At 41.2% G+C, this 116,561-nt stretch overlaps 3 protein-coding genes across 3 annotated transcripts; 2 read left to right on the forward strand and 1 right to left on the reverse strand.

Annotated features, from left to right (window-relative positions):
* The first annotated feature begins 63,019 nt into the window (after positions 1-63,019).
* On the forward strand, positions 63,020-94,261 carry frem3 (Fras1 related extracellular matrix 3). The gene is made up of 24 exons (XM_080520479.1): positions 63,020-68,179; positions 68,620-68,709; positions 79,599-79,745; positions 80,719-80,949; positions 81,062-81,187; positions 81,326-81,577; positions 85,363-85,512; positions 85,590-85,799; positions 86,368-86,565; positions 86,654-86,818; positions 87,081-87,263; positions 87,362-87,492; positions 88,945-89,103; positions 89,230-89,533; positions 89,617-89,748; positions 89,855-90,186; positions 90,437-90,629; positions 90,723-90,827; positions 91,169-91,296; positions 91,397-91,531; positions 91,652-91,778; positions 91,873-92,060; positions 92,539-92,685; positions 92,763-94,261. The coding sequence occupies exons 1-24, from the start codon at positions 63,160-63,162 to the stop codon at positions 93,327-93,329; spliced, it is 9,420 nt and encodes a 3,139-aa protein (XP_080376605.1). The 5' UTR covers positions 63,020-63,159; the 3' UTR covers positions 93,330-94,261.
* Positions 94,262-94,349: 88 nt separating this feature from the next.
* On the reverse strand, positions 94,350-102,688 carry smarca5 (SNF2 related chromatin remodeling ATPase 5). The gene is made up of 24 exons (XM_080520480.1): positions 102,462-102,688; positions 101,254-101,379; positions 100,996-101,162; positions 100,794-100,894; positions 100,588-100,688; positions 100,295-100,474; positions 99,771-99,926; positions 99,523-99,654; positions 99,376-99,444; positions 99,149-99,258; positions 98,810-99,036; positions 98,497-98,618; positions 98,258-98,410; positions 97,491-97,623; positions 96,892-97,040; positions 96,680-96,802; positions 96,463-96,570; positions 96,272-96,385; positions 96,053-96,175; positions 95,824-95,956; positions 95,609-95,727; positions 95,290-95,502; positions 95,074-95,184; positions 94,350-94,768 (listed from the first exon to the last, which is right to left on the reverse strand). The coding sequence occupies exons 1-24, from the start codon at positions 102,531-102,533 to the stop codon at positions 94,703-94,705; spliced, it is 3,108 nt and encodes a 1,035-aa protein (XP_080376606.1). The 5' UTR covers positions 102,534-102,688; the 3' UTR covers positions 94,350-94,702.
* A 645-nt stretch (positions 102,689-103,333) lies between these two features.
* On the forward strand, positions 103,334-113,035 carry usp38 (ubiquitin specific peptidase 38). The gene is made up of 11 exons (XM_080515313.1): positions 103,334-103,466; positions 105,197-105,887; positions 107,413-107,548; positions 107,788-107,917; positions 108,177-108,278; positions 108,686-108,844; positions 109,016-109,209; positions 109,305-109,398; positions 109,502-109,608; positions 109,901-111,218; positions 111,811-113,035. The coding sequence occupies exons 2-11, from the start codon at positions 105,206-105,208 to the stop codon at positions 111,979-111,981; spliced, it is 3,093 nt and encodes a 1,030-aa protein (XP_080371439.1). The 5' UTR covers positions 103,334-103,466; positions 105,197-105,205; the 3' UTR covers positions 111,982-113,035.
* Positions 113,036-116,561: the final 3,526 nt, after the last annotated feature.

Below are 116,561 nucleotides of genomic sequence, written 5' to 3' on the forward strand. Positions count from 1 at the left end.
AAACATGGAAACACATTGTAACAGTGAAGCCCGTCAGGTGGTTCCAGACATTTTTTATTTGATGTAAAATAGGGAAAAGCAGCTGTATTGGTCATAAAGGTAGCAGACCACTGAGCTAGTGGGAAGTTAGATTTGGAAATCACACACTTTTCACAACATGGTAAATGGAATCAACTTATATCCTGCTTTTCCACTGATTAATAGCCCCCGAAGTGGTTTACAATGCTAGTCACATTCACCCATGAAATGGTCATGCAAGACACTTGGTCCGACCACTGGGAGTGCCAATGCTTTTGTCAATATATGATGACTACACACAAGTATAAGTTATATTAATAAAAGTAAGCAATCATTTGCATTCATTCTATTCAATGCAGAAATCTCATGATAACCTGCCCGTGAAAGTGCATGTAAACGCAGTGAGTGTGATTGAGCGGTTGCGTTCCCGGCCTCAGACCTTTCTCAGCAGGGTTCATCTCAGACGAATGGGGTCACCGCCCTGTCTGCCACTGTAATGCCCCCACCCATTCCTCAAACCCTCCGTCACATCGACACATGGACAGGCAGGCCGTTTCTCATGGTCTCGAACTCGCACATGACCCCCCCGACATGTGCACAGACCATCGTGCACAAAACAGCACAATATATGCAGACAGTTGCAGGCGTATTACGGCTAAACACTCAAAAACATAAACACCGGCGTCATTATCTTCATACTCCCCTCACAGCCATTTAAAGCACACAACAAATTAGCGAAAGTCAGTGACCATAAACACAGGCTACATGTTTGTACTTTCTTGTGGGAAAGATCGTTTTGTAAATAAATTAAGAAACAAAGGATAAATCAGGACAGTGTAAAGCCCAAGTTTATCTTCAGCTAATTATAAAGATACAGAGCAGAACATTGTGGCTGCTGTTCCCATTGTGCCACATTCCACATGCTGATAGCACTATTGGACCACCAAGGATTTTAAGTATACTTACATGACGTGATATGCACAGAGACACTGATAAAACATTTCCACACTCTTCCCAGTCGAAGTGCCTGTTTTGAATCTTTTTTGCTCTTTTTCAAATGTAACACAAGCTTTATTGATGTGCACACTTGTGCAACAGAAAAACGGAGACAAATGTTAAAACGTGAAGACGTGAATTTAGAAACCAACTTCATGCTAAATATGACGAAAGTGAGACAATATGTTATTAGATTTTCACTGCTCCGGCCCATTAATTCAGAGCAATGTTTAAAAAAAAAGAAAAAGAAAAAGTCTATTTGATACAAGTGCCACACATAATTGTGAACCACAGCATTGAAACATGACTTGAGGCTGGCATGAGCAGGTGCTTGATGTCAGTGCTCATAGATGTACTGTTTGTGGTAATATGCTGTAAATTGCTGTCCGCCCACCCCCCACCCCGCACCCCCCCCCCCCCCCAGCTTTTGGCAGAGGAATATAAAGAAGGAAACGAGGTGACTTGCCAACATCAGGCCACAACTGGAACTAGTATTCCTCAAATAAAATGTCTTTGATTAGTAAGGTTGTTACGATTTTACAGGCCAAGACATAGAAGGCATATGGCATGTTTTTTATTAAGATGCTAAATGAACTGAGCCTTTATGTTCTCGTGGTACACTTGGCCCACCTAAAGAGCTCTCTGAATTCTGATATTCACCAAAGTCAGCACGGCAGAGTGAGATAAACCAGTAAGCAAATTAGTGGATAGATTGACCCTAAATCATTTGTGTACCAAAGTGTAAGACTCAAACGAATTTTAACACTTGTCTTTACTGAAGGAAAGTGAATCCCCCCCCCCACCCTGCCTCCACCCCATTTCACAGCCTGCAGCTTACACGCTGTTTCAAAGAGAAGGAGGCTGCCAAGTATCACTGCGTACTCCAAATATTTGTGTGGTCATCTGGACAGTGCGGTGTGGTTGGATCACATCAGCTATGTTCAAACACTCTTGAACCCGCTTCATATTCAACACTGCGGTGTTTCAGTGTTGTGCTTTTAGTTTGTTGTTCAACGTGTAAAACGAGGCAGTGTTCCAAAAGGACAAGTCTTTCTATGGCCGGTCGTCCACCAAAGCAGCCTGAACATTTGGTTCAAATTTGGTTGTACTTGTTCAGGCAATAAATTTGGGTTTGATTGCATGCAGATACAATTTATTATACTTTATATCGGGTGTTGCAGAGTTTGTTGAGTACCTACTTTGAAAAGTGCTGACATGTTAAGCTTAAGTAGTGACTATTGTATCTTATCTGCATTAATGGGAAAATACATTTGTTGTTGATTACAGATACAAGGTACTTCTTTTATCACTCACTGCAGATGCACTCATTAAGTTGAGATGGAGTTACGTCAGATAGATAACAATAGACACTCTACAATGAGAATGTTGAAAGACAACAGCTTAGATAAGCTACAAATATAGAGATAGGAGTTGACTTTTGTTTTTAAAAGATATAAGTTATATGCGGCTAATAAAAGCCAGAGCTAAATCATTTCAGGATTGGTGAGATTTTGACTACAGGTTTTGTTGGATTAATATTAAAACTTTAGTGTCAGGGTTGCCACCTAAATTATTGACCATGCAATATACTCTTCAGTTTACAATTTGCTTTACATTTTTGTAGAACATTTTGTTATCTTGTTTGATTCTTCTTGGAAAGTTTAACCTTGATATCACTAGATGTATGTAAGTATATACAATGAGCTCATGAAGGCAATTTGATTTATCTTTTATCATGCCAGAAGAATTGTGAAAATGTGTCCAAGCAATATTTGGCCTCAGAAAGTATTTTTGGACTATTGAACCAACCCACCTCATTCCTACCTTATGGAAAACATATTGAAACAGTGTTTGTTTGTTGTTGAAAAAAGTAAAGTAACTTTAATCAAAATATTAAATATCAGCCTAGTTTTTATTGCGTGAAACTTTATTGAACAATATGCATCTGATTGTGGCTAGCATCATCAGGGTAACACCAATAAACAATATGAAAAAATGAAGAAAATATAGACTGCTGTTTATTGCTATAGAATGTTTTGTTTTATATTACATTTTTAATCATGTCCAGCATCTTATTGGCTCAAACGTTTTTAAGAGCTATAGCAATGTTTCCACAAAGGTTCTTTACTTACTGGACTTATTGGGTTTTTCTCTGCCTTGATATGACTGTGTTGTAATTGTTGCTATACGAATTGAATTGAATTGAATTGAATTGAATTGAATTGAATTGAATTGAATTGAATTGAATTGAATTGAATTAGGCCTTTGACTAGAATTTTTTTTTCGACATTTTTCTTTGGTGACTCGGTAACTAATGGAAGCAACCCAACCCCCTGGACGTTAAATATAACTTTAATTTTACGGGGTGAAATCAACGTTATTCTTGTTCTGTGGAGTTACAATGATGGTCAGTACACAGTTGGCACGATTTCACATTCGCAGCTCACCAAATATCACACAGCGTTTACAGCTGGATTCTATATTGACACATGGATACATGAAGGAGCCAGTGCAGTATACAGATTATGCCAATGATAATTGTTTAGCAGGTTGTTTGGACTGGCTGTGTGTCACAGTGTGGAGCTCTGGCTAAATATTTACTGGGTGCTGGGGGGGTTTAGAAGCCATGCTTGGCCGAGCTTGTGTCTCTGGTCCAGGAGCAAAGACATGAAGGAGGGGCACGACGGTGAAGTCACTACCATGGACTGATGTCGTTAGCGAGCCAGTGACGTTCACGGCTGACCCTTTTACCATTTAGGGGGCCCTGGACTGATATGAGTGTTATTGACCCAGAGGCCATGTGTGGCATGTTTAGGGTCTGCAGAATATATCCCAAGCTTTAACCTATACAACGGAGCCAATTATAGCTGTGAAAGGCCAAACAATACAATCCATCAGTCAGGTTTCTTGGGTAAACAGGAGTGGGCGGCTCATGTTGGGGTGTAAACTCCCAATCCCAGAGAAGCTAAGGGTCAGTCGAACTATTTGATTGTCTAATTGGGGGGGCTGGCTGGACTTTGTGTGTCTGTCTGTGTATGTGACTGAACGGCCGAAACGAGACTGTGCATGCACATGCGTGAGGATACATATACAGGATATGTGTGAATGAATGTGTGTATGTTTGTATGAGCATGTCGGTGCGATTCACTGCTTAAACACGACAAGTCTAGAGGCACCGAGACACCTAATGAATGTGTGTTTGTTCTTCAGACCCCACACACCTCTGTTTATTTGAACATGGGATAGTGTTCCTGAGCTGTTTTATCCTCCCTGTGTTTGCCACTTAACACATGCACCGCAGTGTTGGCATGTACCGCAGTGTGCATGCCATTAATAAGAGAAAAGTCTCACTCAGCCTGACAGTAATGATAGACAAACAAACTTTATCTTGTAGTTTGTGGACACAGTGTTCTTCTTCATTATTATTCAGTCTTCATTATTGAGCAGGGTTATAATCCAAACAGCTCCGGAGCAGACCGTGCCAAAGGCAACGAGCCAACGGAAGACTGGCGGTCGGTTTAGTGTCAATGATGTGGTGATGTGGGTCAGGGATAGCAGCACCAGCGGTCATTGCACAGTGGCTAAGAACCCAGCCAGACCACCGGGGAGGAGGCCTTCACCTCTTTCCTCAGCCATCAATCACTCATATAGACATAAGCAAAGATAGATATAAGCGAACATAGTCAGAGGCTCATCCTTTAACCTTGCCGTTATATATTGTTTACATTTATGTACATCTCGCAAAAGAAAAATACATTGATGAGATGATGTACAGTCTATTATTCATGCCACATATTTGATTCTCAAACAGTGATTGATGCTTTTGTATTCAGTAAGTGTATTTTCTTCATGTGTTCTGCTCTTTATTTTTTTTGTCCAAATTACAACTGAATGATTCTGATTCAGATTTTCGGTGTGATAAACAACCTGCTGTCATAGAGAGGAGTGAGGTACAATAATCCATGAAATGGTAATGAAGCTAACTTTTGTAATTCTTAAAAACAATGGGAAAAATTCAGAGTGTACATCAGGGTTAGGGTTAGGGTTGTTGCGATACAAAAGTTATGCACACATCTGGGTCAAGGGCTGTAGGTTAACTGTATTATGAAGGATCTTTCTACATTGAAAAGGTTTCACACTGTTAAATGTGGATTGTACCACTCCCAATTATTTTGGAACATTTTAGAAGACTGTATATGGATGTAGCACTTGACTTTCAAAAAGTTGTCACATCATCACATTTTTGGTCAAAATGAGTGCATATGATTTATTTTAGGTTAGGTTTATCCATATTTTCAGGTGTGTTGTAACAAATGCAAGGCATTTTGCTCGTAAACATACTACTGAACACATATCTAACTATGACCCTGGTGTTTCCCATTATATTAAAACCTCCCGTTGCTCCAAACCTGCACAGCATTAAGTCTGTGATGGTGAAGTGTGTCTTTGACCTTCAGGACCTCAGTGTGTCTTCTCCAGAGGCCTGCTGCTCATCTGGTGTAAGCGTTTTCATGCTGGAATCATAGCTGACAGTTACTGTTTATGGTTATATGCATAAAATTCACTTTCAGTGATGAGAGCAATGAAAGTACTGGACATGTTGAAATTTTTCTGAAAACATACTTTTTTTATTGCATTTATGGATTCTTTCTAATTATTTGTATCAGCTTATATACATTTACAAATGGTTCATATAGAAAATCTCTTTCAGTAAGTCAAATCTTCAGGAATAGTTTTTATTAATTCACACTTGTACCACACGCATATGTAACACTACGCACACGCATGCACGCACACACACACACACACACCCACACACACACACACACACACACACACACACACACACACACACACACACACACACACACACACACACACACACACACACACACACACACACACACACACACACCAATTCCAATGTAACACCTCTTTAATTCACACCACCACTTGCCATTCTTTGCTGGTGGTGTGATAGTATTCCCTGAGAGTCATTCCTCCTGAGTCTTTCACTCGCCTGAAACACTCTACTTCAGCGCAAGGCCTTATTGCCCACCCAAAGAGGTTATAGGGATTCTCGCCTGCCCTCTCTCTCCCTAAGTGGGTGGTCCTCTGGGGTATGGCTGAGGCACAGGTGGAGCATTGTAGGGGTGCTCACAAAAATAACCCCCCTCACTCCTCACCAACAACCCCTCTTGCCATCCTTTTTTCTTGTTGTTGCCACGCCTGCTCTACGAATGGAAAGGTAGGCAAAACACATTTTGTGGAATTTTTCACAAGCACATTAAGGCACAATTGTTGACACACACAAACATGTATGTCAGAAAGCTAAACATTCATGTGAAAGTCCTGTTTCCATTTTGTCTTTTTAATCAGCCTATCTGATGGTCTTGAAAGTGCCATCAAACAATGTTCATCTAAAATTTACTTTGTACAAAAAGTATTTCCGTGCTTTGGTTTTGTAAATAATTACAGTTCAGCTGAATGTGTTTTATAAAGTTTACATGGTAAGTTCAGGGCACCCTATCTGTTGTTTGGAACCCTGCAAACCACCAGCAAGATGTTGACATATGGCAGCTCTGGTGTAATGCGCAAGGCATGGATTACTTGGGACCATAATAAACAGCAGCATAAAGAGGGATTTGTGCAGGGTTGGTGCCCTGCGTAGAGTCACTCTACTCAGACTTCCTTGTTTTAATATCACTGCATCTGTCTCCTGCTTTATGAAATGCAGTTCAACCCACAAGGCAATGCAGGATGCAGCCACACTCACTCTCATCTTATACAGCGGGGCTGTGTGACTTGGCTGGTAAAAGGCTGCCAGCCACCTGCTCATATGTGTTAACAGAGTGATTTATTGTTAAAGGTCTGGGCTGCATTGATGAAGATGGACAAAGAACACATGTCTTGGTAACCTTACAAGCCCCAAAATGACAAGATATCAGTGATATAACAGTAAAATAATGAATTTTTGCTCTATTGCCATGACATGCATTTGACACATAAACTCATAATAGAGACATATTTGTGCAGAGATGCAGCAGGTGTTCTCCATAGTGAAATTGCGGTGTTAGTGTGCACAAAGACTTGGCTGTGTGCTCCATCCACCTGCAGTTGGGTAAAGATATGCCAGAATTTCTGATTCAATCAACCATTTATACAAGGTTGAGTAACATGGTTGCATAGGTCTGCATTCTTCCCACCTGTACACCGATGCATTGTGTGAAAAACAAATATAAATAGCTTGGAAACTTTCTGCTGAGCATTTGTTTGCACAAAAGTATCGTGTCGACTGACAAGTTTGGAGGAGCAGCCAAACACTCACTGACAGGTCTTTAAGACAATGATGGGAATGTGGAAGAATAAGCCAACTTCATGTGAGGCTAAGTATCCATTATCAGAGTTCCTATCCTCTGACGTCTCACATAACTTCCTGCTCAGATCTTTGCGAGGGCCAGATGGTTACATTGGCCACTGGGGATAGCAAGAAGCCCAAACAGACAGTTTTACAATGTGCAATTACGGGACAGATAAACTAAGCGCTCAACAAAGCAAGGCATTTCTAGATCCCTGGTTTCTAGACTTTGATAAGCCATCACGCTCCATTCCTTGGTCAATTTACTGTCTTCAAAATTGAAATACCAGCACTAATGAACACGAACTGATGCTTGAGCAAGAGATTTTTGTCTCAGTTTAATGTGGGCATTATACTACAGATATACAGTAATCCATGCTTCACCGATCCAACTCGGGAGCCATCAGTGTGTGCTTAGAAAGCTTTGCAAAGCACTCAAAGCCAACTGACTTGTTTTGGGCTTGGTCACATGCCAACTGATGTTAGGGGGGATAGAGTTTCTCAACCAGTGAGCACGGCACCACATATTGCTACACTCTGCATTCAGCCTGTTTTCATCCACATTGACGTTTCACTGGGAGATCAGGCGCCTGCCCTCTGTGTTTTACCCCGGGGAGCAAGAATCCCCCACAAACTGACACTGATACAATCTCCAGGTAATGGCTGCCTGACTGCAAGCCAGAGGGTGTCTGAGGATATTCTCTGTGTGTATGTATGTGCACGTCTGACTTGAGGAGGTACCACCACCACCGGTGTGGTCACAGGGCCAAAGTTCACGCAGAAATGTGTGGCCTGGGGTCGTGAGGTGCTTTGGCCTCGGCTAATGGCAAGAGTAGAGTTTCAACCTCCACCCTCACCCTCACCTTTCTCTCCAGGCTGCTCTGCCACTATCATTTCTCACCATGACATGCATAACGACCTCCACCTTTCGGTCAGGTGACAGTGGCTTCCCAGAGGTGGGGAAAGAACAAAGTGGGACAGGAGGGTAGTAAAAACTAAATAGATGACAGAGGTGGTGTAGATTTTTTGAAATGCTTCATTTATCTTCAAGAATGTTGGTAGGTAATTGTTCCCAAGAGCAGCTGGGTTAACTTATGATGAAAGTCTACTTTAATAGAAAAGCTGTGTTCGCACAATGACTCATGTACTGTAAATTCACATAGTTCAAGGCTGCTTTGCAATCTGCTCCTATATCATTGTCATTGATACTGCTGTTGTTCCATATGCTAAAAGAGAAGTTTTTAGTTTATAGTAGTCAATAAAGTCAGTCAACTAAAGCCCAGTGAGAAGTAGAAAGACTAAAGAGGGAGAGATTCATTAGGTTGGAAAAGCGCTGGACACATGTGAAAAGGTGAGAGTTGCTCGATGCCTAAGGCAAGTTTTGGCAATGAGTGAATATGGATTTGACTGAGATATAAGGAAGGTGGAGAATGACAACGGAAGCCAAACTAAATAAGTTTATCGATGTTAATTGACAATATAGTGTTGACAGGGTAAGAGAGGCCACACGTACCGTATCTGAAGCAAGTCCAGGAGGCAAAGTGGTCAGTGAAGGAAAGTAGGCACTCAAAAAAAAAGCAGGACAGACGGACGAGAGAGGAGGGATGTTGCTGCAGTGAAATTATTTGTAGATTAGTGAGCTAATCTAAAAAAGTTTTAAGCATTTTCAAATGAAGCGAAGGAAGGAAATAGTTAGGTATCACTAACTTACTGAAGGGGGGCTACAGTGGGTAATACTTCACTACAAAGAGTAAAATAATGTCAAAAGGTTATCTTGTATGACGAAGTTTAATAACGACATCACCGCACGTTATTGTCATGTCTTTGTGTAAAACAGAGTTGGATGCTGTTTATTCTTGAGTAGAGTCGGGGTAACTGGGTTTCCTTTTCATTTTGAAGGCCCTTGCCTTTGTATTTTGGTGTGAGTGGGTGTGTCCACCAGCTTCACTGTGATGTTTTGGCAAATCAGAGATCAGAGCAGGGATCTGCAGCCTTTCTTAGAGGCAATGTTCAGGGGGAGCTCCAGGAAAGAAAAGGTCTGGAACCACTGGGCCAAGACATATTCTCTAAGATGAGTTTAGCTAAGGGTGAGTACACAGAGAGACAACATGAGGTACTGTCCTGGCTAAAGCCAAGTACGTCAAAAGAGTGCAAGTCAGAAAAAAATAGAAGAGAAAAAAATTCCCCTTTACAACAAGTAAGTTTGTACAGTTGTAGAGGATGATGGCACGATTTTATTGAAAGTTTGGGACTTTGTAAAAAAAACTGCATATCAAAAGATATTGTGTTTCCACAGCCAAAAGAAAGGTGACTTCATTGAAGTGGTGGTGTCGTGGAACAAAGATACATATATACATATAAGATGAACAAAAGAAAATACAGTAACTTGCCATGTGCGGTTAAGAAGGCCTTTTTACAGATGTCAGTCAGTGTTTACATTGATGCCCAATCTCTCAATCTAAAATCTAGACTTGTGGCAAGTTATGAGATCGTTGGTTGAAGCAGATGAACAGGGAAGTATTTGCATTTGGACAAAGAATGATAAGAAACTGTGGTGCGTGATGAAATTACATTGTTTGTTATCAAGTGAAAGGGATACAACGTAATGCTGACAAGGAGGTGTTTGTCAAGGTGAATCCTGTTGCATAGAGTGTGCAGTATTGTAATGCATTTGAAAAGCTGGACTTCACCAGTATTTAGCATTCATTTAACATTTGTAGAACTCCCATGATACACTTAAATATATATACATATAAAGATGATGGCATACATGGTGAGGGAGAGAAACTAAGTTTGCATGTCAAGCATGTGTGGTAACTGTGTGTATCATATTTATCTCGTCATTACTCCACATCTGCCCGCAAAATATTTTCATTTTCATTATTTTTTCTTTATTTTTGTTGGCTTCTTTGGGCTGGTGCTGTTGGCTTTGTTATTTTCTACTCAGAATACACCACACGCTCAATGTCACCCCCTTTGGTTTATTTCCTGTATTTACTCTGCTGGCTCGTCCATCTGCATTTCACAATGTTGAGTGAACCGCAGTGCAAATGAGCAAATGAGCTTTCGAACCTGTGCTAACAAAACAGACTATCCAAGGACGTGAACTCGCTTGGCAATGACCAAACGCTGAAAGCATTTTTACAGTTGGGCACTTTTCATGTTGACTATCATGAAGACTAGAACTGATTAGTTCTGGACTAATGAGGTGTCAGTAAACAGGAGGTTTAGAAAAATGTAACATTGGGCTTATGGTAATGCTAACAGGCGTCACTGAGAAAACAACAGAGGGAAAAGCAGTGACAAAAGTACCAAGTAACAAACCCACAGAAACTTCAATAAATTTAACTATCAATATTTTTAAATCAGTTACTAACTGCTTAGTGATGATACAGTGACGTGTTACTCAAAATTAATCACTACTTACACCGGTGATCAGCTAGTACAGCTGCTACAGCAAACTAAATATTTAAGTAATTTAGTATTATTGTAAATCGCATTCAAAATGTAAAAACATTCTAGTTTTCAACTGACACCTACAAAAAAAATTTTTTTCATTAATCTTCTATCACTGACGTCAGTGCAATTAACTGTGAAATAAAACTCCAGTCATTGTAGAAAGTTGATAAACAGTTTAATGATCTGTCAGTAACTGGCAAAAGTATTAATCAAAGACTGTGTTCACCGTGTAATTCAAACACTGTCCTGTGACCAATCATATATAGATAATGATTTTAAAATCACTACTTTTAAATTTTAAAAATGGTAAAAATGAGAGCTGCTTTCAATAACCTTTCTTTTGAGCGAAGACATCTCGCCCTGTGTCCACAAAAAGCTACTTTCTTTCTTTTGTGATCTGCCCAAGACATTTATGGTATTAATCAGTGCATTCTGGACCCAGACGGTATGTGATCCCCAGACAGGACAGGCTTCCTCCTCTGGTCGTCAAGACCTGTCTGGAGGATCAGTCTGGCGAGGTCATTCAGAGAGAGAGGAGCTATCCTCTGATCATGTGTTGCTCCTGAAGCCAGGACTGAAAAGGCTTTTTCTTTCGTTGTTATTACCATCATTTAAGTTATGGGTAAATGTCCTAGATGTTTTTTTAATAAGTATTTTTTTTTACTGTCTTTTATGTTTCTTATGATTCGTATTACCACAGTAATCTTTTTTTTTTTTAAGATTATTTATTTCATTCCTTGTATATTTGTCTATTAATCTCTTTTTTAGAAAAAGAACTCCATGATATAATTTTATACTCACAACTGATTTGTCGTTGCTTCTAATACAATATTATGGGGGTTTTTTTGTGTGTGTTTTGCCTCCTCTGTCTCGCTCATTCTGTCTCCGTCTCACTGCTGGTGTTTTTCAGAAAAATAACAAGGTCTGGGGCTGTGCGTGTGCATGTGTTTTGCACTGGCTGCATAGGCTGGATGCTCCGACTGCACTGGGCTGGCTTCTTGTGTGGTCCCCCGGCAAACTTTATGATTTATTCAGCTAAAGGCAGAGGAGCACGACCCCCAGTGACCACAGAGAGAGAGCTGCACGTGGGTTTAATGATTTCACCACAAAAATGTCTGCAATGGCTGGGCCTGCATGGAGCTCAGAGCCCCCCCACTGGCTGGATGGTGGGGAGGAACGGAGGGAGAGGAGGAGGAGAGCGGGTAAAAAGAGAGCTGAGCTGACCAGACCATCCTGAGTCAATACAAACTCTAACCACTACACAACTCCTTGCAGGGATTACGAGGGAGGATGAGGACAGACAGAAATCTACATCCGATTGGCTTGTTTCAAGTGTTTTAAACTCCCGTCTTTCAACACATGCGCTGTGATTCCTTTACGCTTCTTGCTATTCCTTGTTACGCATTCTGCTATTTTTCTTTCTCTGCCCCAGCCCCCCCCCTCCTTGAGTCTTGTTGCCAGTGGGAGATTTCAGAGGCATTATTGAAATGTGGACACTAAGGATGATGTAACCAAGCTTTCAAGAACAGGGAGAGGGGCAGAAATAATAGGTTGAGGGGGGAGGACAAGGTTGGGGTGGAATGGTGGTGGTGGGGGTGGGGGTGGGGGGGGGGGTTATTTGGCATATTTCTTTGTGCTTGTGTCCAGGTCTGCTGGCTCAAGCAAGTGACTGCTGAGGGCCTGGATCTGGATGCTACGCTCAGTGCTGTTTCGCTCTATGTCTGTTTGGCTACAACTCGGCAGAACAAGATGATGTCATTCACAGGGATTTGTGAGCATTCTTGATAAAGAGACAAAATCACAGGGGCGAGCCCAATTATGCTGCCCAAGTGTGAACAGGTCACAGAGCTGTACCAGTCCTCCATCTGATTCAGGAAGCCTCAATCCACCTCGCAGCATAAGAGTGACATTTTGTATTTGATTCTTTGAACACTGTGGGTGTATAAATATGGAAAATTACCATTTAAAGTTTGGTTGCAACAGTGCGAAAGGAAAAGAGTGATGGCTGACTTCCATTGAGCTCCTTCAGTTCCACGATCCTGACACTGAAGACCTCAGGGCTTCAGCGATTTCCCAATGTATCATATCGACATTTATAACACATTCAAGTGTCAAGCTATTGTAGTTGACTTCGTGCACAACTAAGAATCTGAGGTGAAAACCTCAGTTGCCACCAATGTGTGGTGGCTTCTTGCCTGAAACAGATTTCATGTCATTCCTGTTTCTGTTGCTTTCCTGCTGTCATAGAAGAAGCTTTTAACCATGAAGAAAAACACCGTAACATTTTAATTCACCATTAAGCAGATCAATTGTCAACAGGTACTAAAGGAATGAAGTGTGGTTGTTAAATCTTTTAGCTCCCAACTTTTCAGGTCTTTGGTTTTCCTCCTCTTAGGTCATTTTTGTTGCTTTATTGGAGAAGTGACAGAATCGAGTCACCGTTCATGACATTTCTTTGTCTTTGTTCTGCTGCAGAATATCAATTTCGTCAGCTCCAATGTGTGTGCATGTGCATGCGTGTGTGTATATTTAAAATGCCACACTAAGAATATCTCCATTTGTTCGCTGAATATGAGTGCCGTATGGTGGAATAGATCATCTGTAAGACACAAGGTGATTTTTGTTATGATTTCAAGAACAGGGATTCTTGTGGCTTTGTGACAAGCATCAAATTCCTCTTACAATCATCCATCCATCCTTCCAAGTATCCCAAAACCACCTTTTCAACTTGTGATTGTGGGTGGCCGGATCCAATCATAGCTGAATATGGCCAAAACCAGATTACACCCTGTATAGGTCACCAGTCCATCAAGCTGTAAACACACAGAGACAAACACCTACAGGCAGTCTTACAGGCAACAATTAACCTCAAATGCATGTCTTTTGACTGCAATGTGGGCACTCAGATAAAATTCATATCTGTGTAAGCAAGACATGAAAACATTGCACAGAAATGTCCTTATATCTCAGGATATTCTCACTGTTAGGCCTGAATGCCAACCACTACAAAACTGTGCACCTTAAACCCAAGCCAGTTTGTTAGTGAAGTTTGAATGCTCACATGAAAGCAATACGGTCACATTCTTACAGTAACTATCTCCTTAACAGCTGTTAGCTCGGTCAATGGCAGTTGAAACAGGGTTCATGCAAATCACTTTGCATGAACACTGAAAGAAATGAAAGAAAATGTATATGTAATTGCCCAACGATTTGTCTGTAAAAAAAAAAAAATGTTCTCAGTTGTGTAGTTTAAAAGTTTTATTGAAAATTCAGATAAAAGCAGAAGGTGCTTAATCATTTCCTCAAGGTTGAATCTTTGTTCTACTTGTGCACACATTACTGCATTCACTTGATGCCAAATAATTCCGGTGCAAAATGCCACCGTCATGCTCTTTAAAGGTTTGCACATGTAAATCGAAGTGCTCCCTTAGAAGCAGACAGAAGCTCCAGTGGGGCAGTATCGCTTACATCACAGCAGGTTTTTGTCTGTGTCTGCACGACTGTCTCCCAGTCGTCTGTGCGTGTGTCAAAGAGCAAAACCGTATCAAACCAGGCATCATTACAAACTCATTCCACAACCCCAGGAGGGATTACACAACGGTCAGTGCATAGTGGGTGTGACACAGACTTCTCCGTCAACCTGAGGCTCAGGGCTCATAGTGAGTAATGAGTCCACCCAGCAGAACCTTAGCACACACCCAGGGCCCAAGGAAATGTATGTGCTCACCATGTCTGGTATGACAAGCCTTCTCCACGACTAGCCAGGAACAGAAACTCATATCTGCTTCTCTGTGTTTGATCCCCGGCAATCCCTCCCACAAAACACATTATGGGGTTTTTATGTGGCGAAGTATGTACCGTTTAATGGCTTATAGCCTCTCATAGCTCGACAGTGGACACATAACTGCACACACAGGCATACATACACTCTTTCAGTCTGCATACTTCCTTCTTCTATGTGTGTCTCTCTATTGTTGTATCACACACAACACATGTTCACACTGCCAACCTTAAGCATGAATCAATATGACTCAAAATGCAAAGAAAACATTAACCCAAAGTATACAGCAGTGATAAAGACATTTATTCTCCAAGCAGGGTCTTTGTTAATATTAAAAATGGACATTTGTTTTCTGGAAAAAAAGGGGGTAATATATTTGATGTGCAAACAGTGCAATTTATTGTTCAGGGAACTAGAGAGCTTATTATAGTTAACTGGGGATTTCTTGTTGCATGTAGCTCCTGAATTTAGCAACAGGACTTCCATTAAGCAAGAGAAAACTCAATGAATGTAGGGAAAAAAAATTGAGTTCCAACAATTTCAAATAATGTAATTGGAAAAATCCAGGAAAACGTGTAGTGCTTATGAACATCTAGGCAATGAAAAAGCTCTTGTTGGTCTTTCTTCTCCATCTCACCTCTTGTCGTCCCGGTTTCCTTCTCGCTTCATCCGGTTCCTTGGAAGGAGTTGGTAATACCAATTGGTTCCAAGTGTGACATATCCTCTCTCTCTGGTTCTCTGGCTCGCTCCCTCTGACTCCTACCACCTCCCCCCTTTGCTCTCTTGCCACCCTGTTCCTCTGTAAGGAGCGTTTGTTTTGGGCCTTGTCACCACCATGCACCGTGTGACTCCAGCCACCATGGTGGTGAACCGTCTCTTGCTAATTACCGCACTCCAGATGAGTCACGGAGGGAGAGAGGCGTTCTCCGCTATTTTTGGCCCCTGACATCAGCCCATAGGAGACTTTCCCCTTCTTGCCCACCCCTCTCCATCCCTCTGATCTCTGGACCTCCTCAACAGATGAAGCGAACATTTCGAAGAGGGCCTCAATCACTGGACCCACTTCTCAGTTTGTCAGCCTGGTGTGAACAGCTGGCTGTTTTGGTTTGTGTCATACACATAAACATTCATGCACTGGGTTTGGGCCTCCAGGCGTCTCTCTGCAGGTCGTCGGTGTCCTATGAGTTATGACAAACGTTATTATGCTCCCTTTCACATTATTTTAGCACATGCTGCCAGAATACATTGTTGTGTTTTCTTAGATCACGGGTCATTTGGCCATTCAGTGTTTGAACAGCTGTAATGAGAATTCAACAACAATAACTTCACTACTTTTATAGACTGTAGAAGGGAGTCTTCTTGAGTAGATAACATTTTGTCAGTCAATACTTCTTTTTAGTCTTTGTGGTTTCGATGATTTTTAACAACACATTTAAATCTGTTGTAGATGTATAATTTCTACAAAAACCCGGTCATATGTTAACGCCATGTCTACATTGAGCTGTTTCTCAATTCATTTATTCCACATCCACCAGAAGCGATCTGACAAGTGGGAGTGCTTCTTTTCTTAATGTTTATTGGTTGGAGAATAGAAAAATATCCTTCGGGACGGATTGCTGGCCATTACAAAATTCCACTTGTCACTGATGGAAATAAGTACATTTATCTTATTTTCACACAGGGAGCAATATAAACCATACTCTTGCTGCTTTTTAGCCACTGCAGCATGACCCAAATTAGACCATGTGCCACTGTTGTAATGACTAGCTACGGCCCCAATTTTACCCTTGACAAGATTTAAATAAGGGCCCATTTGCTCTGGCATCAGTGGTGTAGGTAGCAAAGCAACAGGCCGGACATGTGCTTTCAGCCAGAGCAATCTATCATTACCAGTGTAATAAGGGGAACTGACTTTTTTTTTCTGTCTTACAATTGAGAGCAAAATGAATGCTTCCACACAAAGTGATAATCATGAAGGCTTGCCAAAGGAGAGGTTGCCAGAAATCCACCATTGCTTTCTTTTCTATGTTTTATCCCAGTGGCTTAGGAGGGCTCATTGTTGGCTGATTACTATCTAATTTAGCACTGACATTTCTGTTCTACTGTAACGTTATCCAAGGTCAGACATCTATGACTATATTTATAGTTTTTAATGAAAGGATCAAGATCGTGAACACAAGTCTCTAAAAAAAGACGGTGCACTAAAGCTTAGTGAGGCTTCCCCTGTGAAACATGTTAAGGAACTGAGACAATGGATTTCGAATAAAGCATCTCTATATCAAAGACAGGAAGTGGAGGTGTGTCACGCAAAATTATCTGCAGGACTATACTTCACATAAGTGATTAAATTCAATGCTACAAAATACCTGGCAAATTAGATTCCTGTCAAAATGATAGCATGACACAGTTGTGGAACATCCTGTTCCCTTGATGGAGATCCTGTGACTGTTGTGTTTATTTGAGTACAGTGAACTTATCGTCATGTTCAAGAAAATAGTTTGAGATGAATCGAGATCCATCCATCCATCCATCCATCAATAAAGGTAACTTTTAACCCACTTGTGAATATGGTTTCATCCTGGGGTTATTATACTAGTGTGTTTTTCACTTTGAATCTGGGTTTCGGTCAGCTCCTTGTTGGAAATCATTGGTTGTTGTGTGGTCCCTTTCCCATTTTCCATTGTGTGGTCAAGAGAATTGAGAGCGCCTTGCACAGCGCTACATCATGCCCAGTCAACAGAAGAGGGGGGCCTCTCACAGCAACCAACAGTCATTTGAAGATGAGGTTTGTGGCTAGTTTCCACCCACAATACCAAGCTGTGTCTGATTAGACCTGGGATTTAATTTGAGTAGGGGGCTAAGAGTGGGTTCAGGCCAAGGGGGTCTGTGTGGTGCAGCCATCCTCTCCCAGAGGGTCCTCAGCTCAAGGGCTTGTGTGCTTGACTTTTTCTCAAGAAATACATCCTGATGGTATAAATCAACGCACCTGAAAAAAAAAAAAACAACAAAAAAAACAAAGCAAGATGAATGGGAGTCCTTCATCCACTCTCTGGTTTCTTTTCCCCAAAATTTAGCAGAGGAAGTTCCTTTCCAAAACTTCAAGCCATGATGTTGAGGACTATACCCCCCACACAACATGTACACACACACACACACACACACACACACACACACACACACACACACACACACACACACACACACACACACACACACACACACACACACACACACACACACACACACACACACACACACACACACACACACACACACACACACACAGGTTCTCCTGATCTGGGTAATCATGATACAGGTCGACCTGATGACTTAAGTGATGTATTTCTGTGCAGTGTGTCACCTCCCTAAGTGTGTGTTCTGGCTCCAGTCTGGGTCATGCATTGTCAGGAATGTTGATGAAAAATGACAGGCCATTATTACATGCCATGGTTGTCCAACCCCCACCCCCAACCCACCACCCCACCACCTCTGATAGAGTAATAGTTTTGAAAAATGATCACAGCTACACTACAAACCACATTGGCTGCTTACAAACCAATATTTCCGTAGGGTCTATATGCTATGAAGACAAATTTTTCAAAGAATTTTTCAGAGAATAAACCTGACATCCTTTTCTTCAGCAGTCATTTCCTCGTGCCTCTTTTATCCTACTCCATTAGGTTTTTATGGACTCAGGTTTCTCTGTGGAGGTCATTGTAGTGCTAATGTTTTGCAGGGTGTGGAACAAAGCAAGAAGCATGTAAAAGAAGCCTGAGTTCCTGAGGGAGGAGACCGAGCAGCTGCAGGCAGCGGGTGTGAAGGTTTGGGTTACCTGCTCGCTGCTTGAACACACTGAATCTTCTCCCCACAACTCAGGACCACCTGGGTAGACGGTGCTCCTCCTCACGGAGTCATATAGCGTGGACACAAGCAGGGAGAGACATAAAGACATCACACTCTCACACACTACAAACAGCCCCCCCCCCCACACACACACACACCCATTAGAAGAACCTACGCTTCTCAAGCCTCCACTGACCCATATCTGCTGCTCACTACCCCCAAGGTCTTGGGTGGATGTCAAGAGGTGTGGTGGCTGTCAATGGCGGTTGACCCCGCGCCAGTTCTCTGATATCTCCTGTCACACATCACTGCCCAGGAAGCACTTTCCTTTCTCTTCTGGCCTCAACACACTTCATCATGCTGTCTGACTATCACTAGCTTTGAACCACAGACCACTGACCAGCGTGTGTGCACCTTCATGTATGTGCTGAGTGGCAGTCGCGTCACATGTAGTTTTTTATGTAGCCTAGTTAACTTTTACACATTTTGAAACCGTGATTTAAAGGAAATGACATGCAGTAATGGACATTTAATTCATATGTAATAAAAGTATCATACAGCCCTACATGCAGCTGGATGGATGGATGGATGGACCAAATTTGATAGATGAATAGCTGAATGAACAAATGGCAATGAAGACAAGTGCATTAAAACAACATACATTTGTTTAAAATTGTGACAAAACCTCGAGATTATTGAATATTACAATGGCTGTTCTAAGTAATGAAGAAGTTTCCATCACATTGTTTCAAATTAAACAACCTTTCCATCATGCACACTGGTCAACAAGTGTCTGCAGGCAACACGCTGTCCATCCCTGGTTGAGCTGGGGCAGGATCAGACCACGTAGTATGCACAATATTTATATACAGTTCAGACATTTCCTGGTCTGATTGCAGTTTGGATAGATGGCTAAATGGTGACTGGGCCGCTCGTGAATGCTTTATGACTGACAAGAGGCTCGCTGCATCAGTGGCTGCTTGTTGAGCACAGCAACTCCAGAATGATATGGGCTTTCACATCAAAATATTCAAAATACAAGAAAAGTCTCCAAAAACACCTGAACAAAAAGTTGACAAGAGAATTTGGAATGCCACCTGTGTGAAGTCGCCGAATGGGCCAGACTGCAACTAAGGGCATGCTTTACTAAGATACCATTCTGCATTGCAAACTCACTTAAATAGATTGTGCAGTTGGTCTGTGCATGATATTTAGGTGATATTTAGATCAGCTAAGAATAATACGATGATGGATGATGATTTAGCTAGTTATTTTTACTTCAGTTGCATTTATACAAAGCAGCAAACAAGAACATTATTACACAAAATTAACTGTCCAGCATAAAAAAAAGGAATTGGCTGAAGCCTGTGGCTTAATAATACAGGTTTTGCACACATTAGGCCCTGTCTACACAAGAATGATCAGCTGGAAGCTGTATTGTTTCCTTGTTTGTTTGCTCATACTCACCATGGAATGATTGGATGGAGCGCTGAGACCCCACAAGCACAAAATGAAATGTGATACCATAAATTTGGGAGTGCTGTTGGAGTGAGTTGTGAAACATATCAGAGTGTGACAGCAAATAAATCTGAATTTTGCTAAATAACACCCACAGGAGAGATTCAGAAAGACTGGAAGAACTAAGAAGAGGTAGAAAATATCCCGATTAAGCCAATTGTATCAATAATACAAACACTTTCTCACATTTTAAATCACATTGCACAGTGTGCATTGATGTGTCTTCTAGTTGTTTGAAAGTGAAAGTGGGTTCTTTGGCCATAATGTTTTTCCAAAGTTAGGTCTAGAAAGCGAACCAATCTGGGGGATTCCAAAGAAAGAAATCTTCATCCTGACAGAAGCTACTGCACATCATATTTCTTGAAGGCTTCATCCATGAAATGATGCAATAAGTGAAGTCACTCACTCTTTGAGCATTTAGCTGGTGGACATTCAGCAAGATGTTTACTCTCGTGGTCGTCATTCTATTGTAATAATAATGTAATTACCATGTTTGACTGTGAGTTTTAAAACTGAATAGATGTCACTTATAGTCACTTCTTGCTTCATGTTTTATGGTTTCAAACATCAAATGAGATTTGATTAAAAAAAACATTTTTTTTTTGCTGTCCTACAGTTAATTTTTGATTGGCCGATGCATAAAAAAGTATTGCATCATTTATTTTTCTCTCTCCTATAAGTTTCTAAATATGTCAACACTGAGCAAAGGTCAAGGTAATTAATAGTTATAGGCATGCTTAGTTATAATTAAGAAAAGTGGAACACCACCGAGATCGTATCTGTTCATACTATGGTACATTTATAGCATATGTGTACATATGAATTACCTTATTTCAGTCAGCCATAATTTCCCCTCATTTAAAAGAACAAGCAAGACAGAGCGAGCTGAGAATAGCTCTTGTCTTAATATCTGGAAGCATTTAGATGTTGTTTTTGCTCAGCAAACACTTCAAAGTGGAAAGAGTGGTGTGGTTTACCACAAGGGAATAAATATGGTTTCTGATCATCTCACTAATTACCCGCTGCAGAGTAAATATGAGTAAAAAGAGTAAAGAGAAAAACATGGGGAGCCACCCTGGTGTAAATGTTAGCTGTTACACACGAATGTGGTCCTCCGATGCTTTATAATTCAAAGTAGTGTGTGCGAGTATGGTTTGTGGGTTACTACACTTCATAAGTGTTCATACGGCTGCTGCAGTCCCATTTTCCAGCAATATCATCACTGCCATGGCCTGCCTTTCTTGTTGACGAATGCCTTGTTTGACAGAGTTAAGCAAAGGCTGCCATTTCTGGTTTTTCACATTGTGTCTGCAACAAGGCTTCTGGACATGAATTCATCTGTGACTCCTGCACACCTTTAACTTTTGTTTTTCAGATGATTTTAGTCTAAAGGTGGTTTCAGTAAGACAGTTTTTGTTACTGACCCATGATGCTTCACATTTGCACAGACACAAACGCACACACACTGCAACTCTGCAATGATCTGTCGGCACTTGGTTGCATATCTTGAATTTTCCTGCCAAACTTTAGCTGATGTTGCTCTTGACCACAGTCTAGTTTGGAACATGTGGACACTGCGGCTTGACATCCACTTGTGTGTAGGTCAGGATCATGGGTCAGGATCACGATGTGCCTCTCGTGCACCTTCCTCTCCCTGCAATGTAATGTAAACAGCTTCAAGTGTTTTACACTGGGTTGCTTCCTGCTGCAATGTGTGTGGCATGCTGCGGACGTCAGCTGATGAGACACAAAGTGTTTGCGCAGTTATAAATACATGGACCGTGAATGGAGGCAGCCAAACTACCAAGGACTGTTTTGATTTTGCTGTCGGAGTGTGGCATGGAAAACCTTTTAGAAATTGATGATGACAAGAAGCTGACAACGATGTGAAAATCATTTTTGGATAATTTATTGTTTCTTTGAATATAGACTCCAACACGGAACATGTGTTGCGACATGTTTTCCAGGCAGGTTGATGGAATCAACCACATACAAGAGTCCTGACACGAGAAAAAAAACTGGTGTTTCTCTTCATTAAATGAACTTCAGGCTTCATTGGATTTCAGTCTTGCTTACTTCCTTTTTACATTTTAACTATAAACGCCTAAGCGATGTATTACAGGTCATGTTTGGCACAGTCACATGAAAGTCAGCCAAGAAGGCTCTATGAGTAGCATCACCTGCACTAATCTCCATTGTTTCAGTCATCAAGCTTTCACCAAAGCAAGATAAATCGTCTTCCATCAGTAAACAATCAATACATATACCCGATAATTTAAGAGATCTTAGTAAAAGGGCAGTTTATCAATGTGCAATGAAGCTCTACAGATCTGTGAAGCAGTATGCAAAAGACCTGAGCAGCAATCACAATATGATATTTTATACTGTATGTACTTGGATGATGGTTATCTTCGGGCCATCGGGGATCCCTGCATTAAATAACCAGCATGACTCCGTACAAACCATTGCATGGGTTCAGAAACATTTACAGAAATAATTGACTTTGAGTAAAGTTTACCATGCAATCCACAAATGCAAGTTAAATCTGTATCATGCAAAGAAGAAGCCACATGTAAACACTATTCCAAATTACAACAGCTCTTTATGTGCCAAATCTCATTAGAAATGGACAGAACCATTATATGTGGTCAGAGAATCACAATTTCAAATTCTTTTTGAAACCACAAACACTATTTCCTGCAGACTAAAACGAAAAGGCATTAGTGCCGATGGCGTGGGCAGCTTATAAATCTGGAAACGCACTACCAATGCAGAAAAGTTTACAAAAGTCTTAGATCAACATATGCCCTCATCCAAACATCTCTTGAAGCTAAGGCAATGTTCTGTTATTATTCACATCGTGCACACAATCCCGACCTATTTGAAAATGTGGCTGTAGTTATAATATATAAACATAAAAATAGGATAAGTGGTACTCATCAAACATGCTACTCAAAGCAACTGATTCTTACATACACATATAACATATTAGAAATGTGCCAAAACTATTTTACCAATCGAAATAATTTGATTATATTGGGAAGACTAGAAGACACCTTTGACATTATTTCTCAATTTAAAATCAGCCTTCTCTCTCACTTTCCATCCAGGGGGTCGGTGCAGGATTGCAAATATCTGGGAGTGCACACTGACCACAAACAGGAAGGGCCAAAGCCATCTGTATTTTCTGAGGCGGCTGAGGTCCTTCAACATCTGCTGCACTGCGCTGAAGGTGTTGTGTGAGTCTGTGGTGGCGAGTTCTATCCTCAAACGCTGTTGCACGCTAGGGCAGCAGGCTGAGGGTCGCAGACACAGGAAATCCTTCCTTCCTGTGACTATCAGACTCTGTAACTCCGCTTTGCAAATAGTGGTGTCTTTACCGTCAAGCCCTTCTGCAAGTATGTATTGTATTATATCCATTCACTGTTTAAACCTTGTACATGATATTTACTTATCTAATAGTTTACACTTTCTTACTTGATATTTTAATATTCCATTGATATTCTATTCAGTGTCCACCTCTTAAATCCTAAATTTGCTGAGTCTTAACTTTGGTTTTTCTCTATACAAACGTCCTTTATTTTCTGTATGCAGAGTCTCACAAAAATCTTTGACAGTACTTTAATCAACATTTAGATTTTTTAAAAATTATTATTATTATTATTATTATAATTATTACTTCTAACTGGGAAACAAGGTTCTAGACTCTATTTTAAAGACACGTTGGATTCACAGGATGATAAAATCAGGCATTTTACACCATCGTGGGCCTTTCCTGTGACAGGACCAAGGAGAACAACTGTCTCCTCACTGAATGAAGGTCTGCTCAGGTTTCTGTATGTAGAACAGCAGAACAGACTTATTACAAAGAATTATTACAAAGAATGCTTTTGTAATTAATTTATTAAATCTATATATATATATATATATAGATTTATATATTTAATGGAAATGTAACTGGTGGCTATAGGTTGTTCAGAAGCCATTCAGAACTCATTAGGATTGTTGCCTTAATCCATCCCTCTTTGCAGTTTTTCTCACATCTTTTACCAACCCTGTGATGTAATCATGCATCTCCCAAATCCAGACCTAATGGTCCCCAGATTACTGAAAACTCTGGATGAGTAGAGTTAATTATCAGGGTGCCAACTGAACATCACGTACTCTCAATTAAAAACACATCAACAAAGCAGAAATATAAACTCAAGTGGGACTCAAAACCTATAAAATATCTTGGAATTTTGATCATAGAGGATATGAAAAATATATCTGAAAGTGATTTTCATTAAACTAATTACTCTTTTCAAAAGGAGATATTAAAAATGTATGTACTAGAAAGGGATTTTCTGCTGTATCGCTCCTTGTAATTTTATTGTCCTTGGAATAAAACACAAGGTTATGATAGAAAACAGATTTGTCAAACAATGCACATTGTAAGAGGACAGAAACGTTCTTATTTGGCTCTCTCAGTTAGATTTAGAGCTGGGAAATGGACAAAATCTATGAAATCTATAAGAATGCTATCTAAAAAAAATCTATCTAAAAAAAATGTAACCGATCAAACACATTAAATCAAGATGGAAAAAGGACATGAACGTCACAATGTCTTAGTGACACAGCAAACCTCCACTCACTCCAAATGAGAGTTTGGATGGAAGAACTTTAGTAGTGTTTGTTTTACAGCAACGTTGGAGGAACACCAAGCAGATAAATGATCACACATATCTTTTGATCATGTATGAACATACAACCGGTTTGGGACCGGCTTATTCATACTTTTGGAACTGTTTTATGTTATGAAACACTGAAACACTCTCACACTGTGTACCTTGGATTTATTTCCAGTGATGTAGTTTCAAAGACTCAAAGACACAAGGCTTTCCAAAGTTCTGACAGCTAAAAATGCAATTATAAGAAATTGGTCTAAGTGCGATCCTCCAACCACAGGGCGGTGACTGAAGAGTGGACAAACAATGCTCTGTGGAAACACTCAAAGACTCAACTAAAATACTCACTTAAAAATTAAAGCAAGAGTTAAACTGAGCCTATGGACATCTTACAAGACAAAGGGTGATCACAATTTCAAAAGAGATGATAGTAGATTGCTCAATAGACTTTTTTGCAAAGCTGCACAGAGAACCCAAAGTGCTGCTACCCACCCACCCCTTCTTTTTGACTTATTGTTTATTTATTTAGTCTTGATGTTCTCACACAAAATAAAATAAAATACCTCTTTTTTTCGACAGTCGAGTTTTAACAAAATATAAGTAAACAGTAAAACAGCCTCCTAAAGTCAGTGGCTTAACAAACAAGAAACATCTACATTCCGATATATTCATTTCAATATTGATATTTCTAATGTATCCATTTGTCAGATATCAGATCAAGTCCACTATTTGTGATTATAGTAGAGCTGTGCACAAGGTGCTTTCTTAGGATTATGTGACATAAGATGGTATTATAGTATATAGTACATTATGCCATTCATACACAAACAGACAAAATCTATCTGTAAATTAACACTGATTGCACACAGACACAGTCTGAATTAAAAAAAAAAATGTACATGAAGACTACAAAGCCTGTACTTTTTATCCTGGGTCCAGTGCAGCAGGAGTGACAAAATCCTATCATTCTGCTGACAGCACCAACAGTAGCCAACTATTTAAACAGGAAAGTGAATGTTTAATTGGGACTGCAAGCAAACATTAAAAAAAGAAAAGAAAAAAGCTTCAACTTACAGTGCAGGTGTTCAGCAAGACAGAGAAACATCGAACCAATTGATTACTTTATAAAAGAACTAATACACTACTGCCAGAAGTGGTGGTGTTATATTAATTAAGTTACATGTTGCATTCAAATGACCACTGTGAAATAAAAAATATCTTCGTGCTAAAACATCAGTTGAAAGGCTGCATGTACTACAATTTAAGAGACTAAAAAGATCTTTCCACAACTGAGATTCACATCATTGTTACACTCATTAATTGACTTTATCCTTAGAGAAACCACTTCCATAAAAGCATAAAGCAAAGACCATCAAAAAATGTGTACTCAAGCAGAGAGGCTTCAATCTGGCAGAACAATTGAACCCCAAAAATGTCAAGATTATAAGACCACCTCACATTCAGGTCCGTACCATTGCAGTTTGTGTAATTGAACCATCTGAGGTATTTTCGACATTTAATTTGACTTCATGACAGTTTTATTTAAAAAAAAAAAAAGGAAAGCAATCATTTTGCTTGTCTTAACTTTTTTAAAGTAGCTCGCCTCAATGTCGTGCTTATCTTTTAACCAAAACTGTCAAAACTCACATCAGTACCATGATCAATAGCATCTTTGATTTGGAGTCAGCAAAGCCCTAAAACTCACTGAAGTGTATCTGTGGCGAGACAAAGGCAGAGCAAAGGGAGAAAGTGGCAGATAGCACAGTGCCGTGACCTGGAGGTCATTGGCAGTAGATAATCTGGTATGAGAACAACTGATAGCCTGTCAGTAATGATGGGGCCCAATGCTGGAGAAGAAAAAGGAGGCAAGCCTGGAAGAAAGAAAGAAACCTACTGAGAACTCCCCTATGTTTTTTGTCATCTGTGTGCCAAATTAGGGGCGAGAGGGTAGAGGAAAGAGGGGTGGGGGTGGGGGTGGGGGGGGCAAGGAGAACGAAAGAGAGAGTGCAGATGGACCACACCGACTGACTAGTTGGACTAATGTGGACGTTTTCTCTCCAGGGTCAGATATTTACTCTTAATTAGCTGGAGGAATGCGACGCATGAGAGCGGAACAGATACGTTACCGTTTTGGCCGGAATTTCCTCTCCCTCCATGGCATGTGCTGCTTTAACCTGATTAGGTATGGCACTTATCAGAGGAGATGAAAGCACTCAGGAGATCGGTGATGCATTGTTGGACACCCGTGCTCTGCCCCCTCCCCCCCCTTTTTCCATCATGACTCTCCCCGCAGTCATTACTCGCTGTGCCGTGTGCCATGGTTCAGAGAACCTGGGTTTGTGATTTACAGTAAGGCCAACGCCGTGCCCTCAGCATGGTGCTTGTTGTGAGGCCCAGATCAAAAGGAGGATTTTTGGTTTTTTTTGGGGGGGGGGATAAACAAGCGAGGAGAATTCCAATAAAAATCATTTTTACTGAAGGAGTTTAAAATGAGATCAACAAGTTTTACAAGGCAGAGAGAAGGGCATGCTGTTGTCAGGAAGTGAGACGATTTCCAAAAGGTTCAGTGTACCGAACCTGGTGGCGGCAAGTCAAAGCAGATTTCGCGGTTGCACTCCAGCGCACAGAAAAGCTTGTGGCACTGCTCGGTCTAGCTTTTCTGCTAATGATGGATTAAGGAGGGTTTAAATGGCAGAAGCTAGTTGGTATTGGCAGACTTGTTGTGGTATAGCTTTAATCTACTACATTTGAGGTTTTCTGGAGAAAAGGGCAATTTCAACCTTGGCTGTGGGCAGGGATCTATTTTACTCTCTGCGTAATGTTTGAAACCATTTGGTCTGAATTCACCCAGAGGTGTTTGTTAGTGGATGATTAGAATTACATGAAAAACACATTTCCTTACTTATTTCAATGATGTGTCAGTATGTACACGGCGAGATGTTTTTGATATTGGACTTTATAACACCACCTCTACAGTAATTTTGCGGTACTCACAAGATGAAAAGTTTTTGAAAACCAGATGGAAAGAAGGAGGCACCGAATGAAAATTCACACTGTCTACATTTGAATACTTGTGCGTTGATAGATAAAACGACAGAACTTCACTGAGGAGATTGCTGTTAGTTTCCCAATGACAGAACAAAATAAGGCGATACACATCAACACATTGGATGCCAGACAGTATAAAAACAGTAACATATCTAATTTATTTTTGACAAAGAGCATAAATGAGCCTTGAGGCTTGGAAAGAGCCACTATTTTTAAGCTTAATGTTTCATACAGAGTAGGCATTATAAGTTATTTTAATAGCATTAATTGTTTAAGGAAATTTATTTTAGCCCCACCCAAGCCTGAGGAGTAACCACTGAGAAGCATATCAGCATTAGTTTTTCTTGTTGTAGAGAGATATTTCTACATAATTTGTTGTATGCCTGCATTACACTAACCGTACAGAGGAGACATAACAAGAATATATTACAATTATAAGAGGAAATAATCGCTTCATCCCGTGCAGGTTCGCATAATGCTGGAGCTAATCCCAGTAAATTATAGGCAAGGGGAGAATACATCCTGGACAGGTTGTCATTCCAGCACAGGACAAACAGACTACCACACACACGGGGCAAATTAGGGTCACCAAGAGAGTACCTGGAGAAAAAGCCATGCACACTCAGGGAGAACATGCAAACTCTACACAGATAGGGCCAGTCAGTATTTGAACCCAGGCCTTCTCACTGTGAGGTGAGGCAAGAGAGCGACCCACTGCACCGGCAGTGTACGGTTTCTCTGATTAGGTTTGTGTGTACATAAATCCTGATGTGAGACTCAAACTTGCTGTTATTGCTAAACGAAGACTCTTGCTATGTCAGCACTTTTCTTTAGACTTAGTTGGAACATTATTGCTTTATACATTACTCGTTCTGCATTTAGCACCTCAACTCATTGCAAGGAACTCTCTACTTCAACTCTGGGTACAGGTCTTTTATGTTTGTTTGCGTGTTCAGCCTGAAGAGTTTTATCGAGATTCACTTTGCCCCCAAGGTCCATCGACACTGGTGTCTCTAAATCAAATATATATGTGATTGTCAGTATGTTTGTTTTTGTTGCGATGAACTCATAACTTGTCCATGGAGCACAAGAGTTTTTGCCCAATGTAAGTAATATCTGCTCCAGCCGCTGTAAGCCGAGCTTAGATAAAATGAGATAGAAGATAGTTCTGTTAGCATTTTAGCATTACAATTGTTAACATGTTATTTCATTTGTGTAAAGCCGGTGTTTGATTAAAATAAAATACCTCATTTGGAAGCTGTATGGAACACATACATGAATTTTGGCAACATACAGGAAGCTTCGCGTGTGAAGAAGAGGAATGTCTCACCCTTCATGTAGAGGAAGGAGCCAGTGGTCTTCCGAATAATAAGGTCCTGAATGCAGGCTGACCATATTTTTTTCAGAAAACCTCAACGAACTCAAATACCAGCCGTCACACAAGCCACCAGTGAAGTGGAACTACGTGATTACATGCTTTCCTTATCAGTGTCCATACATCACCTCATCAAGAGTAAAACAAAAGTTCCTAAATATTCCTTTTATGCCTCCAAAAAAACAGTTCTACTTAGCCTCTTTTTACTGGCCATACGTTTCAGAGGGGGAGTGATGTCAGATTTTACTATTACTGCAGTGTGCCATATGAGAACCATCACTTCTGAATGCAAGACCTACCTCTACTTGTAGCCAGCGGCACATCTGCGCACCTTGTGTGGTGGGCTCTGCCTGTGGTGGGATTGACTAAAGTGTGTGTGTGCGAAGCAAGCATATACAAATCAATATATACATTTGCCCACAAACAGAAAGAGGTGGATCTTTGCTCTTGACAACAACATCTTTTGTGTTTTTGTCTTCAGTAAATAAACTGTTGAATGTCAAGTATATCCCCAGCTTCTGATCATATATAACAAACACACTGTACGTGAGGGCCAAGGAGACCGTGATTATTATGGGAGCTTCAGACCTGATGGTTGTGCTAATGACCAAAATGGATGTGGTATAATGTGTGTTACAGTAAATGACACTGAGGTCAAAGCCCCTAATTTTCATTTTCTAAGCCCACACAGTCTGTTCCCAGCTTCGACTTTTACTACTACTACTACAAATACTACTTTTTCCCCACACACACACACATACACACACACACACACTGATGGTCTGTATTTGCTCAGGAGTTACTGGAAACGGCCACACTGAAGTCAGGAAACAGAAGGACATCCAGCTTCACAGCCTCCAGGTCTCATGGTTCCACTGATTGACCTGATGAAGACCAAAGACTTCCAATCAGTATGTGTAAGAGAGAGAGAGAGAGAGAGAGAGAGAGAGAGAGAGAGAGAGAGAGAGAGAGAGAGAGAGAGAGAGAGAGAGAGAGAGAGAGAGAGAGAGAGGGTACAGTATGTGTGTGGGCACGGTCTGTGTTTTGGTGTGTGTGTGTGTCTGTGAATACAGTTGCATGTTTATCACCACCTGACCACACACACGGTTTGGATGAACCATTATCATCTGCACATTAAACTCTTGAAAATACGCCAAAGATTCTGGGGCCAAAATCTGTCTTGTCCCTCTCTCCACCTCCCTGCTGCCTTCTTTCTTTAAATCCCACACAAGAAGGTCCACATCAGTGGTCTGTTGAGCATGCATGTGTGTAAAGATACGTACCAGTGAGTAACTATCTCTGACAGAGACAGATGGGCTGTTGCCTCGGTCTCACTGTTGAGTTATATGACTTATTTTAATAAATGTTGAGTCTTCAAACATTGATCACTCAAACACTTCCAGGGATGTACTTTCTTGTACAAAATGGATACCTATGGAGCAAAACAAAAAGAGGCTATTGAATGCAAAGGAAAATATATAAACAAAGGAAAATATCACATCTGAGACAACAAAACTGATTCCATTTGAAAAGTCAGAAGTGAGTTCGTAGCCAGGTGTTTTACTATGTGATCAATCTTGTGATTAACAAGGAAGTATAGCTTTCAATTAGGATGAGCATCTCTAGAGTTTGAAATTGTTAGTCAACATAGAATTTGCAAAGAACAACACCACTGGCTCAAGAAGATAGGGAATGTATAACTTTCACAAGGAACAAGACTTGAATTGACTGAGCTCAGTGGGCAACTTCACATATTGCCGTGGGATTTCAAATGAGACCACACAGGAGTGTAGTGATGAGCACTGTTGCCTCACAGTGAGATCATACCAGATTGTAGTCTGGGTCAGGGTTCTTTTCTCTGTGAAGTTTGCATGTTATCTCCTTTCAAGCTTAACCCTAACCCTAACCTCACACAGTCCAAAGACATGTGCTTGAGGCAAATTAATGACTCTACTCTATACCTAGGGGGCGAATGTGAGTGTGTGTGTAGTTGCTGGTGATGGTAGATCCTGCCCTCTCCCAAAAGCAGGTGGGATCAGATTCAGTGCATTGTGGCCCCATTTACATGGCAATTGACTAAAACCATTGTTTTAGCATTTTTATTCCTGAAAGGCTTGGCCTTTTGATCAAAAAGAAAATGATCACTATACACACAGAAATGGTAGAAAAGATATAGTCTTATATAGTCTTCATGTCAGGTCACACGTTAGTGCTGTGTTTTTGTAATTTAACCATCCTGTAAACATTCAAGCTCTGAGTTTATTAATCATAATTTACCCACTCAGTATCTGGTATATGAAAGACATGCGTTTTCATGTGATCCAGACGACGTCGCAAATGTATATTCTATTGGAGTAGTCACTGTTGAATTCAAAAGCGAACAGGACAAACAGCACAAAGGATCTACTTGTCCATGTGCAGTTTTACACTATTTACTATGACAGAAAAGTTCAGTTTTCCCTGTTCACACAAAGAGATGGAGCATTTTTTAAATACTTCCAGTCTGGAAGCATTTTTCAAAAGTTCAGTTTCAAGTGACTCCAAAAGCTGTTGTTGTCTAATTAAATAGACAAATCACTTGAAAATAATGAAAGTTGGGTATAGTAGTACAGGGATTGCTGCATGGGGGGATGGATTTTGAAAGCAAGTGACCAATGGAAAAACAACCTTGACAATCATATAAGAAACCACACAAACAATTGATCCTCACTCTGCAGTAAGTGTGAAAACACATAAAATGTATTTTCTAACATTTGTTCTTAACCTCATACTTGCTTTCAGCCCGGAGCAGCTTCCTGCAGTTATAGGATCCTTGAGGAGTGTTGTACTTGTAGTGGTGCTGTACTGGAAACTTTACAAAGTTCCCATCTCGGAGAAAGTACTGCTTCCCACTCTCTCACAAAGGGAAACTGAGATACATTGTGAAAGCTCATACATGGGAATGGAGAATAATCAACCACATATGTTGAAAATCCCATTAAAATAGAAAGGAATAATAACTCCCGAATGTGAACATTTACACAAACACATCATGTCAGTGTGTAGTTTATATGATCTGATAACTAGCAAGTTATTGAAAATTACTTGACTACTTGATTAGAAGCATTTTTGTTTAAAAAAGAACGAAGGAGTTACAAGTGACTTGGGAAAAGTGATGTCAACACGACTTTTAAATGACATAAAAAGAACAAAAACTTTTATCGTGGCAGTCTTGGAACACTTAAGTTGGTTGAAAGTCAGATGGTGGTGCACATACATTAGTACGGTGTGTTTGATTTAAACAGTCATTTTCATCCATTATTTTCATCTCCAAGCCATCAACTGCAATCGCTCCTGTGCGGGGAATGCAATCCTTGGCAGGGATGCAGAACACGGTATAACCTTGTTCTTTTGTGTGGGGTACTAAACCCTTTCCAAGCCACGAAGGGCTTATCGGGCGCTTGACTCCTGTTTCCATAGTGCTAATTGGGTAAGAGTTTATAACTCCCCTTGGATGGGGCATTGATCCATCGCAGGTTAGACCTCAGTATATGCTGGCACTCATTTATACAGCTGAGTAGTTCAGAGTCACTCATACTTGAGATCCAAAGTCATCATCTGTCCAGACGTATGTCGGTGCATGGTTTCATTGCATAAACAAACAACAGTGCCAAATGATGGCCTGGCATGCTAACTACATTGTTTTCAGCATTCCAGCTTTTCTTTAGGGACCGAAAAAGTGCATGAAAATTGCAGTAGCTACTAACAACAAAGTCCAAGCTTTGCAAAGCGTTTGAAGGCATCAAGTTAGAGTGAGAAAAATATAGATATATCATTATTATGTCATATTGTCATTTCGGTGTACTTTTTGGGGGTGTGAATTACAAAGCCGTCACTCACTTCAACTTCCAACTATTTTCACTGTGAAGTTGTTGGTATGGCTTTGAGGATAAATGCAAAAAGATCTGTCTTAAATCATATAGTTGCAGTACCAGCCACATCCTCTCGTTGTTTCTTGCTTGCCTCATTCCTGCATAATCCTAAAACATTGCTGAGTAACTTGAGGCACTATTTTAGTCTTGTCTGTACCACACACAAACATTTCCGCCCCAGCTCTTTATTTTTTTTATTTTTACAATATTACACCAGCACTTGGCAGTAATCGTGCAATTGTTGCCAGCAGGCAACACCTTTTCTCTTCTTTCTCATGCCTAATACCTATTTATATGGAAGTTTCTGACGTTTCACTTCCCCATCAAACGAGGCAACAAAGCCAATACTGTAAGCTGCTTTCATTCATCAAGCACACCGGCATCAGCTGAGTTATAAATCCACCCAATAGTCTGTGGGTGGTATGGACTGTGTTCACTGGGTGGTCATATTTGGGAAATGTGAAGTCCAATAAAGGTGTATAATTTGGAGGGCATTTTCATCCAGCCTGCACCAGATGTACACAGAATGTCCTGAGGTAAGCAGTTGTTGCAACACTACATGGATATATTTACAGGCATTGTCTTCATATTCCCTTTGGCACGTAAGTCTTAAATTTAATGAATTCTCTTGGGGAATTGTTCACAAACGCAGCTCGGTTTTTCTCAGAAAACTTCCATTTGGCAAAAGATTTGCTGCGTTGCTTGAGCTCTGGAGGAAGTTGATCTCGTGCCACAATGACTCGGTTTTTCTTTTGGCCTCTTGGAGGAAACACCGTGGAAGAGTACCTCGGGGTTATCAGTGCTGGTGTCACTGTATGTGAGCAGCTCAGGGATCAGAGAGACCTCCGGAGAGAAGTGAGTGACAGAGGGCAGCGAGGAAGGAAAAAAGGAGCGAATGAGTGCTCCGGCTTCTTGACCTTTTAGCATAAGAAGTCTTCTAAGTTCAAACTCCAGTGATTACAAGCTGTGCTGGTATTTAAACCCCCCCCTCTCCCTCCCCCGTTCACCCCAGGCTCGTGTGAGTTGTGTGCACGAGTGTGACTTCAATATAAAAGTACATACCACATGAACCGTGTGTGTGTGTGTGTGTGTGTGTGTGTGTGTGTGTGTGTGTGTGTGTGTGTGTGTGTGTGTGTGTGTGTGTGTGTGTGTGTGTGTGTGTGTGTGTGTGTGTGTGTGTGTGTGTGTGTGTGTGAGAGAGAGTGTTTAGTAGGGTAGGTGGGCAGGGTCAGGGGTTGCTTGGTGGGGTTCTGGAGCCAGTGGGCCTTTTTTCATTGTTCAGGCCAGAGGAGCCAAAGGGGGGCAATGAGTATTGATGCTGATGGTATTGCCTGCTTACGGCAGGGGGTTAGCAATAAGTGTGTGTGTGCGTGTGCGTGTGCATGTGCGTGTGCGTGTGCGTGTGCGTGTGCGTGTGCGTGTGTGTGTGTATGTGTGTGTGTGTAGCCACGCTCCAGGAGGAACTCACAAGGGGCTGGAGAAGGAAAGTAATTACAGATGATATAGGACCAAAGAGAGGAAATTGATTAAAGAAAATGGGTGACCAGGAAGTGAGCAGGGATCTTTGTTTCCCCTTCAATTAAACTGAAATGTCTCAGTGGTCTCTCTTTCGGCTGCACATGGTGGAGCTGGACTGTGAGGGAAATGGGCTGAACGTGGGGGGTTCTTTCTCCATGGGGGGGAAGTCGTTGGGGGATACAGAGGTGATGTTGATGGATGGATGTGCTCGCAGCCGTCTCTGTAGAGGTCGACACTCATGATACTCTCAGTGCGGGACAATAACCACTGCAGGTATCTGAGGAACAGTCTTCAGCTGCCCGCACTGCTGTAAGGTCCAGTTGCTCAAGGTGGTCAAGGACCTATTGCCTAGATTGTTAAGCTTTGCTATATTGATATTTAATAGAAAATAAACAAAAGCAGTTGTATGATTGTACACTTTTATACATATCTTGGCACTATCAGTCATATTAATGAATACACTGAATAGTAAAGCTTGAGACCCCATTTATTACCAACTCTCTAGATTTTACTTCCACATTACATGACTTTTCTATCATTCTTTCTTTCAAATTTGGTGACAGACTGATAAAACTGTGGCATGCTCTATTTATGTCTCAAAATGAAAGAACCTAAAAGTAAAATAAGCAGATCCAAAAAAACAAATCCAGAATAATGTTTGCAAAAAAAACTTGTCACTTCTTTGCCTGCACAGTTTCCGCAGCCTTCGGTGAACATAATTACACTGAGTCATGCTTCTCGATTGACTTTCATGCCAATCATGCTTTGTTCACAATATAGTCCTGAGCATCTTTCATTCATGGCTGCCACCTGTTGATCAGTTCTGGATCACACTGTGTTACATTTACTAGCTCTTAGAAACCAACAGTGTCTGTTAATGCTAATAATCGCTTATTTTGAATGTGATAATAATTAATGCTATAATATTGGGATAGTATTTTTTAAGTACTTCAATAGCAATACGTTGGTAACATGACTGACTGCAAAACAGCCTTTATATGAAATAAATAATGAACAATATCTTTAAAAAAAAAAAAATATATATATATATATATATATAATTTATTTTTATTTTTTATTTTTTTAAGATATGTATTATGAATTACCAACAAAAACTAGCACAAAGAAGACCAAGCACTTTTCAGCAGAAAAGGTCCTATCAAACAAGAATGGGAACGCATCTCTTGCCCAAAACATGCATAACTTTCATTTGTGTGCAAAGAGCATGACACACACTAGACAACATCAGCTTGTCTCACCTCTTATTTTAAATGTGTTACTGCCATTTTAAAGAGAAATGTAAAACAAGACATATTGCCAGTCTAAACAAATGTTCCATATCCCAAACAGAACAGAGAAACATCATTTCCTTACCGACTGTAGGAGTCCAGTCTTCAACCATCATCTCTCCAGAGTGATTCGACATGGTTGTGTTGCTTATTCTGACACCGGCAACGCGACCATGCTGATCCCTCAAGTGTTCGGTCATGTTGAGGTCAAGACTGCTGGCAGGCTCCATTATCTCCACTCATGATTCTGGAGGTTGTCTATGATAAACCATACTTTTTATTCCCAGGCAGTGGAGATGTGGGATTACCACCGGTTGAAGAATTTAATCTCGATGTCTCTCTGAATTACCTGACTGCCAGAGACTTGGTAAAGAAATGTGGTTTGTCATTGGCAGAGAGGCTTGCCAGTGTCAATGGCAAATCTTTCATGGGCAAATGCCACATGCTGAACTCTGCTTCTCATCTCACAAACGCATGATTCTCAACAATGTATTCATTTTTGTCTTCCTATACATTAACGAGCTGAACAGGCTTTTCAGTGAAAAAACATTTAATGTCAATAAGCTTCGTTACAATGCAGAAATAAACTGCCAAAAACGAAGTTCCTTACTTTCTGTTACATTTGTATCATTAGAATGTCGGGGAATTGTCAAGTCTGGACAAAAAACAGACCAGCATGGTGGTTTGGAAACTAGTTTTTGATGTTAAGCGGAAAACAAGACTAATGTACTGATGGAGTAGATTGTATTCCTCTAAATGTAAATTTCAGTCAGAACTAAAATACACTTGAAAATCTCTCTCTCTCTCTCTCTCTCTCTCTCTCTCTCTCTCTCTCTCTCTCTCTCTCTCTCTCTCTCTCTCTCTCTCTCTCTCTCTCTCTCTCTCTCTCTCTCTCTCTCTCTCTCTCTCTCTCTCTCTCTCTCTCTCTCTCTCTCTCTCTCTCTCTCTCTCTCTCTCTCTCTCTCTCTCTCTCTCTCTCTCTCTCTCTCTCTCTCTCTCTCTCTCTCTCTCTCTCTCGGCACTGTAGGTATACAGTATGAATAGTTTTACAAGGCCAAGGGAGAAATAACAGTGAGGGGAGGTGGGGGTGATGTTGGGATTTGCGTGTGTGTGTGTGTGTGTGTGTGTGTGTGTGTGTTGGAGGGGAGAGGGGGTAAAGAAAGAGAAAACAGGTTGTCAGTGTGGTTGAACAGCAAAATAGCATTTTCTCCCTCGGGCTCAGCCTCCACAGATGTTTCATTCAGGCCCCATGGCAGGGCCACTCTAAAAAGTGCTCCAGTCCGACACAATTCAGCCCCTTTGTGCGCTGAAGGAGAGAAGCTCAGCCCACTGTTTACTGCTCATCCACCCCCCCCCCCCCCCCCCGTCCAACACCCCCCCACCTCACCCCCACCCCCACCCTCCTCATGTTAGCAGGCGGAACAATTGGGGAGGGCCTTGCCCAGAGCTGGGGCGGTGTGGCAGGTCAACAGAATGGGCTGTGAATCCTGTGCCTCTGAATCCTCCGGGTGGGTGGTCCAGCGCTCTCCCCTGTGTGTGTGTCTCTCTCTCTCTCTCTCTCTCTCTCTCTCTCACACACATACACAGGGAAACACACCCTCTCCTCTCCTCTCCTCTCCTCTCCTCTCCTCGATTAGCTCATCTGCAGGGACCCGGCCTGATGCCGCTGCCCGGGCTCTGTGATGTGGCGATAGGTGGCCCGGAGAGGAAGCCATGTGTGGCCAACTTCAGGATTAAGTGGATTCGCCGGTTCCCCGTCACTGCGGCTGGGTACCGAAAGAGACCCAGTTGAGCTTGTCGGCAGGAGGGGCTGCAGTGGCCCACGTGGAGCCTGCCAGCAACTGGGTGGCAGTTAACACTAATCCTGCTGCTGATTACCATTGGCATTGGGAAATAAACAGTAATAAATGAACCTACAGGGCTGAGCTCACATACACTCTTACAACAGTTCTACCCACACAAGCCATGCAGACACGCCTGAATTGTGATAATCACACAGATTTTGAGGACTAAGAATCTAATGAGAAATTACTGGTATTCTGATAACTTTGTAGTTACACTCTCACTTATGGAACTCAGTTATTATTCCTCAATTCATGAAGATTTGTATTTTTAAAGGCATTTCAAAACCAAAGCAGTATTAAGTGTCAGTGAAAATATTGAAAACCCTGACACAATGCAGTGTTTCACATTTGAGTAGTGTTGCAAATCTTTATTATAATAATGAATCATAATTTGATGACTGCATTTCTGATTGCATCACAATCTAAAAAAAATGTTTTCAAACTATATGATACACATATTATGTCTCCATGTTACATGGCAATGCTATTTTGGATCATTAGCATCCTCAGCAAACCGTAGAACAACTTTTATAGACAATCCATACATTTTATGCAGCTTTTGTTTTTCTTATCTGTCAAAATAAATGTATATAGTTTCCTTCTACAGGAAAAGATGGCAACTGATTGATGTGTTTGCCTTTACTCACAGCGACATCTAGTGAGCATAAAGCAGAACTGACAGCAAAAAGATGAATAAAGACACCTGTTTTGCAACATTGTCAGTTTTTAGGAACAAGACTCGTAATTTCATGATTTACTATTATCCGTCTCTTTACTTAAAATGAACAGATATTAAAATCCCAATGATTACAATGGGAATATGAAGTATTTATTTTTAATTAAGTCATATTATTCAACCACAACAGTGGTTGAATAATATGCGAAACCACAACAGCTGCATATTGTCAGAAATAAGCATCTCTTTTTTGATGTTGTTTTGCAGTCAGGTGGAGTAATCACCCAGCAGGTTCCGCACTCTCACCCTGTTTGTGCAACTTTGTTCTACAACATCATGCTGTGGTCAGACATTGATCCTCTTTTTTTTTTCTTTTTGTCTCTTTCACAGACATGCATTGGTCTTTATTTGAGAAACTCAGCATCTGAATGCAACAACTTTGAACAAAGAGCTTAATGTTAATGTTGTATTTTATATACATACATACATAAATATATACTTGTATACTTGTGTTCATACTTGTAGGGTTTCCTCACCTGCTGTAATCAGAAAGAGTTGCGATGCCGCTGATTTCCTTCTTTTTCCCCGGTAAGACAATCTGTCTTTTATTTTATAAAAATTGCTAATAATATAAATATCTGTTATTGTCATTTTACAAATGTGCAATGGGCAATGCGAATGTTCAGGGTTATTTTTTGTTTGTTTGTTTGTTTGTTTGTTTTAACCTATATAATCATCATCATCATAATAATAATAATAATAATACATTATTTCAATATGACTTTTAGGTTTGTAGAGAGTTACAATTAAAATTAAATATTAAAATTTTAATTGGTAGAAAAAAAACACTTGTTTTGTATGTTTTTATTGATGAGTTCAACATTACGACACATTAATTAATACCTGAAGTGAAGGTTGTTGATACATAGAGCACACATCACAAAAGCAGGGCCACACATTTACAGAATTGACATTAGTACTCCTCTCAAAGGATGACAGTTAACAGCTATTTTAACTCATATGGGTTCATAATGACTCTGTCTTGTTATATTGATACAAAAGTGATCACTTTCATAAATGTAATATGTAGTCAAGTGTGTGGGAATTAGCCATCATGGCAAATAACCTAGGCTTGTGTCAAATGTCTTTAATTGTATTTAACTTTTATTGCAGTTTTATTTCTTGTAATTTCCACAGCTTTGTGTATGTACAAAGAAAAAAACGTGATTTAATTTGAAATACAGTCTACTATGCCTTGAGGTTTCACGTGTAGAACTTTTAGAACTGTAGAGCTGGCTTATTTCCAGTTGTTCCAAAAATGATTAGTGAGCCTCACAACTCATACACTGGGCGTCATACATTTGTCAGAAGATTTTAGGGGGGAACATGAAACACAAGAGTCTAAACACTGAGATTTTATCTCTGTACTTCTTATATTGTGGTTTTCATTGGAAACTTCTGTCATTTCTTGCAGTTCTGCTCGTAGCATCTGCGGTCAATGCTGACGAGGCTGCCACTGGTGAAGGGCTTAATGCAACTTCAGTCTTTGCCAGCAACAATAATGAATCCTCCTTCATCACCCCTGACGTGGCCAGAATCCCCACCAGTGTCACCCTCCTAAATAATTCTCGTGGCATGAGCAACATCAACATCAACAGTACCATCCTACCGTCAACGAGTACAAGTTAGATACTTATCTGACTTTTTTTTTGCTTCACAACCTATTTTGAAGCATTGATTGTACATGTCAACTCTTCTGCTTCAGATAATGAAACATCTACCCATAGTAATGCAACTGAAAGTGTGACACCGATGAAGATGACAACCACACCGAAACCCAATGTTGTTTCCATAGTGACAAAGCCGACCACCAAAGGAAGGAACGATGACCAGAGTAAGTTAGAATTCCATTTTTCAACGTACACATAGGCCTTGGTAAACATATATACATGGTGGCATTATGATGGAATGGTTAGCACATTTGCAAGAGCATTGACGATCATAAAATCATCAGGTTGTCAAATTGGACACTTGTACTCATGTATCAAAGTGTCCTTGCACAAAGCAATGGATCCTGCACAGTAGTCATGTGTGAATGTTTGCATGAATGACTTTGTGTGATCATGTAAAGCACGTTGAGGCTCCTGAGGTAGTAAACATTTTCAAAATGAGTAAAGGCTCTGCTATTTACACATTATCAAGACTCTAAGTTGCCTTTAGGTGTGATTGTGTGAGTTTATGTGTCACCAGCACATCCGGAATCAAGCCTTTCATCACAATGATCAAAAGATTTTGAATGACATAACTTGTTCAAATGCTTGAAATGAAAAAGAAGGAAATTGCCTTCACAGTTTAAAGATTGACTGAACAGATGTACTTAGGCCCAGTGTCTAGTGAAGCTGCTTTTAGCATAAAAGAAATATGGCTGCAACAATAACAATCTTGCTTGTCTGCTGGATGTCACAGTGTGATACCACATTTAAAAGGCCTGTTGTGCTTTTAATTGTCTGTTGAACATGGACTTTCACAGAAGGGTCCAGGCACAACCTCACAAACTTGAGTAGGAATTCATGTTGAGCACAGACACCTTTATTGTGCTGTTATCTGTTTCAGTTGTTTACATGGAATAACATAAAATACTGTGGATTGAGTGGCTCTGACATGTTTTTCAGAAACAACTGTTCAGTCAAAAACCGGAGGAAGTGACAAGACTGGTGAGTTACGTTTACTTCCACTTCAACACACCTCCCATTACATCCAACTGCCAATGGCACTGACATCTGATCAGCATGGAAGTGGGAGGCCTGCATCCATTTGATGCGAAAACAGTATTTTCCGGACTATTAGGATTTCACTTACTGCACCTTTATGGATGATGGCAGGTATGGAGTTGCAAGTTTTGTTTTTGCACAAGAAAGGCATTGCATGTTTTAAAGAAGCCAGCAGAGCGTGAGAGTAGCCCTTCTACAGCCAAAACGTCAGCACATGTCCATCCAGCCACATCATTGCACAACAACATTGCAAGAGAATTCAGCTTTTTTGCATCACTAGAAAAGTCATTCATTTTCATTTCCTTGACAAAAACCTGTGCGTGGAGATGTAACTGCACCACCGATAACACGAGCCCAGCGGCTCACTGGGTCCATCTGTGAATTTCTTTGTCCAGCTCTGGCCATATTGTGTTTAGCCCACCTAATTTGGCCTTTTTTTCCCATTACAGTCAAAGTCTTTTCTGAGTTTTTTTTCCAGGAAACTTCTCAAACAGTGTGAACTCATTTTCTGCTGCTCTGTAATTAAATTATGTGCAGTAGAGTGACCATTACCTGATTTCCAAAAGAGAGGACATGGCTCAGTCTCAAGATACCAAGATGACACTTAAGATTTAAATTTAAGCCTAATATGTTAATATATGCAACGTATACTCCCCATGTGGAAAATGTATGGATAGAAAATGTCGTGACAAATAAATTAGCTGTCTAAAACCAGACATATGTCCATGAAGGCTTTTCAATGGTTGTTCAACAGGCTTTATCATTGCTAAAATGGTACTTTGGGCAAATAATGGAACAAAATAATGCCCTTTATGTATAGAAAATTAGTAGACAACCAAATGATAGCTGTTTTGTCAAATATTGTTGGACCTTAAGTTACAATATGACAATCATAAGCTATATAAACTCACTGACAATGACTGCAAATAGTTGTTTACTGATATCAATGGTTACTTCTATTTGTGTCTGGATACTGTAAGCCACCTACATTAACATGTCTTTTTAAGTTGAGATATATAAGGATGGATAAGGATGGATAATAGAGAAATGCATGTGCGGTAAAAACCTCTGGGTCGATTGCTAAAAGGCTGCTTTTGAGAGTGTGGAAAGAGGATTCAGTGCCTAGGTTTGACTTATGGCTGGGCGAATTGTCACACACACAGTGTCTGGAGAAGACTAAGGCACGATAGAGATGACAGAGGCAGTGTTTTTGACCAGATATGGGACCCTGTGTTTATATTTACTGATGTGAATGACTGACCTTGCTATTCCCATCATTATGTATATTTTTTGTTATATTTATTCATTTTTTTTCTCCCTTAAATGATGTATGATTACTAATTAGTAGCATATTATTTCATTGCTGTCCGAGCTGTGGTACTGCTGGTTCTTTGATGTGCTTATTTTTATTAAAAATTTTCCTTGAGGAAGTGAGGGGTTGGTTTCAGTTTTTGCATTTTTCTATTTTTGTACTGTACTTTTTTGGGGTGAAAATGAAGTAATATATATGTTTTAAACAAGCTACGAATAAAAGCATCTGGGTCCTCTGCAAGGCCTGAAGCAGGTACAATAATTTGCCCTGAGACCTGCAGTGACCTCAGAGTTTTTATTCAAAGTGCAAGTCAGTAAAAATAATAATATACTTGCTCTCATACGGTTTGACTCACTTACTGTTCCTTGGGTAAATTATGCCAACGCTAACTGGTTAAGACAAAGAGATACTGAGCGGTTTGATTAGGACGTTGCCCCTATGCCAGCTGTTATGTTTTGCACAGTTTGTCACAATGATGAAGTTTTGTTTTAATTTTTATTTCCCTGCCAGGTATCATCATACTAGTCATCATCATTCTTGCAGCCGTTGTATTTGCAGGTGCTTGCTATCTGGCACGAAAAAGAGGCAGAGTAAGTTGAAATGTTTTTCCCTTCACCCTCCCCTTTACTTCACAATTTGACATGTGGGGTTACCACAGAGAGCTCAGCAGTAAAGCAGGAATCAAAAAGGTAGTATCAAGAAAACGGTTCGGTATCTCATTGTGCTTACTCTTTATGGTTGTTTTCTAACCAATAAATCATGTTTTATTGTCATAATAATGTTTTTTTTTTCCACAGAACTACTCTGTTAATTTCAATTCTCGGCCTGATGAAACCAACATCCCTCTCAGTGCTGTGGAGCCTGATGCGCCTGCTGATACTTTACCTTATAATGGTTAGTCCGCCATAGTTGAGTCACTATAAAGACAAAACATATCCCTGGTAAATGGTAAATAAATCTTCCTGTATATTTAGTTTGACATTTCCTCATCCCTTGGTACTTCTTAGGTGTGCAAACCATTGAAAGTGCAGAAACATCTGCAAATGAGCTGCAGGAAGCAGATGAGAAACCTGAACCACAGGAGGAGCAGAAAGGTAACAGCTAAAAACCTGTGATAGATGAGGGTATTTACTGTCTTGGGGAACTGACAGTTTCGTTTGGAGCAAATGAAGTCTCTGTGGTCTAATTGCATGGTATTGCCCTTCCTGTTTCTTCATATCAGTTCAACTGAAAAGGAAGCAAAGTTTCTATCAACTCCCAAATCTATACATACAAGCTCACTGAGATGTAGTCATTGTGACAAAGCCAAGAAGAAAGAATAAGGTGTAATTCACTGTGGACTTCAACATAATAGTAAGAATGTTGGACAAACTTAAAACTGCAGCATTCATATCATAAATAAAAGACAAGAGGATTTCTCATTACTTTAGACTTTTGTTTGCAACAGCCCAATTGACAGTGGGCTAAAAAAAAAAAAGTTAAAAAAAAGAGGTGAATTGGGTGTAATAAGTTAGTAGTTTCTATTAGAGTAGTTTAAATGTTTTAAAATTAAAGTACATTTACAGATCACTAGACAATTACCTGCAATACTCAAGTTTCCCACTTGAGGGGAATAAAAGCCAAGTTAACAAATGAGAAGGAGCTTTAAGTTATCCATGATGCATCTTACCCTTAATAGTTCATTTAGAGGCCTAAACATGTTATTTTGTTATAAGAAAACACTTATCTGCCAATACGGGGAGCCAGAAATATATTTTGAAACTTGAACAATTTGCACAGTGCATTATATTGCTCTACTTATGTAAATTCTTTGTTTATATTACCCAGTCTTGATTTTCAATATTTGATATTGAATAGTCTTCTCCACAGTTTTGTATTTTTCTTCTGTGTATATTGCTGTTGCTGGGGTTGCTGTTTTAACATTGCTGCAGAGTGACAAAGTTCTATTCTATTCTATTTAAAGTCTAGAAACTTTTGGAAGAAACAACTATAGTTATGAGTATTAGAATAGATTTCTATTTATTTAATTCAATGGATTTTTATCATTTTGTTTTAACTTTGTAATCGTCCTGTAAATGTATGAAGTGTTCCTGTGTTACTTCACAGTATCAATCAGTTTAAAGGTAAAACGTGCTGTCCTGTGTGGACATGCCGCTCTGCTTCAGGCTGCACTTTGATAAAAGGCCGTGTGTGTGTGTGTGTGTGTGTGTGTGTGTGTGTGTGTGTGTGTGTGTGTGTGTGTGTGTGTGTGTGTGTGTGTGTGTGTGTGTGTGTGTGTGTGTGTGTGTGTGTGTGTGTGTGTGTGTGTGTGTGTGTGTGTGTGTGTGTGTGTGTGGCCTCACTCCAGGATGAACTCTGAAGGCTGGAGACACCTTTTAAATTTTGCCTTTTTCTCTTTAAGAAGAACAAAGTAAACTTATTCGTTAGATTATGCAACAGCCACTTGAGTAAGTCGTGTTTTGAATATGCAATCACAAATCTAGATGTCTTAATAATGATGACTAAGTTACCGGAAATATGTGGGTCACAGAATGTCACACATTTCCTCCAAGCCAACATTTCTGCGCCACCTGCTTGACATATCTGCGTTGATTTAAGATAACAAAACATCGTTTTTCAACCCAAGAATCACAAACCCAATATTGTATGAAGCATTCATTATACCATAATACTGTGGATCATAAAACATGTAATAAATTGACAGAGTTTAGTTACTCACCAATATTAAGAAGAAGAAACTGTACACAGCGATTTCAACAACAAATCCATAAAGCTGGATCAAAAAAATTTTATTTAAAAAAGTAGAAATACAATATTGGAACTGATTACAATATGGTTCATTTGAAGGCACATTTAAATAACTGTTTTAGGAGCTCTTGAAAAGAGCTAAGAAGAGTCTCACTTCCTCTGAATGCTGATAATGGACGCTGTAGGTGCTAGCTCTATTTACACCACAACGAAAACGAGTGTAACTGAAAAGTTTCCTTCACTTCTGAGAGGTCTGTTTACACGACACTGGTGGTCGAATCCACTGCTACCGTGACTTTGTCATACCGACTCCCACAGTGGACTCGCAATTTCCCCCTGCAGAGACTGCCGGCGGATATGGAAAGCCGTTACTGGCATCTTCCCGCATGGTAAATAGTTCCTTCCTAACAAACATGGCGGCCTCCGTAGTGGCATGACTCCTGGTCCGTATTCTAGTTTTGCAGGAGATATTGGAGATATTTTATAGTTGGCACTCACCTCTCATAGCATCCAATCCATCATCTTCCCATTTTGATTTTGTTAACGTTTATAGTGTATTGTTTTCTGCACATGTACAAAATCAAGCAACAGCATCCCCTTGTGGTCTGGTATACTAACTACATCATTGCTTGTGTGTCGCTGCAGTGTAACACAACACTTTTCTTTAACAGACAAGGTGTTGTCATTTGAAGTAGTGTAGCAGGCTTTATTTGGAGTCATAATGAAGTGTTGGACCAGTATCTTATATTTTTTGCAAATTGTGAACAGTCAGAAGAATTCAATAGGTTGAATAAGTTGGATTTACGTGAACAAGAATACAGGACATTGCAATAATCTAAAGCCATCAAAACGTGTTGGTAACATTGGAACGAGCTCAACAGATTCAATGTTTCTCTTGGGTTTACCTGAGGATTTAAGACACAAGCATGACACCTTTATCTATCTTCTCACTCAACTCTGGGGGGAAAAGGAAGTGAACTATTTCTGTCTTCAGTGGTGAGAAATGTTTTTGGTGTTCCCTGAAACATGACAACAGATCTAGTTTCCTGTGTCATTATGCAAAGTGAGAATAATAAGCTAAGAGACAGCTCAAGAGTCCACCTGTGATACAGAGTCCAGTCATCTGTCATAAAAGTGGCAGACATGTTTTTCCGAAGACTGGAATGATGCCCGAGGAGTCATCTCAGCCACTGCAGAATTGTGTCTCAACAACAGCCATCACCCTTCTCCCCTTCATCTCCGCTTTCCCTCCGCCTCAAAACTGGGTCAGATAATGACGGTCCGCCCTACTTTCCCACAGCCTCCAACAGCTGCACGGCTGTGGCTCATTAGAAACTAGTCAGTAATCAGCCGCCTCATTACCAACATGGTGGCCCCCTGAAATGCCCTCACCAGGGCGAAATCCCTCCTGAGAACGAACCACTTCAGGCTATGTGATTGGAAGTGCTGTCGGTATGACACCTGAAAGCACAACACACTACCAAATACTAAAATCCACCGTGTCACACAGGGTAAAGATGATGGAGAAACCATCTTACACAATCAATTGCAACAGTTCTTGTTGCAAGTTCCTGTTGTAAGGTTGCTTTTGCATTTTGTTTAACTACAAACTAACACCTGAAGAAAAGACAATTGCTCTTCTTGTAGAATCAGTGCTGTGGTTCGCTTGTGTCCCTCCACAGCTGAGTCTGATAAATCAGTCGCAGACCCCTCCGCTGAGTCTGCAGCTCCACCTCCAGACGGCGCAGAGGACGAACCAAAAGTGGACGTCGCTGAGCAGCAGGAGAGCCCTCCTGCACCTGTGGAGACCAACATGGAGGACAAAACTGATGACGAAGGCAACGTCTCCAACAAGACTTCAGTGGAGTCGCTGAAGGAGACAAATGAGAACAACAGCAATGGCGCTGAGTTCAGTCAGAAGAGAGGTGGGTATTTAAAACATTTGGCCCCCACCCCCACACCCTCTCTACATTGAGGGCTATCCTTGTAAAGGGGCTGCTATGGCTCAGTTGGTAATGTTGGTCGTCTCTCAATCGGAAAATTGTATTGGATCCTTCATATGTCAAAAAGTACCTTGAGCAAGACACTGAATCCCAAATTGCTCCCGATGGATGGACTAAGCGCCCTGCATGGCGGCTGCCTCCATTCGTGTGTGAATGTGACTAACATTGTAAAGCACTTTTGGGGCTCTTAAATCACTTTAAAAGTATTATAATATAGGTGAAGTCAGTTTACCGTACAACCAGATCCCAGAGGTCAAAGTGAAGTGATTTGGGTCTCGTGGATTGTTTCCCATTGGAGGTGCATGAGGCACTAAGGACCTGGAGGAGAGGCTGTGTCTCTCAGTTGGCCCATTAGAACTCTGAGTCTCACCAAGGGAGCGAGAAAAAGGAGAGGAAAGTCCGAGCTTCTTTGCTCTCCATATGGCCTCCATCGCTCCAGGCGGACCAAGGGAAAGAAGATTGATGAATCGTCACCCTGGCAGCAGCTTGTTTATGCACTGTCTAACTTTGCATTTGTTATAACAAAAGAATCATAAATGTGTCCGTTTTCTTGTTTGCACAATAATTCAGAGAGTCTGTGAATGTTTTTAGTGTTATTACCTTCTGACTTCTGACCATCACCTACATGCTAACTCCCTGCCTATTTGTCTTTTAAACAGATTCAAAGATAAAGGACATTGTTTGGGAAGTTCCTCTCAAGTAGGAAGACACTTTCCTCATCCTGTAACTCAGCTGTTCCTCAGAGACCCGGTAAGTTGTGACTCACAAACTCTTCTTGCTGTGCTCGTCAGCCAGCTCAGGTGTTGATAAAATAACAGCACAGACCAAAACATGTCAGTCAAGATGACACGTATGACCAGTGACTGTTTAACAACTTCCTGCCCTTATATAACATATCGAAAATAGAGAGGTCATAACTATTAAGTGTATATTTATAAAATGTGCTTGTCCTCAATTGGTAGATCACCTTGACACCCAGAGTGTTTTAAATACACACCGTGGAAACAGGAGCCTCAAGGCAATATAGTTTTATTTCATACAGTACTGACAAGATGTGGTTTCTTCACTTTTAAAACCCTCTTTTCTCTGAAAAAGCCTTGTATCTACTGACTCCGTTCCCTTATCCTTCTGATCCCTGCTGCTCTATTGTCCACTGACGGATGGGATTCTTCCCACACGAGTAGTAACACGGGTCCTCTCACTCTAATCATCATGTGCTTCAGGATGTAAGTCGCACATCTGCACCTGTGCACTCTCTCCCTCCCTATCGGCTCAGAAACACTCGCGGCTGCAGCCTGAGGCCCGAGGAATGCCAACCGCTCTTAACAGCTGATGATAAGCTCACATCTGAGAGAGACAACCTCTCAGGAGCGTCGTGGCAGCAGTCACAGATCATCTCCATTTTTACCAAAACAGCGACTCCAAAAATCCCAGGCATCTTCAGCTCAGAAATGGTCAGAATAAAGGTGATTTGTTCTCTTTCTGGTTTAATTCTTCAGCATATTTATAAGTGAGGGGAATCAGTAGACTCCTTATGAAATGTATCTGGAATTACATTAATTACATCAGTGATTTTCAATACTCAAACCTGCCACCAGAGTCACAGTTGGCAAGGAAATACAAAAATATGAAATGTAAACAAAATTAAGTTTTTAATTCTATTCTTCCCAGAGGTGCTTTTCATGCAATAAAATCTCAAAACATATTCTATGATAAACGATCGACTCTCTCGCATATATCATAGCAGGCCAAGCTGCTTCACAAAATCAAGCATGTCTTTATGATTGTTTATGTAACAAAGTAAATGAGGCAATTTTGTAGTTGGGACTTTGTAATGTAAAATTGAGTAATGTTAGATGTCAGAATTATTTTGGGCCTGACTGAACATGAGCAGGTACGCAAGATATATTGGGTGCATTATATCGTAACATAACTTTTGGTGGTAGAAAAAAACTAATTAACACTTTGAAAACATTTAGGAGACCACGTTGCCCGAGGCCAGATTCTTGCAGTTGTTCTTTTCAAAGAACCTTAATTCATGTTGTTGTTGTTTTCTGGGAAGCGTTCAACTGGAAAATCTTTATGTTTGACATTTACTGAAGATGGCCTCATGAGGAAATGAGTTTAATGGGTATTTTTGTTTTGAAATAAGTATATAAAGACCCCCCCAAACAAATCATGATGGCGAGGAGTCTTGAAGCAAAATCCAAATCAACAACTTTTGCCTGACGTTAAACAATAATTGTACCAAACCTTTAGGTAATCTGTCAGATTAGGTTTTCATTATTGGAAGTGAGGATGCATTGGGTTTAAACTTTAGTGCTTCTAAAATAACTTGAATAATACACATAATTGTTTGAAAATGTCAATCATTCTTGATATCCAAAGAGATTTAATGTTCACTGAGTTATTGTAAAAAACACTGAGCCAGATCAAAGAGACTTTAGAAGATTGCTCAGACGATAGTAAAAATATTATGTGGTTCCCGTCAACATGAGTCAGAATATGAGTAGGAACACATTGAACATGTGCTGTTAAACCGTGAATTATTCTGTCTGGTAAAGGGAAAAAAACAACAACCAACAACAGGAAAAAGAAAAAGTGAGCACTTCACTCATTCCCACCTGGTTTGAGGAGTGATGAGCAAGCTGGAGTTGAAAGAAGATAATGGATACGAGCTGACAGGTCATAAAGTAAACCAGCATAATTAGACCCGGGCCTTCACTGTGTTATTTTCCAGTCAGAGCACAGCTTTCATGTTTGATGGTTAATGTCGGAGGAAGTGGCCTGGGATGAATATTTCACAGAGAAAATGTGATTTTAGTGTGCTGGACCAGCCAGTGAGGAGCTAGGCAAAAGCTCTTACTGGTGTATTGCTGGTTCAGAGGCAGGTCATGGGGATGAGGAGAGTTGAGGACATGTGGTTTGTCTGTCCTGAGTCTTTTATGTGGATTTAGAAACATAATTGGTACTGTAGAGAGTAAATAGTATCTACACATGCTCAATGTCTTTAGAGATTGCCCTCATCCTCTTATTTAGACGACGGAGCCTTCCATTTTTCATTCCATCTTCATGCAGACGAGCGTCGCACAATCCAGCTTACACCAGGCAACATCCTGGATAGGTCGGAGGTCTAATTAAAAGTGTGAAGTCTGTAATTTATTGTGGGCCAAATCACAATGGTGCATTTGCTGAACGCAGGATCTCTATCTCAGTAATAACAGTGAGAGGAAGCTTCCTGCTGGCGAGGTTTGATGTGGCTCACACTGGCAGGTTGGTCATTACACCTGGGCAGCTCGACAGACGGGAGGGAGGGGCGGTCGGGAAACACAGACTGAAAGAGAAAACAGCTGGCGGAGGTCTGCCTCTTTCCTCCGTACACTTCCCACCGAGCACCGTCACATTATAGCCGAGAAACAGACAAAAAAAAAAAAAAAAAAAAGGAAATCTTGTAATGGTACAGTCATAAAAGTAGCTTTCAGACTGGTATTACTACACTGTGTTTGAGTGATGAATTGCAACATGCAGTTGTGGGGCTAACAACAGTGTCTCGCTACGGTTTTGATGATGATGTTTGACTAAATGGTTTTACTCCTTCCCCTGTTCCACCTGCAGAAACATCACTAGTGCACTGACTTGACACAACTTCTCCCAAACCTCTAATGCTCAACGCTCAATGTGAGCGAAAAATAAATAAAAAGGTGATGACAGTGAAGAGAGGCTCTATAGCACTGTACTAGATCATGTAGGTGTTGAGAGCAGACGGGTGCATGACAAGATACCAGTGCCTGATTAAATTGGCAGATCAGTCGGTGTCACTCAGCATCGGGGGAGACGGATCGTCATGGGGCAATGGGTGTCGTATTGTTGAGATACTTTCTCACAATAAATATAGACAAATGGTGATCAACCAGCATGACTTTCAGTAAATCCAAACAGATTCAGCATCACTCTGGTTTCATTATTATTTGTGGGGAATATGCAGCATTACCGTCATTCTAACAAGAACACACCAGTTGATCCGTTTATTTTTTTGGCGTGCCAGGGTTACATGAGCTTCAGTGCAGAGGAGGAAACTCATTTATTAATCAATCCATCAAGTCCTTCACAGATGATATGGTCGCAATGTTATAGGACTTCAACTATTGACTCAAGTCATTTAGCTTTGAAGAGAAGTCAGAAGTGTGAGGTGTAATGACCAAACAACTCAATTTAACCTTTTGTTGCTCTTTTATATTTGCAGCCTCATCTCAGGGAAATATTTCAAGCCTTCTCTGTTTTATTGTTAATGATTTTAGTATTTGAACACATTTAATAACATGAAGGTTTTTTTTTTATCTTGTTCAACTCAAGGTATTAAATATCACAACAAAAATGTAAATTGTCTTGACCCATTTTAATTTACTTTTTATGTGTTTTCGCTGACAAAACAATTAACCATGAATGATATTCAGAAGATTTGAGGGTTTCAATCGCACAAATTACATTTATGTTGACTCGATTAAGCGAAACGTCGCTGGTGGTGCAACTTGTCAAGAGGTAAAGTTTAACAATGTTTGGATTGTCTCTTTAAAAGGTTTAGTGTTTAAGTAAAGATATTTACTGATCATTCCTGACAGTGATGAAATGTAAAGAGAGTAAGTACGTGGTGTTTGGCCTTTGACTTTGAGGGATGCCATTTGCTTTAACACCTTGTTAAAAGGCACCAGAAAACTCCCATTTTAACAGCTTTGATGAGTCCGTTCTGAAAGTGAGTCTATTCTGAGATTGAAAAGGATCAAACAGTGACAAATGAGGCCAACCAGCCGAGCCCCATCGTGTGTTGATGGGTCCTCATACTCATACATGTTCACTTTCTGGGGGTTCATGCTCTTCCTGCTCCAGATCGCTGACTTGCAGAGGTTCTGGGTTGAGGTCCTTCCCAAAGGTCATATGTCAGACAGTCCTAATTAAAGGGTAAACAGTGACTGCAGGAGAATAATGTGGCTTCAATGTCAGAGTCAGTCGGCTCACATTCTTCGCCTGTCACGGAGCATGTCTCTGCAGAAGCAGGATGCTCAGCGGCTGCTGTGATGCCGTCGTCCAAACCGGGGCACATTTCAACCGAGACCGCCGCACATGACAGAACCTGAACAAAGTGAAAGCAATATTTGCGAGGTCCTTCAGTTCGTTTCATTTGCAAATCTCTGTTTGTTTTTTTATTTGAGACACTATGCCAGGCCTTGACCTTCACTATTTACACTAAACACTTTTTACAACAAGTGTGACAGATTTTCAGAATGCCTCCGTCCTCTGACAGGTGACTCACAAAACATTTACAGAGCTGAATTTAGTAGCCTATGTTTCACTCCTTTACACCGTGCTACTGTCTTTCAACAAAGGAAAGGGGGCTCAGGGCAAACATGGTGTAAACAATTTGTAGAGAACACAGAAATAGATTTACTCTGTTCTCTCTCTGAGGGGTCAGGGTGGTTATTTGTGAGCGATCATACCGTTGCGATTTTGTGACCTGTGATTGGGCTGTGTGTAGTCTGCCTGGTTACTAAGGCCTTAAACGCGGCTACTGTGTAGGGGCTTCATGTGCATCATGGAACTTTGCAATGTCACAGCTTCCACTGGATGTAAAATGTGACGAGGAAGTTTGGTGATACAATACTTAGTCATGTTTACGTCATAGGAAGATGAGCACTTTTATATTGGTTTCCTTTTTATAATATAGTTTTATTTGTTGGTTATTTGACCTAGATTTTTTACTTCTTTACTTATGAACACATACACATTTTTTTTTTTTAAAGAAAAATAGAAACAAACAATGAAATTAAAAAAGAGGCACTCATCCAAATGAGAAATCTATGATCACTCGGCACACACTCAGATTTTACAGTATGTGTGTTGCGTGTTTAAAAACAGGGTCAGTGTCAGGGAAATGCAGGGTGGACCTAAACACAGACTCAAGAAGTTCCTTAAAAAACAGGTTTTTTGAAACCAAGTCCAGGGAACACAAGGAAAACAGGAGCAACATTAGAAAAGGAGCAACATTAGACAAGGAGCACATGGTGGCAAGACATGTTGACAAGACAAACCAACAAGAACAGAGGGAGAGGGGTTTAAATACACAGGAAAAAGGTGGACACAGGTGGAACTCGTAACGAAGGGAGCACACAGAGCAAGAAGATCATAGGTTGATTGGAAACACGAGGTGAGACACACAGGCGCAGACTCAGTCCACTCATTTGGATAAAACTGTGATATTTTTCTGCGTTTTGGCGTGTCCGTAATAATAAAAGTGAAAATTGTTCAAGTGTACATTAACTTCAAAATAAGGTACAAATGGATAGTTTTTTGGGGGTTTTTTTCCTAACCAAATCTTAACCTGTTTCCAGAATGCTGGAAATAAGGTGGAGAAAATGTTCTGGACATCTTTTGACCACAACTGCAGTAAAAACACATTTCAAGAATTGGATTGGAATTTCAACTGCTTCAAAAGATTTTTTTTATTTTTTTTTATTACATTTCCAGAGGTAATCATTTAATTTTCAAAGTATCACATTTGGTTTCAATTTCAATTTGTTGAAATCCAGTTTCATTGAAATCCAATCTAATCCAAATGATGCTATTAAAATTCAGTTTCTGGAAGCACTTCATGAAATAATTCCAAATACATTGACTGAGGAATTTGCAAATGAGCTCATTATATTGAATCATGTTTCTGATGGTAATGGTGATATCGTCAGTTTTTTCAGGTGTTTCTAAACTAAGTCTCGGAAATGTTTTTTGTCTCTAAATGAGCATCAGTTTCAAGCTGTTGCTGCGTCTTGAAAAGATCCTGGTAACTATGACTGTTAGAAACCTATTTCAGATGATACAGTATAATGTCAGAGAGCTATCTAAAACCAGATGGCAATGTGTCCTGTAGTTACCTCTGTGTTTCAGTTTAAAATTATAAAAAGAGCAATAGTAAGGCTTCCAAAGTCTCAGTTTGCTCTACAAAGATCAACACGGTCATGTCTAAACTCCACGGCACAGTTTCCTCTGCCACTGTCCTCTCCAGGCCGGCTCAAACATTCCTGCCTGGACTTTGTGCAGTTGGCAGAGCTGCTGTGATCAGGAGGCCTGCTGACAGACAGACGCTCATCCACCTGCTGGTATCGCCTCCGGCATCGGCTCCACATTCCTCAGGCAGTGTCAAACTGTCAGAGTCGCACTGCGGCTTTATTACATCTCCGTCTGTCATCATTCCCACACAGTTTAAAGTGACCCGAGTCGGACTCTTACATGGTCCTGAAGGACAGATCCGAAAGATGTTCAACTTTTAGTTTCCTTTCATGTGAATGTTTCTGTTTGGACACATCCAGTGTTGAAATGTCTGCATGAATACATCAAACTTGATAAGTTTATTCACCCTTTTTCTTGAAAAGGGGCTCAAAACAATACTGTTTCTTTGATTGAGCAAGAAAAATAAGTTGTATAAGACATATTAATTCAGATTTTATTTGTTAGGCATTCTAATAACATTAGTAGAGCTCTGAAGGTGCACAAATTAAAAAGATAACAGATTGTACAACTATCTGAAATTACTTTTTTGCTGTTTATTTGTGATTGTTTTTATCTCACATTGACTATTTCACAATGACTGATTCTGCCTATATGATGACATTGTCATCATCGTTTTGTCCTGAAGATTTGCTTCCTTTACATAATCAGTGTAAATGGGGGACACTATGGTCAGTTTCATGAATTGTGAACGTATACTGTGGGAAATTTGGTGGGTTTGCTTTACTTATTAATCATAATGTTTCCACGCCAGCCTAAAGTACAAATAATTATTTTAGTCTGGCTTAATCTGGACTAGTTTACTCCTGCAGGGCATGTGTTTGAGCTCCACTCCAAATCCTGACCCAGTGGTCGAACGTGTCAAAAGGTAAACAGAAAGCGACTTTTAGAAAACATGGCGAAAACTAAATTTTTTGTCTGTACGGATACAAACACACACTTCATGCTGTGATACTGTAAAGCAGCAAGATATTACCTAACATTGACCATTTAAGAGTGTCTATCAGCACTGGCTGTTGTGAAAGCAGCATGATTTTACCAATTAAATGATTACACCTCCTTTAATGTGTATCAAAACAAACACAACAGTAAACCATACATTGAAACATACCTCTAGTTCTGTGAGTATTACAATATAATAGCACCTCACCCGGGACAGTGACACCAGACTAGATCAAATGTTTTCTCCAATTAAAATGAACAAAACCTTTTGTTAAAAAAGACGCCTAAACTCTTTCTTTAATTTTGGAATTCCTCCTTCTTTTGTGCTGGCGTTCTTCGAACTGATCTCCCCATTGTTTCAACCTGAATCGTAAATTCTCATTTGGTCAGCAGTGGAAAAAACATCCCTTTCCAGGAAACATAACCTCAAAGTAATCAATCTGTCAGATCTGAGGCATTTTATCACTCCATTTGTTCTGACTTCTGCTTGTGAGCCCGCCCCCTTGTCGTGTCAGTGGCCCAATAAAACCATCACAAAACACAAACAACAAGAGAAGGTCATTTTCTGAAGTGACTACTAATTGCAAGAATAGAGTGTGTCGCTGCAAGGCATAAGAAGCGTTAAATCTCATTACAGGTACAGTTCAATTGGATTTCACAATCTCAGTGTTGGATGGAAACACATGTTGAAACTTCTGTTTTAGAAAGAGGGAATTGTTGCACAAGATTCAGACGAGCACTTTAAATCCCAGCCGACCGTGACCAGGAAGATCTCCCCGCAGTGACCGGCTGGTATCCACAGTTCTCTTTCTGTCCCTGTCACTCAGCTCCGATCTTTGTGAAAGCTCATCTGCGACTTGACACTCGAAAGTCACATTTCTCGTCTGAAATCAAAGGAATTTAACTTTGATTGGAGTTAAGATTGAAATGTGAAAAGTAAAAAAAAACCACTTGTCATTGTGACATTGAAATGGCAGGGGAACAAAACATAGCTGCGTAAAACGTGCTGAAAGGATCAACAGTTATGCGTTATTTATCATTATGCGTGTTAATTTTGTCTGATATTTCTTTTAGAAATGAAAAAGATGACATGTCGTGTCTTGTGGTCATTTCCTGGTTAAGCGTAAATCACATCAATAGATGAGGAGTAGGATTATGTCAGTTTTTTTCTCCCTCAAACAGATGTTTCTCCACAGAGGTCAGAGGTCATGGCAAAGGCCATATAAACGTGGCCAAAGCAGAAGTTGCTAGAGGAAAAAGCAGGTGATTGGAGGATGTGACAGAGAGGATACAATGTTTTTATTGTTGTCTGATTTTTTTTTGGTATTATTTCTTGCTCTCTTTCAGACTGAAGCAGTGGAATGAAAGTGATCGCAGTGGACAAGGACACTTCTCTTTAAAATCCAATTTATTGCTGCCACCATGATTAAAAAACAAACAAAAAAAAGCTTGTAACAGGAGCTCTTTTAAGTTTGCATGTCAGCTGAGACAATGTTTTGCTCATATTATTAATGACAGTTGTGATGATGACGTAGAATTGTACATATAACAATGCATAAGTGTAAATCCCAAGAAATGGCAGGGGCTGTCATTTCCCTAAGATCCCTTTAAACATGGGCTTCAAATGGGCTTTATCCTGCAGCTGTATTCTTCCACTGTGATCCTGGGGACCCATTGCCTCTGTTAAATATCACCTTGTTTCAACCCATTGACAATACATCCATTCAAATGAACAGCTCATCATTAAGCTCTTCACAAGCCTGATAATGACACATTATTTTAAGTCCGTTATGGGTGAGCAGCTTTTATGTGTAATAAAGATACAATAAGTGAAAGTGTATGATTTATGGAGAAAAAAATCATTTTATGGCATATTAATTCATCACTTTAGGAATTGAAGATGCTGCATAATTTTTGTATGTGTTGTGCTTATTATTTTGGTTTAATTTGTGATGCTTTTGTTTTGTTGTTCTGCATTTTGCCTGCTCGCTCCCAGAATGCCAACAGCAACATGTGACCGGGATGTTTTGGTTCGGCACCATTTTTCTCTACACGTCTTTCCTGATGCAAATACATTTATTTGAACTGAATCAGATGTGTTTTTCTTTTCAAGACAGTTCTCTTGACACAAATGGTCCTTTTTCAGGCCATCCACTACTTGTTTTACGTAAAAGTCCAAATAAAACGTGTGTGTGTGTGTGTGTGTGTGTGTGTGTGTGTGTGTGTGTGTGTGTGTGTGTGTGTGTGTGTGTGTGTGTGTGTGTGTGTGTGTGTGTGTGTGTAAAAACAGTGAATACAAAAATCCTCTAGACACATTAAGGTAAAAGCTGAATTCTCTCTTCTTTTGTCCTCTTGTTTTTAGAATAGATGGATAGAATAGAAGACCTATTGCTTCTGATTAAATAACAATAATATTGGCAGGGAAATTATTATGACTACTATATTATTATTGATAATAATAATAATAATAATAATAATAATAATAAGAAGAAGAAGAAGAAGAAGAAGAAGAAGAATATAAACCACACAAAGAAGAGCATGCCAATTTTTTTTACTTTAGCACAATCCACATAGTCAGCTCTGTTTCTCATCCCACAAATGCATGATCCTTACAAGATGGCACAATGCAAAAAGGAAATAAACAGGTGTTCCAATGGTTCAAGTTTTATTGCATTGTCACAACAAAGACAAATGTCCTTACTTATTGTGCACATAGAGAGTTATGTTTGTGTGCAATTCAACATGCAGTAAAGATCAATTATAAACACGGTTTATTTTGAGGACTACACTGAAGAACCAGCTTGTGTGTATATGTGTATGTTTCCTGTTTAATGAGGCTTGTAACATTTTTATAATTTCCATCTCGAGAGATGAGTTGCCCAGTGTTTGGGGCCGGTCCAAATGCTATATCCAGCCTGTTTCCATGTGCTTCCGTTCCCCTTTACCGACAAGTGATAGCATCAGCCTATATCAATCTGCCCACAGGATGCTTTAATCCACCATTAAGCAGATGAAATGTTGCACTGAGCCAGTGGTGGGGCTGTGACGGCAGGAGCGGTTCTAAAATGTGTGCCTGTGCCCCTCAAACCTGACCGCAGTCATGGACACCCTGCACCAAACCACCCGGTGCAGCAGAACACAAACCTCTTCCACTTCGGAACTGGATCCAAATGTCTCCGGTCTCAGTATCCTCTATTTATATGCAGAGTATATTTACAACAGGCCGGAGGATTAGGATGCTAGCCGAAACTGCGATAGCAAAGAGAATGCAGGGGCAAAAAAGACAAGGAGTTTACCAGGGCTGAGCCACCCCTCGGATGTTTTCTTACGAGTCTGTCAGAGGTTCTTCGTCAAGCTGTTTATCGCAGGTTGATCCGTAATGAGTCGATTCTGCAAGGATGCAGTCGCCGTCACAAGAATCTCCACAATCAGTACAAACTGAATAAAGTATGATGGCCAATAATTTGATGTTTATATGACAGTGTATTACAATTAGAGGTGAATGGATGTGTTTGTTCGTACTGTTCGTACTGCGTTCCAGGTTTTAGCAGCTGTTTGCTTCTGAAACACTGAAATAGCTGAAGGTCTGACCCTCTGCGGCTCTTTAAAGCACAAATACATGCATGCACATATGCTTTGACAGTGATATGTCAACAAGTACCTTGCACAGCTGGAATGAGCAGTTCACCTGTCCTGTGGAAGACTGAGATGTTCTGGAGTGATAAGTATTGTGGCCACAGTGTGATGAATGATCACCAAAACTTGGGCTTTCTCAAAGGCCAACCATCCGTTAAAGATCTTGTCGGTGCGTTAAGTCAGGACATGTAATGATTTAGGCTCCGTTGACCTGTTTTCTAACAACTGGATTCCACACTGAAATGTTAGATTATAAGTATTAAAACCTAATTGCTCATTTTTTGATCCCATTTGTTAAAATATTGAAATGAAATAATAAAATGTCATCTTATTCTGAAGGATGCTCTAAAATAAGTCCAGGATGAAATAAACTCTGGACTCCTGATTTGCACCAAATGGCGGCAGTCACTTGTAAATTATTTTACAAGTAGTGTGATTACTTTATGAAATACTTAAAAACATAGTGACTTGTAAAACTTTTGAAGAGGAGAGGGAAATTTCAAATTGCTGGAGTGAGTTTAATCAGAACCCCAAACTGACTAATGAAATTAACTAACAATGTTGTCTCTGTATGACGTTATAAAGCAAAAGTGTTCAAATGATTCACATCAAGGACCTCGTCACCAGGATAGTTGCTCTTCAAGGGTTGTCATTTTGAAGTTAAAATACATAGAAAAATAAATTTGTGTCTCTGCAATTCACTTTTTGATTGTTTGTGTAAAATACATTTCTCTGTTATTAAAATATGAAAGACTTGCATTTATCTTGATTTGGCACCATCTGAATAAAGAAACCATGTAAAGATATTTCACTGCGACTGCAGTTTGCTTTTCAACTGTGGGGAAATGTAATGTTTGGATTTTGGAGGCGACATTCAGCACACTTCACTCAAGCTGTATTTTCAGATGAAATTGTGGCGCCAACATGTTTTAAATACTGTCTTTTTTTAACTTTCTCCCCTCTAAATGATTTTTTTCTTCTCAGGCATGTTGGTATTTTGGTGCCGATCTATTTCAACTCAATGACTTACTACTAAAGCTAATGGAATCACTGGCTTCGAATTTGACACTTAAAGGAAGCGGGGCTGAGGACATTAAAAATAAAACCAGTGTGCTTCCTTAAAGAAAGACATTTTGAGTCTTCCTGTCGTCTGAATGTTGAGCTGTTCAGAATGGCATTGTTATCTATCTATCATGAGGTCATTAGTGGCAGCTGTCATCGTGGGCTTCCTCCTGGATGAAGAGTTAATCCTGGGCAGCAGAGCCTGGCCCGCACCCAGCTTCTTTCTGTTTACCTTGGACACCCATTAAAGCCATGTCATATCGTTAATGCCTAGAGAAAGGCAACTCACGGGCTTAATGGATGTCATGCTGAAACTGGAAGAAGCGACGCATTTAGAAGCGAGGTTCCACAAGGTTTGGCAGAAGAAGAAGAAGAAAAAGGACTTTCATTTGTCAAGTTCTGTCAACACCAATCAGTATCTCTTCGAAAAGTCTGATTGATAAGTTACAGTTTTAGCTCATGAGTGCATTTTCCTGTCCTCCTTCAGTATGGGAAGAATGTGTAAAATCCAGGAGTAACAGAGTATAAAAAGCGTACTGTTTGTTTCTATAGTTACACCCTTTGGTGAATGTGTGTGCCCCATTTTTATTCTTGGCTGGTCAAGTGAGGAGGTCAAGATTTATTTCGAGGACGCAATGAAAAGTGTGATACAGAATGCCTGGATGCATATGGCATCTCTGCTATTTGGCCCACGCTTACAGGAAGGTTCCTGAGAGGTTCACAGCGTTGTCTTGGAAGCATTACCATCCCCAATAAACTGAGGCATTTTGACACAATAAATTATTCAAATGACTAAAAGTATAACAAGGCCTTAAACTGCCTTCAAATTAATCGGGTGTCTCTCTGAGAACAAATCTGCTCTGGATTGCTATAAAATATCTGTGACATCTGAGCTAATCAAACAATATGAAAAAAATCTAGATGCCAAATACTGGCAAAATGTTCAGGCAATACGCACATATCACTTCATCAAGTGTGGCAGGCTCAACTCAAAAGATGATCCATAAAAGGCTACTAGGTATTTTTATCTTAACATGACCTTGTGCAGCATACTGAGTACACATTCTCACATTCTCACTGCATCCAGTCTGACCGCTTGATCTTTCCCTGCTGAGCTTTTTTAGTATCACTGCAGAAAAAAACAACTTGTTGAAATTGATTTTTTTACAGTACTTTACCAACCTATACTGGTATAGAGCCTTAGTCATTCCAGCTATGACGTATATATAGCGGTTATGGAAAACAATAACATTTGCCCACATTAGCTGCACCCGGTTAGAAAATAGATAAGGGGAGTTTCCCAGATGAATTTCACTTGGCTGTCAGTCACTAATACAAACTAATGCCTTGCTACCAATCCTTGTAAAAAAAGAAAAAAAAAAAAAAAGGCAAATTGTCGTACAGACCCTAATATTTCCAAAGATTGAAGATACGATTGATTCCACTTTGGTGACCATGTGTTATTGATATAATTTGGTTCGATCACATGTTCTTGAAAAACATACTGTCTTGAGGTTGAATTTGATAAAAAAGTACATTTAAAAAATCTGTTTGTTTTTTTTAACTTTCAAACACCATTACAATCCATCTAAATATACAATTAAATATTTTGCACAACAGCCCAACATTACACACGTTTTACCACCCCATGTTAAAATTAAGTAGAAAATCCATATTTAAAAATGTGCATTATGCAGTCCTATTATCCTAAAATACAATGTGTCATTTACCAACAAGGACACAAAATGTGTTTCAATTCATTCTTTTTGTATTTGTATTAATTTGGATGCTGCTACTTGCAGTAGTTTTCTGTGCATTGTTATTATGGAAAGCATGATTTTCCATATATGTTCATGTTTTTTAAGAAAGATATTATGCTAAATAAAATGAGGCCTAACACTAATAAGAAATACAAAAAAGTCAACAAAAATGGCCTATTCCATAACTAACTATCAACATTTTCCTCCTGGCATTTAAGTATTCGATTTCATTTCTGAATTATTATGTTAATCAGTATAAGATCCACGGGCTATGGAGTGAGGACAAAATAAATGTGATAGGACTGCTCAAACCGAATATTAAGCGGTAAAGAAAATTATTTCTTGCATTGGAGTGGATTTAGCAGTTGAAATTGTTAAAAAAAGACAAATGTGTGAAGAAGCTATGTGAGTTGTGTTGTGTTTACTTTGTGTGCGACACCGTACACACACCTGTCCTGCCAGCTGATGCCAGGTTGTTGTCTCTCACTGCAGGACTGACGGTCAGTCCGGCGCCACTGTGTCATGACCTCAGAGGCGCCCAGACTCATGAAGAGAAAACACAAAGCTCTCCACACGTCGTAATTTCGCAATGGTTATATTGTGTGTGGTGATAATGAGCATTTTCTTTTTATTTGTTTGTTTGGTGTGGTTTTATTGGCAAATATGTATTTCTTTTTTTTTTTTTTACTGAGAGGGGATTAAAAAATGATTTGTTTCAGTTTCATCATTGGACATTGCAGATTATCCCCACACATTGTGAATTTGGAAAATTTGACCGAGACACAGATTTTAAATGTGCTGTAATTAATGACTGCTTTCCATATTCAGACAGTTCCTATTTTAAGGACATTTCACTTTTTTAAAGCAAAATATATGACCACACAGGACAGTGATGATACATGAGAGCATGCATCTGACTTCAAAATGAATTTCAAATTGTTTGTGGAAATGCCTGGATAACAGTTTATCATCTGAAATGACTGAACCAATTAGAAGATATCACTGTTATTTAGTGCTACTAACTAAAATAAATTAGTCTTTTTGCTAAAATAGATATATTACAGCATTATGTGAAAAGACTACAGTATACTGAGTGTTTCATGCATAAAGAAATGTTATTGTTGTTTTTTAAAAAGCATTTCCAGTAGTGATTTTAATTGCAAATAACCTTAATGCTCTTACATTGATCATTTGACTGATTTTTCTTCCTCCACTTCTACCTTTTTCCAGTGAAGGAGAGAAGCAGGGTAAGTGTTGGTTAGAGCACTTTCACGGTTTTGTCCAATGACCTGTCTTAAATTAGCTATGGGGGCTGGATGCTCCCTCCCTGCACTGACAGAAGGAGGAGCCTGTGCCTGTCACTGTCTACTGTTTCATTATTACCTGCACAGCCCTGCAGCATTCACCACACTCTCTGCGGCCACACAGAAACCGAGACGCTCAGGACAGATCCGGGCCCCCAGTCATCACAAAAAACTTTTCTTTTTTTATATTTTTGCCTCATTCAGGACAGTGATCTGATTGCCACAGCTGACTTGTTGAATACATTTGCAAGGCAACTAGCAGGGGACATGGCTGGTTGTCTGCAATTTCTGAAGGAGTTGGCGTTTTTGAGATGCCTGCTTGCAACTTTTTTTCTCAGCTTCAGTTTAGAATCAGTTAATGCAGAACCTTTTGATCCGGCTCACCTATTTTACCACAAGTCTGGACCTAATGAAGATGATATCATCATTGCCAACAATGGGATCAGGGTACCATTTGGGAGGTCTGTGTTTCTGGACCCTGTGAATGATCTGGTGACAGAAGCGCAGCCAGGTGACCGCTGCCACATTACAGTTCTGGACAATGACCCGTTGTCCCAGAAACCTGGGATGTTGACCCCGAAAAAGTTCCCCTGTTCATTTGGACCAGATGAAGTGAAATACACTCATTTTGGATCTCGAAGTCCCAGCAAGGATCGTGTGAAGCTGCAACTTCGGTACGACTCCCACACAGACACGGTCATCGTCCCTTTCATGCTGGAGGCGGAGGTGGTTTTCCAGCAGCTTGAAATCCTCACCAGGAATATGCCTCTCAATGTTGAAAAGCTCAATGGAGACAGCAACCCCATTGACAAAAAAGCTCTGGAGTTTTCTTATGAGGATGGCGTTACACAGTGTAAGATTGCCACTCTGGTTGGCGCTGGCGGTCTCCCCAGGTATGGCACTCTGTTGAATAACCCCTCCAATGGTCAAATGGTTGACTGTGATGAGTTTGTGAAACAAGGCATCCGCTATAAACACAATGCTGAAACCAAGTCACCAAACAGAGATTATATCCCGATGATGGTTGAGCTGCAGGATAATGATGGCAACACAATAATGCAGGAACACTTTCAGATGATGGTCAGAATCAAAGAAGGTGCTGAGAATAGTGCTCCAAAACCCAGCTTTGTGGCAATGATGATGATGGAGGTTGATCAGTTTGTGATGACGGCCATTACAAATGATATGCTCGCTGCCGAAGATGTTGAGTCCGATCCAGATGATCTAATCTTCAATATTACTGCACCACTAAATCCTCAGCAGGGTTATATCATCAGTACAGATGACCAAAACCTTCCAATCACTTCGTTTTATCAGAGAGACATCAGAGATCTTAAAATAGCATACAAGCCTCCTGCCGAAGACTCAGAGCAGGAGAGGATTTTCCAGCTCGAGTTTGAAATTGTAGATACTGATGGTTCTGTATCGGATACATTTGCTTTTATGATTGTGGTGAAGCCTATGAATACCTTGGCTCCAGTCGCGACCAAAAATACAGGGCAGCTATTGTTTGAAGGGCAATCCCGAGCTCTCTCCAGCTCCCAGAATTTGGAGATTAGTGATGAGGATAACCTGGAAGATGTGAAAATCACAGTTGTAGACGGTTTGAAGCATGGGCAGCTTACTGTGCTCGGCACACGCAAGAAATTCTTTACACCCGCAGACCTAGACGCCGGCATTGTTGTGTACCAGCATGACGGCAGTGACACGTACAGCGACAACATTATTTTTAGAATGACTGATGGCCGTAATGAAGTGGAATTTTTGTTCCCCATCACTATTGCTCCCACTGATGATGAGCCTCCTATTATTAACGCCAACACAGGCCTGGTTCTGTTCAAGAATGAAATTATGCAGATCTCCCCTTTCATCCTGAGTGCCTCAGATATTGATTCAGAAGACTCCACTATTAAGTTTGTCATGGAAGCGCCGTACTCCACTGTAGGGGAACTCCTGCTGAGACAAGTCGAGCCCCCTTCCGATCCGTCTCTCTGGAAATTCAGCGAGACAGATGAGATGTTTGAGCAGGTGGTGACTGAATGGTTTCAGCAGGATATTCTGGATGGAAAGCTATTTTATCGTCACATTGGACCCCATAGCACCACAACTGTGGTTGATCATTTTGTCTTCCGGGTACAAGATGATAATGACCCTCCTAATCAATCTGGTGAACATATGTTCACCATCAAAATCCACCCTGTTGATGATCTGCCGCCAGAGCTTTTAACAGGCACCACTCTTCACATGACAGTCCAGGAGTATGAGCTCACATACTTTAGGAAGAAATTTTTGTGTTATACTGATCTCGATTCAGACGACAGAGACCTGAAATATACCATCACAAAGCCTCCAACCGATACTGATGAGAACAATCCAGTCCCCTTGGGTGAAATCGTATTGACTGACAGCCCTGATACTGTAATTACAGAGTTTACTCAAGCCCAGGTTAATCACCACAAAGTAGCTTACAAGCCCCCGGACCAGGAACTGGGCATCACTCCAAAAGTGGCTCAGTTCACATTCATTGTGGAGGACACAGCTGGAAACACAGCAGATGGACTCTTCACCATTTTCCTACAGCCAGTTGACAACAAGCCCCCTATTATCACCAATACAGGCTTCAGTTTGATGGAAAGAAGTACATATATTATTACCAGGAAGGAGCTCCATGCCACTGATACAGATACAGATGATGAAAATATAATTTTCACAGTGACGCAGATTCCTCGGTATGGGCTGCTGCAGTATTTAGGAATCGACATGCCAAACGGTGAAACATTTGTGCTTGAGGACATTGCAAATGGCCGCTTAACGTACATTCATGGAGGTGAGGAGTCACTCAATGATTTAATCAAAATTACTGTAAGTGACGGTTTCCATGAGGTTCCTATTAGCATAAAGATCACCATTGATCCCGTTGATGATGAAGTTCCAACAATTATGCTCCCGACCGGTGTGCTCGGAGCCTCTATCGACGTGTTGGAAAATGGAGCGACAGAGATTACAAGCAATGTCATTCAGGGCCGTGATGAAGACACAGATGACCTCATGCTCACTTTCATTGTTGAGGAACCTCCGCGACTTGGTGAAATTCTTGTTAACGGTGCTCCCACTGAGAGATTCACCCAAGAGGACATCATTAACGGGGTTGTGGTGTACGCTCACACGTCCGGTGAAATTGGTCCGATTAAAGAACACGACTCCTTCAACCTCACTCTTTCTGACATGTCAGAGCAGTGGGTCATTGGGGGCAACAAGGTCCAAGGTGTGACAGTTCATGTCACCATTCTTCCTGTTGATAGTATTCCACCTGTTATCAGCGTCACAGGGCAATTTGTTGTACAGGAAGGGGAGAAGAATGTCATTACTCCTGGCCATATTCAAGCTGAGGATGTTGACACCAACAACGATGAAATACTGTGCACCATCATTGTCCAGCCAACATCTGGCTATGTGGAGAACATATCTCCAGCCACTGGTTCTGAGAAATCCAGAGCTGGGACAGCTATCACTGCGTTCACTATCAAAGACATCGCTCTTGGTCATATCTACTATGTCCAAAGCATTCACAAAGGGGTTGAACCTATAGAAGATCGATTCACCTTTCGCTGCTCTGATGGTATCAACTTCTCCGAACGCCACTTCTTCCCCATTGTCATCATTCCAACCAATGACGAGAAGCCTGAAATTTATATTCGAGAGTTTATGGTGATGGAGGGCATGAGTCTGGTCATTGACACACCAATTCTAAATGCTGCTGATGCTGACATCCCTGGAGATGAGCTGCACTTTGAGATCATTAAAAACCCCAAGCATGGTACAATACTCCAACAGCTCAGCACTGGCACCATCCCTGTAGAGAGGTTCAGCTTGGAGCAGATCAAAGAAGCATCTAATATTGTCTATGAGCATGATGACTCGGAGACAAAAGAGGACAGCTTCGAGATCAGAATATCTGATGGGAAACACAAAGTGGATAAAACAATTCTCATCATGGTCATTCCTGTTGATGATGAGACCCCAAGGATGGCAATAAATGATGGCCTTGATGTTGAGATTGGAGAGACAAAAGTCATCAGCAACAGTGTTTTGAAGGCGACAGATCTTGACTCTGAAGACAAAGAACTAACCTATGTTGTGCGATATGGCCCTGGCCAAGGTTACCTTCAACGCATCAGCAAATATGGTGATGTTTTAGGAAATATCACCCTAGGAATGAATTTCACACAAGACGAAATTGACAAACAACTGATCCAGTATGTACACACCGGCCAAGAGGGGATCCGCGATTTGCTGAAATTTGACGTCACTGACGGAATCAATCCACTGATTGACCGCTACTTTTACATCACCATCGGAAGCATCGACATGGTTTTTCCTGATGTTGTCAACAAAGGTGTCACACTCAAAGAAGGGGGAAAAGTCACTCTCACCACAGACCTCCTGAGCACCTCTGACATCAACAGTCCCGATGAATACCTCAGCTTTAGCATCACTAGGGCACCTAGCAGAGGTCACTTAGAGTGTACTGACTATCCAGGTGTTCCCATTTCCACCTTCACTCAACTGCAGCTTGCTGGCAACAAGATCTATTACATCCACACATCTGACGACGAGATGAAAATGGACAGCTTTGAGTTTGAAGTGACAGATGGTTACAATCCTGTCTTCAGAACCTTCAGAGTGTCCATCACCGATGTAGACAATAAGAAACCTGTTTTGACTATAAGCAAACTATATGTAGAGGAGGGGGAAACCAAGCTCATCACACCATTCGAGTTGACAGCTGAGGATAGAGACACTCCAGACCGCTTATTGCGCTTCATAATCACCCAGGTACCAGTGCACGGCCAGCTCCTCTTCAACAACACCCAGCCAATAACAACCTTTACCAAGCAGGACCTAAATGAGAACCTCATCAGTTATAAGCATGATGGCACTGAGAGCCAGGAAGACAGCTTCTCCTTCACAGTCACAGATGGCACCCATAATGATTTTTACGTCTATCCCAACACTTTGTATGAAACTCGAAAGCCCCAAATGATGACCATACATATCAATACGGTGGACAATGGCGTGCCACAGATTGTGGTGAACAAAGCTGCAGCCTCATTGAAAGTCCTTCAAACGGGACACCTGGGATTCCTCATCACCAGCAAGGTGCTTCGATCAGAGGATCGAGACAGTCCCCAGAAGGTCCTGAAGTACATTGTGTCTGGGGCTCCTCTGCATGGCTTCCTGATGAACTCTGCACAGGGAAATGACAGCATCAAGACCTTCTCTCAAGGTGAGCCAAGAGCACATTGTTGATTTTATTTAAAAGCTTTCAAAAGGCAACCTGCAGAAATCACATTTAGTTCAATGTGCCCTTTTTATTGTGGGTGCATGGGTTCACACTCACCTCTATTAGTTTGACCAGAAAGGAGCTCTTCGTGGCTAAAACTGGTCACAAAGCTAATTAATGTTATGACATTTAAAAAAAAAAATTTGTTTAAATATTATTCTTATTGCAAAGAGTAATGATATGTGATTGTGAATTATAATATTTTTTTCTATATGGATGTCACAAATGATTTGATTGTGTTGAGCAGTTTTGAATGTGTGAAAACACCTGTGGGCCCTGTCACTTTATATGCAGCCTAAGGGTTGTAACTCAAACCTTGTAAAAACGGTTCAGTCACAGTTAATTCAGCTAACACAGTCTTTCTATATTTATCATACCAACAGCTGATATTGATGACATGAAGATCTGTTACGTGCTTTTGGATGGGAGTAACGCCACCAGTGATATCTTCTACTTCACGGTTGAAGACAACGGTAGGAACTTTGTAATATTTCAATACTTGTAGACAGTGGCACTAAAGTGAGGCCCATTATGACGGATGAAACCCTGGCCTGAAGGTTTTTCTGCTTTTTAATGGCTGCTTAAAGTTTAAACTTCCTGCTCCCTTTCAATCACCCAAGTGTTTGCATCACAAAGACTTAAGGCAGTTGGCCATGACTGACACCCAGTTCAGAGGCACCATCACTGCTCGCCCCACTGGAAGGGGTTGCAGGTTTAGAGGATGGGGGTCAAAGGGGACTTAAGCCAAATACTCCCTGTGCTTCAGTAAAAATGAAAGACTACCATATGCTCTAATCTTCATTGTTAATGAACAATAGGTTCCTTTCCCTCAGGGTCCTCTTCAAACCTTTTTAAATGTCACATATCATCATCTGCTTGGAGTGATGTTGTGAAATGTGTATAGATGTGTAAAGAAAGATATTCAGTTAGTTCATACTTTCTTCCTGTAATCAGCTTCAAAAATATGTTTTCTTTTGGCTTTCTTAATAGTCGTCATTGGCTACTCGTATGTAAGAAGTGAAAAGAGACCTGGTTTTCCCAGCTTTATGATATGAACTTCTCCAAAGATAAAGGCTGTGTTGTTATTGTACAGTCTACAGGTGATCTAACCCTGGTGATTTAAAGGTTGTGGAAGGCAATTCTTATGTTTAGATGCTGAGAGCAGAGAAAGTTGATTTCATCAGCACAAAACATTTTGAAGTGGTCAAGCTCAATTTGAATATTCCCTGCAGAGCATAGCAGCTGAGAACCACTTTAACAGTAGAATAGTAGATATTTAATTCTTATTATTGTCAAACTTTAGTAATAAAATGTATATACTTACATTATATATCGCAATTCAAATGTATGAATTTAGAAAATGTGTTCAAATATACCCCCAAAAGATTACCCAGCTTTTGTGATTATATCATAGACACAAAAAAAAATCATTCATAGACTGCAATGTTTTAACTATTACTCAAAACACTTCTAAAAGCAATTTTTAGAATAAACAAAATAACATGTTGTATTCAAATTAGGTGAATCATATGTTCAGAGCTCAGGTTTTTTTAATTCTCAGCTGAGGCCACTCCCAATGCTCAAGTTTTTATTGTTTTTAGTAGCTGTGTATTTTCGGAATGCTGCATCTCCTTACAAGATGGGCCTCACCCACAATATCTGGTACAGATAATATTTAAACAATCAATGTGTTTTATTTTAACAAACCTTGCAAAATAAATCAAACATGTGTGGCACAAAGATAATAAAGACATGCTGTTTAATACATAAATTCTTTGGTTTAACACTCATAATAAGTCCTTGAAATGCTCACCGGTGTAACAAATATAGCAAATGCAAAGCAATAAAATGTGAGCAGGTTGGCCTGCGCTATTTAAGCGTTGTCTATAAAGTGCAAAACAAGATTTGGTAATGTAATCAATGCTGCAGGAAAAGCTTAGTCTATAATTATGCTGCATTGAGAGGCTACAGTGGTGATGAAACCACTGCCAGGTCAGTTGAGAAGGAAAAGATGTGAGTTTGTCCAAATGATGTTCTTTGTGCCAGCAGAGTGTCTGTAATTACCTCTTTTTGCCAGACTGTTAGAGCTGTAGTTGGTAATTTATTTTTTTTAACAACTACTACAAACCAAAACAAAACAAAATTGATACAAGATTGTATCAATTTTCAGATTAATATTTCCCACAGTTGTGAGTTCATGAGGTGTCTGGAGTGCTTTGCTGCAGGAAGGGGACACATGAGCTTCAATTAGCTCACTGGTCTTTCTTCTGTTTGCTTACCCACTTTGTTTAAGCTCCCGGGCTTCTCAGCTGAGCCAGGTGCAGCCGTGCATGCTGGGACCTAAAACAAAACCAAGTTTCTGCATGACCACAGTTCACTCAAGAACAGGACACCACTGTTTCCTGTTTAACTCACAACATTTGTACAATTATTCTGCGCACATCAATGCGCAAAAACGAAATACTGGTTTGTGCTCACTTGAATTCTCACCGTAGCACAAGAATACAATCACGAGCTCAATTGCCTGCATCCACATCTGGGAGAAGATTAAACCGATAACAGATTAAAAAGACGGATGAGCAAAGCAATGAATCACTGAGCCAGAGTGTTGAAGAGGAGACACCTGGGGGAGGGGGGCAATATCCTGGACATGTAGGGGCATGTGAGTGGAGTGCATGCTGATGGTCAGACTATCTGCTAATAAATCTAGGAGAAGTCTGGGTGGGAGAAACACAACTCGGGTCAGTAGAGATTTGCACTAAATGTGATTGATTTAAACTCCCTCCTCATAAAGCAAACGGTTTTCATTTGAAAAGTGGTATCACTGAATGAATGTTTCCATCGAAAATTGAAATGGAAATTTGCTCTAAGAATACAGTATGCTTAAAATAATAATAATAGAAAAAAAATCAAAGACATGGCTACTTTAAGTTCATTCCTGTATTAAAGTGTTTTACACATTTGTTGTTTCCAAACAGAACAAAGGCCTCATTTTCTCATCAGCGTTCACTTTAAGTATTAATATTGAACTAGAAAACCACATTGTTTGAGAATATTATGATTTTCAAAAAAGTACTTTACATTTTTTAAGACTACTTTGGGGTCTACCCTTCAGATGGAGCATTGGCCCAAGTTTCTCATCAGATGCACTAAAATAGGAAGCATCTCAAGGGGTCTTAGCAGCCTTTAAAAGATACCTGCCACTACATGTCACTGCAAGGATGCGTCTTCACAAGTAGGTCAGGAATACACATCTGAACCATTGACAGATCTTCATGAAGAAGTGTAGCAGTTTGGCATACTTGTACAATCGTGATCCGCTCAAATTTTGTCCGCATACAAGAACATGTGTTGTTATAAGTATCTGGAGATACGGTGCATTAAGATCCTTAACAAGAATTTTAACATATTGTGTCTGTGTGGATGAGTGACCAGTGTGGGGGATGGGATTTTGGACATGGGATGTCTCACCACAAGGCCTGGGTGCTGTAAGTGTGCAAGATTTGTGTCCAGAGGCTGAGAATGATTGCTTATTGGACCTGCTGACCAGTGGTTCAACTCTAAGTGTGAGAATGAAGTTAGTATCGCTGCTATTGTATGTTATTGCTGCTATTGTCCCCATTTGTACTAAATGAAGTCAAATAAGATGAAAGGGGAAACATTTGCTATAGATGTGTATCTCAAAAATCTGAAACATTATTAAATCAGTCAACATTTTATGACATTTACTACAAATAAGCAGAAATATTATGAAGTTTTTTCCTGATGACTATTTTGATTGTTTTTGCTAAATTCTCATGAAACAACTGTGAAAAGAAGTTTTTTACAAGATCAGCAAGATCCTTATTTTTATAAAGCACTGCCGAAGTGTTTGGAAGCCCAGTTGGTTTTGAGAGCAGCCTGCAGCTCATGTTTGTTGTGGCTTTATTGGCTCTCGTCTTCCTCTGGACTCTTCACATGGCTCAAGTGAGGCAAGTTGGACTAGAACATTACACAGTCCACTCTCTTCCAACCTCCTAAATGAGCTGTGTTTGATAATCCGTTTTACTTTGTGGCTGATGGCTACTCATTGTGTAACATTTCCCTGCCACATTTGAGTTCAACTTCCCAGAAACATGATTTTTTCCTATGTCAAACTGTCAAGTCAGCAGTCATTTTTGTGATTGCACAAAAGATTCATAAAATAGATACAGCAGAAATAGTCATTTACTGAAATGAGATTAGGATATTATATTTTTCAAAAATGTTTCAAAACATTCATTATATAAATCAATTCTGTAATATTTTGCTTGGTAACCTGTAAAGATAGCCCTCGATGTTGGAATAACTTATCTTAGCTTGAATACTAAAAGCCATGTTTTTTGCTTTAACATCATCCCAACACTTTGCAAGAAGACAGAACAAGATAGCTTGTTTCCGAGAGTAAAAAAAAAAAAAAGTTGTATAATATTCTGTATAGGATGTATCTGGGAGATCTCAAGTGTGGCCGTCTGCTTCATTAATGTGACACTGACACATTCTTGCAGTGCAGCTGGAGTACCATACTTAACCCTCTGGTATAACGATGTGGCAATGACCTCAGACGTGAACTTTTGTTTATGTTGGGCCATTTTTTGTCTCTGCAGGCAATTTCTAGTGGAGACGTATTGCCATGTAAAGTGACCAGGTTAGAAACTCCCTGCAGCCATTCAAAGAGAGGTATACTGAAGCAATAAATACTTGCTTAGACAAGTGGATACACAGCTCCCATATATTATTGTCCATCCAGCATAGGTCCAGGAAGTTAGATGCAATGACTGATGCCTAATAGTTTTAATCTTAAGAGAAGTGAATTGTTTATATTTCAGCTCCCAAAGTTTGGATTTTACTGGTCTTCAATAAAAGTGCTTTCGTTTATCTGCACTCTTTATTAACTATAAAATATTCTTTTCACAAAAGCTGTTCTTTTCACTGTGACATTTGTTGCAGCAAAAATATAATCTTTCAGATCTGCAACGAGATCATCGACCCGGGTAGTTTTAGTGTTATGTGATCATTCAGCGTCGGGGAGAGGAATGCACTTCCTCGGAGACTCTTGACTCCAGAGCCACAGACAGAGCAGGGCCTGGAAGTGAAGTGGTATCCCACGCAGACAGGTGTGTACGTGAGAGGAAAGGCTCCAGGGGGATCCCCTTTCAAAGCCTGTGGTCACCCCGCTCCCTGCCCTGCAGAAATCCAACCCAATCTCAGATAGCCTGATAACCCAAAGATTTCCACGCTGGGGGGTGCCGGGTCTGGAGGGGCATCCCCCAAGAGGGCGCAACGATACTAAAGTAGAAGACAAAAGGGGGGATTAAGGAGAAAAGCACAACAAATAGATAATAGGAAGAGAACTATGTATATATTTTGTCATGTTTCTTCAGTACAGTGTGCGTGCTTGTACAGTAGAACTGCATGCGAGCCGACATGACCATGTTATACCCCGACTTCCTAAGTGTGTTTTGGGATCTTACATGTCATTCATGTCAACAGTCCCCAAAAGATTTACTGACTAGTGGTGCCACTGTCGGGCCCCTGGAGAGGCCTCTCAGCCCTCCTCCACCCCAGTTCTCACTTTCCTTCATCTATAAACCCTTCAGGTTATTGCTATTCTTTTTCTTTAAAATGTGCAACCTTTTCCCTCCATTTTTCTCTTCTCAGGTTCTCCCATATCCCTTTCAATGATCTATCAAATAACTATCTAAAATACTGTTCCCTTCTTCTATTTTCTTCTTTTTATCCCCAATATTGATTTATGGTGGTTTGGGATCTGCAGGGGTGGGGACCTATGATGTACGACCACAGCGGTTATTATTATCTGCTCTCATATGGCAAAGCTGTTGCTGCCACTAGCCAAGCTGTCATTGAGTTACTTGTGCTCTGTTCCTTGTCCTTCTTTATTTTTTAACCACACAAGTGACGTCACTGCAAGAGTGCAAATGTTGGTTTGATGGCTTTTGTCTACAAACACATTCAAAGAGAACAGCATTAGGGTTCATATGGACACTTGTGTTGTCAAAATATGCAGTGTTAGAATTGTTTGATGAAAAGTGAAGTCATATTGTCCTTCCATCGTTCTATACCTCTTTCCATAGTTCAGGTTTGGGGGCTGCTGGAGCCAGCAAGGAATCGGGGAATGCAGAATGCACTCTGAACAGGGCACCACAGGACAAACACAGAGAAGAATACAATACAATACAATACAATACAATACAATACAATACAATACAATACAATACAATAGATCTCATTGACTTTATTCAGAAATTACATTTCAAAACAGTAATCTAAAAGTCTAAAAATGTACATAAGGAACTGTCAAAACAGGGGCGTCATGGTTTGATTTGTAGAGCGGTGATCTCCCAATCGGAAGGTTGCAGGTTTGATTCACATCTCCACCTGTCTACATGCCGAAGTGCCTTAGCGCAAGACACTGAACCCCAAACTCCCAGTGGAGTGACAGCGCCTTGCATTGGTGTGTAAATGTGTGAGTGAATGGGTGAATGTGATGAACGATGTAAAGCGCTTTGGGGTTGCTCACGCAGCTGAAAGGCACTATATAAGTGAAGTCTAACAAAACATTTATAAAACACTCTTCTCCTTTTTGCCGTTACTATTTCAAACGTTTGGTGTATACGATAGTTTTAACATCAGAAAGGAACTGAAAAGGTAAACATCACTTTGTGTATGATAAAAACATATTATCATTGTGGCACTTCAATCAGAGCAATGAGCTTTACACATTTTTTTTTCTTCAGTTTGGCAGACTAAATAACGTTTGCATGACCTGCCATTCTCGCATCATCACTCCTGCATACGCTTTGGTGAAACATAATATTTTTCACCTGTCACATTTGTTATGCTATTGGATTTCCTTAAATGCTACAAGCATGTGTGTCGCCAAGCCAAGTGTTGCAAGTAAGAGGATGTAACTCCTGGATGTAGAATATTTGTAACATCCTGTAAAGATAGTCTCAGCAATGTGAAACACGTGCTGCAACTGTCTGAAGGGAATGATTACAGATATTAATACATTATATTGTGCAGCACCAACAAAATAATTCCTGGAAACCACAAGAGGGATCTAGACTAATCCCTTATAATGTCATTTAAAAAAAAAATCTGTTCATAAGTTAGTCCGTTTCACTTTTTAATTTTTTTATTTTTTGCTTTAACACAAACATTCAATTTCTGTGTAAGTTATCGAGTTAATATCGGTGGTATTTAAATTGCGAGCATAGCTGCCTTGAAACCCCACAGTATTTATACGAACAGGATGATTGATGAGGAAACACAATAATGGTGATGCTTGTCACTTGATGAGGATATTCTTAGATAGTTGCTCTTCCTTGCATCATGCGGATGGACGTCAAAGCCTCACATCGACCTTCCTCACCAATGATATCTCCGGACTGACCCACTATCCTGCTGCATCTATGTATGGTGCCGGCAGCGCTGCTGTGTAAATAAAAGCTTGTGAAGAATGTGCTGTCAAAGGACGCATGTGCTGGGTGAAGTCTGAGGCTGTAATGTCTCGTATGTTACTTTCCCTATCATTGCAGTTTGTGTTTACACTTTTGTGAAAACATTGTATGTTCACTTACGTGCTGGTCTCGGTCAGACCCGAGAAAGAAAAAACATTACCATACTTCTTTGTTATTCCTTTGCTCCAGTGTCAGCAGTCAGCGTTAATCATGTTGAAACGAATTTGTTAAATAGCTGCTAACAGGGTCATTTAGAATTATATGTGCCCTATAAAGCTTTTCATCCCAGCGGAAATTATGATGATTGTCAGTTTGAAAAGTTAGAGGAAATGTGAGCTGAGCCAAGCAGCTACAGCTCAGATTAGATTGATAGTCCGTCTAATATAGTACGAGTGTCATAAAAACTTTGCCATCTGTCATATTTAAAATCATGTCAGACAACTTCTGCACCGATAGTTATATTTTTCCTGGCCATTTTTATTGTTTGTCTTCTATTTCAAGTAAAGCTTGACCCTTTTCACCTTCCTTCAGAGCCCCGTATCAATGTTACACAGCGAAGTCTAGCCTCCTGATGGGTTCTTGATTTACCGAGACCCATGTCATCTCCGACCTCAGTGTCTGACAACATGTACAAAAGAAGTCAGAGGAGGAAGATTACCAACTCTTACACTGTTAGGAACAATATAGAGGCAGGCAGGGAGGCACGCCATGGTGGCAGATCTGGCCCACCCAGACTGTGGCCTGCTGTCCCTCTCAGTTGTTCTTCTTCTGAGCGAACAATGCCGACACAGGGAGGAAGGGGACCGAAGAGGGGGAGGAAGGTTTGTGCAGTACAGCTGTCACTCTCCTCCACATAATCTGGCGGGAAGGGAGGTTTTGGGGCAACGGTACAAAGACTGAGCTAAATCTTTGATGTTACCAAAAAAAACCCAGCTCTGCTTGTTTTTCCTCCTCTTGAGAATGTTTCTTGGAGAGGGTGTGTGTGTGTGTGTGTGTGTGTGTGTGTAAATTGTGACTGATATTATTCATGATGGAAAACCAGACGGGGAATTCCAGTGCATGAGCCGAAAAAACAATATGAAAGAACCATTGTAAACAACAAGGACGGGAGTAATTCTAGACAAAAGTAACCATGTGAACTGCTTGTACAGCGAAGTACGAGCACCTGTTGACCACACAGTGCAAAAACCCCACAGACCAGGCAGAGCACTCAGTTATCTGTAATGTAGCTTTGCAGTCATTCGTTCAGAGGATGTTTTTGTCCATTTATCAAGACCTATATTGTCAGTTTGAAGGTCATTTTAAAAATTGCTGTTGAACAAAATGTATATTGTACAGAATGACAAGATACAAAGATGGATGGATGGATGGATGAAAAGTTTTTGGCAAAGTTGTCACATTTGCTTTAACACGTCATATTATGCCTGCTTAGAGCTCATATTAAAAGATGAGGATTGAAAAAAGTTGCATATACGTCTAATATTCTGTCCTTTTTTTCCTAAACGTGCAGGTTATTCTGCGCAATATATTGCAGCAGCCTACGTGTGGCTGTGTTCTTGTCCCATTCATAATAACCACATTGTTTCCTTGTAGGAGCACAGAAACCCAAAGCTGTCCGATTGCTCGATGCCAAAACAGAAGCAGCTTTTTGTCTTGGCCGTGTTCATTTGATAATCCTTGATGATAGCCACTGACTAAGCTTCTCCACATATCAGCTACAAATGGGGCCGGCTGCCAGGACACACTTTCTCCAGCACAGAAACTATCTGATAGTTGAAGTTTGTCAAGGCTGATTGGTCTCAGTAACTGTACATGAGGCTGGAATGAAGGCATTTTCAGGGGTCAACATAGGTTTGATTCTTTCATTAGTGCAAATTGAAAACATGATTATCATAGGATAGGTACTTTCATTCAGCTGTTTAATTTTGCAGAATACAGCAAGCCTGTCAGTTTTGTAAAGCTTTTTAGCATATGCATTCACACTTGAGGAATATGTGGCGAGCAGAAACAGACATGATGCGTGTTTCCTGTATTTTTAGCCATGACTGTGGGAAACCTGAGCAGTGAGCATGGCTGAGGCTGACTTTGCTCACCAGACTTGGCCGCTCCAGGTTGACCGCCCTCACAGTAGGAGTGGTTTCATTCATTGTACACGATGAGTAAGAAGTACTCCAACTTCTTGAACTTGTCTATAGCCTTTTTTAAGGAAGGAAAGGGAAAAGGTTTTCTGTTTACAATTATATCATAATTTTTTCCAGGTAATTGATTCCATTAGACATACAATGCGATGCAAGCGTTATTCCTGAATATCCACTTCTTGTTATCAGCTCCATCTCAACATGCTTTTGCCTTTTGGTGGAGTGCGGTTGGTCACCGGCTCAGTTTGGCTTTGTTGTTGACATGTGGGTTTGAGGAAGTGGCCCCCGTCCCCCCCTGAATGCCCACACTCAGCCCCCTAGTGTTTTCATTCTCCCCAGTCACATAGCATAAAGAGTGCAGCCGCTTTCTTTTTCACTGAGGCAAATCACAGCTCAACGCTGGTTTATTGTGAAGACAAGCAGAGGTTCCCTTTCTCTCTGTGCACTGTGCATCTTCGAGCTCACCTTTATATTTCGTCTTCTTTGGGACCTCAAAAATTAACAACAAAGAGCTTTTGTCCTGTTAAATTTGTAAACATTTCCTCTCTTCCATGAAGTTCCTTCAGTCCTCCAAGTCATCTTAGAGTCAGGTCATCAGGGCCACTATCAGTGTGACCAGCCGTGCAAAACTAAAGGCAGCCGGCCCCTCCGTAACCTCCCCTGATCCACAGAATCCACTGAGCCTGACCCATTTCACATCATGAGTCACAGGTCACCGGGCTCATCACACTGAAGGAAGCGACACTAGGCCGCTGCACTGCTGCTCTTAAAAAAACATTCAGATTATGGCACAGAACCCAGCAACTTGAATGTCTCTGAAGTGGTCAGTATCAGCCTGAGATCAAAAACTGAAGTGACAGTCAGAGGGATTACGTGAGTCATGAGATAGTGTGGATTAAGGATTGGGTCAATACTGGTGGATCAGAGCTGGACGACTTTAAATGCTTCTTGTTAAAGAGTTCAATTTTACTCGGACACATCTCTTTCAAAGAATCTGATAGACAGTGCTGAACCCAGCTGATCAAAACCATTTTTATACCAGAGTAATTCATTCACAACACAAGTTAAATATATAAAGAGTTAGTTTAGAAAACGTGTCACACTTTGCTCCGGTTCTGAAAAATAAATAAATCAGATGGCTCTCTATATACTCATAACACATGCTCATGCTGAAGCTACATCCAGGAAAGCAACAAGGCTTGCATATGATTAACTGAGGCCAATTCATAAAATATTTGTATGTTTGTTTTTTTTACATTCATCCTCACCCTGCTGAGCACTGGGATTGTGATGGAACAAGTAAAGAAAGTTTCTCTTTACACGTTCACATATGCTTGCTCAAGGTGGATTGTTGGGACTGTGTTGGGAGAGTTTTGATATTTTTTTGTAATGGAAAATGTGGTGAGATGGTTTAATACATACAAAACAAATGAAACAATGGAACAGAAAGAAGTGGTGATTGGAAATCAAAAGAAATTTAAAGAAAGGCAGCTCTCCCGGAGGCACAGTGAAGTGGGGTTTAGGGAAGCCCTGGTATTAAGTTATCGTGTTTCCAGTCCAAAATTAAAAAGCCCCTTTGATTCCTCTTATCCTTGAGCCTCCAGCGGATTGCAGTTTATATGCCTCAGTGAGTCTTAATATGAACAAAATAGATTATTGTGAACTAAAGAGTTTCAAATGAATCGCTGGCATGTCATGTTTCTCCTTCTCTGTCTCTCCTAGGTGGAAATAAGCTAAAGCCTCAGCCATTCAGGCTTAACTGGGCCTGGATCTCTTTGGAGAGGGAGTACTACTTAGTGGATGAGGATGCCAAATTCCTGGAGGTGACGCTGAAACGCAGGGGCTACCTGGGAGAAACCTCCTTCGTCAGTGAGTGTTCAGCCATATAACGCCTGGCTTATTAATATAATGTAATTGCTGATTTTTTTTCTCCCCCCATTCATGTTTGTAACAATCTACCTGCAGAATACTTCTCTTTCCTGCCTCTCATAAATTGATATAAAGCATGATCGCATTACCCTTAAACTGACATTTTAACAATGAAACATTGGCGCCTAAGTCCGTCTCGTTACTTTTTATTGTGTTATTCATCTGCCATTTTAAAGGCCAGACCCATAATAAAACATGAACATGCCCTTATATTTAAAATATAATTCATATTTCCTTTTTGAGGCAGCAGGTTGTCCTCAGGTCCCCCCTCCCCCTTACTAACAATACAGCCTGTCCCTGAAGGTGCAAATCTTCTCATCGTCTCGTTTGACTGCTACCACATTTCCTCCCAAAGTGGTTCAATTGACAGCACTTATAACCTTTCCCCGCAAAGGTCACGTTGAAATGTCAACATGCTCGCCTGCTTGGCTGCATCACACCCTTGCATGCAAACGATTTATAACTGCACCTGTTACTATCCACGCTAATAATGAACATGCTCAAGGAATGCGAAATGCAAAAGTTCCAGATGCAAACTTTCTCCCTGAAATAATTTTTTCTTTTAATCACAAATACATCACTTAACCTGGATCTACAGCTGATGTACACTCACTGGATTTTAATAATGAGCCTCTGCTTTACACTGTTGATTGGAATTGTTATGGCCGGCTTGTATATCGTAGCAAATGAAGAAACAATACATGGTCTAAAATAGAAAGAACATTTTGCTCAATCGCAATTGAATTAGTAAATACTGTATAGACTAACTGTATAGACTAACTGTATAGACTAACTGTATAGACGCTGAACATAAAGAGCTGGAGACCCAGCAGGACAGCATGTTGCTGTGGGTGGCCCAGATACAATCTTCCTTTCACTAAAGCTCAAACCGCTTGCCTTCCTTTCCACTCAGGTATTGCTACCAAGGATGGCACGGCCGAAGCAGAAAAGGACTTCCGTGGTAAATCCCAGAAACAGGTCCAGTTTAACCCGGGCCAGACCACAGCCACCTGGAAGGTGAAAATCTTCACAGACCAGGAGTTTGAGACTTCAGAAACCTTCGAGATACAACTGTCAGACCCTGTCATGGCGGTGCTGGAGTTTCCCGACACAGCAACAGTGGAGATTGTGGATCCTGGAGATGGTAGGAATTGGGTAGTTTCAATCTTTTGAAAAAGGTCTTACAATTAAATGTTGTTTTGATTTTTCAAATGCTATTCAAATGACACTGATCAGTGTTTTTGTTTTCAATACAGAATCGACCGTCTTCATTCCTCAAGCAGAATATAAAATAGAGGAGGATGTTGGAGAGCTGTTGGTACCAGTTCGCCGATCAGGAGATGCCAGTCAGGAACTCATGGTAGTTTGTTACACTCAGCAAGGTGAGACGAGTCTGTATTGAAACTACGTGCAACAAGACAAACTGAGTATGAGCATTCCTATAACGAATATGAAAGCTTTCTGTATGAATAGAAGTTAAACGTATCGCCTCTCCTCCTCTTGCTCCCATTACTCCTCAGCCTCGGCCACTGGCACCATACCGAGCTCCGTGCTGTCCTACTCTGATTACATCACCCGGCCGGAGGACCACAACAGTGTGCTGCTCTTTGACAAGGACGAGAGAGAGAAGCTGTGCCGCATCATCATCATTGACGACTCCCTGTACGAGGAGGAGGAGAGCTTCAATGTCAGTCTCAGTATGCCCATGGGGGGCCTGGTGGGCGCCAACTACCCATCAGCCAAAGTCACTATTTTGGCGGACAGCGATGATGGTGAGCAATTATTCACCTGTGAACCAAAATCACCTGCAGCGTTAAATGATCAGGGTATGTTCTGCTATAGTGGCAGTCAGATCTGCGTTTAGACACATGGACAAGTCCAATGATGAAGGAGCCACTTGAAATAGAAGTAATTAAACACATTTCATTTTAGTTTCAAGCCTGTTTTAAAGTTTTGAATCTACAAACACGTCACCAATCAACAAGTGCAGGAAGTGTGAAATCTTATATCATTACTTTTGAGCTTTAAGGAACAAAAAAAGGAAAGTGAAGTGATGTGTCATCATTAGGTCCTTCTCATTTAGGACATGTTAACGATGTGCATTGTATGTTATAATAACAATTATAGTTATTATAACTATTTACATTTTTGTTAATATTATTCATATTAATTAAAAAAAATTATAAAACAACCTTTTTTCCCTGCTAATTAACACTAAAGTCTTTTCATAATTATATGTTTTGGGTTGTTTTTTTCAATTGGGCTTGTTTTGTTAAGATTATTTAGTGTTAATGTGCACATATTTCTTTACATCTTGATTTATTTTCAAAATGGTAAAAAAAGTGAAAACCCATCCTGGGAAAAGGTGTCATGTCTGGGTTGTTAGGATATAACAGCTACTTCGGACACTTAGATAATTTGTGTTGTTTTCAGGAGGACTAAATTAGTTCAGGCTTAATGAGGTGCTCCTTCAGTAAACAGGAGTTTAATGAAATAAAAACATTGAAATGGCATCAGAGGGTGATGGCAACTCTGCAGCACAAGACCTGTGACAAATGTAATTACTAAAGAGCTGATTTAGTAATGATAATAATAATAATAATAATAATAATAATAATAATAATAATAATAATAATAATAATAATAATAATAATAATAATAATAATAATAATAATACATTTTATTTGTATAGCGCTTTTAGAAACGGTCAAAATCCGCAAGCATAAAATGGTAAAATAAAACTTTGACTTAGATTAAAATTGTTGTTTTAATCACTTACTTTTTAAAGTTTGACGATACAGTAGCATATTATTCCAAGACGTGGCAAGTGCAACCATAAAGAACCTAATGTTCTTTATGGTGCCCTTAAAGAACCTAATGTTCTGTTATTTTCTGACACATATTTACTAAACCAATGGACTCCCATTCTTCCTAAAGCTGTATTTGTCTCTGGCCTTTGACTAGTATTTATAGATAAAGATAAAAATACAAGTTTAAGAAGAGGAGAACCGTATGTGATAGTTACTGAGCTACAGAAGCTGGCAGGTGTGTGTGATCCTGTTGCTTCGGTTCCCTTTGATGCCCTGCCTTTCCATTTCGGTATCCGTGTGCCATTAATCCACCGGAGTTGCACAGACAGCAGCATGTTCACCGCAGTAACCCAAACAAAAGCCCTGGATGCTGCGCTTGCCTCAGTGGCTCGACAGTATATTCAGATTCATTGTCTTTACTGGTTCTCACATAATCTGTTCACTTATCTACCCAACTCTGTCCATTTTGGACATTACATATGAGGTAACAATGGACAGGTGCTGAGTGGAAAAATGGCAACCTCTGTTGACGTTATCTCTCAGATGAAAGGATTTGTGCTCCTCCAGCAACCACCAGTCTTCATTGGCATTCAGGGGAGTTCGGGGGGAAACAGAGGGCATCCTTTTGTCTGCAGGGACCAAAAGGCAGGTGGTGGAGAGACGGGGCCTATTGTGGCACAAATTCAAATGACTGGCATGTTTTTCTTCTCTGGTAGACTACACAAACTGCAGAATCTCACAACTTAAGTGTGAACAAGGTTTTAAAATCCAACAACTAAAAGTCTCTCATTTGACAGATCATTTGCTTAATTTTTTTTCCTCTTCCTGTCTTCATTTTAGGACCATTAATGTCTTTTTATGGTGCTATTTGCCACACTTTGTCACAGTACAACTGAACTTTATGGAAATAATAACCAGCATACATTCCCGAACATGTGAAAGAAGAAGTGAAGACTCTTGTGGGTCTTCTTCTTGGTGGGTCTCGAAGTAACACCACCCCATAAATCTGGTTCAGTGTCTGTATGTATATGTTTGTCTGCGTGCGTGTGTGTGTGTGTGGTAAACCCATCTGTCTGCATGAGTAAACCTGTGGTCTGGACTCTTGCCAGTGTCGGGCCTCCATTGTTACTGTATTCGTCTAACTCTTCTTTCCACTGATCTTAAGGCTGCCATGTTGGCACACAATTCTACACCCCCCCCCCCCCCCCCCCCCCCCCCCCCCGCCACGGCTACTAAATAGTTGTTTTAGCTGAAAGCCCTGAAAGCGTGCCAGAAATCCTTCCCTCACCATCAGCTGTCCATCACTGCATCAGCATCTGAACAAGTATGAGATGTGATCTGACATTTCTGCTGAAATATCAGAGATATTTGACAAAATAAAAGTACAATTTTAACTGAGATATATGCCCAGTCATCAAACTCACAGATGGCTGCATTGCAGTTGAGCAGAGAGAGTAGTTTTTACTTACGGAATTAACTGTGTGACATGTCACTTTTCGTTCACTGATTATGTAATATTTGCTCATGCATTCATAAAATGTACAAGCTGGATTTTCTTTCTTGTCTCTGTCTCTTGACACAGTAGAATACTTTGACACTATTATGAATTCTTTTCTCAGTTTTTATTGTATTTTTAATTGTTATTTACATTAAAAAAAATTATATTCTGTTCACAGTATTTTCTAGTTGACCAAGAATATTTGTGAATTAACCAAAAAAGATTTTGCCAAAAGTGGATAGTATTCATTTGTTGCCTTTACTTTCGATCCATCCATCCATCCATCCATCCATCCATCCATCCATCCATCCATCCATCCTCTATATGGCTTATATCCTGTTCACTGTAGATGGGCGCTGGAGCTAATCTCAGCTAACTGTGCGCGAGGGCAGGAGACGCCCAGGACAGGTCACAAATTATTATAAATTGTCTAAATACCAGACTCACTCAACATATACCTATCAAACATGTAAGGAAAGAAGAGAAAAAAAAAAAAAAACATCAACATCAACCAGATATGAATGGAGAAAACACAGTGAAAAATGCCTTACTATAACATTCCTAAACGGAATCTTCAACATATTTTATGGACAAAATGCTTTGGTCCACCATTTGTTTGTAATTTCGCAAGCTTCTGGGCCGCTACATTTTCTCTCCTTTTAACCGAGAAGCCGAAAGCCTGAATCTTATCAGTCAATCTGTAAGAGCACTGACTGAGCACCGAGTGATGAAAGCATCCTTTATTCACAAGCGAGGACAGATAATCTGACAATGTGCTCCATCTCAGTGAATTCTTGCCCTTTTACCTTTGCAAAGTGGACGCTTGCCTCTCTGTCACTGCCGTTCGACCCCGCTGACCAAGAGTCTTATCAGCTCCTCTATCATCAGAACCTGGGAACATACCCTCACTTGTGCATTATTCCGGGTGCAGGTACAAGCACTGGCCTTATTCTTCAGGCGTATGCTCAATCTTTTGGCGTTAAGTTCAGACAGAGCTGTCTGGATTTAGATAAGTGGGGGAAGAAGACTGTGGGAGGACAGGATGAGATGGATGACAGCTCTCTTCCTGTGCTGAGACAAAGATGAGAAGGCATTTGCTCAGCTCTTTATGCTGATGTCTTCCTGATTGCAAAGTTGGCTAACAAAAAAAAAAAAACAACCTACCAGCTTTGGAAGAACACTTCCACAGGATAGAAATCATGCTGTATCATTTTCTCATTTCCTTTCCCATTACTTTGAACCCTCACAGAGCCATCGCTGTACTTCGGGGAGCCTGAGTATGTCGTGGAGGAGAGCTCAGGTTATGTTGAGGTGAAGGTCTGGAGGACAGGTACTGACCTGTCCAAGACGGCTACGGTCACTGTTCGCTCCAGAAAGAGCGAGCCTCTTTCTGCAGAAGGTAACACAAACACTTTTGACTGGAACATTGTACAACAATCAACTTGCCGCTAAAAACGTGTCTTCCCTGTCTGCCAGCTGGACTGGACTATGTTGGTATCAGCCGCAACCTGGACTTTGCTCCCGGAGTGACGATGCAGACATTCAGAGTGACCATCCTGGATGACCTGGGTCAGCCCGAGCTCGAGGGGCCGGAAACCTTTGACCTGGTGCTCAGGATGCCAATGAATGCTGTGTTAGGAGAACCAAGCAATACCGCCATTACCATCAATGATACCACCACTGACTGTGAGTGTTAAGTGTTAAACCTGATTACATAGGTGAATGATTTCAAGCATGCCACATTTATTTGATGACATGCTACACCCAACATTTTATGTAGAACTTCTCTTTGTGAGTTCATTTTAATGCACAGCATAAGCATTTTCATTGAATAATAAAATATCAATATATTAGCATATTGCTCTTTTTCGTAACTGTCAAAACATAAAAAGGCATTAAAGTGCAATTCATTTAATATATTAAGTATAAGTGAAGGTGGTTTACATTGATTCCAAAATCTGAGTAATTATGTAATCATATGTTTAAAATCACAAACAGGCAGTTTATATTTTTTTGTAAATTGTAAATATAGTTTTTTTTGTGTACCAAACAAAAACATGATACATCATAACATAAGGTTATACAGTGTGTATTCATCATCAATTATATCACCATGTCAGTGGTGGATTCCTCCTGTTACTGAGTGAAAATATTCTTAAATCTCTTTGCCGTAATAACATAGCATACACTGATTGAATTAAAGCTCACATTAGAACAGGTTTTCATTATCATCACTTTTTGTTGTTTTTTCCAGTACCAAAGGTTCAGTTTAAAGAAGGAAGCTACAAGGTGGATGAGTCTGACGGAGGGGTAAAAGCCATCGTGTACCGCAGCGGAGACATCAGCCTCAGGTCCACGGTGCGTTGTTACACCCGTCAAGGATCCGCTCAGGTCATGATGGACTACAGCGAGAGGCCAAACACTGACGCTTCAGTCATCACCTTTCTGCCAGGTGAGACGTCTTCCTTCCCTTTTTCTCATTCTTGCTTTAACTGTCGATTTACTGTCAACCTATTCTCGGCCATACATTTACTCCCCAGGTGAGACAGAGAAACCGTGTGTCGTGAGCCTGATGGATGATTCCATCCATGAGGACGATGAGGAATTCCGCCTGGTGCTAGGAAGCCCCAAGAGCAAGTCTCCATATGGAGCCGCAATCGGTGAACAGAAGGAGGCGCGGATCACGGTGACGGATGAGAAAGACAGTACGTGTTTGCTGGAATTAAATAGATGAGAAACTGTGAAATAGCCAATGAGTCCAAAAATTTGAATGGCAATGAGATGAATGCATTGTTTAAGGAAACAAATGTTGTGACACTTTTCTCCACTTATGATTCCCTGTTTCGCAACTAACTATGTTTTTTTTTTTCTGTTGACATTTGAGTTCAGATTAATACCTTTGAAAATAAACAAAACAATGAATTTTCAACATTAAGGATGTTTTATTTTATTTTTTTCCTGTTTTAGAGCCCATCATCCGTTTCTCTGAGATCAAGTACAGTGTGCGTGAGCCACAGGTGAAAGGCGATGTGGCCATAGTGAAGATTCCCATTCTGCGCTTTGGAGACACCTCGAAGCTCTCGGTGGTGAGAGTGCACACGAAGGACGGCTCTGCAACCTCTGGCGAGGACTACAACCCGCTGTCGGAGGGTGAGAACCTGTTTTAGTGGTTCCAAATGGAGAACTTAACCGAGACTGTTGATGTGGCCTGATGTGCGAAGCCGCTCATTGACCCGTCTGTGTTTCAGATGTGGAGTTCAAGGAGGGCGAGAAGGAGCACTTTGTGGAGATCCAGATCCTGTATGATGGTGAACGAGAGATGAGAGAGGCCTTCACTGTGCACATGAAGCCTGATGACAATATGGTGGCTGAAATACAGGTGAGGCCCGGCGCACACATGAGCAGATGCTCATAAACAAATATACAGTAAATCAGCAGCGAGTCTGCAGATGGACACACATGAACATGCGCTCTGTCATGCCGGCCTGTGTTAAAATAGGCTGGCAGCAGCTGGCAATGCTGTCAGCACGCCTGGACCACCGTCTTATAAAAAGCTTTTCCCTCTGGAGTGAGATGCAGGGGGGAGAATGTCCCAGTCGAGCCAAAGAGAAGACAACCCTATAAACAGAACTGTGACATTCTACCCATATACTCGACATCAGGCATGCGCTGATCACGTGACAGAAATGGGTTATCGTCTCCCAAATGGTTTGCTGCTTATTATAAGGTGAAAATGTGAGTCCAGTGCTGCCAGCTAGTTTGATTTCTATCTGCATCTCTGTCCAAATGTGCTTATTGTAAAGAATGACGTGATGAATAGCTGTGCTTTGGATGATATTGAATCATGTGGTGGAATATTTAGAGACTTTATTCATTTAATAATTCCTTCATAACTATTTCTCTGTATCACATTTGAAAAGTGAGTTGAAAAGGCTGAGTTTTTCTGGAATATAAACAGGTTTAATCCTAGAGCAGAAGACCTACGCCTACATTTTACAAGTTCTCCCTGTGCTTGCATTGCTTTTTTTTTGTGGGTATTTTTGCCTCCTCCCTGTCACACAATCCATAGACATGAGTCGTAGGTTATTTTATGACTCCATAATTGCTTGTGTGTAATTATTGTTGTGTGTTTCTCAATATTAGCTCTGTGACAGACTGGTAAACTGTGTATCCTGACTTTTGCCCATTTTCACAAAGATAGATTCAAACCTCCATGAAAATAAATAACTGGAAATTTTAAAAGCACGCAAGGAAGTTGTGGTATTTCAAGAAGAGGAGACACATAAACCTGAGAATAGCATTGCTGCCAAGACCAGGTACTCAATGACATCCAAGGGGGCCAAGTGCCATTATTTTTAACATGCTAGCATCCATCACAAATACTCAAAAGACTCGGAAAAAAAATGTCAGATTGCTTCTTCAAGAAGTAAATGTGGGATAAAATGTGAAAAAATATACATCATTTTAACTGTCTTTTAATAATCACTGCAGGAAATTGTTTTATAAATGATTACAATAACATTTCATTTAGAAAATAAAATAGTCATTTAGTAGCAAGGAAGAGCTACTTCAATCAGTATGAAGTCCACAAAAGAAAAAGAAAACAACATCATCTTCTCTAAAAGAAGCGGCAAAAGGTGAAATTAGAATGGCATTTTTTGGGGGGGAATATCTATCATTGATATCTGGTTCTAATGTGGTTTATCAACCATCCTAAAAGTATTTAACCTGCCTAACAGAATAGATAAAGTGGCCACGTGGGGCTCATATCTGACTCTGTGTTTCTTTTCAAAGATATTTATCCTGGACATCATTTCTCTCCTTTTGCTAGATGAACAAGGCCATTGTGTACATCGAAGAGATGGACAGTGTAGCAGATGTTACATTCCCTGCAGTGCCCCATGTGGTTTCCCTGCTCATGTACGACGATACGGCTAAAACCAAAGACAAGCCTAACCCGCCCAATGGATACCCCGTTGTGTGTGTGACAGTAAGTGAGATGCACACTTCTTTAAAGTCTACCGACACTTTATTAGTCTAAGTTGTAATAATTTGTTGCAAATAACTTTTTGCCAACTAGTTAGATTTTTTTTCTTCATATTTATTATCTTTACAGGCTTGCAACCCTAAGTACCATGACTTCGACAAGACAGGCTCTATCTGTGCTGCGGAGAACATCAACGACACTCTCACGCAGTACCGCTGGCTGATCAGTGCCCCCACTGGATCCGACGGAGTCACCAGCCCCATGCGGGAGGTGGACACCAACACCTTCTTCACAAACACAAAGTCCATTACGTTGGATTCAATCTATTTCCAGGCTGGCTCCAGGGTTCAGTGTGCAGCCAGAGCCTTCAATGCCAATGGAGACGCTGGCCTGGAGCTGTCCAGTCCCATTTTTATCGTCAGTAAAGAGGAAGGTGAGTGGAAGTTAGACATCCGTTTGAAGAGATGAAGAGATATATGCTGGCGAACTTGTTCATCTGACTGGAACTCTTTGCAGGTATGTGTCAGCCTCGTGTACAAGGTACAGTTGGAGCTGAACCTTTCTCCGCAAAGATCCGCTACACAGGCTCAGATGATCCAGACTTCCCCAATCTCATCAAATTCACCATCAATATGCCTCACATGGATGGTGAGCAGTGCTTCATGTTGTACCCTTCAATAAAAAGAGCATTACTTTTCCTCAACTTCAGTAAATGCACGATAATGTAATGAGAACAAACTTTCCCCCCAAACAGGCATGTTGCCCGTCATCTCCACGAGACCTCTTTCCAACTTCGAGCTCACACTGAGTCCAGACGGCACACGCGTGGGCAACCATCGCTGCTCCAACTTGCTGGATTTCAATGAGATCCCGACTGGCTACGGCTTCATCACAGATGCAACAAAGAACCCTGAAATCATCGGGGAAACTTCGCCTTATCAGTACAGTCCCGTCATGCGTTCGACCAACTCCCTGCGCTTCTACAGGAACCTCAACCTAGAGGCGTGTCTGTGGGAGTTCACCAGCTACTACGACATGTCCGAGCTACTCAATGACTGCGGGGGTTCCATCGGCACAGATGGACAGGTGGGGAAGACAACCAACCATTGCAGACAACCATTAGAAAAGAACCGCAATACAAATACATATTTTGAATTAGATGTGTGAACCTTGTCTCTGATTGATAATTTGAAGTGGAAGTAACAATGCTTCGCCTTGATGCAGTCATTCATACAGAAAATAAGGGTGAAAGGGTGAAAATAAGGGATGCAGCAAAGTATAAATATGAAGTACTTCATGATGTAATTGGGCCTATTTTTTGTTTCTACATGTTTAGGTGCTTAACCTGGTCCAGTCCTACGTGACCCTGCGTGTCCCTCTGTTTGTGTCCTACGTCTTCCACTCTCCGGTGGCCGTCGGAGGCTGGCAGCACTTTGACCTGCAGTCAGAGCTCAAACTCACGTTTGTGTATGACACAGCTATTCTGTGGCAGGACGGAATTGGCAGTCCACCTGAAGCAGAACTGCAAGGTATACGTTCACTGATACCGTTAACTGAAGATCTTCACAGAGGGGGGGAAAAAAAGAATGAAATATCCATTTTTGGTCACTTTATACCCGCAGGAGCCATGTATCCCACCAGCATGCGTATAAACGAGGAGGGCCGTCTCGTGGTCAACTTCAAGACTGAGGCCCGCTTCAGGGGACAGTTTGTTATGTCTCATCCAGGTATGAGAGTAGCACCCACACACACGTTACACAGCCTAAACTCATCCTGTGGGGTCATTCTATACAAGCAGCCTCCTATTAGGTTACCCTGTGGTCCACATCCCTTCTTCATCTATTTCTAGAGCTGCACCTCTGGGGTCTTCCTGTGTGAAAGTGCCAGAGGTCATTTCAGCAAATGTCAAAATGACCCTGCAGCATGTACTGTACAGTTAGGCTTGCAGGTGGCACCAAACAATGTGAGAGGTCACTCCGTAAATAAGGAGGTTGACACAGTCGCTGGTGTGGGTTGCCCAAAATGTGCCTGTAAAGATTTATGACTATATACATGTTTGTTTTTTTAGGGACCAGCGTGTCATCCATGGTGATGTGTGCTGACCACCCTGGGCTGACGTTCACTCTCGCCCTGGTCAGGACTGAGCCCACGTACAACCAGCCAATGCAGCAGTGGAGTTTTGTCTCAGATTTTGCAGTGAGCCCATTTATTTATTTTATTGTATCACTCAAGCAAGCAAGAAAGTGGAAGCAGTTAGAAACTGAACAGTTTTAAAGTTATTCTGCGTCTCTTCAAGGTGCGAGACTACTCTGGGACCTACACAGTCAAGCTGACCCCTTGTATTGCGTCTCCTAATGGGGAGTTCAGTATCCCACCTGTCTGCCACCCACGAGAGCCACTCACATTTGACATGGACATCCGTTTTCAGCAGGTTAGAGTTGCTCTACTGAATGCCAGTCCAAGTCAGTACAAAGACAATCTTCATTCATCCTAATTCTGCATGTTCCTGAAACTATCATCTGCTCTGTGCAAACTCTTTTTCTCTGTCCAGGTGAGTGACCCTGTCGCAGCAGAGTTCAGTCTCAACACTCAGATGTTCCTGCTGTCCAAGAAGGAGCTGTGGTTGTCTGATGGCTCCATGGGTTTTGGAGAAGGGACTGACGCTGCTTTTTCAGAAGGTAGAGCACTTCTGCCATCTAGTGGTGAATAGTAGCATCGCAGCTTGTGATCAGGACACAAAGATTCTCCTATTTCTTCTGCCCTCTTGCCCAGGCTCCATGATTTATGGCCGTGTGATGGTGGATCCTGTCCAGAACCTGGGCGACTCCTTCTCTTGCAGCATTGAGAAGGTCTTCCTCTGCACTGGAGCTGATGGCTACGTTCCAAAGTACAACCCTACAAACAAGGAGTATGGCTGCCTGGCAGATGCTCCATCTCTGTTGTTCAGGTTCAAGATTTTGGTAAGACGCTTCACTTCCCATCCATTCTTTTCATCCATATATACACACTTCAAATCACTTTCTGAAGTTTTTCCAACAGTAATATGCATCTCCATACCTGGGATGATGCCCCAGAAGTGAAAACAAAATCTGTATGCTCTCTCTCCCTGGCTTGTTTCAGTTTTTAAAAAGTGTGTTGCTCCAATGAGCCAATCAGAAATCAAACCCAGCTCTGCTCTGGCACATGGCACCACGAGAGGAAGTACTTCCTTCTCTGCCCAAGATGGGCATGTGTGGGCAGAGCCAGTCCAGCTCACACAGACAGAGCAGATTCTGAATGCAGCTAAATATCATCCAATATTTAAATGGATGAAAATAAAGGAAAAGCTGGATTTGGGGCAATAAACTTAGAATGCAACATTTTTGGACCAATAAGACCATGTGAAAATGTTGAAAAGCTGTATAATATGACCCTTTAAATATGTCTGCTTTCTTGCAGGACAAAGCCCAGCCGGAGACTCAAGCAGCTGCCTTTGGCGACGTGTCTTTCAAAGCCACGCTGGCTTTGGACACACCTGGAGCTCTGTCCCTGATCAGACAACCAGGGACAGATGGCTTCACCCTGTCTTCCTCTCCACTTTTCCAGGTACAGTATAAGTCTCCCCTTGTAGTAAGTTCATGTCTTATAAAGACAAAGGGAGGATTAAGCTTTTTATCCTTCAGGTGGCTGCTGGTCGAGAATGGTTCATCCACGCTATCTACACCGTCCGCTCCAGAGAAAATGCCAACCGCAACATTGGTAAGCGCAGCTTGGAGTACCTCCATCACAGCATCTCCACGTTCGAGCAATCGGACACCTCCTATGCAGCCTCTCGCCACCGACGGGCTGCTTCATCCTTCTCCGGTCCTGCTCTGGCCCAGGACATCGGCGTGGACAACAACCGAGGCACCAACATCCAGCACATAGCTCTAGACCGAGCTGACCGTCTCGTGGTCAACCAGCGCCAGCCCTGGTCCCTTAACCGAGACCCTCTCCTGGAGCGCCCCTTGCTGGAGAGCTCAGGAAGAGAGCCTGCGGACTCTACCACCATGCCCATGCTGGTGGGCCTCGCAGGTCTGATCCTCCTCATCTGCATCATCGTCACCGTCATCATCCTGCTGCTGCGGCGCAAGAAGCGGGAGAAGAAGACCCAATTACCTCCCTATGCCACTTCCTCCTCATCCGCCTACAGCGGCTACAGTCACAGCCCAGCGAATATGTGGAGCAGTCCAGACAGCTCAGAGGTCTAAATCTGTCCTCCCCTTCAAAAGACCTTGAAAGTCTTCGCCACCACTGTGCCTTCAATGCCCAACTTGTGTAGCACTGATTGGAGCCCAGTAAAGCCTGCGGACAGAGTAAGGATGTTGGAGCTTAGGGCCCACACACAGAGAATGTAACAGCTTTGAGGCTTAATGAGCTCTGATGATGCTTAGTTTTTACTGTACTGCAGGTTAGGTGCAGTCTATGCAAATAAAACACACTGTACGTAAAAGCCCCTACGAATGATACCCACCTGTTTCAGTATGGCAAGTTGTAAAATATTGCTCTTCATAGTGTTCACCGATGCATGCAATGTAGTCAATGAAATGAGTAAATAACGACCTTGCTTGGATTTTATGAACAGAAACAATTTTTCTACATTACCACTTAATTCTTTTTTTTACGACTGCAAGTTCTCCATAACAATTTAGTTGTGCGGAGAGTAAAGCAAAATGGATTGAATGATGGTTGAAACTGACCCAATTGAATGATGCAATTGATGAATTTAAGTAGTTTGTGTTGCTTTAAACACCCTGCAGTCTGTGGGCCCACTGCTGATAATAGAACCATTTTGGAATCACTGAAAGGGATTGTAAATGTTATTTTAGTCTTTTGAGAATGCCAGAATTTCATTTTTATACATTTTGTGGCTGAAATCAGACGCAAACCTATCTGTGTACATATCGATATAGGACTATGACAAAAGGTATTATTACTACACCCTGGTGAAACTTGAAAAAAATAAAAAAATAATAAATCTTTGTTGAGTTCAGAAAAATAAAGTGCAGTGGAAACATTTCCTCTACAGGTGACAGGATATAAAACAGTTTGCCAACTGCCAAACTTTTTCTTTGGCTTACTCATATTGTGAGGATTTTAAAAGGTTTGGATGTATGTACACTTAAACTGCCAAATATAAATGTCCTTTTTTGAATGTGTCTTATTTACTAGAGTGCACGTGGTCTTTTTTTTTTTTTTTTTTATTAAATTTTTATTTGCAAAAGCTCAAAAATGACATTTTCTACTTCACACAACAGATGTTCTCTTAAAAATAAAAAGGGTACATATTGTTTCAAGCAATGGAATGTGGTACAACCAACAGGCATAAATACAAACATTTTATTAAGTACTAGTACAAAAACAAAGGAATACTAGCAACCAAAAACGAAAACCAGCATAGCTGCAGTGTTTAGGTAAGTGACAAAAGGAGCACTTTCTAAAACCTAACACAACCAGGTCGGTCCACCGGGGATTTTTACACAGTACGCCGTCGCAGCCTGCAGAGAGAAAACAGACACCAGGAATAAAGATGCCACAGCTGGCCGCCGCTCTCAAATGCTGACGGTGCAGGATGTCAACAGATTCACAACTTGAGCTTTTTTCTGCGTCCCCGGCCGTCCGCGGTGCCCTCCAGCTTTCGTTTCTGAGCCTAGAAAAAGGAGACGTTATTAGAAAAGAATGAGCTGTGACATGAAGGCTTCTGGCTACCTGAGGGCTACCTGAGGTACCAAGGTTTCAGTCCTCAAGAAAATGAGTCCAAAACCAATTTCACTTTGTCTTATTGTTCCCTTGTGTGAGAATTTTTAATTTTATACCAAAAAATTTCACTAGTTTTATTCTATTTCTTCGAGAAGTAACAGAAGTTTTGCTCGTGTGTGGACATGCATTTAGCCAATATTAATAATTATAGTTTTGTTCCAGCAACTTTCAATAAACATGAAATGTGCAACTTACTGAGCCACTCTTTGGGCCACGCTTCTTCTTCTCAGCCTTCTCTCGCTCTTCCAGCTCCATGTTCTCTCTCTCGATCAGTGTAATCAGAGTGTTGCATCGCCTCTGGAGCTCCTACACAACAAACAAAAACATTAAGAAATCTAGTGGGGGGGGGGGGCAACAAAACATGCATGGAAGTATCACAGTAGGAATGTAATGAAAGACGACGTGACTCACCATGGCAGTCCTGGATTTGAGGAACCAGTCGAAGCGGAACTGGGGAGAGTTCCGGATGCACTGGCGGAGCTCGTCGTAAACGCTCTCCTTGTCGAAGCCCAGCTTGTGAAGCATGCAGATGAGGAAACGGTCCTCCTCCTCTGTGTAGTTTTTGCCCTTGTTGGTTCCGTAGGAGATGCGCAGCTGATGGAAGGGAGCCTTGTAGCGACCGATCTGGATGAAGTGACGAGAAAAGCAATGAGTCGGAGCCGATTGTGGCAACGGTGAGGTCAGGCATATTTCATCAGGTGAAGAAACAAAGTGATTGCAGGTCTGGCACCTTTGAGTCCAGCGCTTTCTTGATGCTGATCCTCCTCTGAATCCTGGCTTCTCCTCTTTCTATTTGGGCCATGATCTTCTCAATGTCCTGCAGTTCATTGCAGCGCTCCCAGAACACAGCTGGAGAAATGGACACCAACATTACAGTCACAAAACATGGCAAAGAACACGCTCAACGTTTGTGGATTTCGTGAAAAATCACAAAGGACTCGTCACCTGAATATTCCATCACTTCCTCTGGAGTTTTCCCCTCCACCTCTCGGGCAATGTTTTCAATGTCATCTCGTCCCCATTTCTCATTGGCTTTGATGAACTGGTTAAAGTCACGTTTGTTCCAGATAGTAAATCCCTGCAATCAGTGTCAAGTTAGTCAACGTTCAAAAGTGCTCACTGTCAGTACTCTAATTGTAAATTGGCTGAACTGTGTAAAAATAATAATGTCTACTTGTTGCAGAAGGTTCTCCTTCTCCTCCAGCTCCTCCTCCGTGAGCGCCTCGGCCTCATCGATCTTCCCCTGCTCCTCCTTCTGAACCTGGGCCGAGTTGGGCATGTCTGGATTTCGGGGAACCTGAACAGAAGCAGCCGGGAATCAACTCTGAACTATCGATAAAGACAACAATACCATGGGAATCACCCTGCCAGTGACGAGAGCTCTGGTCTGTACCTTGTATCCTATGGTCTTTCTGTAAAACAGGATTTCCTTCTCCAGCAGCTCGAAAAGACGCGGAGGGAAGAACTGGAAGTCCTGGACGTTCGGCTGCTTGGGAGGACGAGGAGCCTGGGAAACGCACCGCATCATGACGACATGTGCTTTGTTTCTTTGCATCCTGAGTCTGTAAAGTGATCCAGTCCTACCTTTGGTGCTTTGGGCTCACTGACTCGAAGAGCCTCTCTGAAGTAGGCATCCACAGCGTAATTGGCTTTCCTTTCTCTCTTGGGTGGCTCAATCCAGTTGGTAATGACCTGAATGAAGAGAGGGAGCAGAAAGAAAAAAGTAAAGACACAAAGTTCTCGGGACGAACGGAAGAGCTTAAGACAAAACAAAAGCACTGATGCTGGCTCGTCACTTTACCTTTTTCTTCTCTCTGTAGTCTTCTCCCTCAAATGTGTACACGCTGCTGTTCTCTGTGTCCATGGTGAAGTTCCTCAGCGAGCTCTCCCCAAGTGACGACAGTTTCTCCTTCATCTCCATAGTCTAGTACACAACAACACAAAATCATTAAGAAGACGATAGCAAATAGTTGGGGTTCGACGCCAGCGATGTGCGTTTGGGTTGAAACTCGCCTTCCGCTCCCCTCGCTCCAGGAGGGAATCGATGTCGTCGTCTGTGATCTCGCTCTCTTTGGACGCAAACACGTGCGTGGCACCGTGACGGATGATGGACAGCATCTCATCCTTACCCAGCTTGTTGGCGCTTGGATCCACAAGTCGTCCTGATGGAGAAGAAATGGAGACATGAGCTGCAACTCTTCAAGTGCAGGAAGACACGCGAGAATACAATAAGATGCATCCTCCATTTCTATATACTTTGATTTCTTGTTAAAGGCAAGGCTGTAAAGAGACTTCCCCCGACCTCGAAATCCTTCCTGTTTATCCACAAAACCACTCCCCTGGCACCTGCCGCACACTTTCAAAAATAACTGAATTGGAGTGTAGTGAATACTCCCGTCAATCTCAGTGGCCCGTCATGTTGTGTGGGGTTCCATAGGGCGACACATCTGAATTCCACTTACAGACACCTAATATCGCCAGTTTCTTTTCATTGCATCGACATTAACAGAGCCTGTAAAAGTTATGAAAAGCTCACTTTGCATCACCTATAAAGAGAACAGTGAACAGGAGCAGACAAGAGAGCAATAGGAGAAGTCTCTGCCACAGCTTACCTTGCTGGATGACGATAGAGTCCAGACGCAGTTTCATCTCTGCCCTCTCCACGATCCTCTCCTCCACCGTGTTCTCGGTGATGAAACGGAAAACACGCACCTGCTTCTGCTGACCAATCCTGTGAGCTCGATCCTGACATGGAACAACAATGTTTAAGTAAACTGTATTCACTGGAACTTCTTTGTGCCAGCTTCTACCATTAACTACAGAGTTAGTAGATCATTGAGTGGAGGAAACGTCTAGAAACGGATCAGTGTGGAAAAAGAAAATCTCCCCTTACAGAAGTAAAGTGGCTTTAAAAAAAATAAAAGGACTGTTCCCTCGAATATTGATTTTTATTTAGGTAGTTTTAATGAATCCAAGTCATTTTCTAACTTCCATACGCATGCATGTTTACCTTCCAAATAAATAGGATATCACTGAAGAGTTTATTGTTTGATCAGTAACATCTAAACTCAAAACACTTTAGAAAAGGTTCAAGCATCACTTCAAAAGTTTAAAACAATTATAATTATAGTCAATAGTTTACATTTACACATATGAAGTATTTAATCCATTATTATTAAGATAAAATAAAAAAAAAAAGCTTGAAATATTTTAGTTTAAGAGTAAATATATCTTTAATGTAGGGAAGTTAGTTTGAAATAATATATATGATCTTGAAGAATTAAAAGTTTTTCCCCTGTGCATTTATAAATATAAACATAGATATAAATATGTACATTTAACCAACTGTTCCACTTGACACACAGTGGAAAGAACTCACCATGGCCTGCAGATCTACTTGTGGGTTCCAGTCCGAGTCGTAGAGGATGACGACATCCGCTGTGGCCAGGTTGATACCGAGCCCGCCAGCTCTGGTGCTCAACATGAAGATGAACTTTGGGCTGTTGGGCTCATTGTACGTATTAATGGAGATCTGTTGACGCAAAATGAGACCGTTTGCGCTCGGCTCCTGTCGGACATCTCACCTGCCACACATCGGCTGATGCGACAGCGACTCACCTGTCTCTCCTCGTGTGGCGTCTGGCCGTCCAGACGACAGTAGCCATAGTTCCTCCACATGCAGTAGTCCTCCAAGATGTCCAGCACCCTGGTCATCTGACTGAAGATGAGAACACGAGAACCTACGAAAGACAGGTGGATGTTACATTTTAGATTGAACTGTAGTCCAAGATCATTTGAAATATCTCAATAACTTTCTGTTTTCATATATATATATATATATATATATTATATATATGCTTGATTAATATGCTTTTTTAAGTACACACAACTTGTTGAATTGATTGGATTTAACTCAAGATGACCCACTCACCTTGCTCCTTCATCTTGGGCAGCAGTTTGTCCAGCACCACCATCTTGCCACTGTTCACCACCAGGTGGAGGTCAGTGGTGTACGGCGGGCCCGGCTCGGCGCCATCAAACAGGTACGGATGGTTGCAGCATTTCCTCAGCTGCATGAGGACGTTGAGTAGACGCATCTTGTCCATTTTGCCAGCTGAATTCAGGATGTCAATGTCCTTCATGAGAATCTTTGTGTACCTGACGAGTTGGGGGGGGGGGGGGGGGGGGGGGGGGGGGGAATGGTTTCAGCATCTGGGGTCAAATTGAACTTTACACTGTGAAGATGTGAAGCGTAAATGAAGATACACACCACTCTCGCTGCATTTTACTCAGCCCCACATACATCTTGATTTCTTTTTTGGGTAGCAGAGTTTTCTCTACATCCGCTTTAATACGACGGAGCAGGAAAGGACGCAGAACCTTGAGAGAGAATATTAAAAGTCAGTCCATTCAGTCCTTTCACCCGAATGAGAGTAACATCCATTCAAATGTACAGATGTTTGTCAAGTATTGCCACACATGACAGTCAATACGTACAGTGTGAAGACGTTCAACCAACTTCTGATCACCCAAACAGTTGTTCGTGTCAAACCAGGAATCAAAATCCTGAGAGCAAAAACAAAGTTATTCATCAGGTCAAACAACTTTATTGTATCAGATTATATTTTACTTTGTCTCTATTACGTCTGCCGAGTTGAAAACATCAGGAAGCAGGAAGTTCAGCAGAGCCCACAGCTCGTGGAGGTTGTTTTGCAGCGGCGTTCCAGTCAACAACAAACGATTAGTGGTCTTGAATTCACGGACGATTTCCGAGAGCTGCATTAAAGCAAAGACAAGTGTCGCTTTACTAAACTGACCATATTGAAGTCACAACTCTGGGTCATCGGCATGTACAACCGAGTTTACATCAGTTAGTTTAGTGGCTCCCTGACCTTTGACTTCTCGTTCTTGATCCTGTGAGCTTCATCAATGACCAGGTATCTCCAGTTGAACTTCTTGAACACAGCCTTCTCGATGATGAGCATCTCGTAGGATGTGACACACACATCCCACTCTCCCGGCAGCAGCACATCTCTGATCAGGGCGGTCTGAATGAAGCACACATATAGATTTTTTTTTTTGACAAGGAATATAGCCTCATTTCAAACAAACATTGTGTTTTCCAGACATACAGGAAGACCAATAAAGTCCACCTTAAACCCATGATGACACGAGTGACCAGTCTATTGGTGACCAATACAGTAAGTCAGAATATAATTTAACACTTGAATGCATGAAAGAAGTTCCATTTCACACACTGTTGCAACTTAAAACACTGATTCTGCACAAACCAAAGCTCTTGAGTCAAGAAATTGAAGAAAAGGTCAAACTTGCATATCTACTACAATGAACACATAATTACTGAGGATCACATTGAAAGCTTCATTTATAGGGATAGCATTTTGACACTACGTACCCTCTCGTTTCTGTCTCCAATCAGGCAGACGGCACGAAGCGAGGGCACCCATCGCTTGAACTCGTTCATCCAGTTGTAGAGGGTAGATTTGGGCACCAGAACCATGTGAGGACCAGGGATGTTTCTGTAGTGCTTCATGTAGCCCAGCAGAGCAATCGTTTGAAGAGTTTTTCCCAGTCCCTGAAGAAGAACAATATTTTTGTGAGGCAGAGGAGCAGTGGCACATAGAAACAAGAAAAACTATTTGCAATCAATTATAGATGAACTGAAGCTACAGCATAGAGAATACAAACCATTTCATCAGCAAGGATGCCGTTGATTCCGTTCTCATACAGAGAAATGAGCCAGTTCAAACCACGGACCTGATAGTCCCTCATCTTTCCTGATTTTACATCTGCAGAAGAGACAGAAACACAATAAAGTGTCAATATTGCCCTTCAGCTATTCATTTGTGCGTCAGCATGCCTTTTGACACCATGTAAAAGAAGATGTTGCTTACAGGAGGGGGAATCGTCAAAGCGAGTGCACACATTGGTGGTTTTTGTGCTCTCGTTCAGAAGCTCCTCGTCTTCCTCCTGCTCTGTGCGACGATGCCGGTTGCTATCAAATCCACAAAAAGACACAACAGTTCAACAATGGGAATGAAGTGCCAAATGAATCCGATGTTAAAATAAAAGTTTGTAGTGGAGACTTGTACTCACTCTCCGGCAGAGAGCAGGTTCTGTTTCTCGTCTTTCTTAATACGGGGACGTCCCGGCTTCATCTTCAGGGGAGAGGTGGGAGTCTTCTGGGCAGCTGGTTGGATGAAATGAGCAAACAACTCGGTTTGCTTCAACAGATACTCAAATCTGTTGGTCCGGTCTGTTTGCTGCAGGGGTGAAAAAACCCAAAATTTAGCTCATTTATAACAAATAAGCGTCGTGAACCACTTAAATAACTTACAGAAAAAGTGTACTCACCACTTTCTCCTCATAGCCTGGAATCACCTCTTTAGCTTGGGATGAGGAAGGGGAAGATGCATCTTGTCCATCAGGACCAGCTTCTGAGGAAGACTCTTTTCCAGCATCTGAAGAGTCAGATTTTTCCTGAGACAAAAAAAAAACAAAATAATTTTTTCGTTTAGATTTCCAACAAAAGCATGAAAGATGAATGAAAGTTTAGGTCTCAGATGTTTCTGGGTCTCAATAACATAACAGAGTGATGATGACAAAACTCAGCTATGAAATACTACACAAAAGAGCATCTCCTTCATTCTGCACTTTGTTGAAGTGTCTTGAGGCTGAAGGCTTTTTGTTATTATTACACTTGTTATCACACCCGTTTTCAACTCAAAATAACAAATATGCTGCAAATTATACAATTAACCCACGAAGAAAACTGAAACCCTGAACTGCAAACTTAAAAGGGGGTTCTGTTTAAAAAAATATTTTAGATACATTTTATTTCTTTAAGAAGCAGGTGGAAGCCAAGCAGAATGTTGAAATAGGCATATTTGTTTTCATCCAACTAAAACATTTTTAATACAATACTGTGTGATTATAAACCGAGATTTGTGCTGAAATGTGTTGCATCTCCTACGTTTACTGTTATCCCCATCGCACTTTTTGAAGCATATTCACATAGTAACGCAGCATCAGTTCTTGAGCTCTCCTGCCTGACAACATTAAAACTGGTTTAGTCTGAGAGAAACCGACGAGGCGCTTGGCTTCCTTCGTGTTTAGTCGGGAACTGGAGACAAAGTCCAACCGAAGCCATGCTGCATCCCTGCCCGGTAACGACAGCCATCGCTGTTGTCCCTGTTCACAACAATAGAAGCGGAGGGACCCGCTCAGAGAGAGAGAGAGAGATGCGAAAAGGGAGGGTCCGGGCGACTGTGGCCAGAGAGTAAACAAAGAGTAGCGGGAAGTTGTACGGCGGTGCTCGGCGCGGGGCTAGCGGGGCTAAGCTAGTGCTTACGAAACCGAACCGTAACGTCCCCGCGAAGAGGGACCGAATGAGCTAACAACAGGCTAACTGGCTCATACGTCGACTGGGGGAAAGTTTAACACAGCTGGATTCAAGTGACGTGACCGAGTCGGACTGTTGGGCTCCGGGTCGCGGCGGAGTGGCCGGTTCGTGGGAGCTGAACTCCTCACCGAGAGCAGACAAAGCCCGGTTTGGATGTTACCTCCACTCCTCCGGCTTCCTCAAGTTCAGCCTGCTCTTCCCGCTGTTCAACGCAGTCGCCGCTTTCAGACATTTTCCTGAATCTGACGTTTTAATTCGGGTCTTTAGTCCGGATTAAGATGCCGCAGAAGACCCAGCGGAGATAGTAGAACTTTCTCCCGGGAAAAAGAAAGTATCCGGTTGTTTTTGATGAAAGACTCGCCGGCTGGAAGCACGCAGCACGTTCGCGCTAGCAAGGTTCTTCTCGCGCACCCGCGTACTCCGTATCGGGTTCTATCGCGAGATTTGAAGATGGTGACTTCATGGACTGTCGGAATTAGCTATTTATGAATGTATTCAGAGACGTAATGGAAACCGTTTAACTAAGATTGCGTACATTTTGCTTTTGTCTTAGGAACACAATTGTCAGGAGTAAATACATTATTTACTGTAGTATAAATAGAAACACTTGAATTAAATATAGTTTGAATATCAAGAAAGCAATACAGTATTATTGAGAGGTGAAATAAAAAAACAAATTTAAAAAATGCGAATTGCATAAAATATGACTATTTAAGGCTTCTCAAAGAAAATATGTCCTTTTTATTATCCGATTATTAACTTTGCTTGTCGAATTTGACGAGATACAAGATAAACGAGGATCCATGAATGCAACAATGTACCTACACATATGCCTTCACTGATCATTGAATTTAAGAAGACACTTTAAGTGATGTCTGATGATATTAATTTAAAAATGACTGTATTATTTACTTTCCTCTCTAAAACCTCATGGACATTGTCTGAATAAAATTGAAACATTTTAGTCACACGATACAGGCAATGTTTAGACGACATCTGCTTCAGACCAAGGGGTCCTACGCACAGGAATGACGTAGCTGGAGGGTTAATCAGCTGTTTCGGATCAAATGAACACAAATATCGTTTTTACTCCTTCGAAACCCGCTTAAATCCTACTGACAGCCAGAGGAATAAAGCTCGGACTGTGTTGACATGCTCTGTTTGGGTAAGCGCACTTATCAGAGGCTGTTCACGGCGCTTTTAGCTGCTTGTATTTCTGCTAAGTCAGTGGTAGCTGCCGTGAGAGGCAGTAGTTAGGCCCGATTGGCCGCTTTGTTCAACATCAGCGGCAGAGACGCCTCATTAGACACTGTCGACCCACCCGTTTTAACGAGATATACGTTGATTTTTCAATCAGACACGAGTTTCAACTGGTGGACGTTTAGAAAGGTTGAGTAAAGTTAGATGTACAGTTATCGCTAGCGGCTCATCCGCGTCTCCCCCATTGACACAACAAACTGCTTTCAACGTAAGTAATGGAATCGGCGTCCTCCTGATCGACTAAAGCCTGACAAACATTACAGGATTTTTAAAATCTAAACTTCACAGATCAAGCGATCACGCACTTGATGCCCACAAAAGACAGATGGCACAAGGTCTTCCTCTTCTGAACTGATGGTGTGTGATGTGACTGCAGAGCTCACCAAACACTATTCTTCAGCAGAGTGTCAAGCTTTGCACCATAGACTTCTTTAAAACTATAAAGTTTAAACTATGTATGTATGTATACATATATATGCGCCTATGTTCTTAATGTGACTTCAGTGTAAAACACGGTATGTACATGTAAACAAACACGTTACCATAAATCAACCTCGGGCCTATGTTATCTATGTAACTTCTGGATTAACTAAATCACCCGGGTACTCTAATGATTAACTCCGGAGCAGAGAATGATCAATCAGGTCTCTTGGAAAATGACCTGCCTATTTTCACAATATCCTTATTGGTGCACAGATTGTCTCACTCACATGGGATACTCAGAGCGCAGCGGAGTGTTTAGTGCGATCTTTATGATTATAATCAAAATAAATCCTCGTGACTGGCGCTTTGAATGATTTGAACGAGTTCCAGGGTTGATCTGTCATAACGAGGGTAATAGTAATGGTCGCGTGACGTGATCCCTGTAACGTTAATTATTCACGTGTTACTCTCATGACCACTTTTTTTGAGTCGGAAGTAATTAACGCGTTATGATCGCCAAACCAGTAATCACAATAAAGTTACTTATCCAAGTCACTGTGCATTACTATTGTAGCATCTCCCAGGACCAGTTTCTTGTCTGCAAAGCCGCTTTATTATTAAATCCGGCTGCTCCTTCATTCTCCTCCAAATGTAGTGCATGCAGCCATCTGACTGGCCCCCTTCTCCACTCTCAGCCAACTGGAAACACAAAAGAATCACAACTGTCATCACCTAACCTTAACATTGCATCAATGATACAACAGCAGAGAAGTTATGCTATTTTTGTAATGTTTTTCTTCGGAGCAGAACACACTACAGGATTTCCTGTCGCAAATATGGAACATGTTCATTATCTACGATCTCTCCTTGCGAGACCTCCCGAGCGGATCGGACCCGACAAAATCACTCTTAACATACCCCTCACCAGAGGAAAATCAGACACGATTTATTTTGCAGACATCTGACAATCGGGCCTGTGCTCCCGATGCTCGGAAGAAGGAGATCAGGTCTAAAATCGGCCCAGTTATCCTGTCGCGTGTCCGGGACTTCACCAGAGACTGGAAGCGTGGCATCTCAATGCCTGTAAAATAAAACTACTCTGAGAAATACTTGGACTGACTGGGGGAATCGTGATAATAACTACAATATTCCAGAGTCTGGCTTTTTATGGTGTACTGGCTAATTGTATTATTTAATTTTTCTCAACTGCAGGCCGACATCATGGACACGATTTTGGAGGGGCTCGTCAGCTCCAGTCACTCCGTTCCAGTGAAGAGGGCCATTGTGAAGAAAGTAGTGGAAGCAGCGGAGAAGGAGGTGACTGAGGAGCAGTGTCGGGCTCTGTTTACGCTCACCACGCGCCTCATCTTGCTTGGCGAAGATGCTTTTCAAAAGCAGACCGGCTCCCAGGTTCTTGAGGCTTACGCTCGCTACCACCGCCCAGAGTTTGAGCGCTTCTTCACAAAAGACTTTGTGCTCACTTTGCTCCAGCAAGGCTACGGGCAGCTGGACCGCAAAGACCCGGCCGTCATTGACTACATTCACTGCTGCCTGCGGCTGCTCATCAGCTGCCCCTCGGTGCTGGAGATCTTTGCAGTGATCCAGGTGGAGGTTTTGAGGATGGTGTGCGAACGACCCGAGCCCTCCCTTTGTGCCCGCCTGAGCACTTTGCTGTCTGACTTTGTGCAGTGCATCCCCAGGGAAAAGTCAGGAATTTTGTTCTGCCAGCAGCTGGTGAGGACCATCAGTTATTTCCACTGCTTTGCCAGCCAAGAGCGAGAGTTGAGAGAGTATGTAGGTCAGGTGACGAAGGTGAGCACACTGCTGCAGAACATCTGGAAGGCTGACCCGGCCACTTTGTTGCCGTCGCTGCAGGAAGTCTTTGCCATCATATCTTCAACAGGTGAGACCCGTTCCTAATTGAGAAAGAGATATGTTCCCAACCTGGGCTCAGTGTGAGTTTTGTTGGCTGCTCTGGTATGTTTAAACAAGACTTGTTTCCCAAATTTCCCAAATATAAAAAAAATAAAATGATTAGATGAGATGTGTAAAATAACATCATTTATAATTCTTTATTATCAAGTTTTCCCATTCAAACTGTGTTAAAGTAACATTCATAAAAACATTAATATATTTATTAAAACAATGTTTCTTGGACATAACTATTATACCATTGAAAATGTTTTTTTCTACCTTTTAGTTTTTGCCATTACCAAACAGGTTATTTTTAACCTGCTGTCTGTTGTTTTGAGCTCCTCGTGCCACAAGATGCAAACACTTGTGACTCTGCAACCGCTGGTAATCACATATGTCCACACGTCGAGGACTGAAATCTGTCCTCTCAGACGACACTGCTGTGTGATCTACCAGCAATCTTCACCTCAACTATACTGAACCTTTGTGGGATCATTGTCACGAGGTGGGGGAGTCAATCCAGACAATTAAAGACACAGTTGCATTCACATCTATGGAGTCATTGATTTTCCTGAAGTGCATGTTCCCTTCAGATGTGCTACTATTAAATATTCCCAACAGTATAACATTTATTGTCAAGAAGCGTTTATACAACACCACCAAAAATAATCTACCAATCACAAAATTCCAGAGTTTTTGTGCGTCGTTTTAATCCCTGCTATTGAGTCAGGATGTTGTTGGTGTGTCATCCATGGCTTTGACTAAATATCAGCCTCTGCAGTGCTTGAGCCCTCGAGAATGAATGACACAACGTCACATAAGACCAGATGTATGGTTAACTCTGCACCAAGTCAGGATTGTCACTGAATGCAATGTCAATGGTGGACATGCACAGTACTGACATCTAGAAATCATGTTTTTACCTCAACTCAAAGTCAGTCAGGCCTTGCTTTGGATTATTGGTAGAGTGTTAATATTGGTTTGGCAGATTTGATTTAAATAATCACCTTGTTTGCAGCACAAAGTTCATAAAGATCTATTGAGTCATTTGAACCTTTTACAAGTTTTTCAGGCTTCAACCTTTTGTACGGTACAAAAGGTTGCCAGTGATAAAACTGTGAAAGAGAACAAAATTATCAAATAGCCGACAGCTGTTTTTAAATGTCAGCGCTCACTGACAGCTTTTGTTGAAAGGTCTCTATGCAAGTTTATTTTTTCGTGACGTTGTTTTGGTAAAGTGCACCTCGGTTAAACTTGAGCTCATGCCGGCGAAAGACGCTGTTCAGACTCTTTACAGATACAATAAAAAACACTGGTCGGCAGTGTACAAAGTATTACACCAAGTGATTGGAAGAAAGTAGAAGTTGGTTCTGCTCTCCTTCACCTTTAATTTGTATTTCACCGCATATTATCAGAGAAAGTACAACGTTTATGGGCTGAAAGGTCTGTTCTTTTCAGCATTGTCAAATTACCATGAAAACATTTATAGTTGTGTGTTAATTTTTTTTTTGTAGATCCTGCCTTCGACCCATCCATTGCTCTTGCCAGCCTGGTCCAGCACATCCCCGTTCAGATGATCACAGTGCTCATCAAAAGTCTCACCACAGACCAGAATGTGAAGGATGCAAGCATGACGAAAGCGCTCTGCAGGTTGTTTTACACACGGGTTCTTTTCTTTAGTGTTTTATGAGTGAGCACAACACTTGTGCTGTTTATTCCTCTTTATGTTTGCTTCATTTGTCTTTTAATAAAAATGGAACTGAACAATTATTTTTATTGATTCATGTCTCAGGGACCACGATTTTTGGAAATAGGGCTGCAGGTTTTACGTATGTAGAAATTTATAAAAGGACCAACCTCTTTAATATGTGTTTTTTTGGCCTGTCTAGGATGATCGACTGGCTATCTTGGCCTTTGGCTCAACATGTTGACACGTGGATCATCGCTCTCCTGAAAGGACTGGCAGCTGTTCAGAAGTTCACTATCCTCATTGACGTGACTCTGCTTAAGATTGAACTGGTTCGTAATGAGAAGTGCACGTTTCGGTTTATTTCACATCAAAGAAAAAGTTACATGATGGATTTATGCATATGTTGAAGCTCAATGGATGCCATGCTACAGTAATGATTTTACTGGAATGTACCGGTAATCGTTTTTCTCTAATGTATTTTTGCTTCGGCTTGTTTTAAAATATCTGCTTGAATTCCCAAAGCATTTCTTTTCTTTGACATGTCTGTGTCCACATTATGATTTTTTTTTTTTCCCTTTTTCCTGGTAGGTTTTCAGTCGTCTGTGGTACCCTATTGTGCGACAGGGGGCGCTAGCTGTGCTCTCCCATATGCTGCTGAGTTTCCAGCATTCTCCTGAGGCCTTCCATTTGGTGAGGGATCTCCTGCCCCCTCACAGCCCATTTCCCCTCTCATATGGCCACTTTATTGGTTTTCTCATTTTCGTCTCTTCTGGCTTAAATTACTTCCAAGCGACATAGCCGTCTTTTCCCCAGAACCCAAGGCGCGGCAACACTTTTTCGCTAATGATGTGTGAAGCACTTAAATGCCAAGCAATGGCCCTTGAGTTGGCCAATATCATTAGTATCTGAAAACATGAATAGTTTCAAAAATGCTCAGCAAATGAGACCAAACCCTCTGTGGGGTTCCTGTTGTGCAGCTTCTCCGCTGGCTGACCATGCTGTGATTTATATGAATAATATTAGCTGCACTCTTCACTGTTTTTTCTGCACTCAAGTTTTGTCTTCTCTTGTTTTGTTTTTTGCTCCTTGTGTTCCAGGTTGTTCCACATGTTGTGCATCTCGTGCAATCCTTGAGAACAGATGGTCTCCCCACCAGTAAAGTGTTCTTGTTGCAGTTCACGGAGCTAATACACTGTATGATGTACCAGTACTCTGGTTTCCCCGACCTCTATGATCACATACTTGAAGCCATCAAGGTAAAAATGAAGGAAATGCTTCTTACTGTGGCTGCATTTCAATATCACAAAGGGAATTTTGATTTGCAGCATGTTGCAAGTTCATGGTTCATTTATAAACATCAGAAAAGAAACTAATAAGCGGCGTTTGCACTCGTTACTGTTATTGATTCTTATTCCCTTGTTGTTCAGGATCTCCCAAAACCTGTAGAAGACAAGATCAAGCTGGTGCTGAATCAAAGTGCCTGGACATCTCAGTCCAACTCATTTGCCTCCGGTCTACTGAGGCAAGCTGGAAAGTCGGAGACGGGCAAGACGGGTCTGGTCAACCTGGGGAACACCTGCTACATGAACAGCATCATCCAGACGCTTTTCATGGCCACAGAGTGAGTCATTTAGGCTGCAGACACATGCGGCACAATGTATTCCTGCCGAGTCTTTATCTTGAACGTAAGACTCAAACAAACTTGTTTTTCTTCAGTTTCAGGAGACATGTTTTGTCGTTACAACTCAATGGTTCCAACACACTAATGAAAAAACTGCAGCTCCTTTTTGCCTTCCTGGCACATACTCAGGTGAGTGTTGCACTGTTTGTGGGTAATGGGGAGTGTTATTACTGTTATTTTGGTTGTTGTGTACAGGTTATCACTGTGTTGAATGTGTTTATATGTCCAACAGAGGGCAGCATATGCTCCCAGAAACTTCTTGGAAGCCTCTCGACCTTCCTGGTTTAATGCTGGCTCTCAACAGGACTGTTCTGAGTACCTCCGATTTCTTCTGGACAGGTACTGTGGACCCCTGTTCGCCGAACGGCTGTAAATGACGGCTGGCTTCTTAGTACGGGGATAATTAGAGTCAGCAAAGCAACTCATCCTCCAATCAGAAAATTGGTGGTTCAATGTTTTATTCAGCCTGTGTGAAAGATGATAATATGAAATACTTTGAGACAGTTAAAGCACTATAAATACTCTGTATAATTGAAAACTATTGTTTTATATGATTTTTTTAATTATTTTTTTTAATAGTTTGGCTTGCAGTTTCTTCTAATGTTGATTGTGCCTTTCTCCTGATTGCAAGGTTACATGAGGAGGAGAAAACACTTCAAGTCCTGGAATCAGCCAAGCCACTTATTGACGCAAGCAGCAAAGAACCCACAAGTCTGACACCTGCCGGGGAACAGGACGAGTCCCATTTGACACCAGCAGAATCTAAGCCTGAGGGCAACGGGCAGACTTTGATCGAAAGAACATTCGGCGGGAAGCTGGTCACGGGCATCCGCTGTATGCAGTGCAACTTTATCTCGGAGAAAGAAGAGCCTTTTACAGACCTTTCTTTGGCCTTTTGTCCATCCGCCTCTTCTCCAAATGGTCCTCATATCCAAGGCCCCTCAGAGGAGCCCAAGGTTCTCTGCCAGGGATCTGTCAATGGTGGCAGCGAAGTTCCTGAGCCTGCGTCGGCCAATACCCCAGCAAGCAATTCCCACTTTGTGCCGGTGTCAAATGAGCCTCCCCTCTCTGTGCCTGACCTGGTGAACTACTTCCTGGCCCCCGAGATCCTCGATGGAGACAACGCCTATTTCTGTGAGAAGTGTATGTCACTGCAGCGGGCGGAGAGGACCATGAAGGTGGTGTCCGCGCCCGAGTACTTAATCCTGACGCTGCTGCGCTTCTCGTATGATGCCAAATGCCACATCCGCAGAAAGATTCTGGAAAATGTCACCATACCGTCCTTCATGGGGCTGCCTGTACATGCACCTTGCATGCCTCCACGCTGCTCGTCCTCCTGCACTTCCTCTCCTCTGCAAGTGGACTCACCCGAGAGCAGTGAGAATCTCGCCAAAAAACTCAAACCATCACAAAGAGATGAGGAGGAAGAAGAGAGGGCAAGGATAGACATCGTAGAAGAGATAAATAAAGTGGGAGCGATGTCTCTCCAGACGGTGCCCTATGTGCTCAGTTCAGTGGTGATGCATTCAGGCGTCTCGTCTGAAAGTGGCCACTATTACTCTTATGGTCGAAACATCAGCGGGGCAGACGGAAGTCAGCACTCAGCCAATCACTTGAGCTTCAAAGAAGACCCGGCCGAACGCACCTGCTCCGCTCTCCCTGTTCCCTCTGAACAAGGTGGCACCGTCCCTGGTAGCGGCCCCGAGGCAAGGGATTGGCTGCTGTTCAATGATAGCAGAGTGTCATTCACGTCTTTCCAGTCAGTGCAAAACATTACCAACCGTTTCCCCAAGGACACGGCTTATGTGCTCATGTACCGAAGGCAGGAGTTGCCAGGCCAGGATGTGAATGGGGCAGTGATGGCTAATGAAATGAGACTGAGTGCTGAGCCTCCCCTGCAGAAAGAGCTACTGGACGCCATCATCAAGGACAATAAGCTGTATTTACAGGTAATTGTAACTTTTAACACAGTGAACATACGTCCCCCTCATGTCGTCATGTCATGCACACATTCAAATTAAGTGATAGTCAAATTTGATGTGTGGTTTAAAATTGGATATCGATGCAGAAAGACTGTCCTTACTTTTTATGTTTCATTCGCATGAGATTTGAAGGACGACGACAAAGAACTCTGGTGTGTGCAAGTCGTTCTGAAAGTCGAAAATTGCCCTCTGGTGAAAAGCGGTGTAGAGAACTAGGAAACAGAATTTCGCAGTTAACTAAAAGCTGTAATCTATGGCATTTCTTTCCACCACCTTTGAAGCCAGATCTGAACTCTCCTGCTATGAGACACGAGGTGTAATTTCACGAGTCATTGAGCTGTGCAGTGTTGAGTCCACGTTGGTTCCGCTGCACTCGCATAAGTAACTGAAGTCAGTCTCCTCTAGAGGGTGCTGTAATAATGTTAGGTGATGGCTCTGATGCATGCAACTTCCAACGCCTCTAAATCGGCTCCTTGGAGACGAGTACTTCATGTCTGAGAGCCTGTTTACACTTTGTCTAACCTGAAAGTCTTTGCTTCTTTATTTCCTTGCCCAATAGGAACAGGAGCTCAACGCTCGGACCCAGGCCCTTCAGGCCCCGTCGTCCTCCTGCTCATTCAGGCCCAACGGGTCAGATGACAATAACCCTCCGGGGAGCTGCGGCCCATCTGGTGGAGGCGGAGGAGGGGGAGGAGGGGGCTTCAATACCATTAGTAGACTGGTGTTCTGAGAGGTCGAGACGTGTTTCAGGAAATCCGGATGAACTGGAACGGAAGGCGTCCCGGCCTGATCACGCGGCATACGGATCTCTCGCACCATGTATAGCACTGAAATGACATGAGAACTCACACAGAGCATCAGCACTGATCCTGACCCCATATTGGATTTTCCTTACAAGTCTTATATGTTTTGATGATGAGAGTTTTGCCATCTGGTGTTGGGTTGTTGTTGTTTTTTTTTTTTGGTTTGTTTATTCCATTATTTTCTGCTGATCTCAGCATTGTGATCTTCTAGTAAGGCCTCACATCTGAAAATGTGAGGTGAAAAAAACTTTATTGTTGCAAGTTTTCCTTTCTTGAAGAAAATAAATATCGTCACCCTCTTAAACTAATAGCCAAAGTCATTTTTTCATGTAAAAAAAAAAAAAAGAACCAAATGAAGATAGTTGATATTTTATGACATTGACTTGGATTGAGACTAAATGAAATAACCTTCTTGACACAGGCTGTTGCACCGTGAGGGTAACACATTTGTTCAATTAACAAGGCTAATTTACCAGAGGAGTCCATCAACAACAGCTGGCTGGGGCAAAAAATTAATTTAGGAAGGTGTCGATATGACAAAATAATTTAAAAACATACTCTGGATCAAGACTCACTGTAAGTATCACAATATGTAGCCAAGGACAGTTTCATATTTGGGTTTTAGTATTGCTCATACTAAGTAAACTGGCAACACACCTGCAGAATATGCTGTTCATCTGTGAAACAACTGCAAGAGACTGATTGTTCTGATTTGTCATACTTCGAAAAAAAAAAAATATATAGCTGTCGAGTTTTGCTTTTTTTCTAATTTGCATGAAATGTTTCTTCATGAGCTGAGGAATTGACATTTTCTAAGATATTTGAATCTTTTTGACATGTGCTTTGTTTTATAGGTTTACTATCACATGCAATAAATGTATATATGACTTGAAATAACGTTTCTGAAAAATTGGAAATCGTGTTTATGTGCATTAACGTTTCCCACATGGTCTCACTTCGCCAGGTTAGTCACTTCAGGTGGGGCCATTTACAGCGGCGTGTTGGCAAAGACGTGAGCAGATGCTCATGAACTAATCTATAAATGTGACAATAAAACCTGACGGGACAAGTGTAAGACATAAAAATGTTAATAAAGGAGATAAAGCAGCAGATGGTTCCTGGAAACCTAAAATGAATTCCTTTGGATGAGAGCCAGTCACCAAGGAGCTCTGTAGTGCCAAACCTGGGACATTTTTCTTGTCAGATATTCTTTGTTCAGGATTTCTACTGCAGAGCAGGTACAGACCACCGAAAGCCATCTGTGGTGCTATGTCTTTTTCTTGTTGGACACATGTACAAAATGTGTGTATATCTAATATCTATATGCAGACTATGTTGACACTGGTGCTAGTTTTCTTCTGGGAGTTGGAGTCAAGTATAATTAAGTATCAAGTATGACTATAGTTTGTTTTTTTTAATAGGGATAAATGGGAAAAAAAACAAGTCATTAAGGACTTCCCCCCCAAAACAACTCGGAAATTATATTTTAAAGAACTTTTTCATAACATAGGGACATAAAATATAATAATACAACTCAATTATATTAATTTCATAAGGCACAGAGAATAGGTAAGAAAAAGGAAGAATACAAACATGTCAGGAACAGTATTGACATTAGGTTAAATTGGTCATAGTGATTAAAGTAATTAAATAAAAACCCTGATAGCGTTATATTAACTAAAAACATAAATGATCTGTAACGAAACTTCTTTTTTTGTTCCTTTTAAGTAACCCCCACCCACCTCCTCCGCCAGTCAGGGTTGTTACACTGTAAATGTAATTTTGGTTCATGTCAGATAAAGTATATATTTTAAGTATTCCTTGCAAAAAAACTAATCTATTTATTTTTGTTTAGAATGCAAAATACTTAGGTGCAAATAGCCGTGAATGACAAGCCCTTGACTGAAAAGAGAAACTCCAAGAAAGGACAACACTCACAAATCCCACAGACACCAGACAGAGGTTTTATTGCTTCAAGAGCATTTTATTTGTAAAGGCCTTTTGTTTGTCTCTCTCTCTTTTTTTTTTACTAATTGGAAATTAATGTGGTAAAAACTGTTGTAACACCAAAGTTTTCAAATGGAATGAGGGGAAATCAGTTACTATTTGATTATTATTAAGCAGGAGCCGTTGCCGTTTCTCCTCCTTGTGTTTATTAAAACATTCGCGTTCCTGAAGTGTGGAAATCAGAGTCGGGCAGTGGAGTCTGGACAAAAAGGTAAAATCCCAGATTTATATTTACATTTGTTAGTCAAACAAATTGTCTTACTGTACACTTTATAAAGTTTGTAGTCTGAAAAGCCCCAAAACATAACCCTCGTGGGAGGAGTGAAGCAGGAGGGAAACTCTTTTCCCAGTATGATCTTTTAAAATGTCAGTCTTTATTATATGAAAACACATTTTTAGAGATGAAATAATCGCCAGTTCAACCGATACAAACCCATCTTCTGCACTGCTTCATCCTGGGTCAGTGGGAGCTCGAGCCAATCTTGGATAACGAGGGGCAAATGGATGGATACATAAAAAACCTCAAATACATATAATGGGATGTGCAGAAAGCCCAATTCTTACGTAGGAAAAACATGAATACTCCTCACAGAAAGGTGGACTCAAACACACACCTTTCTCAAATGTGAGTAAGATATATTTAGTCTACAACCTGCATCCAAAGGAAAATTATAATTGTACATTTAGTGCCAAGCCATAAGTCAGGGGTGTCCATCCTGCATAGTTTTAGGTCTTTTATAATTCAGCCAGGAGATGTGATTATAATAAAAGGCGACTTACTGAACTTGTTTTTTTTTATTATTATTTATATAAGCTTGATGATGACATCTTCATTAGATGCAGATGTGTTGAAGCAGAGATATCTGAAACATGCAGGGAGGTGGCCCTTAAGGACCAGGCTGTCATAAACGCCCCAGTTCTGACAGCTGTGGACTATATATATATGAAGCCCACAAATAAATGTATAGAACTCCCACAAGAACAGCTTCTTCCATCTCAATAGATGTTAACAATAAATCATAATGTGAAATACCTTATCCACTTCCAGCAAAAACGTACTTAATAAACGTACAAAATAAACTATTTGTAATAATAATAACACTTGAACTGTAAATCTACATGGTATGGAAAGACTTCATTAACTGGAAACAGTGCAATGTGTGTACAGGTTTTAATTACTCTCCTGGTTTCTTCATCAATACCTGTTCCACAGAGGTAATGTGTCTGTACAACGACTAAAAGTCATTAATCATGGAATACGCGGGAACATCCTGAGGGGGAAGTGTTCACCATCACAATGGCATTCCGATCAGATTCCTCAGATACCAGAGCGACACCATCCGCCCCTGGATTCAGGGGGCAGGTTGAGAGAGGCGCTCGATAGCAGAAACATTGACCAAAGTTTAGGATCTAGATCGATATCACGCTTATAAAAGAAGAAAAAAAAATACTTGGGTCAACTCGGCGCAGTGGCATGTGCAATACTGCTGGGACATTTTGTTCAGACTTAACTACAATTGTGTAGCGCAGAAGTTGAGTTTTATAGAGTTTTTTTGTTTGTTAGTTTGTTTTCTATCAGGAGTACATCGGTTTAGTTCCTATTGTTCACTGCGTACACTCTCCTCTCTCAGAACTTCTCAGAGTTTCTCTTGGGGGGGGGGGGGGGGAGATGTCGCGCGGTGCGCGCATGGTGGACAGTGTAGTCTCGTGCAAGGATTTGTCCAGACCTCTGAGGAGGTTTAACGCGAAGGTTCCTCCTTTCTTTGTCTCTTCTCCGGCTGTTTACAACCACTTTTCCTGGTCATCCAGGGGCGCTTTACCGCCACGGATCCCTGGTTGATTTATCGACCAGGCGTGCAGCGTTTCAACGTGTCCATTGGGATCTTTTGGACTACATGTCCCATGGTTGGAGCCCTCGAGCTTTCCCAGCACGCCGGCGCCTTCCCAGTCCGCCCCCTCCCACCCCCACCCGCACACTTCATCAAGTTGCACAGAGATACAAACAGCTCCGCATCCGGTTGCTACCTTCAAAAACTCTCTAATGGCATTCACAGCAATAAGATCTTAGATAAATACATTAAAACAAACGATTTCAAAAGCATATATACATGTATGCATGCATTTGTTTTTAACGAAAAAGGAACATGTAATTGTACGCATTTGCAGTATAATAAAACACTGTAATAATATGAAGAAACATTCAGGGATTTGCGCCACAGCAACATACTGTATCAGGTTTTCTACCTATTCAAAGCAACTAACCATGAACATTTTACAAAAATTTGCAAGGACAGTACTAAGAATATTTTTTAAAACAACATCCTATTGTTGTTTGTTTTTTGTAAAGAGTCACTGTTCAGTTGGAGATGTAATCAGAGAGTGAACTGATTTGATCATGACCTCTCTGTCTGAGTGGTTTGTGCCAGAGTGTACCCTTCCCTTCCCCATTGTGGGGTGGGGTCCAGCATCTCACAATGGATGGATCCTTCCTCGTAACCAT

Source organism: Blennius ocellaris (assembly GCF_963422515.1).
Source record: "Blennius ocellaris genome assembly, chromosome: 3".
Classification (NCBI taxonomy): domain Eukaryota; kingdom Metazoa; phylum Chordata; class Actinopteri; order Blenniiformes; family Blenniidae; genus Blennius; species Blennius ocellaris.

Bases quoted from the DNA above. Each gene is read 5' to 3' on its own strand.
- usp38 (XM_080515313.1), top strand. From the start codon at position 105,206: ATGGACACGATTTTGGAGGGGCTCGTCAGCTCCAGTCACTCCGTTCCA. The intron at 105,888-107,412 runs GTGAGACCCGTT...TTTTTTTTGTAG, and splicing joins TGCCATCATATCTTCAACAG to ATCCTGCCTTCGACCCATCC. The intron at 109,210-109,304 runs GTGAGTCATTTA...GTTTTTCTTCAG, and splicing joins ACGCTTTTCATGGCCACAGA to TTTCAGGAGACATGTTTTGT.
- frem3 (XM_080520479.1), top strand. From the start codon at position 63,160: ATGGCTGGTTGTCTGCAATTTCTGAAGGAGTTGGCGTTTTTGAGATGC. The intron at 91,779-91,872 runs GTAGAGCACTTC...CCTCTTGCCCAG, and splicing joins TGACGCTGCTTTTTCAGAAG to GCTCCATGATTTATGGCCGT. The intron at 92,686-92,762 runs GTACAGTATAAG...TTTATCCTTCAG, and splicing joins CTTCCTCTCCACTTTTCCAG to GTGGCTGCTGGTCGAGAATG.
- smarca5 (XM_080520480.1), bottom strand. From the start codon at position 102,533: ATGTCTGAAAGCGGCGACTGCGTTGAACAGCGGGAAGAGCAGGCTGAA. The intron at 101,163-101,253 runs GTGAGTACACTT...TCACCCCTGCAG, and splicing joins CAGGCTATGAGGAGAAAGTG to CAAACAGACCGGACCAACAG. The intron at 98,619-98,809 runs GTGAGTGGGTCA...TGTCTTTCGTAG, and splicing joins GCCCAAGATGAAGGAGCAAG to GTTCTCGTGTTCTCATCTTC.